Genomic DNA, 120,282 nt, shown 5'->3' with positions numbered 1-120,282 from the left:
CACCTAATCCAGCTTTTCAGAATCCAATTAAGGACATGCTGAGTAGACTGTCTTCGCGAGCTCAATCTAATGGCAGTTTATTACCACCTGGAACTACTCAGCCAGAATCCAGTTTCAACGTCAATATTAGTGGCCAGTTGGTCAATTCGGCAGATTCGACACCAGACCTAGACTCCCTAAGAACAATTTTAGCATTGTCATCTCAAAGACATCTGGCTACTAACAGCATTCCTAACAATGTAAATAATCAAGGTTCAAATATCGGTTTTAACAGACAGTCTCTTCCAGCATCCCCACCCATGTTCTTTCAAAACAACACATCTACTGTGGATAGGAATAGCACTGCAACGATCATACGAGCTAGCAATGATACTGTGTCAAATCCGAATACGAATGTGCGACACATTAACACGACAAATACGTTAAGACCAGTAAGTCTATTAGGCACTATTTTAGCCCTGGGCCGAAATGATCGTTTTGCGACCGGAATGCTGCCAAAGGCACAATCTAATGCTATGACTCCAACAAGAAATCGTACTGTTTTGAGATTGGACACATTACCATCGAAAATAAATGTTACGGGAGGTGTAAGCCATAATGTTTTATCCCAACAAAACAGCCAGTCTAACAGCGAACAAGAAAGTAATCATCCTGCCGAACAAGACTATACAATTAAAATGAATCCTAACAGACACCAGGAGAGAATTCTGAGAATTCCGGGTGGGAACAATCTGCGTCACGATTCGCATACTACCGTGCCGGGAACAACTAGCACTCAATCATTAAGCCAGCTTTTTAGGGCTCATATTAATTCACGTTATAGCACAAAAATAAAAAATGGTGGCACTGTCCATGCTGTGGATAGAACATTGGACGCAAACACTAATCAAGACATAGCACCAACAAGAAGTGATCAATCCTACAATGCGGAAATCATGCCGCAAGTACAGGATGTTACTCAAAAGCAATCTCAATATCCCCAGCTTAGAAGTCCAGCTAACCAAGATCTAGCCCCCGAACAGCAGAGTACTTCATATAAGCAGACAAACAATAATCAGGGTGTTGCATCAACACATGCTATACAACAATTTAGTCCAGTTTTAATGACCGACCCAGTCAGGTCAACGGATTCTAAACCTTTAGAAATTGCCAATCTTAGTTCCAGTAAAACGTGGAATCCTTTCCGAAATATGCGACACGATATTACACTTCATAACACCACAGACGTTTCTAAGGTAGAAGACATCTTTCGATTGTATGGCAATCAAATACCCAGGACTGGACAATTTCAATCACTTCCAGAACCAACTAATTCCAACCGTGGGCAGACTGACCAATCACAAACTCAGCAAACCACAAGCAGAGAGCGTCAACAAAATCGTAACCCATTTACTACTTATCATCAGTCTAGTTTGGGAAACCCGCCTCTCTCGAAAACTCCATCATTTCTGGAGAATCACCAAGGAACCACACGAGTAGAAAGTCCAATATACACAGAGCAGAATCCAGATCCTAACAAAATGGATAATTATACTGTTAACCACCAAGGCAGTCATGCCCATTCCATCAACCAAACGCCGTTCCAACAAATGAGTAGCGAACCATACGGTCAGCAGTTGAGATCGAGCCAAACAAATACAGAGGCTCTTTCTGGATACCTAGGCGTAGCCAATAGTCAACCAATGGTTACCAGTCAAAGAACAGACCCAGCACATGGAGTACAGTTTGGATCAAATCAACGACAACCAGGCGTCTCTCTCACATACGTAAGTGCGGCACCCGCTACAGAAACTAGCAGACATATAGTTCGAGGTGCATTCCATACACAGATCAGCCCGGAATACATACAGCAAATTAGGAACACATTTAGAAACGAGGAGCATAATCCTCCAATACAAACGTCACGAAATCAAAATGGAAATCAACACCGGTCCATGGGAATTTCCCAGGTAATGTCTCCATCATACAATCATACATACAGCCAGGAAGTTCGGATTATTCCTAGTCGACAAGAATATATTCCTCCAATGGAAACGGTTGCGCCAACTCAAGAAGGCATCTATAGGCCACCCACATCAAATATTCAAACTTACAGATACCAAGTAAGGTCCATGGGAAATTATTACAGTCAACCAGGGATGGGCCAAGAGACCGAGAGTTCTCGGACTGTTAACCTAGAACCCCCCGCCGAATACAAACAGCAGGTGGGGCACCATTCTAGCAGACACGGCATTATACAACAAGCTCAGTCAAGTGGGGCCTACGGGCAAGAAATAAGAGGTGCTAATCCAAGAAACAGCGGAAAAGCGTTTATATCTTCGGGTCAACCTCATGCCTCACTTGTGAACGGTCACTATTCGGCTAATCCAGAGACACAATATAATCCAAGGGGATCTTCGGGTAGCTCTCAAACTGAAACAATGGTGACAAACACGCCATACAATAGGTATTATCCACCGAATCAGTTTTCCAATAGAGAGAGTCCGCCAACAATAAATACAGAAAACAACCCAGCGAATGGCCATACTATGGCCGCTTCACTTTCTAATTCTAGAGGGCCCACATTTAATAACACAGACAATATTTTACTGGAAAATACCGCTGGTACGCAATTTAATAATGAATATACAGCGCAGGGGGTGGGGATGCACGGGGGGCATCGTGGTCCTCATTCACAGGATGTTCCAGGTCGTCCTGCACCACAAGCGCCTCTATGGAACACCAATGTCAGTAGTTTTCAAACTGTTCATTCATCGGCCAGTTTTCAAAATAGCCCACCTCCAAATAGTTTACCAAATACGGCGCATGAGCTACTAAGTACAACGGGCGTTCCTCAAAACATAAGTTTGTTGGAGTTAATATCCAGGATCGTTGAAGCAACACTAGAACCAACGACATCTTCTCCTGCTCGGAGTACTTTAGAACGCAACTCGCCACATAGACACAACCCAATTACCACATTAAATAGTCAAGCATTTGCAATGTCCCCCAGCGATATGTGGAACTATCTAGGCCAGCCGTCAAGACAATTTCTGAAATTCATAACCTCTCATCCTGATTATAATACTCTGATTTCTGATGTTGCTAATGCTGCGCGGGATTCATCAATTCAACATTCCCAACCAAAGTTAAATGGCACAAATTTGGCCAATGCTAATACACTAGGGCCTCCTGCTGCGGGCCAGTTTAGTGATCCATTTCTAAGCATACAAAGGCCAGCTATGAGAGACTCTCCTGTCAGTCACGGATCAGTTCCTAATTCAAATTTAACATCAAGTACCTTTTCTGATCATAGCGTCAATTTAACCGAAGTCCGTTTAACTATGTTGAAGAATTTAAGACGTGTTTTAGCTGTAACTACTGGGTCAAGACATCCTTTGAGTGCGACGCCAGTTTTACAAAATCATACAGCAGATGATTTAGTAGTGATGGCTGTGGATAGTATAATGCGGATGGAAGCCTTGAGATCCTTAGACTGTCGATCTATTTCATACGTGTTTAATGTAAATTTTATGGACTATATGCCTATTGCGTGTGATAACTCCTGTCCACCCATTTCAAAGTGTGTAAATGTAGGCAGTATTGGATTTTGTTGTCCGTTATCTGATAATTATGCTTCAGTGTAGTAGTTTATTATATATCTATATATATATATTTATATAATAATGAATTATAATTGCTCAACCTCTGACACCCGTGTAATTGTTATCCTTACTGTTTTTATGGTAATCAATGCCTGTTTTAATGTGATAGTTCGATGGATAAATGCTAACAAACCTGTCGATATTTGACGCATGTGATATGGTTAAGAAAGCACTGGAATGCTTCATGCTATGTTCATTGCAGCACAAACTCTTCTAGGATATTATGATAGGAAACAATATATAAATTCATTTTATATACCTATTTTTGTCGGAGGGCCTGACAAGGACAGTTGTCTAGTCGTTCGGATGGGACGAAAAACCGAGGTCCCGTGTACACATTTGCGTTCACGTAAAAGATCCCTTGGCAGTTGGAATTCGATATAAGAGTAGGCCGTAGTGCCGCTGCACAGGCAAAATTGCCCTCATAGCACACTGTATCGCGTATGCCCATATTCATTAGCCCAGTTTAGGAGCAGAACAGTAGGACGTTAAACCCCATTTCATTTCATTTCATTTCACCTATTTTTGTAAATTATCACCGTATGTTCACCCGTCTGTCCATGTTAACACTTTTCTGCGATCTGCGAGTTCAAGATTGGTCTAATTGTTTACAACGTGTTTCGTCAATTATGAAAGGAAGAATCCTGTTGATGAAACATATAGAAATAATAATATATAGATTACGTCATAGATGTCCAAGTATAGGTATTTACATACAGAAAGTGGAAGCGGGCGTTAATCCAGACATCAAATCAAGTTGGGTATATGCCCTCGGTGATATTCGAACTCCTGACCTATCGCATAAAATAAAATCCGTATCAATAAAAAAAAAGATGGTTCACGCTAGTTTCTTTGGCCTGACGCCAAATGGGGAACAGGTGGACGATTTGCTGATTGTAGATTTCTTAAAGGACAATATTGGTGCCAGTCGTTATCACATATGTGGTAGAACTGGTTAAACACGTTCCAAATATTATTTTATCACAGAGATCATTGCTACGATAGATGAATAATCAATGTTTCAACAATAGGAAGTGACGAACGATAAAGGAAACCACGAGTTATCCTTTTATATAACTTGCTGAAGTGACGGGTGATAACAGATACATGGGCGAATTTCTGCTCACTAAAAATTCCTTCGAAGACCAAAAGTTGTTATATGAGACTGTAAGAGTATATTTGACAATTCAAAAAAGTAATTGCATGTCATTAGATAAGAGAACACGAGAAAAATAGAAACAGTCCGTACATTCACGGGTGTTTATTCATTCTATACTAATAAAAACATGGTAATGCACGGACTTTTTCTATTTTTCTTTCATGTTCTCTTATCTAGTGAGAGTCAATTTTGTTTATGAATTGTCAGATATCCTTTCACAGTCCCATAACACAACTTTTGGTCTTCGAAGGAATTATTAGTGAGCAGAAATTCGTCCATGTATCTGTTATCGGCTGTCACTACATTCAGTTATATAAAGGGATAACTCGTGTTTTCCTTTTGCGTTCGTCACTTCCTATTGTTGAAACATTGATTACTCATCTATAGTAGCAATGATCTCTGTGATAAAATAATATTTGGAACGTGTTTAACCAGTTCTATCACATATGTGATAATGACTGGCACCAATATTGTCCCTTAATGCATTACAGGAATTTGGTGTAACAATTCCGTATAGCTCAAGTCAGCAGAGTGCTGGACTACCGTAGACTACACGGTTTCGTCGCATCCTTTTGAACCTTTTTCTTTTGAGTTACACAGGCTTACTGTAAATTTCGAGAGTGAATAGCGAGTTATATTTCCCCTTTCTTATTTTGATTTTAAACCTTGAGAACAGTGAAAATGCAGCTCGTTGAAATTTTGTAAAACTTAATGTTATTTTTAATTTGAAGATCAGGGGTCATGAAGAAGCTTTGCGAAGTTATATTTATTAATACTTTAAAGAGCTTTAGTTGACCATGCTCATGGTGCTACTGTTCATGTAAATCTTGACCAAAATGTACATTCTGGAATGAGGAAGAGGCGAATTTCTGATTTGCAAATTGCAGAGATAGATTTTTTAAGAGCTAGCATGGTTGGGTTCATTGGCATTGGTTGTATACTTAGCGCGGATGACCTTGATGTTGCTAGGGGCATAAGAAGTCATATATGTATATTAATATATATATATTTATATATATTTATAAATATGTTTATAGAGTCTTATGAATTTTTAAAAAAATTAACGAAATCTTGTGTATAGTATCGGAATATAATTTTATAATTACATGGGTGTTGATGGGCGTGTGTTTCGTTGTCTGTGTTTTAATAGCGGGAATTTTTAATTGAGAATATTGGAATGTAATGTGTTGTCAATATTTTTTTCTAGTTACTAAGGAAGTGATTCGGTATCGAATGATGACAAATTCAGCTGATGCTTTGAGCTAAAAAAAATAATAATAATGGGAGGTGTAATTCAGTCCCCGGTTACATAAGAAATCTTTACTGCATGACAGAAATGGTGCATGGATGAGGATAAATTAAAGATATGTGATGGTTGGTAAATGATTATAAGGAATGAATATCTAGGATGGATTAATGCAAAGGGCACAGAATACTGTTCTTTATGTAAATGGTTTGACCAATGGTTTATTACCTCAAACTTTATTGAAACGTACATCGATTGTTTTTAGTAGAATAGTAACCGGTTACATTCTCAAACTTGCTGTGATTTATGATGGATGTGGATGATAAAAATGGCCAAAATGTTGAAGTTCGCAAGTTCATCCGTGAAGTTTCATAGATAAAGCGGTTTCACTCAGCCTACGAAATTCGTTACTGTTACTCTCTATCATAAGTGTGATAATTTGATCGTGTGTATTAAATATGCATTTTGCCAGATTTAGATAGAGCGCTGCTTGTTCTTGCTATAAAACATATATAATGAAAAATTAATATTCAATCTGAGTGTAGTTATGAATGTTTGAAATTTTGACTTGACAAGAAATTAATCTCGATTGTCAAGTACCATCGCTACGATAATAAACAATCTCAATTATCAATTTTAACGAAGATATGGAAGACGTTATCTAAACCACTTAATAGATCAGAGGCCGGTTGTTCAAAGCTCTGTTAACTTTTAACGACTCGTTAACATGGAGTTAATGGATCGTTATCTTTAACGGAGAGAAAGTCTGTTGATGGAAGCCCCGTTAACTTTAACATGTTGTTAACTTGCCGTTATTTAAGGAGGTGTTGTGGTCCGTTGTGTGTTTAACGATGGCATCAGTCGAAGTATGCCCTTAGCAAAACGTCATAGATTACCAGTGTAATTTTCTATAGAACATTCTAGAGGGTTGGGCAATGGGGGGGGGGGGGCTATTCCATTTTCTATAGGATGAAATTCTATAGTATTCTACAGAATTTGGGGGGCCTGTAGGAAATCATGGCCCCAAATATTCTACAGTTTCTGTAGTGCAAATCTCTTAATTTTAACTACAGGAAAAAAAAGTATTCGAAAGGTTTTTTTATGGTGTTTTCTGTAGTAAATTCTACAGTTATCTTTTTGTATTTAATCAAGTTTTGTGAACAGACTGCACAGTTGTGCCATTGTCTTCAGTTTCTTGTTATTACTAACTTCTATGAAGTTTTTATACATGTGCATTAAACATTATGCCAATAAACAAACAGTCTTCTCTTGGATTAACGTTAATCAGTCCCTTAGCTAACGAATAATGAAATTGAATTTCCAGCAACAGAGTTTTAATGGACCGTTAACAAACGACACGTTAGTAAAATAACGATCTGTTAGAGTTTAACGGATCGTTAAAATAACTTAGTTTTCTAGCAACCGGTCCCAGATATTCGATGATATAGAGAGCATATTATTGGTTAGTCATGTGAATAGATATCAAATAATAATGTATATAACATTTTAAGCCAGAAAAAAAAAGAACTGCAATAAGCAGATTTAGCTCTAACATAATGCATCTTGTGCGGAGTGTGTAATTTGTAAATAAAAACTGTAGTTATAGTCAGACTTTTCTACATGGTTATATCTAATACCTCTCAATATATATTATACCGCCGACAATAAAGGAGAAACAGCTCAATAAAGACAAAATTATGTAATAATCCATTCGGCAATAGAATACTAAAGCAAATGATCGGAGTAATTGGTATCAGACAGGTTTCATCATGCATGATGTCTCCTTCACTTTATTTTTATTGCATTAGAATGGCATTAAAGGGTCTATACTGTCTGCCAAACTTTAACTGGCTTACAAAACTCTTTGGTCCACTGTGTGTCCTTAAAAGGATTTGCCGAGGAACACATGCGTGCAGTTCTCTTTTTGCCCCTTTTGTATAGTGGTGAAAAAGGGTTTTTGAATCTACATTTTCTGTCAGACTTTGGTGAATAGTCATGAATCGGAAGGATCAGGATGTAAACAGACATGCAATATGGAGATCACCCACAACGTCAGAGCCTAAAGATTCTTATAAAAATCGATATGGTCATATTGGGTAAATATTCATGGTCAAGAGATGGGATCATTACAGGGCTAAGAAGGGTTGGATTAACCCTGGGGGAAGGGGCGGATAAAGTCCATCAGGAGGGCAGCATTAGGATTAGGAAAATGCGTAGGGTCCAGTGTGGCGCGAAGCCCCCAGAAAATTTAGAAAAATAGATTTGATTTTTTGCATTCTGGGTTATATTCTGGTTATAAAAGCCAAAGTCAAAATTCCCACGGAGCCTTTTTTGCGGCCCAGAGAATGACTGCAAATTTTCAAATAAAATAATAATCTCACGAATTTCCATTGGGACTTTTGAATTTGTATTCAACCAAAATGATGGTATCTGTTTGGGTCTGGGACATTTGCCCTCACCTCCAACATTCGGTACTGGGGCTATGTACGGCAGATAGTTACATGTTTATAGTATTCTACTTCAAGTTTGTGTCTCTCAATTTTAGAATTCAACCTCATGCAAACTTTGGAGCAAGAACATGAACAGTTATTCCTCCGTCTGTGGTGGAAAGTCGTCAGCCCAAAGAAAATCTGGGAAACGGTCGGGCAAAGAGACCGTTTTTCAATCAACTTGAGACCCTATTCAAGAGTTATCTCCCTTTAAGCTTACAGTCATATCAAGGTTCGTTACCCGTCTCTAATTCAATTACATGTACAATGTTTACAGTATTCTGAATAAATTCGGAATCTGTCCAAATTGCCCTAAACATCGCAATAATCCTCGTAATAATCATCTAATGTGGCGGACTATTTCACTGCATGTTGTTATGGTTGATGATAAATTGGGCCAACTCAGGTTTTGGAGGCTGGCGTTATTGGTGCTCCATTCGTGCACACAGTGATAACGCATTACAATTAACATCAAATTAATCCTTCAGTAAATCGTAGTGTCGCGTTAATGGTCAGTCCATTCAATTCTATGCTTAATATTTAATAATTAAATTTCGCAATCAAATGATACATGGTATGCATGAATCGATAATCTGTAATCACCCGAATTCTATAAATTCTTGTCTGTTCATATTGTATAGCATGTACACGTGGTTGTTATACATTTGAGATGAAAGTTGAATTCACAATGTGCAAAAATTAAGGAGGGTTTGAATAATGAATGGTGCTTTATTTCAATTTAGAAATATCCAATATACAAAGGGTTGTTTACAGTGACGGTCTGCCCTCGCCCCGCAACACACACACACCACCCCCAGTAATTTTTAAAAAAAAAATAAAATAAAATATTTGTGATATGTTATGGTAATCAATACCTTCTATACGGTGATTAAAACCCACATTCCCATTCAGTCATAGACTTCCATGTTGTAGAGTCCGAGTGATTTCTTACCGAAGCCATCCCGCTGGCTGTATACCTACTATGAACAATAACACGTCAATCACTTGGGAAGTGCGTTTTGCGATCCTCAACGCGGCGAGAATATTCATTCTCTTTGATTCCGTCACTCCTTTCGTTTAACACCTCCCTCTCGGATAAGCAGCGATTTGGCGACAGTATCTGATCAGATCTATTTATCTCGACGCCAGGCTGCATTTCCGGCATCATGGGGGATTCCCCATACCCTCCGTAAGGAAAATAGATAACTCTTGTCAGGGATACTCCACCACTACAAATGTCTGGCAATTACATAGCTCTGTCGGGGGTACCCCACCACTAGAAATGTCTGTCAGAGTGTTTTTGTAATATCTGAAGATGTACGGTACACTGCTGTACGATTTTCATGTGGTAAACTTTTGAGCTAATCTAGTCTAGTTGGGGGGCATTGCATTTTGGGCGTGGAATACCACACCCACCACCAGAAACCTGACAGACTTACATTCTGATGATACCAGATATACATGCATTGATATGATATAGGAGAAAATTGGTACACTCTTCAGCTAGGTTAACCCCCCGGACTCCCGCTCTATGAGGGAACTTCGTCGAGGTTCGCAAGTCCGCTCGTTTGACACTTTCCTCTCTGGTCGGTTAAACTAGCGATCGGGCGAGAGGCGACAGGCGGTATCTCGTAAGATCTAATTATCTCGACAATCGGTGCCTGAATTTCCGGCAGTCTATTTTACTAAATTTTCGGAGGGAAGTCCTCCATATCCTCCGTAAGGGCTCACTACTTTGGCGCTCACGAGAAGGCGACAGGCGGCATCTGGTCAGATCTATTTATCTCGACGATCAGTGTCGGAAATACTGTCAGACTTCTTTTCCGTCAGTCTATTTTTAAAAACATTCTGGGGAAGGCCCCCCTATACCCCTAGTTAAAGCCGCCACTGGTTGTTTATGGAAAGATACATGATAAGCGTATATTATGCTTTCAAGTTTATATGAACTGGTTTCCCTATCTTCAAAAGTTTACTTTTTATGGTTTCATTTTGACCTCATTTATTATTCAAAAGACAATATGGATCACGTATAAAGAGTTTTATAGCTATGTGGGGGTATTACTTACACGGGACAATTTGCCAAAATAATATGTTTTGGGGTTTTGTATTTATTTTTTTTTTCTTAAAAAAGAAGGAAAATATAACTTAAACTACACAGATTCGGGTCTTTGTATGATTTGTCAGTGTCACTACCATGACATTATTAATATAGTCAAATGTATATTTTTTTTCTATTAATGTAAAAACATCTAAGTATAAACGCATTTATTTACATAATTTGGACATACTGTTCTTATGTGATGCATATTCTCCCGTTTTGATTGATAACAGGAAGTAGATATATTAAATAAACGGGTTAAACATTGAATAAGCCTTTTTTCGTGGTCTGTCCCACTGAATAAGCCTTTTTTCATGGCTTATCCCATATTTTGAAATAAACCACGTTTTCCAAATTATCTCATATCTTTTTCGTAAAAGTTTTAATACAAAATGTAAAGTCCATTAAAATAAATAGTTATTTAAAGCGTGGGTCTCTAAGTCTCGTCACGCTTATTCGGAATGAGCAGGAATCAAGCAGAATCGGTCGGAATACTTAGAATGTGCTTCGAATCCGCCTCGAATGGTTCTTGCAAATTGCGCCAGCACGTTATTCGGGATTCGGCAATAAAACTGGTGATTGCTGGAGATGGCTGCCCCGTGCACTCTAACAAATCAGTCAGTACCCTACTCGCCTGACAAACGGTCGTCTCCGTGCTAGTCGGCCACCCAACGAGAAAATGGTCGGATGCAAAGTACATCGTTCTGTTTTAGTGGCGAATCCCGAATAACGTGTTGGCTCGTTATTCATTATTCACGAATCCCGAATAACGAGCCAGGTGATTGCTGGAGAGGACTGCCCCGTTCACTCTAACAAACCAGTTATTACCCTATTCGCATAACAAACGGTCGTCTCCGTGCTAGTCGGCCACGCAACGTTCATTTATCCCTACAGTCGGAGGTAGCGAGGAAATGGTCGGTCTTGTTTTACTTCCGAATCCCGAATAACGTACTGGCTCGTCGTTCGGGATTCGACAATAAAACAGGTGAGTGCAGGAGAGGACTGCCCAGTGCACGCCAACAAACCAGTCAACACCCTATTCGCTCGACGGTCACCAAACGTTCACTTACTGCAACGTGTACTCCAACAAACCAGTCAGTACCCTACTCCCTTGACAAGCTGCCGTCTCCGTGCTAGTCGGCCACCCGAAGTTCACTTACCCCTAGGGTCGGAGGAAATGGTCGGATGGAAGGTAGACCGGTCTGTTTTAGTGGCGAATCCCGAATAACGTGCCAACTTCACGATGCCGCTCTCGAATGCAGCTCGAATATAAAGCATGTTAGAAAATTTAGAATGCACCTGGAATGCCGTACAATTCCGGTTCGAATGCTGGCCAAATACCGATAGAAGTCTGGTTGGAAGATGTCCCGAATACTGTATGAATTCACCTCGAATGCAGCCAGAACACATCCGGGATGGCCGCTGAAATGGTTCAAACGACCAGGAATTCAAGCAGAATGAAGATCGAATACTTAGACTGGACATCGAATGTACTTAGGATGTAACATGAGTAGATTCCGACAGCCTTCGAAATGCATTCCGGTTCTTTCGAGGCGCAATCGGGACATTCTGGCAGGATTTGAATGCGATCAGAATGCTGTTTGAATGCGGTAAGAATATTTAGAATGCAGCCAGAGTGCATTAAGAATACACTTCAAAGGCCGTTCGACAGGTTAAGCAAAACATTCGGGCCGGCCACACTATTAATTAGATTACATCTAAATCACAGACTAAATTATACAATTTAAGCATTTTTTAACCATAATAATAGCTGCACTAGATTGGTTAGTGCCATTCACAAACACATTCCTATATACTAGTATACATGATTGTGATATACAGTATTTGTTTTAACATTAATATTTTACGAAAAGGGGGTTTTAAATTTGCCATGAAGTTTACTGATGGCTATATACAGATTTTAATACTGAATAATCAATACTGAATACTGAATATCAAAGCTAAAACATCTGCAACGGTCAGTGAATGACATTTCAACTCGTGTATTGAATACGTTTGTTTAGGTCATTCATAGACTTGGGTCAGCTAATGCCTACATACCTTATTATGATTCAAAAGGTATAATAATTCATCTATGAGGTCTTTATTTTGACAGTATTTGTTTATTTATTATGGACCGCGATCTAAATACCGGTTACAGTGTCATTAAACTTTTACAAAATGGGTGCCCGAAAGCCGAGCTATTTAAATAATTTCAAATTAGCATTTTGTTTATAACTATCAAAGCTATAAAACGGGTTATTTTTTCTATTTGAAATAGGTTTTTCGACATATAACCATCGATTAAAAAACAAATTCCAACTGTATATTACGCTTTATCAAAATGCTAATATAATTTTATCTTTGGAGATTCTTGAAGTATTCTGACTAATTTCTGTTAGCGGACATTATTATTATTCTGGATGCGTATAAGGCGATGAATGGTTAGGTGCTATCGTTGCTATGCAAAGTTTGTGCCGAGATCTGAATAGCGATCAGTGACCATGTCACCGCCTCTAGTAAATATCAATTGAAAAAGAAACTTTACTATGCAGTAACTTAAAGAAAACAATGACAAGTTTGACCAAAACCTATTTTGGTTGTTAGCTTATGCACTTTTTTAAAAGACAGAATTGGCAAACAGCTCTATCAGTAGCGACATAATTACAAATACAGGGAACCCAAAAGAAACTGTGTAAAAGGAAAAAGACGAAATTGCACTATTGAGGTACGAGGGCTGGCTGAAAAGTTCTAAGCCTGAAGAGATAGATCAATTGGGTTGAAACAAACTTTTGTCACCAACAAGTATAATCATTGAATGAATCATCGACACAAGAACTGCAACTGTTGTGTTATTATTGTCTTCGTACCAGACCATCTTGTGAATCTAACCATTGAAATCGCCAGAAATGGACAAAACTGAATATAGGACAGTCATCAACTATGTGCAACTGAAAGGACTAATCCCAAAACAGATACTTGCCGACAAGGTCTCTACTTTAGGGGATGGTTGATGCCCCTTCCTTCTCCACAGTAAAGACGTGGGCTGTGTAATTTAAGCATGACAGAGAGAGCATTTGCGATGGCCCGCGTCCTGGAAGGCCATCAACAGCAACCATTCAGGAAAACATTCCCCGGATGCATGACATGGTTAATGCTGATCGGCGATATATTGCCAGTGTTGCGGGCATCTCTCATGAGAGGAGAGAGAGAGCGAGAGAGAGAGAGAAATGGGGTTTAACGTCCACACGACACAAACTAGGTCATTTCGGGACTCACATAATATGGTTTAATTTTATTTCAATAATTCGCTTGCGCGTAGGGGTCTTTAGCAATGGGAGGAAACCGGAGGACCCGGAGAAAACCCACGAGGTTGGACAGGCGGTCCTACTCCTTGTCACGTACAACCGGGGAATCGAAACCACACCAGTTGACTCAATGACAGACTTTATGGTACAGCGCGCACGTGATAACCATTCAGCCATCCAACCCCCCTCTCTCATGGGGGGGTGAGCACTGTATCACCAACGAGTTAGGAATAACAAAGATTTCTGCAAGATGGGTGCCATTTCTCTTGAAATGGAATCCATCGACTTACAGGTCTTTTACAGATAGACTTAGAACTTTTCAGCCAGCCATCGTCTCTAGTTATTGTCAGCACACTTGTTAGGGAATAAGTTACTATTTACCATAGCGTTAATTTCATATTAGACTTGTTTTTAGATAATATAACTCTCCAAATTGCAATTTACTCATAATCCTCTCACTGAAGTGGTATAATATTTGGCAATGTTATTTAGTTGTGTGTTTTTGGAAAAGGGGGAGGGGATGATGCCACTAATTTCATTGATATGAGTTATGATCTACACGGGTATATACGTTTGATTTTGGAATGTTTCTGTATTTAGCACACTGTTCTTCCCATTTGACAAGTTATTCATATATAATATAAAGATAGCTATTTTTGGCTACTCATAATGATCTACAACTTCCACATTTTTCAAAAATTTGGTACAGAAAACACGTTTAAAGAGACAATGAGCGTAGATGTTGTTCTCAGTCCGAATAATAACTGTTTGAAATAATTCAAAAAGTGTGCCCTCAGTCATGAACCGTTCAATCTACACTTATTATAAGTACAGTTTGACGTGGATAAATTAGATAGTGTCCGAAAAATGGCAATATATTACGTTTTATATAAAAGTGCGCGCAGTTGGTCTCCAGTGCAAAGTTATAAGTTGAAATTAGTTGAGTTAAGATTTAAAGGCGGGTGGTAGGTTTCTGATAGAAACATCGAGTTGATACTTTTAAAGTTGCAATTTCATATTTTTAAGTTATATTTTTAAAATGTATTAAAATAAAGCCTTAAAATAGATGGTATCTATAAACAGTCCTACGTTGTTAAAGAATAATCCTATTAACCCTATAATTCACTCTTGCCAGTTGAGAAATTGGCAAAAATATAATTTTCAACTTCAAATTCAAACGTTTGAAGATATCTATTCCATGGAGGGAATAGAAAAACAAGGGAGTTAATTGTGTTATTATTTCCGGGGTCAAGGATTTATAAGTGGGAGAATGATACCTATGATCGTATAATAGTGAATTGACAACCTATTGAGCAAAAGACAGAAATATTTATGTTTTGACTTTCTTAGAAAATATGAAATTCTCGCTTTAACTAATTATAGATGTGGTAAACGAAAAAGAAATTAAAGATGTTTTGCAGAAATATTCAGGATTTTATGTTGGTTTCTTAGGCCATAGGAAATAAGATTGGGTAGTATCTATTGAAACAGATACTTTATCGATTACAGTTAATTTATGTGGCCTTAATGTTTTAATTTCACATTATTTTATCTCGTGTAGCTATATATGGCTATAACACACATTATGTGGTTATTAAATGCATCTCAAACTATTTGATTCTAAAATCCATGTGGTAGAATGCGGTCATTGAAGCCGCTGATAGCTATATATGGCTATAACACACATTGTGTGGTTATTAAATGCATCTCAAACTATTTGGTTCTAAAATCCATATGGTAAAATGTGGTAATTCAAGCCGCTGATCCTCATTTGCATTTTTCGGACAGTATCTAATTTTGCGCGTCTTAATCCACGCCGAAATGTTCTTAAATTAATTAGATAAAATTAAATTTTGGATTCCAAACGGTCTTTTAAAAACAAAAATGGTCCATAAAAAAATGTTAGCGAAGACTATAGGTGGTGTTTGCCTTTTGATCATATCCCGTTTATATCGTCTACAGACGATGTCGAATGTTGACAAAGTTTCAATCGATCATATCGTTGAAAATAATAAAGGGGATTCTGTTTTAGAGACTCAACTTTCACAGTATTGTAGTTTACAGGGTATTGAACTACACTAAAAATGATGATTAGAGAATTTAAATACATATTGAACTCTGTAATTATGATGTGGTTTATAATATGTTTAAGGATACATTATTGTTCCCCATTCGCTAGTGTTTTGTATGATGTTGAGCAACAAATCCTGGAAAGAGCCAAAGATTTACTCGATTCAATATGCTTGACCCGTCCAAATATTTCTTTCAAAGCAGAATATATTATAATGAAGGCGGCGTTTAGATGATTTGTTGGTAAATAAACAAAATACGCCATTATGAAGGCGTGTTTCTTCTTTTTACTGTGATGAATTAGAACATTACCCTACAGAGATGGGTGACTGAATTCAAAGCGATCTATAAAAAGAACCATGGATTACCATCAAAAATAATCTAGAGTGGTTTTTGATGATGGCCTCAAATTGACACGTTATTTCGGACATGTCTCAGGACAATAAACTATGAATCAAATTGCACTCTAAGGCCCTAATTCAAGAGGCTGACCAGAATATTAGTCTGGTCGTTTTTTAGATGTACCAGTCTTCATTAGCCCAGTCGGAGCAGAACAGTAGGACGTTAAATCCCAATTTCACTTTCTGATGCAACTGCCATAGTCAGTGTTTGTGCCCAATTTCCAGTACCTTAACTATTGACCCCGCCCTATACTTAATTCTTCTCTGTGCCGCGAAAAACATTTTGTTTTGCGATACACTCCCACCTGACGACTTAATAAACGAAATAAAACTCTTTTATATTAAAGGGACATTTTCATAACAAAACAGGAATTTTCAAAATAATCTTAGACATTCCTAATTATCGACAACCCAAGCACACCGCTACACTTATGGTAAACTGGTTTGTGCCAGCGTTCGTTAATGCCACATTCCACTCCCATCCGACTAGTAGATTGACAGTTAAAGCGTTTATACTATATCAAACATGGCTCGTTTAACTTGTGTAGGATTTTACATACAATATAATTTGGACATATATGCTGGGGAGGGGGGAGTAACGTTTCCTCTAGACAAATTAGGTAGTCTCGGGACCTAAGTGGTGGTAGGATACCGGTGGATCCGGAAAAAATCTACGAGGTTGGGCATGCGATCCTACTCCTTGTCACCTACCAGCTGGGAATCAAAACCACGTCAATTGACTCAGTGACGGATCTTATTATGTAAAGCGTTACCCCCACCCCTACCCTCTCTCCTCCTTTACTTTTAAAGGTTACCGTCTACCTAAAACTTTCCCGCGGACTACAGCCTTTAGATCATGATATTGTTATAATTTATTTTCTTTTATTGTGATCTAATTATGTAATTTTTCATTCATTCATTTATTCGTATTGTTACTTTCAAGTTTATGTTGTATGTTACACGGGATTGACCTCGATGTTGTTTAACAACACAATAGATTTACAATACAGTACATACTGTCACTATATTTGATAAAGTATGATCCATAATGGTTTAAGTAAGATTAGTTACTGATTTTTTCATTCATTTAAACCGTTGTCTTGTTTGTCTTATTTTTTTTAAAGTAACTATGCTTGCTTATCGCAGAAGAAAATCAATGAAAGAAAATAAACTTACGACAGGAATGTTAAACAAAAAGACACAGCGAAGGCACTTTCCCAAAAAAAATGACACAGAAAACGAGAGGAAATATATATGTAAGCGATTTTATTTAGTTAGGTGTTATGTTTTACAAGAAATCACCAGTACTAATGTTTAAAAAATAATGGTATCCGGCTGAGATATCGCTGATGATGTATTCTGTGGCCATAAGATTTCGATCCATATATCACACTTACTATAGAGAATTCTCTTGTCAGTGGATGTATATAGTCAACACCATGATGCTTTGATATGTCTTCATTTCAGACGATCGATCTTATTAATAACACTTTTTATAACAGCTATTACTTCTAACCGTTGTTACAGCAAAATGGTCATCACAATCGTCGATCCTCCCTGGGATCTTTTTCTCGTTTTGTCTTATCTAGTGACAGCCAATTCTTTTTTGAATTGTCAGATATTCTCTCACAGTCTCATATTACACCCTTTTATCTTCAACGGAATTATCAGTGATATGAAATTCGACCGTGTGTCTGTTATCGCTCATTACTTCAGTCAGTTATATAGAAAGATAACTCATGTTTGTCATTTTTGGCGTCATTTCCGGTTTCTTCAAATGTTCGTTACACATCTCCCGTAGCAATGATCTCTGGTGAAATTATATTTGGAATGTGTTTACCCAGTCCTGTCACATCTGTAATAATGACTGACACCAATAATGTCCTTTAACCTGAGCAGAAAATGTTGCTCTAAACACCAAGTTGTATCTATCTCACTTAAATAAAATCAAAGTTACTATGTTCCATTGCACCGACAAATCGCATTTACATTTCGTCACAGGTGTCAGACACTAACCTGACACTTAATTCGAACACTCTATCTCAATTAGTAGCAGAGAAATTATGATCCAAAATGTGTGACGGACCGTTGGACATACAAAGAAATCTTTATAATGAATCCCACCCTGCCTTAATCATCATGCAAGCAATTTTCATACAAATACATATTCTAAGTACGTAACAAATTAACCAGGTTGGTGTATAATCCATTGTAACATGTATCTCGATTTGTCACATACAAGACGATATACTTTTCGATGTACATATATATCATTATCTACTTAGTTTATTGAAAAGTACATTTTTCATTCCTGTGGTGTTTACCGGACCTATCAAATTGGTTCTATATATGTCGAGGCTGTTGTAAGATCTGACAAGGAAATGAATACTTTTTATGATCCGATCCCATTTCTTTAATAAAGTTTTTAATTAACGTTTTATTGTCATGTCATCACTTTATTTAAGACAAACAAGAGATATGCATCAATATGTTATTTAACTCTAACGAAAGTCCGGAATTAGACTATTTCTAGAATAGAAGTTTATTTTTACATCAGTCTAAGAGTGTTTAATTGTTCATTGTTTGGTCAAGAAGTATAATGTTAAATATCTCCATATATGGTTTAATGACGATTTCTACCTTTGTCCCTGGGATTGTCCTTATGTGGCTAATTTTGTCATTTTAATTTATCACATTACAAGTGGTTTATGAGAAGTCTAAATGTCTAAAGATGTCCCGTCTCCGAGTTTAATAAGCCGAGAGACTTCACTTGAGCAGGATATCTCAACATTTGGTCCTTTAAAGTTCCTAGTTAAATTAGATTGTATGCAAAATATATGGCAAATATTCCTAGCCATCGCCGAGATATGCACGTTTTAACGAGTCGTATAAATAAAATATTTTGATTAGTTAGTAGGTCTTGGTGAGTTTAACGAAAGTTTGCGCGAAATACTTTAATCTAAGCGGGCCAGCGTTAAAATTTTCGGAAATCAGGAGAATTTTTTTAAATATGGTAGTCCTTTTATTAAAAATTATATACATTTATTTTCTTTGTAAGATTGATATTATCACTTTAATTCTAACGAACAATCGAGTCGCTCAAACTTCACGTAGACTTTTAAGGATTTCCCCTTTTCATTTTATTTATTGTGAGCTTAGTAACCACTTCCAGTCAGAATAAATCTTTTCGGGTTAATTTGTTTGCCAAAGATAGGTAACTGCAATATCACTGCCTTACCATATCTAGTAGAAAATCTAGATGCGATTATGTTTTAAATGCCAAAAACAAATTTGACCTTTCTCGGTCTCTATCCGCCTGTCATATCGGACCTAATCAGTGCATTTGAACGTATCTCTATAATCACCACCGAAACAGAATAGCAACAATTTGTTTCTGTTTAAATCTATCAGATGCTTGTTTAAATTTAATTATCTCGATCCAGTGGGGTTGGCTAATACGAACGGACACTATAGGATTGCATGATATATGGATATCAAGCGGATTAAGAGATTCAAAATGTACGGTTAACAGGGCAACTGACCAGATGAGTTTTAAAAAAATATTTACAGCTATATTTAACCCTGTCAACATACGAGAATCCGGGACAAGAAAATAATAAATTGTGTCGCTAATCAACCCCAAAGGGTTTCAGAACTGACATCTGGGCCATGTCCGAACTAACACATTAATATTCCAGTTTCATTTCTCGGTTCTGTAGAACTATTCGCCTGTGGAGTAATCTGAGAAAGCATTCGTTAAATGGCATACTGAAACGATCACGTATAAAGTGGTATGTGCAAACCAGAAATCAATTCGACACTTGGCCGTATATGTGTCACACGCTTAAAAATTCTGATCATTTTTTTCAATTTCATTGATATTAAAAGAGATGGTTGTTTCACATTACAATGACTGCTTCTGATATATATGTACAAATGGCCCATATTAATTCACAGCACGATTCGTTTAGCTAACCCGTGCTATATAAATCGTAAGGTCTGTTATCTATGCATGCCATGGGTTCAATGCCGGGTTTGTACGGGGCCTGGTTGACTACGCATGCCTAACTTCTTCGTGTCTCTCCGTTTCCCTCGGTTAATGTCGGTAAACGCACGTTCTCTCTGTGTCCCAATTTAAACTAATAATTTCAAATGAAAGAATAGGGGCCGCTCTGTGTAGATGTTGTCTAATTTAATTAAATCACGTCGGTGAGCTAATGTTATTGCGAAATTTGTTTGTAAAATTACAGTCGGAAAAGTGTTGATTGCCAAGGCATGAGCCCCCGCTCTGTCTATAATATTTGAATGGAAAAACACGTGAATCAATCTTATGTTATCTAGAGGTCCTTTTTGAAAAAAAAATATTTTTCAAATTAATAATATTCCGGGGAGATGTAATTTTCAAGTGCATCACTTAAGGCCATAAATAATATGTCAACATCTCCTTAAAGAGTGATCATATTCTTTGTAGAAGTACGTTATATAATAACTTATAGTTTGTAATGATAAAAAATAACGTTTAATGACAAAATTCGTCGACCAAAGCCAAGATTGACGCCAGACGCATCACGATGTCTAGAGCGGGCTAGTAAAAGTCATGTTAAATTCGTAATGAAATGAATTTGCTTCTGTCAGAGTCATGACGTAAAGTCTAATTTATCTAATAGATCGTTTTAAAATACAGGACAACATCCTATGAAATACACATACCGTTAATTACCGGGTATGTCGGTGATTTTTTATTACTATTTGGTTGGCGAGCAGGCTCTCTTTTTTTCGAGGATCGGGGGTAGAGGCGGATTACTTATGGCTGTCTTCACACCCCCCCCCCCCCCGCCCCCCATTGTCAAATTGGAATTTGTACCAGAATTAAGAATGACTTACCTCGAGCACGATACACATACCTATTTTTAACTAAATAAATGGAATGAAATGGGGTTTAACGTCTAACTGGGCTAATGAAGGCGGTCATACGCCATACAGTGTGCATTCCAACCGCCAAGTTATTTTTTTACGGGCATGTCAACTAAATAAATGATTCTTAATTTTTTAAAACTCTAATTGCATAAATTTTAGTGCGATGTCATCAAACTTACATAGTAAATTAGACCGACAAAAAGTTACGATGACATTGACAGAATGAACATTCCTTAAGTGGCATTTAGTAATTGAACAGTAACATACTACAACTATTTATGGAATAACAATTTACGGTTAATTGACATGCAGCAACGTTTCGACGATTACCCACTCGTCTTTATCAAGCAAATGAATGAACATAACAGATCGAACCTTCGATTTGGAGGTGATTTAATTCCTGACAGATTGTCAATCCAATAAAAAAAAACCTAGTGCATGTAGGTAACTGTTTATATCTAGAAACATTTTTTATTTTAATTTCTGATCATAATGTACATTTCAAACGTGTTTGAAAAAAAAAATCTAAATTACACCAATAAATTACAACTTCTTGACCTTAAGTGTTAAAATAAACCATAAATTGGGTATTAGCAAAACTTCAAAGGTGAATCATGTTCAAAGGTATGTTCTGTTGGTTTGTATATATAAGCTAAAATACCAGTTATAAGGACATATGATAAATAATATAAAACTGTTCGGCCGAAAACATAAGTCATTTGCTGTCTTAAGATTTTTTCTGAATCACGTGGTCATTTTTTTTTCTTGTATTTATTTTCTCTAAACGCGGGTTAAACGTTGACATGGTCGACTCGCAATAAATAGCCGGTTATCCGGTCTGAGGGTCTCATTCAATGCCGAGTCTGGCAAGCTTAACACTAACCCAAGACAGAGAAAAAGATGGCGGAATTAAAACATTACTTCCTACTCTGTATTTTAATAGCAGGTCTATCAGGTAAGACGTTTTTAATCAAATTTGTGATTTATACACATGGTCATTTTTTACGTTATTGGTAAATATTAGGAATATCACAATATGCTTCAAGTTTGTGTTTCTAATTATATTGTAGTAAATTTAGGTGATTTCATTCTTTTAAGAAACCTTTGCGCTTTAAATTATTTCAACAGTTGTGTATTATAATGCAACCGGTATGCACAATGTGCTTCAATTATATTGTAGTAAATTTAGATGATTTTTAATCCCTTAAATTATTTCAACAGTTGTATATTATGATGCAGTTGTATGTTCATTCATTTTTATTAATATATTTCATATATATTCACTTTTTTTCATAGTTAGCCATTCTCAACTTCATGGATTAGCCAAAATGTTAGCTGGGCCCCGGGGAGGGATGTTGAAAATGTTAGCACACCGCGTGCCCTTATTACAGAGAGGCTTGGCAACGTTACAAGACATGAAAATAGCAAAACGATTAGGATGCACCGCTGCCTTTGACAACGAATCACCTTTAAGAACAATTATGCCATCTGGATGCACAGCTGAAAAGGATATCTGCCCATATGTAAAGCCAACTAAAAGATGTGTACAAGTGGGCATAATCGGAATGTGCTGTCCTTACATGGGTAATTATGAATTTTGCTGTAAATAGTTAAAAAATATAATAATACATAATACAGATTCAAGTCTTAGATTCAATGTCGGCATTCAGTTATATATCAGGTAGTGGATCTCAATGACCTTTAAATTAAAGGAAAACTATTTTGAAGCGTAAAAAGTTTGCTATATATTTGAATTAAAACTGTGAAAGTCTATTAATTTGTCTGAAATTGACAACAAACCCATTGACTTAATACCTAATAAAACCTTTGAATTACATCGTTGAACCTAATATATTGATACAGTTATTGTATTAATAATATATGTAAAGGCCCTTTTTTCTGGAAATTAGCGGTCTAAATTCAGTCCTACTTTAATAGATGCAGGTCAACACCTGTATTTTGGTATATTTTCGGTGGGGCGCTGGTGGCGTACGCTCTTAGTTTTGTGATCGAGAGGTTGGGACTCTCATGGATTCTCGATTAAATTGTCTCAGGTTCGAAACCCAGTGTGACAGAGTTTGGGATTTTTTTAAGTCTGACGAGAAAAGTGTGACAGTTGGAATTCAAGTTGTAAAAAAATTTCAAAATATTTCGCCAGAAAACATTGTTGTTTGCAAGTAAAGCAGTAATATAATTGTGATATAGCTGAATTTCAATATACAAGAACACGTGCTATGCGATATATAGGAAAGCTAAATGAGACTTTTGTGCGTTGTGAATCTATTAATGCCATCTTTGATAATAATATAAAATTAGTTACAAATGAATAATTATTAACTTAATATAGTTTCTTTTTATTTGCAGTAAACTCGTCTACAATAAAAAATGCTAAAATGATGTACAAATGGAAACGGTTATCAGAAGTGATGGCATAAAAGGACAAAAGACCTGGGCTAAAAAAAACTATATAAATATATATTTTATTTATGTGGGTGTGTTTGTGCTTGTAGTTATTTATCATAATTGAAATGACTGTGATTTACGTCATCGGCGCCGTTTTTGTGTTCATAAAAAGACAACGGTTAAAGCTAATTCTCTATTAATTAGACTATGACTTGACCTATAATTACAAGGGCATTTGAAACCTTTATCAACAACAATTAAGGAGGCTTGATAAAGATCTCAATTGGTTTCAATGATTAATTGTTTGTTTATTAATTGTCAATGTAATTGAAAGGCATCTGGTATATGTCTGCCCAAACCTAATCCTCCCAGTAGAATTAAAGTGATTTTCATACTAAGTACTCGTTTGTCTTCAAGATTTACCAGTTGTACGAGGGGTGGAGGTGTACTCAATAATTAATAAAGTCCCTACCTCTTCTCGTGTGTAATGTGTAAGGGCTGGATGAAGCGGGGAATTGGATGGTGGGGAAAGGGTGGTATTATTCAAGACAATCTGTCTGAACATATTGACATACCATTCGATTTTACTGTAAATTTCAAGATTCAAGAACACGCCTTTTCTCGCCTATGACAAGAACATCGAGTTTGGATCGGACTGGAAAAAAGCACGTAAACTTTTACCTTCAAGGACAAAATGCTCATATAACCATACCAAGAATAAACACTCGTGTGTTATCCGCAGATTGACCTGCCCCCACTATATAAATCAGATGTGATAGTTTTGATTGTACTCTTACAAATACGAGCAAGACTATCTTGATGAAAATATGTAATTGTAATCCATCAAAAAATCATGTAAACCGCTAACCGCTTTGCACTAGATTGTGACCGGTAAGTACCTATTTTCTGTTGATGCAGTTTTATGTATTTGTTAAAGGCAAATATAAATAAAATTTAATGTATTCAGGGGAAGGGGGGGGGGCTAGAGGTCTAGGGTGTCGCCCTTTGAGCTCTAGCTGGACGGTCACCTCTGGCTTGCGGTGGTGGTTTCGATCCCTGGTGTGAGTGTATGTGGCTTGGAAATAAGGCTGCCTTCTCAACCTCATGGGTTTACAACGGGTACTGTGGTTTCCTCCCACATGATAGACGCCTGCGCGTGCACTATAAGCATTATCAAATTAGACAACTTGTCTACGATATCACTATCGGTGGAAGCGGACATTAATCACTAAAAGAAGATGAAGAAGCCAATACAGATTTGTTGTGGTTTCTCATTTATCTGTGACTAGGTGTTGGTAAGTTGTCTAAGCTAATAAACAGTAAATCACTCACTGCCCAACAAAATTACAGAGCAATACAGACAATCGAAAAATGGCAAATTCAGTGACAAAGTCCTTCACCGCGACATAAAAAAATCAAAAGGAGACGTACCGAATAGGAATAGTTCTTTATTTGTAAAGAGGCCACAGGTCCATTGTACATTATACATTTTGCCAATTTTGAAGTTGAATTTGCGATATTGGCGTATTATGATATTTTGATATGAACATTATAAACATTTGAAGGAAGGAATATGACTTTAATGTACCTGTACTAATTTATGAGAAAAACGAAAAGTTCGGAATCGGGTTAGAGTGCGACTTGTTTGTGTGAATCCGTGCTCCTAAATTGCAACGGTATATAAGTATGAAATAACCTAGTCAACTTGTCATGTTTGAAAGAAAAAAATTCCTGTTATGAGTATGCTGGTCTAAGAAATTGAGTGAGCTCGTTACGAAGATTTTGATAATTCAAAATATATTCTTGATTGTCATACGAAAAATATTAGTAGAAGCATAGTTTGTTTCAGATATACGTAAAAAAAAAGCTTTAAATTATGAAATGTTTAGGCGATTATTGAACATAAGAAATTTTACTTGTTGCATATTCAATCCCAGTAGAAATTAAAACGTATTTTACTCATGTTGTAAGTATTTTCTGACCATCAGAATTCTGCAAAGTACAGGAAATGGCATTTCATAGACCAAGTAAGCGCCCCCGTGAGACAAAGTCCCCTCAGGCCAGCCCCAAAAATTAAAAGCTCAGTTACATAATCTAAAAAAAAATTCATAATATTCTGAGGGGGTCCCCCGATTACATGGTCAACTTGACATGGAATGTCTTCTAGACTATGATAATCATAATACTGACTTCTTATAATTGCTGAATTTATTTAAATTTTTACACGATAAATATAATGCCGTTTACCTTGAAGTCCGAGTACGACCAGAAATATTTTGCATTGTATATTTGTAGTCATAATGATAGTAAATAATACTTTAACGACTACGACCATAACTTATTTACGTCTAGAATATGTAATTAATCAACTAACAGATATATTTAAAATAAATATAAATGAAGGTATTTCTAGAAACCTGAATAACGTCTGTCGGTAAACAATTAGAGCAAGGTAAATCTCGGAATTAAATCTATATTAATGTATTTGTCGCGAATTTGATGATTATAGTAAAATGCCATAAAAAAATAAATAATATCTATTTTCATATTTACATTATACTTTAAACAATTTCTCTGTAGAACTTCAAGAGGATCCTTGCGAACAATAATATACATATGAATATGATACTACAAAATGTTGGCACATAAATTACTAATCTGCAAATGATTAAGCACCACCCGTTGTCAACATTGAACTCATGATAACTGCTTCGGGTATTACAACTGAAAACACAAAAAATAAAATATAATTATTATGTATTTGTTATCACCAAAAACAAAAATTAGCACGAAACAGTGTCCAAGGTTATTTAGAAACAAGATAATGTAACATACACAATGTTATTATCCATATTTGTCCTTGGTAATTAAGGATCAAATACAAAGTAGTTCATTAACAAACTAGCTATTAAAATTACTGTATCAGTTGTTCTAAAAAACATACTTACCAGGTCCTGGACAACATGTTCCAAGTTTAAACATTGTTAAAGGCATGGTTATTTCTTGACATCTCAGGGGGAATATATTCCGTCTAGTCATTGCTAGATGGTCTGTCATTTCTGGACTGACGCCTGCTTCTCCCCTCGGCAATAGCAACATGCCATTATTAGGCGACATGCTGTTCATCATCGTTGCCATTTGCTGACGCGTCTGAGGTGCCATCAAGTTGTAGGTCATCATCTGCATGCTGACTGTTGCCGGGGTATTACCTGGTAGGCTCACCTGTGTCATAGAACACAACAGGTCGGCGTTGACATCTCGGCAGCCGTTAGCTAAAGCATTCTTAGCGAACAATCTGGACTTTAGTGGGAGGATAGTGACGGGATTAATGCAACCCTCCTGTTCATACAGGCTCATAATACTGAGCATTCTACTAGCTTTCATATCATACATCATTGTGCTAAATTGCGGCATCCCTGAATCGAGACCAAGTAGTAATCCCGCTGATCCGGGCATAGGATTAACCGTGTTTGTATTTCCAGTATTCTGTCCAATAGCACTTTGTGATCCGAGCATAGGATTAAACGTATTTGTATTTCTAGTATTCGACCCAACAGCACCTGGAGGTAGGGACATGGGATTTGACGGTGAAATGTGAGCTGAAATTTTAAGAGGCTTGGGTTAGAGGTTATAAAATATTTATATTAGTACATGTACCGTGAAACTGAATCAGCTTGGCTCAAAGGACCAAAACATCTTCGACTTGTGTCAAAATAAAGTATTGAACTTGTTTGATTAGTACATGGCTTTGTTTTCACTTTGAAAGATTAAGTGGATGATGCTTTGTTTACTAATCTTAATTTCATTATTGGCTTACTGTCATGGGTGACAAATACTTGTTTAAAGCCGTACAATCAAAACTTAATTTCTAGTGAACGATGATCATGCTGTTGTTATCATTATAAAACATGACGTCGGCGTGCAATGGGAAAAAAGCATCTGTATGCTAATAACCTTATAGTCGTTGGTCATTAGGTAGTGTACAATAGTACTACAAAAGTTTGTTAGCTTTGTGAACTCCATAATGGGAAGTGGTATCATGTGTTCTTGAAAGAGTAACTGGAGCAATAGTGACTGCTTGGATAAAAAAAACCCTCGGGGCCAAAACCACCAGCAGGGCCAGTCAAATTGTCCTAACACAGTATTACATTACTTTGTTACGACTTATTTCTAATTGTGTCGCCATTTTCCCACCATTCACCAGGTTTCGTGTTTATTTATTTTTACGATCACTGGAAAATTTGACGTTACCTAATATTCCATTGGTATCTTTTGGTGCCTGGAAAAATTTTAAATCTTTTCGTATCGGGTTTGATGTAGCTGCTAACGTTATATTTGGTCTACTTTCTGGAATCGCGTTGCCCATTAAAAAGTTTCGAAGTCTAGTTTCAATTTTAGCTGGAAGTAAATTGATGGTTCAGGTGATGATTTATTGCATTGTTTTGTATTCATAGATATAAGTAGATGGCGTAATTCTATTGGCCATTCTTCAAATTATATAATACTGAAGATATATTTTAGGTGCGCCTCCATTCCATTGCATCTGCAGTTTCCCGTCATTGATATGATTGCGTCTCTATATATAGAGGTGTTAAATGGGGGTATTATTAAAATAATTTTATACCTCTGTTGTTGGAATTTGGTAGTGGTGAGCTTAGTACGCCTGTTGTAGTACCTACAGTAACGATACATTATACAAAATTAGATGACTTAAACAATATGTTGGATAAAATAAAATAAAAAAATAGGAAATTTAAACACTAATATTAACTAAGGTTGGTATTTGTGAATATACCAAACTGATCAAGTTGCTGTCCAATTGTGCGCTCTCACAACAGCACATGGAGAAAATACCTTAGTCAAATGCATTGTACGAGGGCTCGCTGAAAAGTCCTAAGTCTGAAAAGGATACATCAACTGGGTTGAAACAAACTTTTGCCACCAACAAGTACCATCATTGAATCAATCATAGACATAAGAACTGCAACTGTGCTGCATCAAGCACCCTACGTGCGTATTTCAATGTCGGAAATCGCGGAATAAGTAACTTTCGATCTTTTTTTATTCCATTTGGCATATTTTCAAATTTAGTGTATAGAAGATTTTTATTTTTTCACTTCTGAACAGCCTTGGGTATGTGTTCAATGAAAATGCAAACAATATGCCATGGACTTTTTTTATAACCTGACGAGACTTCACCAGAGGTGTGGGATGTTGATGTCATTATTATTCAGAGGTTTATCGTTAGGGAAGTTGATGGCCCCGTCCTCGATGACTTCCTTCATTTCGGATGAACCAAAGATCTGTCCATCAGATTGATGACCTTGTCCACCAGTGTCAATCCAGATGAGCCTGTAGTCACCATCCACCAGGGTCGTCAGAACCACGGAGAAGAATCCCTTGTAGAGACACAGCCGAACGTGGGTGGGTTCTTGAGGGCTATGTGCTTGCCATCCAACGCCAGCAGGGCATGAGGAACATTCCACCCGTCTTGCAACTGCTAGACAATGGCCTTCCAGTAATCCTGGGTCTGGGGTAGTAGCTCTTGCCACATCTGAAGTCATAGTGTGGGGGCGGGCGGTCTCCTGTAGTCAGGTGCCTGAGGATCACTGCAAGATTTAGTCCAGCTTCTAGGGGTGGTCTCGTTGGGGTTTACTTCCTTTGGATCCTAGGGCCAATCCTCTGGAAGAACTCATGAACCAGTCGGTTTGGCATTCTGACATGATTTGTGAAAGATTGCTCATCTTCTACCGTAAGCTCTTGCATCAGGCCGTTGTATTGGCCAAATTATAGCCTTCTCTGGGGTGTCAGCCATGTCGAAACCAGAAGCGCTTTGGTCTTCTTGGGGGTTCCTTCTCCTCGGGTGCTCAGCTACCAGCAGTTCCATGGCCAGAGACAGATCTGTTCTCCACTGAACTGCTATTGTACAGATGACGTGTTCGGCAGCGATCGGCGGCTTTTTAAAGCGATTAGGGAACCAGGAATAAGCCGAATTGTCACGAATAGTGCTGAATACCGTAAACTTGTCGCAGCTTTATTGGCATCATTTGTGGAGATCGTAGTGTATTCGTAACTGAATTCGGCATATTCATAAACAATGCGACACATTCGTAACTCATTCGTAACTGAATCGCTACAATTCGTAGACGGTTCTATCATTTCGTACCATTATCGTATTGGTTTTTTTGCCGGGGGTAGGGGAGCGAATCGCCACGAATTTCGATTAATTTCGATTCAGCACTTTTCACGTGAAAGAGGGACAATAATCATGCATCTCTGCGGTAAAAGTTGATATAATAGAGACTTTTGGCAAGCGGATTTTTCCCATCCGTATCCCGTATCCGTATCGTATACGTGATACGTTGCGTCAATGCAGTTTTAGAGTTTTGGCAGATTTTAGAAATTTTTGGTTTCACTAATGTATCATTTCAGAAAGTTTAGCCCGTAGATCAACCAGTATGCAGACAGGCGGTAAAAATATGAAAATTCCGAGAACAACCCATCAAAAATAATGATTAAATTCAGTCGTTATCACTGTTAAAATCACATCAAATATACACCTTCGTGTTCTAGGATACACATAGATTCATAAAAACGCTATGATGCAACATTTCAGCGTCTAAAAGTAGCAAAAACGACGGTAAAAAGACGACAGTGTTATACGGACCATTTCCGTATGAAAGCCGTTCCATACGTGCTGCCGTATCCGTGTGCCGTATCACGTATGAGAAATACACAGACATTGATGACGTCACGCGCAAAATCCAAACGGATACGCGTTACGGACCAGGAAATTACGCTTGCCAAAAGTCTCTAATACCACTCTCGCTCAGAATATCATTGTTTGCGAATTCTTACGAAGCATTGCGAATGCTTACAGATGTCTTACGATCGTTACAGATGCCTTTCCATCAATAAGAATAACTAGCGATTGCTTATGCAAGGTTCAAACTATCACTATTCGTGCTACGGTTGAAATCGTGGTTTTAATCATGATTCTAATCGTGGAGTAATCATGGTGATCCTATTAGGTCTTATCATATATTGAGGTCAGTCGTGGCAATCGTGTTGATCGTATCGAAACGTATTCGAACGTATCTGCACGTACCAGCGTAGATTGATGATTGGTTTAATCAGCCGTTGTAAGATATCGCAAGGTGGTAAATAAGCGCTGTGTAAGTGAAATAGGATCGCTCATTTGTGTGGTCTGTTTTCGTGTGAAAGGTGTTACCATGTTCGTCGTACATTCGCAGAAAATTGCGAAAATCCTGTGGTTCATTCTGACGAAATTCCTTCTATAATCTCTAGTGACCAAATGTTTTACCTCGATCTAGGAACCAAATCACTGACTGACCATTTTTCGTTTCTTCCCTTTTGCCTTATCCCGGTTTGCTACCCAACCCAACGCAACGCAACGCCAATAACGGAAACGTTTTCATTATGAATCGCGGACCTTCAAAGCGTTCACTGTGATGCCCGGCGATGAAATGTTTCCGGTTGTTTTGGGTTTTTTATCCGATGCTATTGGCAATTATATCGTCAATATAATTTTGACGAAATACTGGGTGAAAAGAATAACAGATTAAATAGACAACCTACCATTTCTACCATACCCTAAAGCATGCAACAATACAGAGACGGCATTTTTATCCAATAATTGGGTTGTTCCAGCTTGTTTGGTTGAGGTAGTAGTCACAGTTCCTGTTGATTGTACGGCTGCAGATGGATCCCATAATTTGCCAATAAGTTGTCTTGATACAGTGCCACTGCCTGCTGATGGGTAATAGTAATGATGGAAATGATATTAAAAAAAAGAATAATCACATTCGTTTTGTTGAAGAATTGTTTGATATTAGTTCGTTCTTTAAAAGCACTATGTGAGAGAATACATGACGATACGGGGGGGTTTTTTGGGGTTTTTTTTTTTTTGATTAAACTCATTGTGAAATGAATTTTGTGAATGTGAATAAATATGGATTTTTGAAAGGTAAGATCGCATATTTAAGGGGAACAACTCTTCAAGGAATACATCCGAAAAATTAATACCCTGGATACTACTATCTTAAAACTAACGAGAAAATATAAAGTTTTACTATGTAATGTTTGTTGGTTCGCAAATAATTGGGTATGATTGGATACTTCCTTATCCATGTCTTGCCATTAAAACAATCAGAATCACCAACTATCCCAATTATTAAACTATAACACATTGCTTGAAAACGTTGAGAGAATACTCTTCGAAACGTCGCCCAAATAAATCAGTAATTGTTCTTCCATAAGTATGTGTTATAGTTTATTGCTCTATCCAGTTACTAAATGCCTCTAAAAGATCATCCCAATTATTCCTATAAAATAACAGAATAACGGTTTTCGTGAAGGAAAATGACCTATACCGATGAGCTATCTGTAAAATTCTTTTTTAGAAGTCTTACCTGTTTTTCCCAATAGTGTTCCCCGGATTTGGCCTAATGCCTGACCATCTGAAAATGGAAATGTAATAATTCAAAAACTAAAATCAAGTATCTTTATTATCATGGGGCCCATTCAAGGTTTAAGGCCTCTGGGGTTTAACGTCCACTCGACACAAACTAGGTCATTTCGGGAATAACATAGTTCAATTTTATTTCAATAATTCGCCCCCGCCCAGGGGTCTGTAGCAGTGAGAGGAACCCGGTAGACCCGGAGAAAACCCAGGTTGGACAGGCGACCCTCCCCCTTGTCACGTACAACCAGGGAATCGAAACCACGCTATTTGACTAAGTGACAGACCTTATGATACAGCGCGCACGTGCTAACCATTCGGCCATCCAACATCCCAGTTTGAAACAATGTAGAAAATTTTGTATTCTGCTAATTACAAATACCGGACAGTTCACAACGAAACAAATTGAAAGTACGTAACCTTGCAAAGCAATAACTTCTTGATTACAATTCTATAAGCAAATAAATGCATTTATTGGCCTCTATACAATAGAATACAAAGATAAATACATTTATAGACCCGAATCATGAAATCCGCAAGGAAAAGAAAAGAAGGTAAAATTGAAAGTTGGGATTACATTACAACAAATATCCGGTATTTACAATTTTTAGAGCAGATAGAAAATAGGCAGGGGGTGGGGGAAACAAATCCCGATAATCAAGTCGCATTTTCCCTTTTTTCGACATTCGCACTTTTCGGCGGGTCAACTACACCTTGGGCAATTTACTTTGATTCCTAAGTGTAATGGAAAAGAAGGCAGATGGTTGAATCACCTAAATAAGGATAAAAATATAAATACATAATAGAACCCTTGACATTATCCCGTGCTTCTCTAATGCTTTTCCATTGGCATTTAACATTTGGTCACTTAGATTTGCGATGAATTAATTAGAACGTCTCGAATGGTACTAATTTATCAACAGTTTCATTTTGCAGAAATAGATGATGTTAGTGTGCATATCCTGGAATTAGAATTTCGATTTTCCACGCAAGAAGAAATTAACAATACCTAGTTCCGGGATGCGGCAACACCGGGGTCCCTTTTTAAGTACTATTTGAGATAAAACCAATGCATTAAAATGTTTCTGTTTTGGGTACCGTCATCACACATCACCTTCTTTGTGGACTACCACTGTAGACTAATCAGTCATCTTGAAGTTGCTCCCGGAGTTTATTCTCCATCTTGTGTTTCTTCCATAAGTCTGATTTGTCATGTGGTGGGATTTTTTTTAGGACAGTGATCTGTCATTTTGTGTTTATTCAAGATATCCTTACCGGATACTGGTTATATTGGTTGTAATTATAGTTTAAGAGATATGCAACTTACTTGTATATCCACAAATGAGCGCAAATCCAACAAGTATTGTCTGAAGCCTCCACATATCGGTATGCTGTGTCCAAATTATATCCAAATGAAAGGACTTTTGAAAGGGCTCTTTATATATAGTAAGAAAATTGATTGAGGTTAGGCTGAGTGACAATCATCTTACGTCAGTCAAGAAACTAATCTATCTTAAACCCGCGTCCTTTATATTAACCTTTAATGGCCCTTTCCGTTTACACGAACACAGCAATTAAGCATGCTCTTCACGACGAACACTTGTCAATCTGGTATAACTCTTGACAGCTTCAACTGCTCAATACTGGGTAAGTTCCCATAAGAGACATCTTAATCGCCATTCATTTCTTGTTAGGGTACATCACCAACTTGGGTGTACACATAACTGTCGAGGACCAATCAAAAATAATTTATAAAAAGTTAAAAAATGTTAGATGGTTTTACAATTTCACAAATTCATAAAATATAAATATTTTTCTAAAACAAGAGCGACCAAAGTATTGTAAAAAGTGGCGGACAAGAAAAGATATGTTATAGATATGCAGATTATACAAATCACATCCAAAATTATTTCATAATAAACTGACAACTTTATGGATAATTTAAATTTTGACTATAACGGTACTAGTGGTCACCCATTAGGGCGTTTTTATCAGCAGTGCCCCAGGAAATATACGTTATAGATATATCTATTCAACACATCATATTCAAAATTTAAATGATTTCATTTCCACTTATCTTTATTTTTTGTTTTTTTACTTTTTGCAATACTTTGGGCGATATGGACAACCAAAAACCCTTTGTCGGTTCTTGTCCGTGATTAGTATGATCCCGATTTTATTATCATTAAAGAGCGTTCTGAAATGGAATAGTCAAATTGGTAGAAAACTGAATTTTTGCGGGATTCTTTTTTTTTTTATCTAAATCTAGTTCCAGCGACACTCTGTATAATATGTATTAAAAATGACAACCAGTTATGAGTTTCCAACAGAACATTAATAGGTGTTCACTAACTCATTGTTGTTATGTAATTAAGCCATTGGCGTTAGAATTTTGATCCGTTGACATTTAGCGTAACATTGGAATGTCTGACGTACTTCAAATAAGTTTATCATTTGAACTAATCACCTTTATAATATGGTGGCTGATTGATATCATGTAGTGACGGCGACAACCCGACATCACGAAATTTTAACCCGACAATAGGACATTTTCGCTCGACCTTGCAACATTAATGTCGTGTTATAATGCCGGGTTGTCGGCCATGCTCTTGTCAATACTAGGATTATGTACACTGATCCTGGTGTTGGTCAAGAAAGTTCCCGGGATTTTACAGTGTGGTTGCTCCCTGCCGGTAGTGCAGAGCGAAGGACCTGTCAAAGAGCAGTGTCTAGTTTTGTAGGAAAGTTAAATTAAATGAAATGGGATTTAAAGTCCCACTGTTCTGCTCCGACTGGGTTAATGAAGACTGACATACGCTATACAGTGTACTATGAGTGAAACTTTGCCCGGATAGCTGCGCTACGGCCTGCTCGTATTGAATACCAATATGTATGCATGTTATACCTTGCCAGGCCCTCCGTCCTGCACCGCTAACAAAGAGTTAAAATGTCATGTTGTTGGGTTGTCGCCTTATGAAGGCCGACATCACGACATGATACTAATCAGCCACCATACCTTTAAATCGTGTACGAGAATATTTTGACAGTGTTTAGACCAGTCGTCAAAATAAATGCAATAAACATCATTAAAATAGAGGTGTGACGTCACCCTTTGGCGTTGGAGTACTATTTAAAATATTACGTGTAACATTTTTATTCTAGATGAAATCTTGGACGATTTCATTGAAATGCACATGTGGGATTAGTGTTCGTTCATTAGTACAACGCCCACTTTGTTAACGTCTGGTGTGTCACAGTTTTATCAATCAAATGCTAATGAAATGAAATGAAATGAAATGGGGTTTAACGTCCTACTCTAATGAAGACGGGCATACGCCATACAGTGTGCTATGAGGGAAATTTTGCCCGGACAGCGGCACTACGGCCTACTCTTATATCGAATTCCAACTGTCACGGGATCTTTTACGTGCACGCCACGGGACCTCGGTTTTTCGTCCCATCCGAACGACTAGACAGCTGTCCTTGTCAGGCCCTCCGTCCTGCATCACTAACAAGGCGGAACCACGCCGGAAAATCTGGATGCACGTTCTCGACCAATGCAGGGATTGAACACCCGACCTCCAGGCTAGCGACAAATGCTAATGGATATCTGTCTTTTTATCTTCAATCTAATAAAAATACATGTAGATCACAATTTCATTTTCTTTATTTATCTGATTTTAAGGCCACGTTGTAATATAACCCACATTCTATTATAACCGTGCTCTACTAGTGTCAGTTATATCTAACCGTAAACCATCAGTATAATTTTTACAGACTTTGGTTTTTTAATTCCCACAATTCACATGAGTCGTGTATACCAACAGAGACAACTCTGTCGGTCTCTAAGAGCATGTGTTCTGAATGCCAACTCCAATGTATCAGACGTCAATGTAAAAAAAAACATGAAATAAAACAAAACGCAACGCAACTGACGTTTTTAGAAATGTATTCATTTATCAAAAGTACAAGAGGAATGAGGGATCCCTATAAACAGACAGAACTTGCCTTTCATTTTAAAAAAGCAAGGGGAGTATGGGGTGGGCACTGCCATACATTTTATATGCCTATTTGCCTTGAATCTGAGAGAAGGAATTGAATTGCAATATAAATCATAATATTCATGATTATTAGTTAGGCGGATAAAGAGATAACCAGGCTTATAATTTTACTCGATCATCCAGCCCAGACTGCACACGTTCTCAAAACTTTTCATTACTACAAGGGACATATTTTGGAAGTGCATAAGCCAAATCGAGTGACGCTTCTCATTATTGCATGCAACTTTTGTCTGGGTTTTTTTCTTATATTCTTTTTTAACCTTTATCGTGTGTTAAATATGTGACAAGTGTTCAGCGAACACTCTTTCTTTTATAATTAAATATTACTTATATGATCTAATATCATACGTCACAATCATTAATAATCACCCAAACCTCTGAGATTTTCATCAGTTCTTCACTCCAAGAAGCAACAACAATAAATATTGATGAAGCGAAAGGAAAGAGATTATCTATAAATGAGTAGGATAATTAGGTGTGGAGGTCGACCACTATTAAATTTCACTACGTAGTTCCCCTAATTCCTTTCTCTCTCTCTCTCTCTCTCTCTCTCTCTCTCTCTCTCTCTGTTGCATGGTTATTTTTGTTGATTGTTTGGCCTAGAATGGAAGACGGTTTGGATTAACATTTTCTACCAGTTTTTGTTAAGTAGCTATGGCCTGTTGTTGCTTTGCTGTAGTGAAAAGCGTTCAGTCCAACGAAAGTTTGGGGAAAAGTTGGAACCGGGCAGAGACAAGAATTAAAGGGCAATATTGGTGTCAGTCATTATAAAATATGTGATAGAGCTCGTTAAATACATCCCAAATAGATTTTTAACACAGAGATCATTGCTACGGGAGATGTGTAACAAGAACCTGAAGAAACGGGAGGTGACGTCAAACATGACAAACACGAGTTGTCCTTCTATGTAACAGACTGAAGTAACGAGCGGTAACAGACAAACGATCGAATTTCATTTCACTGATAATTCAGTTGAAGATGAAAAGTTGTCATATGAGACGATGATAGGATATCTGACAATTCAAAAAAAGAATTGCCTGTCAGTACATAAAAGATAACGAACAAATTAGAAAAAGTCCGTGCATTACCATGTTTTTATTAAGAACAGAATGAATAAAAACGGGGGATTGCACGGGAATTTTCTATTTTTCTCGTGTCCCTTATCTAGTGACAGCCAATTCTATTTTTGAATTGTGAGATACCCTCTCACCGTCCCATATAATAACTTTTCAACTTCAACGGAATTATCAGTGAAATGAAATTCGATCGTTTATCTGTTACCGCTCGTTACTTCAGTCTGTTATATAGAAGCGCAACTCGTGTTTGTCATGTTTGGCGTCACTACCTGTTTCTTCACGTGCTTGTGACACAACTCCCGTAGTAATGATCTCTGTGTTAAAATTATATTTGGAATGTATTTAACCAGTTCTATCACATATGTAATAATGACTGACACCAATATTGTCCTTTAACATTGAAGTCAATAGCGAAATTCATGGTGGTCTGCCGCCATTTAAAAGTTGGAACATTTACCTCCCTTTTATCCACTGGCTTAAAATCGGCGATTGGTCTATCCATACAATCACTGTCTATTAATGAGATAGCAGTAAATCCAATTTGTATATAAACTAACACGCAAAAGAAACGCAAGTTGAGTATCAAGTATAAATGTTATTTATTTCTGACAGTAAAAACAAGAATTGCCGATAGGGTAATCTGATTAAAATACAGATCTATATTTTGTTTCATTCTTTTATACTTTCTTATACTTTCAATGAAGATCTGACCGGTTGTACTGGAAGGTCGCGTCAGGTATCGTACATGGGCTTTTGGCGTCAGACATTGATTAATCAATCAGCATTGACGTTTCTAGTGGTTTACCCAAAGTTCCGTGTATCGCACCCTAAGAACTCGCCGTAACAGACCGTTTCATTGGCTAATCCCTCACTTCAGCCAGAACGCCGGTAATATAACAACTCTTCCAGATCCTAGCTTAGTAAAGTCAAGTAAAACGAAATTTTAGACTATAAAAAACTTATGAGGAAATCTGCAATGGGTCTTAGCTTTTAGACGTTACCGTAAATACCTAGTGTGACCACCAACCACCATTAGCATGAATAAAACGGTGTTTGTTTGGTTTTTTTGATACTGTATTCTATTAATTATTGTATATCAATATTGATTCCATCAAACCGTCTGTAATTTGTTTGTGTTACCTGTTTCTATTGATTGGAAATTTCCCACTATTAGCATTGGTCACTGTCACGCATCGCCTGTACATTGAGTGGCCCTGGGGATCCTCCTGCACACATCTAGAGCAGCTGTGCGTAGTTCATTGGCAGTTGTAGAGACTGGTCTCACATTGCGCATACGCCTTTAACCTTTATCCCACAAATGTTCGATGGGGCTCAGAAATTTGAAACATACACTAACTATTATGATTAGTGTTTTGTCGATTTTCGAGATATCTATTAATTAAAGCCCCAATATTCTACACTAAAGGCAAATATAGATTTTCAGACCATAATATGATAAAAACTGGTTTTACCAAAGATTAGTCAAATCGAACAAGGGTTGGATGGCTGAATGGTTAGCACGTGCGCGCTGTATCATAAAGTGTGTCATTGAGTCAACTGGCGTGGTTTTGAATCCCCGGTTGTAGGTGACAAGGAGTAGGGTCGCCTGTCCAACCTCGTGGGTTTTCTCCGGGTCCTCCGGTTTCCTCCCACTGCTAAAGACCCATCCACGCAAGCAAATTATGGGAATAAAATTGAACCATATGTTAGTCCCGAAATGACCTAGTTTGTGTAGAGTGTACGTTAAACCCCATTTCTCTCTCTCTCTCTCTCTTGTTCTCGTAAATTTTTATCCGATGGCAGAAAGGTAAATCATTGCTTCCCAGCTAACCTACTTATTTTCTTTCTTTATTTAATAGTTGGATTACTATCCAAAGAACAATTGATAAATTATACTTCTTATTATTGTTTTTTTTTCTACCTAAAATGACCAGATGTCTTTGGTTTGGATCAAAATAAAATTGTCAATTTCATTGAATTCGGTCTGTATAAACTATGTTCCTGATATTAAACCTATTATACCCGATGTGTATTCTGTTTTCTTGTGAACAGAAATGCTAGTTCTATAATGAACTATGTTTACACGCCATCACCAAGCGAAATAACACATCAGATTTAAGTCGCTTCACATCATGACAACTTGCCACAGGCTACAGTACCATGAACAGATAATATTTAACAATATAGAGAAATAAACATTTTTTACTTCCTACTTCATATTGTAAAGTTAATTGTGTCCAAAAGTTGTACAAATTTGTCGTCGGCTTTCACAATGTTAGTCTAAATTGTTTTGTTTTACATGTTTGAGTTAAATTTATTAATAAATGTTAGAATGTGTTTTGCTTAATATTTTTCCACGTATGTTTAAAATCAATAAGAATCCCATTAAACTGAAGGCGATATGCATACTTAACCGCTCGTTTTATTCTTGTAGCCACAATTCATCATATGAAAAATAGCTACACCTCAATAGCCAGAACCAAAATTAAAGTTAAAGACCACATAGTGTAAAAAAATCTAAATTGCATGTACGTATTAAAATTATCAAATTATCAAAAAGTCACTTTAAAACACAGTTTTAAAATCGCTGTTGTGAGAAGAGAGGGCGGGACATTATGAAACAAAATTATGCTAAATTAGATCTTAAATTACTGTGACGTCACTGGCGTCTGAGGGGATTAAGAGTGTTTTCGATAATTGGCAAAGTCGTTTTTACGGGAGATAGCCGAATTAATTTTAATCAGATTGGTGTAAACTTGCCGTAAAGTGGATATAGTAACCATTGGCTATACCAAAAAGTGATGTCGTCCATCTTATGTGCCCTTTAACGTTAAAAACACGTAAGTCCTTTAATCTGACATTTGTCTACAGATCCAAAATTTAAATGAATTCATACAAAAATTTAAAGAATTGTGTATAATTGAAATCTATACACATGAAAAGCGTTTGTAACTATTGCTGGTATAAAAGGAAATGAAATGAAATGGGGTTTAATATCCTACTTTTCTGCACCATGCAGTCTGCTCCGTGGGAAATTTCGGTGTCGAGTCCCATATACAGATTACTTCAAACATTTCTGAAAAACAAATGGTCTCAAAAAATAAGAACAATCTTACACGAGTGTAATTTAGTGGATGTTTGGAATCAGACTAATGATATACATAATAAGGTGAAATCAGATCTCAAATACATAGACTTTTTATTTATGGACTCATAAAAAGTTCTCTTAGTTGTGAAGAGTATCTCTTGATCCGCCTAAATGGAAAACAATTATTGGTCATCATAAGATTGTGAACTGCTACCTTCCCCCTTGAAGAAGAAATTGCGCGATATCGAAATAAAGAGTTATGGAAGACAAAATGGACTTTGTTCATATGAGTTATATTTTACATTGTAATATTTTAATTTTAACAAGTACAATAATACTATATGGAACAGGAACCAAGCATTGTGATATCACCACCATCTTGGAATCGATGCAAGGTTCCATGTGGATCGTACTGGAATTGACGGAGCCTTGTGCTTTTTTCAAAGAGCGTCGCCGCCAATAATACTACCAACCTTTTTCATGATTCCTAGAATTGGCTTGATCAAAGGACAGGTTCTTTGTATATAATATTTAGATAATTTTAACAAGTCGTATTATAGATATTATATAGATATTATATAAACATAACAATATTATGGGAAAGTTTTTCCGGGCAGTGGCAATTTAGCCACCTACTTTAGTTCGATTTTGATCTTTCAATATTTATTTTTCTTGCAATCTGATCACTTACCCCTTTCTTTCGCTGTATACTGTAGGCTATGTTACACGAGAAACAAAATTCTTTCTGTTTCCAAATTTCAGCAACCCACATAAGAATACCCTGTGAGCTGTGAAAGTATATGTGGACACTCTCAATGACAGAAGTATCTTAGAATTATCCACATATACGTAAAGTGTTGCCGAGAGGTAAAACAAATTAATAAAACACTTTATTTCATTATATTGTATCTATGCGGATTAAGGTTGCGTTGGTTCACAATAAAGTTTGGCCACTTTCTAAATTTTCCGAATTTAATAATAAAATTTAATAGCCTACCATTGATTGTAATGGGAAATCATGATCCACAAATCAAAAAAGAAACAAGCGAACAGTGGGGCTGATGTCCCCCGCCGAAATCCGAAAATAAATTGATGACACATATTAAATAATTGCACATATGTCTTTTTCAAAAGTATCGAGAAATCAGACTGATTGTCTATACTTAGTCTAAGCATAAATTGTTCATGATCGAACTCAGTCAAGGTTTTGAAGTAGCCTACCTGGTAGTGAAACTATACACCAAGTTTCATCACTCTACATCAGTTAGAATCAAAGCTATCTTGTCCCAAAGCATCGGCCAATGACATTGCTTAGCTCTGCTTAGCTTTGGTGGGACATGTTAATCACTGAACTCACTCGAGACATTCACGTAATGAACATCTACATCAAGTTTAAACATTCTACCTAAATTAAAAGTAGAGATGCTATGTTCCAAAGTCTTGATCAATCAAGACACTCACCTGATAAACACCTATACCAAGTTTGAACATTCTACCTCATTTAGAACGAGATTTATTGAGTCCCAAAAGGTGTGACGACCGGACAGACAGACAGACGGATGGACGGGCGGACAGACGGGGTCTATTTTAATAGTCCAGTGCTTTCTTCGAAGGCGAGGGACAATAAACCAGTGTAATAGTATGTCGAATCGACAGTCATTAAAAGCCTATTTTTTAAGAGCAAACTAATTATTTGGTAATTAATTAATTCCATAAAGAACTATAGTTCCTAAATTTAAAAAAGAGACTGGAAGAACTCTGGGATAGTCTAGTTATTATATTCATAGAGCCATGATCTATTGGCCTGCATGTTCTAATAAATCCTCGCACGTGTTACTACATCAATGGAAAGAAAACGAAAGATTTTGATGAAGCAAACTAAAAACAATGGCCACCTTTGAATTGAAAGATTATGCGGTGAGTGACAAGAGACAAGGGCATGTTCCATCCTCATCTTCTATTGTTGTCCACTATTCATTGTAATTAATATCCGCTTCCTCTGCAAATTGTTTAGCGCCAACGAGAGGGTTGACTATAAAACGTGAAAAGACGTACTCATCAAACAATTAACGCGGATGATTACCAGCAAGATGCTAATATTGAAAAGCAGACGACAATTGTCAGTTTCATGAGGTCGTTTTTGGCGCGCTCACGAGCCTAACTCGTGTCTGTTTAATAATTGAATAAAGGCGAATTCGTTTTGATTGCTGCCTTATAGGGGCATCGTGTGGAAATCATTTTCAATAGACTGGCTTCAATCGACAAAAATATCGGTTTCGCCAATCGTCAAATCGTCGACATTTTGATCTTGAGCACATTTCCGAAGATAATTCAAGCAATATTCACAAGGTTTTCGATTAATTTCCTTATCCATCATTGTCCGTTTATTGGCCTGGGTATGAAAACATGAATATCTGGTGGCGGAGGTCAGTCAATGAATGGTATAATTAATTCTTGTGTAAATTCAGCGTATCCTTTCTCCTCTCATCCGTGTAATCTGAAGATATTAAGAATTAGTTGGAAAACGAGAAGAGAGGAAATTCGACGCGATTGTTAACCACAAATTGCGTCATGTGATTTGACTGTAAACGATAAGTTATTATAGCTAATCGTTACCTTTGACCCCGCGTATCAATATACGATTTTATATGTTTTCGGGAAATTTGCTAATCCTTAGAAACAGAAATCAGAGCGAAGTGAGAAAGTAATATACGAGATACAGCATCTTTGATGGCTTTCAACTATATCTCATTTGTTAATAAACCTAATAGAGCACGTCTTTATTTGTTCCACTAACAAACTTCTTAATATAACACGATTTACGAGTGATTGGCGGGAATAATCTGTGGATGGTTTATTTGAAATCTATAAAACATATTTGATAATTAGCTTTGATTCCGAGTATAGAATAAAGATAATGTGGAAATTGACGTATTTAAGGGTGTTATTAATATATATTTTCTTGTTATATAGCTGTGACAAAGTTTGGTCCAAAGTTTGATGTTTGTCAGATGTAAAAGTAAACCTCTTGTCCTGTCGGTTTTGTTTTGCGTGTAGTGCGGTCCTCCCGCACTTACTATTAGAGACCATATCTGAAAGAATTGGGGATATTTGCAACGGCGATATATGAATCATATTCTTTCATTTATCACCGCGTTGACCGTTCTATTAAGAAAATATTATATCCAATGTCAGTATACAGCGATAAAAAAAACCCATTTAAAACAGTAACGTAAACCATCCAAATCGATGTTAAATTGTTACGTTAAACACTTAACTCTGCAAATTCGAGACAGTTATTATGTAAGTAAAAGGCTGGGAATTATATTAAAATTATCATTAATTTTTATCAATTCAGGCAATGCAGATATGGTGGTGTGAAATAATCAAGAGCTTATATATAAACTCAAAATGGCTATAAATTAAGTTAAAATGGTTGGATCTGAATTATCTTTTAACGGATATGTTTGTTTCCATGTGTAGTATTTATTGAGTATTATTTTATTTTATTCGGACACTTACTTTCTAACCATATTTCGGAAAGTTGAACAATTATTATGGGTGTAATAAATTGCACAAAATACCATTAGAGGTAGGTAAACAATAAAATTATAAACTATCATCAATTAAACCAGAGCATCAGAATAAAATTTTGAAGTATTTCTATAACGCCCACAGCAACACTTCGCAGAGTTGTTATAATTTAAGTACCGTTATAAAAACCTGTTCATAAAATTTTAGGACAAGGTTTAAACGTGGAAGCGGTGTAAAAGTGTATACTTCAAAGGAATTAAAGAGATAATTAATGTAGATTGTTCAAATCGAGGGATCAATCGGTACTGAACGGCTTAAAAACAAATCAACATAATCTTGATTTCCATAATCATCATGTATGATACAGTGTAATAAAGTGTATTGAATAAATTAAACTGGAGTCAGAGTCAAATGAAATTGAAAATTCTAGTCTTTTTTTTTTTTAAATTTTCATATACGGTGTCTTAACGGGACATAATGCTAAACACGATGTCATTTTTGTATATCATAACAAAGTCCAGACATTGGCATTTGTCTGACAAATACCCAAACAACGGCTAAATTAACAAAATAAAAAGCTTAGCTATAGTGCTATGACGCAACATACGTTAACTGCTGAACCGATTTATTAATTTTAAATATATTTAATATAACTCGATATAGCTCGAAGTTAGCAAAATAAACCAGGTTATTGTCATCACGAGAAAACCCAAGATGTTGGACAGGCGACCCTACTCCTTGTCACGTACAAGTGTGTGCTTGAAAACACTTAACTCAAAGACAGACCTTTTCATCTAAAGCGTTAAACCATCCGCGGTTCCCCCTTGTCAGTGGTGAAGGACAGAGGACCTGGCAAGGTACAGCGTACAGTCGTTCGGGTGAAACGAAAAACGAGGTCCCGTGTACACATCGGCTTGCACGTAAAAGACCCCTTGAGAGTTGGAAATCGATATACGAGTAGGCCACAGCGCCTCTGTCCGGGCAAAATGCCCCTCACGGGACACTGCATGAGGTATAATTGTCTTCATTAACCCAGTCGGAGCAGAAAAGTAGGACGTTAAACCTCATTTCATGGCAAGTGTTGTTTTTTGTTTGGTTTTTTTTTCGTTTTTTGGGGGGGTGGGGGGGGCAGGGAATCCAGTATTTTTATAGTAAGATTTGGTGTCTTTACCCTTTATACCAAATAATCCATACTTTTATTAGAAATAACTGCTCTATAAATACTTTCGTGTGAATGCATCTTGAAGATTTAGACATAGAGCTGGCCGTGCTTGTAATAAAAAAAACTCTCAAATTTTAGTCCTTCAATCGGCAATCTCCCTGAGTGCCGTCCATTATAATTTTATACGATAATATGAACGGCATTGTCGAATCAATTCAATATCAATTGTTAAATCCACTCAATATCTTAGCCACCCGATCGTCCAAATAGTTGATTATTGAATGGTCATGTGAATAAAATGTCTATATAATAACTGATATAACATTTGTGTCATACGCAGAAAAAAGACCTGTGGTAGGCAGATTTAGATCTTGCATGATGCATCTTTAATTAAATAAATTAATAAAAAATGTGAGTTTATAAAAGACGTTTGAAAATATGAATTGTTTCTGTAAATCAAAAGAACGATGTCCATAGCTCACCGTTGGTACCGAACAAGCAGTTAGAAAATGTCAATAAATGATGTAAAAGTTTTCAGAGACCCGTAAATCATTCTTTAAGATAGTCTAGTGCCAGACTGCTTAAACATAATATGTAAGTTATGATAATTGAGAAAGACGTATTTTTAAAATAAAAATACTGATCTAACTATTAATTTGAGTTTTGTTTCTTAACTAACCCATCGATTGATGCACGTTAAACCGGGCGTTTAAAGCAATAAGATTTCCACGTCGCAAATCAACAAATCTAGCATAATTATTATATCAGTACGTTCATATTTCACATGTCCTTTAAAATTACCAATAGTGGTCCATAAATTACAAACAATAATGCCCAAGCGATTTATCGAGATTTGCCTGAATTAACTCCGTGGGCTTTTAGAAACGGGATAGGCTTCGCTGTTGTTCTATGTAAACCATCAAAATTTCGAATTTTGTGTGGGAATAAGGTATTATGAAAGAAGCGATTCATACTTATCAATATGGCATGAAGATAAATCATAAACATTAATCGTTTTCTTTACGTTTATTAATATTTAATAATAGAATATTCGCTGTGATTTATTATACATGTATGTAAAATATGAGTGCACAAAGACAGATAGTGTTCCGGAAATTAAGTCATGGGAGTATTCTCCAGTATTTCCTTGCGAATAATAGAAAATGTCACTCGTGGTGGTGATCTTTCATTAAACTGGACGACTTTATGCTTTAGTATTTTTTTTTTTTTTTAAAAAAAACACGTAGCATTTGATTATGTGTGCTTGGATTGTCAGCATGTCGTGATCACATGTGAAATGTGGGAGATGGTCCAAAGCGTTTTCATAGAGATTTAATATATATTATGTAATACAAATATAAAACGGCAGTCAAACAAAATCTATTCAACTAATGCCGCGAATAAAATATATCTGGGTGTGCTGAAGTGACATTCGTAGAAATATTATTCTTTAATAATTTGAACAAATACTTTAGTCTGTAGATTAATACCAAGTGACGTTTTATATTTGACAAATCTATTCAAATAAAGGAATTGGATCCACGCTGTTTGACACCTCTGTTTAACATAACATAACAACAATACACTTCAATATTCTTTTTATTGAAATGTTTTCAAGTAATTAGATCTGTTAATTTGCTATAATTCGAATGGCTTTTGATTCTCTCGCCCGTCATTCATTAAGAATTCAATATAATATATACAACTGTTGACCTTGTATAGACCCAAATAGACAATATTATTTACATATTGACGTCTTACTTGATGAGTCAGTTAGTGGATATTAAAAACACGCCATTAACTAAACGCATTGCTCTTCCCATTAATAAGCACTGATATGTAGAATATGCATATCTTATAACATATATTTCCTTGTCGGTCACTTGTTGCCATACTTTAGATGCCATTATCAGAAAACCGCTCTTGTCAGTTATTGTCGGTGATCAGTAGAACCATCTTGCTCACACGATGTCAGTTTAGTTTTTTTAAGTTTTTTTTTCTTTTTTTTTTTTGCATAAGATAAAAACATTGTAATTTTTTTTTAAATTAAATTAGGATATGGTTGCTACATACGACTACATCAAAATCTACTAAAGTTACAAAAATGTTGAACAGAGAAGCTAAACCAACAATGGCTATCAAAGTATATATCTGTTATACTTGCTTGAGTGGGTTGGGGACGAGGGGGGGGGGGTCTAGTGGTTAAACGCGTGCGCATGAAATCACAAGGTCCGTCATAGAGTCCGGTGGCGTGGTTTGGATTCACCGCTTGTGCGTGACAAGGAGTTGGGCCGCCTGTCCAACCTCGTGGGTTTCCTCCCACAGATAAAGTTGAACCATACGTCAGTCCCGAAATGACCTAGTTTGTGTCGAGTGGACGTTAAAACTCATTTCTCTATGCTTGATGAATTGTGGCAATTGTATATGATTTGAAAGTTTGAAATTAAAAAAGATCTTATTCATATTTTTCTCCCTTATGAACCGAGTATCAATTCACTATTTGAAGAGGTTTAGATAGCATTATCTTCATTATGCATCCTAAATCCGTTGACCCCAAATTTTACATGGTGGGCTTATTTAGGTTTAATTTATTTTATTTATATATTAAAAGATGAAACTCATAGATTATAATTCAATTCAAAGTCACTCTCTTTGAAATTGTATTATATTATTGTAAGTAGTCCCATAGAGAATTAACTTATAACGGGAGCAGTGTACCGTTTCAATCCTGGGAAAATGCGTTAATGTTTTCTCATAAGATATAATATTTGCGACTTTATTGATGAAAACACGATAGCCATTCACTAAGAGGAAGGGATGGCGTTGAAGTTTACACTAATGAACCCAAAATCTTGAAGGCGGACTGAATAGTCTATAGACAGTCAGTGGGACAACACTCAAAATCAGATTAGCTCTAATCTCCCGGATGAATACTAACTGCTCCCTATGTATAACTCCTAACGAATTCAAATACAAACACTTGCCGAAATGACTATACGACATTTCAATTCAAAAGTCAGCGGAGCGAAGAATAAGAAAAAAGGGGCCGTTCAAATCACGGGCCAAATGATAAATCGAATATAAATTACAACCGTTGAAAAGACAGCGGAACAATACAGTTTTTGTTACGGATCTGACATCCCTTTAAAACTCATTGAACAATAAAATCGAAAGGGTAGGAAAGACATGTTTTATGTCTTTTAACGTTCAAATCAAACCGACAATTATAAAGGGAGGGTAAATCCTACCATACTGCACACGTGAAAACAAGAAAAAATAAATAAATTCATACTAGTAAGAGTAGGACACGAGGTCTATCCACACCCTGCTGTGTTCTTGGCGTTGATTTTCACACTTAGCTAATGTGATAATCGACATTAAAACAATCGCTAGCTGTGATTGGTCGATCAATGGATTAGCATATATGAGCCCTGTGATGTCACACATCCCTAAAGACCATGAAGTGTAGCTTACAACTTGCTTTTCAATGAAATTAGCAAGAGGATACAGAATACATGTTAACAACAACACTTTCTGAATTTTATCGGCTCCAGATCACCAATTGTTCTAAATAATCCACAGTTTCGTATTTCACAAGACATTCGCAGACGACTTTACTATGGACGCCTTCGGACCACCAGTGGATGGAACAGGTAGGACGGTTATTTTATATTTGTGCTGTCTTTCTTAAGTCATATTAGCTTTTGACGCATACTGGTCGCCGGGGAGCATTCTTGAAGAAGATTATCACCAGGGCACTGAAAGCTATCACCCTGGGTGCTTTATTCCATGCATGTCTCCCAAGTGATATTCTAAAGACCGCTGAAGATAAGGAAAAGAATGTCGTGGATTAAACAAAACCCATATTGTGTTTGATCTTAGCACGGAATAATCTTTCTTTCTTACATATTTAGTACCTTTTATTGATTTCATAAGTATAAACAGATTGAATAAGAACCTCAACATATTTTGTGCCAAGAAACATTAGAGTGTAAGATTTTCTTACTCCTACTTGTTTTGATTTCGTTTTATTTCTTAAAACACAATATTTCATTAATTTGAAACAAACTAAAGCCGATATTTTTACACTTTTGAAAATTGGGATCGTAAAATGATGTCAATGTTGGTTTTCGTTTTTCCCCCTATATTTAAAAAAAACTAATACAAGAAAAGAAACAATTACAGGAAGGGTTTACTGTTATTTGGAGTACGTTCTAAATCTAAATCTATATACAGACCTAAAATAAACTTCACCCTCTTTTATGCTTAAGTTTTAAGGTAATATTATTATTATTGCTATAAAGTACCCGTTCTTCTTTATGATTGAATTTATTAATTAATTCAAAAAAATTTATTCGGCCTTTTATTGCGGAAAATTAAGATGCTGTCTCTTTTTCCTATATTTAAGATCTTATTGTCTGTTGTTTTTTTTCATAGGTGGTTTGACTTTTTCTAATGATTCTTTAAGGGTTAACTGTTATGACCGCTGGAGACACGAAGGGTGGTCTAACTACAAACGGCGGTGACTTGAAATAAATCTACGCCTATCCCGGGAGTAATTTTACGCGTTAATTTGATATTTATTATAGGGGAGTTACTCGCGTGCGTCGTTAGAGGGGGGTAAATCGAACAATTAACACCAAAGGTATTATGTAACGGATTTTACTTTCAAAAAGAAAAAAAAATCCTGATTTTAAATGTTAGATGTTTTCTTGATATTATTTTATTATCATTCCACAGTTTTAGTTCACTAAAGTCAAACAAGCATGTACATGATAAAGTTGACCCGTGGAAATTTGTGTTTCAATGAAATCGAACACGTGCGAATAATTTGTCATACAATGAAAGGAAAAATGTTCCTACATGTTCGTACATATTAAAACATACTTTCTTTGTATGTTTACATATAATCGTCTCAAATATATTTCTTATAATCAAGTTTTCTTAAACACAATAATGTATCAATATATATTTATTTTTTGATAAAAGAGTAGAGTTTATTAGTAGTATTAGTTTATTATTATTATTGAAAATGTAATCATGCATAAAGTTATTTTTCATATGCTTTCGCTTTTACTCCAAATTTTAATAAATCTGGAGTGGAAATAGTCATTGATTTTTTTAATATGAAAGGTGCTAGTCTGTTATTTGATAAGACATTTTACTTGGGCTATTCAATTCCTACAATGCATATGTTATTATTATTGTGGATACCGTCACTGATTTTTTTTTCAGTACGATAAAATGATGAACGTGAAAATCCTAATAAAAAGACCGCATAAACTCTATAGGAAAATCTGAATCTTCGTCTGAAATGAAATGATTATCGTAAATAGTCCAACTTATTGGATAGTAAAATATAACTTTTCATTAATCTGTAACGGCATATTCAAATTTCTGCTGTTTATGAGATTTATTAGAAATTTGAAACCATATCTTTGAATTAGTATACAAATATTGATTAATAACCTATTTTAAATAAGAATATAAATACTGTATTCATTTTGGAAGATCAGGCAGTATCCTAAAGAATTTTACTTCAGTTTCTTCAAACGTTGTCTTAGTTAAATTCTAAATTTTAAACAAAACTGTGTTTAATTTCACCGATGGAAAAGTGCGACCAAATGGTAATCTTTAGAGTATTTAGATTTGAAGGGGAATAAATATGAGAAGTAAATGACAGTGTTTATATAACATGATGTTGTGTAACATTTGTTTGATTTCTGTAATAGTTGAATAGTAATTAATATTAGCCAACAGCATTTATAAAGGAACGGTTAATTTCCACAATGAAATTGAATTTGCATCATTTTCTCTGAAATCTAACAGTTGAATCGTGTTAAAATCTAAGATTGTCAAAATAAAAATTCGATTTCTTAAAATAAGGGTATTATAGTCTTGACAAATACTAAATTCGACAAACGATATACTATATAAATCATATAGCTCATGATGGCGAACATAACGTTTTAAATTCAAATTTTATCATTGCTTTTCATTGCAGGCATAGATCTTATTGCCGTTCAATATAAAAAATGCAAATTTTATCATTATTGGCGTGAAAATATAAAGTTCTTATTAAAATCGAGCGGACAATAACCCATCGAGCCTTTTCTTACAAATAGTAAAGAGAAAAAGTTGCCGTATAAGCGAACATATATAGACCACACAAATCTATTGAAAGTCTATACATGATTTGTTGTATGTAGCCTTCACATGATAAATAATAACAAAACATAATAGAAATATATAAACACATTTAAGGTGCAGTGAAACGAAAAGTAATAAAAAATATATTTGTTTCACCTTTGCCATGTATTGAAATTTATTTGGACTATGGTCTTTACAATATTGTCATAATAATAAGCTTATGATTGCTGACAAATTATATGCGACGTATAGAAGGACTAATTTGTTTACAGACCGTTTAACTACATATTCAATTCTTAGCAACTACTATATTGTCACTTTCTATTATTTGCTTTTATATACTAGAATATACCCCCTTTCTATTTATGTCAACAAATATAACGACAATATAACGGTATTTTCTTTATGCACGAGATAAGTTGTCAGGGTGACCATTTTTCATACTCTTCACACACGCCGCGCTTTAAGTTCATATTCTTTATAACTTCCGTTGATTCTAAAGAAATAGGGCAGTAAAAACCACACAGGGCTATCACATGGGTCCACATATAATAACGACAAACCTGAACCACGGGAACACAAAAAGGGATTATAGCGAATTAACCACCTCTACTGAAAAGTGCTCGTAGAAGTTTGAACCCATTAAAATCTTGTGTAGGGAGACTGCACTATATTCAGCCGCTGTAGTAAGTGAGGTTTCACGGTGAAAGAATTAATGACGTTTTGTAATCCCCTTACAATCACAAAATCATTCATAAAATTTTAATTTATTCACCTACATGAGATTCATTTTATGACCCCTTTATCCTCTAAAGTTAAACCCGGTATCATTGACACTCGTCTGTTTTCTTCTTTTATGAAAACGACTGAATGAATCTAGAACTGTACAGGTAGACTTATTTTAATCCGCTATAGGAGCTTTAATAACCTACATTTGGGGAATGGAAAAGGAAATCTTAGATTTATGATAATTGAGTGTAAGAAAAATAGAATTCTTAAAGAAATTTTCCATTTAAAAAGTAGATAAATAAATGAATAAATAAAACAGAAATGAGATTAGGAATATAATATCCTTGACAGTTTAGATTCTAATATATAGACATCAGATTGAAAATATATTCAAATAACAGCCGAAGATATTTGTCGCCAGAAAAATTATACATTAGATTAGGTTAAGCGAGACTCATTGTACCGTGGGGTTGGGGTTTTTTTTTTTGGTTTTTTTTTTAATCTTTTAGCCCAGATATTGGACATTATGATGCGATGGTTAGCTAACGTTGCCATGTAACATCGCACAAGTACTGCACGCCTTCTGAGCAATGCACGACAAACTTTAATTTAATTTTGTGTGTACTTATTTTGCAACCAGGGTCTATAATTTTTTCTTTATTCGCAATAACACACCTTTTGATAAAATGGATAAATAGTTGAACCATAATGTTGATCTTTAGATTACACAGTTTTATGGGTGAGGGTTGTTCTACATAGAGTTCAGAGGTTTTAAAGTTTTAGAATTCTATTCATTAAATACAAAGTAATAAATATGTGTTTTACTGAAATTAATTTGAAGTTAAACCCCATTTGTGGGTATATTATCCCATGACTTTTTGATATGCGCCGGTTTAATGAAAACGATTAAACCTAAAGTTTTTATTATCAGTACCTTTAAAACAAACAAAAAAAAAGAGTTTACGATTAGGTAAACGATTTGAACCTCCTTCACAAAAGCGTGTATCTAAGTAATAATGCTATTAAACATTATACCCTTCACAAAAATCTTTTATTGAAAAAGATTAAAGAAGTTTGCTTCGCGTGCTGTGACGTAAAACAGTATGACGCCGCGAAAACAATACGTCACGCTGTTCATATCTTCTCCAAAAAGTGTTTTATTACTTTTTTTAAACACCCAGAGCTAAATAAGGTACCGCTATTTCAGCCGATTTTTTCTTTTCTCTCTTTTTGTTTTTAGTTTGCAGTTTTTCAGAATATATTGGATTTTAAAAAAAAATAGATACTCGACCTGTTTATAGCAAATTCTGCGAATAATATATTTCAAAACATTTTCGACTTATTCTGATGCGATTCAAAGACTTTAGCAAGAGAGTATTAGGCTACAGCTTGGATGATGTGCTCATTTCAGTAGTGATAGGAAAGGGCGATGTTGGATGTTCTTAACCTCTTGACAGAACATATAGGTATGGTGTTTGTATTTCCGATAAAGGATTGAAGGGGACGGGGGATATCCGTAGAAACCATTATCACCAACCAACTGACAAAGCTCTCCTTAAAACCACTGTTTTAATCACAACTAAATTTGGTAGACATGTTGACTGTGTGGTGTTTATTCACATTCTCCACCCCTTAAGATCTGCTGTAACCGTGAAGTATAAAATAAATATAAACCAAGCTAAAAGACAATTACTTAAAAATATTGCATGTCTTTCTTTGGGCCTGAAATGTTATCTAAATTATTAATTAGACATTAATTAACGTATCCTGACCATAATCAACTCTCGATGTCATCGCTAGCCTGCGATGTTTATTGGATTAGGTTCCGATTTGCTGTTCGACTTCCATTCATGATTTAATCATGAAATGGAAAATCGAGACTATGTTTTTTTATCGTACCGACTTTAGTAATGATCATCAAGGCTAGACCGAAAAATCAATCGCTAAAATCTCGGTTCAGAGTGGATCAATTTGACTGAGATTTTCAGCAAATTCCCATTACATTATTTAGTTTTTAACTATTATAGTGAGAACTGCCAGCTCTTTATCTAATCTGCCATAATGTATCTTTAAAAGATTTTACTGTCTTGTTCCAATTCTGACATTGATACTAAATTTTCTCTTGTCTCAGATTTTGAACTACACTCTGAAATATAGTCTTAAAAATCGTGAGGAACGGTTGTGAACCATTGAAGTTCTGGTGATAAGCCTAGGGTTAGGGTAAGGATTATGATCATTAAGTATCTAGTTTTTACGGTAAAGAAAGTTCACAGAATATGCTTGCCTATATTATTGTTAGTTTGCTACTGTTTAATGTGGTTATTAATGTATATTTATGAGAGACTATAATTAAATGTCACACTGTGACTACAAGTTCTCACGTCAATGATAGGCGACTAGTGTCTGAACACTTCATGCTGGTTATATGAATAATATTTATTACCCGTTTAGTAAATACAAATTACTACACACATCAGCGTGCAGCGATTGACAGGGATACCAACCAACACACTCTCCTAGACTTCATTCGTTATTCCTATGCTTTCACAAATCCACAGAAAATTAAATTCAATAAAGTGAAACATTTTTTTGCTCTATCTCTAGAGAGGAAGGGTGTTTAACGTTCTCTCATCACAAACACGGTTATTTCAAGACTATGGTACATTTTTATTGCCTAAAAATTTTATTGCGGCGAAACAGAAGGATCTGGTCACCTGGGGAAAGTCTAGTCGGATCCAATGATTCGATGGTGGATGAATCCCTGCGCTAACCGTTTAATACTATAAGTTGCCGAAATCACTCATATGTTATTTCAACTTATTTGCCGATCGTTCGAATGTATACAGTGTTATATTGAATTCTAATTATAATTGGACTAGCTGTTTTCCTTTGTTACTTTGATTTAGGTATAAATGAATTGGCTTCACCTGCATGGTGCTCTATTTCGATTAATAATGGGATAAGCTTTAAATGATTGCAGCTTTGTTTCGAAAGATTTATCGGAATTCAGTTTGTTTACTAATTTTAGTTTCATTTTTGGTTGTCTGTATAGACACGGTTATAATAATTCATTTATATCTCTATATTGGTAATAATCCGTAAAATTTTGAACTGAAACAAATTGTCAGCAAACCAATCAAATCAACATAAACCCATGAAAGCGATCTTGTCAGTTGAATCATTCCCATTTTATGCATAATTGTATATATTTATATGGTGGTATAATTGTATGATGGTATATTAGATTGTATACATAAATCAAGTTGTCAAGAAAATCACACATCGTAGATACATTTTTAACATTTTGATTCTGTTTTGATAACACGGAAATTGATATGGTTACTAATTGTAGTTTAACCATTTACTTAAACCGAACAGTTGGTTTCAAATTTCCAGATTTAGTCATATTTCCATTTCTCAACAGTAATTAACACGAGAGATTTAATTAAATCCACCCTTTCTTTTTTTGCAAGGAAGCTCGTTAAAATCTAAACAAATAATTTAATTAAAATTCAATTTTGAATAAAATATTATATTGTAGATTGGATGGGATTAGATCAGTGTATAGAAGAGACTAGAAGAACTGATAAACCTGATTCTAATTCGGATGATAATGAAGAAAAGGGTAAATATGAATAATGTTAGAAATAATTCCTCCCATTATACAGTCTATGAACTCTGCATTTCAATAGTGCCAATATTTGGATGCGTTCCATGATTACTTCTATGTAGACTCGATTAAGACGAATTCGTCCATTGGACGTCTTACTTTTACTTGTAGCCAAGACCGATTGGCTTGATTTTATATATCACTACTCAAAATACAAACTTTCAAGGAATCGGGTTAAAATACGGTGTGATAGTCCTGGTGGTCTTTGAAGTTATCGTGATCCACGAATCTGTCAGAAATAATCAATCTTCTTTGTAGATTTACAGATATTGATGGAGTATGATTTCTCCATCTTCTATTTTATTATATATGTGATGCGTTATACGAGGACAGTGTTTGTTATATGAACAACGGCTGAATGTATGGACTGCTATTTTACTTCGAGAAGAACAACATTAACTTTTTCAACCTCAATCCTTATAATAATTTTACATTACTTATGTTACACCTCCTTAAAGTGACATGTCTCTTATTGCTTTTCTTTAAAGGGACTAAATCGCTATTCTTTGGCACCTAGAAATGGACACAAATGGATCTCAACGCCTATAATAATTTAATATGAATGTATATGAACTGATTTACATTCAATCGTTTCTGTAATTTCTAATCATTTATGTTCGGCGAAAATACGCGAAGAGTGCAAATTGAATGGCAGTCTTTGGCGTCTGGTTATTCCAATCTACACCGGTAGCATTCTCCTATGAGATATGTTTAGCCTCGTTTATCGAGTCGCTTCATTACAAATGGCGCTCGAAAGCATTCTGGTGATTCATGTGCCAATTTTGAAATTTTCATTGTCTCTTAAATATTGGATATCTGGGCCCTGTTTCTCGAAATCTTAACTAAAGATAAAATCAAAATTTTATTAGATACTTCAATTTTGATTGGCTAAGCACTAAAATCAATCTAATTTTATCCAATCAAATTACTAAAATTTGGATTTTATCTTTGTTAAAATTTCGCTAAACCGGCCCCAGAAGCCCATCTTTTCACGGTAAGATAACAACATAAATGTTGATTTAAATTGACCAATAAGTCGTGTTTGCAGTGTCGAAGACTGAGGATGATTTTGAGTTAAAGACTTACCTCCTTTAACTAATTATTGTTTTTACATGCATATAGTGTCCCATCATATTGTATATGTTATCATTGTTTGATAAAGATTAGAACATAATTAGAGATGCCCAGTCGAACCATCGATTAGTAATAAGCAGTACTTATTGTATTCTATACAATTGCGTCTTGTGTATTAATCAAATCTATTATATTATATTTTTTGCATTCTTAGATACTAAAACATAAGTTATAAGGACATTATACACGACGTTAGCTTCGAAATACCATGGACGATTCTAAATTGAAAAATCTCTTTCAGAAATCTCTTTCATAAATAACGTTAAAGATAGCTAGAGCTGACCGTTCTTGTTATAGTACTTCAAAAATAGATAATGCAAAATGAATATATTGAAAATTGCATTCAAATTACTTTATTCTGAACGAGGTTATTTCTGTTTGACGGAAGGTCTCGGAACGCTGAAACCAAAAGGGCTGGTCCACACACCAATGCAATCTGATCTCTATATAGTTTTGCCAAGAAATGAAAAACACCAATTAAAAACTATAGCCTCTATTGCGTTAAAAAGCTTTTCTGGCGAGGTGGGCGGGGTAGACTCCAGAATGGAAGGTCGCGGAAAGCTAAATATCGATAGGGTTCGTCCTCTCATAAACCAAATGTCTCGCAGTAAATTTTAAAAGAACACCCATAGCCTCTATCATTTTCACAAAGTATTCGGACAAGGGCGGCCAACTCCGGACCGGAAGAAAGGCGCGAGACATCGACTATCGATAGGGTCCATCTACTCATGAATGCAATGATTCGCACCATGTTTGAAACAATCCATTAAACACGTGACTTTAGCTTCTATCGTGTTCACGAGGTTTTCTGAAAGAACGCAGAACGCTAAATATCGATAGGATTACTGACTGGTATATAATGTCACGTGTTCTTCACCGCGGTGGGGACAGAATGAAACCAGTTTGTCTGAGGGCCTAGATCTTACCAGTCCGCCCCGAATGCGACCGGTTGACAGAATGTAGGGTCAATGTCCAGGTCGCGACCTTTGCTTCCACCTCGTTAAGATGGTGTATATAATATCTTATAGTAATCACATACTGAGAGAAGCAGTTTCAGACGAGTTATTTGTCCCTTAATTTGACTGTCTCGCTTATAAAAAAATTGGACGTAACATACTTTAGGTTTAATACTTAGCGCCAACTTAATGTAATTTTGAAAGAGATATTCCATTTTACATGTTCACAAAGTTGATGTGAAATGGGAAACTTACAGACCGTTATGGTAATCAAAAATGTCTGTGTCTTCAAAAGGGTGGTTTGGTTTTAGAATTAAACATGCAGTACTACTAAACATGTAAAGCGAATATGCATGATACATTCTGTGGTGGTGGTGGTGGTATGTGTGTGTGTGTGTGTGTGTATGATATATATTTCAGTCAGAAATATCAAGAAAATCCCAATGAGAATGATATTAAGTAATGATATAATGTTTGTTTTCAGTTGAAATTTGCAAAACAAGACAAGGCTCGAAACCACATTCAACACCCCTTACACTTAAATGGTAAGTCCGTCCTTTAATGTCTCAAACTTATTGTAAATTGTATACAGTGGAACAGGTGTGATGCCGCACTTTTATCATTTTCCTTCATGATAACTGCCATAAAATCTAAACTATCCGACGATATCCTTCCCACGGAAGAAACATACTGTAGCATCCTTTAGTAATAGGTACGGTAATCTTCAAAGGGAAATAAACAATAGTATTATTCACAATTCAAGAAACAACTTTGAACTTTGAGCTGACAGTTCTCGCTATAGTTAAAAAGTAGATAACGTAAAGAGAATATGCTGAACATTTCATGCAAATTACTTCACTCTGGGCCGAGGAAACAGAATTTTAAAAAGATTGTAACCTCGACTGTCATTGTTACCGTTGTTACGATAATGAAGAAAGTCTCGATTATCCATGAACAGATCGGATTCAAATCTGTTTAAAATCGCACCGATCATGTGGCACCGAGAGTTGATTATGGTCAGGTTAATAAATGTCTAAGTAATAGTATTTATAACATTAAAGGTCTAAAAAAGGACCTACAATAGGTAGATGTAGCTCTTGCATAATTTATGTTTAATTAAGAAATCACTTGAATAGTATTCAGAAGCTAACAAATAAAGAATTTTGAGTCCAAAGTGCCACCACAGGAAACCACAAGAGCTTCGTCAGCAACGAAATCATTGTCCTGAGGAATCTATAACCATTTAAAATCCGAATGAACACCACAACCGCTCAAATATACATCACAAGCAGCATATTTATAAGTATATAAAGATATTGAGAATTTGTTTGTCAACATTCAACACAAGCCAATGCCACATCTTAATGGGCCCCTTTATTCCGATTAAATGCAAGCGGGTAGTTGGCATTTCGATTTTGTTTTCTTAATCAAATGTTAAATAATTTATTTGAGTACATATTAATGAGCCGTGGAAAAAATATTTTCCGAAACATGTAAATGACGCACAGAGAATTTAACAATATTATTTAGTTATACAGATGCTCATCTAATTTGGTTATACCACTCATAGTTATCTCCCTGTACACTGTCGTATGTTCCTAAAAGAGTAAACTTAAAATTTGAATATATTTAGGTTAGAAGAGAACTATGAAATAGCTGATGGTGTTTGTATACCTAGAAGTACTCTATATCTACATTATTTAGATTTCTGTGAACGTAATGACAGTAATCCTATTAATGCTGCTAGTTTTGGAAAGGTAAGCGAGGAATTTACTCAGTGTTCTCACTGATACAGTTCGTGCATAAAATTTAATGTGGCCAGTGTGGGTGTCTTATGCAAAGCTGTTATTGCAGTGCTGAGAGCATATTAGTCTTCACCCCAGTCTACTACGCTTGCTACCCAGCCTACCCCACACTGATCCGCAGTGAATATTTGCTTGGCCGCGACAATCACTGATAAGGATGACATTGATGCGGTTTAATGAACTAGAAATATTAACTTTTTTCCTGCTACAAATTAAATTCTAAAACATTTTTTGTATATATTGGAAAAATAAATAAAGGCGTTTGACGTATTTGTAGGTAAAAATTATTTCCGATTTAATGTAAATAGGTATTAAATTGACTAAAATGGAGCATTCTCTCCGGTTTACTCCCACTGCTAAAGACCCCTACGCGCAAGCGAATTATTGAAATAAAATTAAACCATATGTTAGTCCCGAAATGACCTAGTTTGTGTCGAGTGGACGTTAAACCCCATTTTTCTCCCTCTCTCTCTCTTTTTGATGTGTTACACGGGAATTTATTGGTTGTGAAAACGTTTGTGAACCAATCTAAATTTAAATGTAAAACTTTCTAAAGAAGATGTATTGGTTTTAGGCAAAGGTGCATTGAGAACTGATTAGCCATACCTTACTTTATCCAAAAAAAGTTCTTTGAGATTTCGTAAGCGCTTGGTAATATATATAAATACAGTCATATTCGTTATTACTGTGGTCCGTTAAAGCATATACTTTGAACTTTAAAACTGCCCTTTTATTTTAGATAATACGGCAACAGTTTCCACAAATAACTACTAGAAGACTTGGTACAAGAGGCCAGTCAAAGTAAGTTACGATAACCATTTTTTATCCTGATTTCACGTAGCTAACAATTTTTTATTCATCTTGACATACCCGATAATTCTGGTACACAATGCACAACTTTGCCATGCAATTTCTGTACTATTTGTAGACAGTTGAAGTACATTTTATTAGGTATGTATTGATGCCATATTTTAAATTTTACTTTCAGATATCATTACTATGGGATTGGTGTGCGTGAAACATCAACATATTATGATATTATGTATTCAGCTAAAGGCGTTCAAAGGTAAGCTATTCATTTTTGTCGGGGATTGGAGCAATATATGTATCCTATATATATTATTATGGTGTATTTTGGTAGCATAATTTATCTATCTTAGAAGAAAGTGCCGGGATATACAATGCAGTGCTAGGTTATAGCACGCTGGTTTACTGCTAACTAGAAATTTCACAGCATTGCATCATGTGGGCCTTTCTATGGCAGCAATTCTAAGGGTATCTCAGGTTGAATCCTTGCATTTGGCTTCTTGGCATAATTTAGACTATTAGGTTTTGCAAATTATGATTTTATTTGACTTCTTTAAAATCTGGATTTATCCCAAGATAACCCAAGAACACCGCCATTTTTTGTAAATAATATCATAATATGCATGGACCCTTGTATTTGTAAATATTCTAGTGTGTGTATTGTTCTTTATTATAGTCATGGTGAAGGCAAGAAGGAGGTTAGCAATAAGGTAAACACAAGTTATTTTGGAATTTAAAAAGATAAAATCAATTCCATATTTGTCACCTTAACTTTAATCGAATTGTATCAAACTCAAAATACCTGTGATATTTAACACGATATGTTGACTACTGTATTTGTCTAGATTTTTCATATGTTCTTTCTTGGTTAAACTTTTTCAGCCCGTTGCTTATTCTCCAAGGTCTAAGTTAGGAACTTTATTACCAGACTTTCCTGATGTTAAGGATATTAAAATGCCACAAGATGTTGGTGAAGATAAGGTAGGCTTTTATAAATTTGCAAAATTCTGTTTAGATCGTTTGCAGTTTGGGAGCCGCGGTGGCTCAGCGATTAAGGCATTGGCTCACTAACCAGGAGGTCCAAATCGAGATGAATTTCATTGAGTATAAACTGAATTTCAAAAACATCTACACGTAGTTGGGTATGATTTAATTTAGAACAGTTAGTAGAGGTACATTTAGTTGAGTGTACATGTAGGCTGTAGTTTAAAACAGATACAATATGTAGATGGGTACTGAGAAGATATTGTTGATGGTGTCAAAGTGCCTATTGCTTCTACATAATACAAGTGTATAACTCAACGAAAGACAACGATAATGGATGGACGTGTTGCTTAAACATGCAGTCCCGTCTACAGATGTACCGAAATGTTCAAACGATTTATTTGTGGACACTCTACAGGTCACAATTTTATCCGATTTTGACGAAACTTGAAATAAAGGTTTATCTCCCAAAGATCTCGGTTCCTTTCGATAGCATGTATCGGATCGTAACGTCATGGATTATGGCCCCTGATATTACGAGAAATCACGCTTTTAACTTGTAGACACTCTAGAGGTCACAATTTTTATCCGATTTTGATGAAACTTGAAATATATGTTTATACCCCAACGATCTTGGTTCCTTTCGATATTCGCGCTTATCGGACCATAACTTCCTGGATTATGGCCCCTAATTAAACAAAAAATCGCGTCTTTAGCGTGTGGCCCCTCTAGAGGTCATAATTTTTATCCGATTCAACAAACCGTTTAAATATATCACCGTTACACCATTGTGATGGTTGAGTTCGAATTTCGTGAAAATCGGAACGAAACTGTAGGATAAAATGTCGGTTCCATGTGAGAAAATAGTGTTAAAGTATATCAAGGTTGTGGGCCATCTAGAGGTCACAATTTTTATCCAATTGGATGAAACTTATAACATTTGTTTATATCCCTGTTTACCATAACTAGCTGGATTATGGCCCCTGATTGTACGAATAATCACATTTTTATCTCATGGATCCTCTAGAGGACACAATTTTTTATCAGATTTTAAAAACCCGTTTCAATATATCACCGGTTTACCATAATGAAGGTTGAATTTCGGGAAAATCGAAAGGAAACTGCCCTACAAAATGGCTGCTCCTTGTTAGCTTCTTGTATGTAATATGAAAGTTGTGGACCCGCTTCTGGTCACAATTTTTGTCCGATTTTGATGAAACTTAAAATATGTCTTTATATCCCAAAGATTTCAGTCCATTTCGTTATTCGCGCATTTCAGACAATAACTTCTTGGATTATGGCTCCTGATTGTACGAAAAATTGCGTTTTGTTAGCTTGTTCTCTATCCATCTCTTGTAAAATTTGGGCGTATCTTGCCAAACAGCCGCTGGTTAAATTGCCCATATCCATTTTATAAAAAAGGCAAAATTTAACAACAATAGGTATTTTATTGCTTGTTATTGTTTTCATTTCAGGTGGCTACATTTCTTGTTATGTACAGAACACATTGTCAGAGAATTTTAGATACAGTTATCAGAGCTAATTTTGATGAGGTGCGGGCTTATCTATACTAATATTTGTGACTGTTGTTTGTCTGTCTGTCTGTCTGGGGTATAGGGGTAGCTCGGACCGGGGAGTAACATAGGACAGGTGGCGTTAGTCTACCACTTCCGGTTTCGGAGTTATGACCCCCGAGCGAAGTCTGTTTGTTCGATGTTGGCGGCTACATCTGCCCCGAGTCTGAAATTTGGGGCATAGGGGTAGTTTGGACCGGGGAGTAACATAGGCCAGGTGGCGTTAGTCTACCACTTCCGGTTTCAGAGTTCTGACCCCCGAGCGAAGCCAGTCTGTTCGGGGTTGCCGGCTACACTAGGTCTTCCCCGAGTCTGAAATTTGGGGTATAGGGGTAGCTCGGACCGGGGAGTGACATAGGCCAGGTGACGTTAGTCTACCACTTCCGGTTTCGGAGTTATGACCCCCGAGCGAAGTCTGTCTGTTCGGGGTTGGCGGCTACACTAGGTCTGCCCCGAGTCTGAAATTTGGGGTATAGGGGTAGCTCGGACCGGGGAGTAACATAGGCCAGGTGGCGTTAGTCTACCACTTCCGGTTTCGGAGTTATGACCCCCGAGCGAAGCCGGATATCCTGCTATAAATAATATATTTATTTGATATAACGTAAATATCCAATAAATAAGCTTAACTTTAGATAATATATCCATTTGGTATAACGTAAATATAAATATCTTTCACGTATCAAATGACTTGAGCACTCTTTTAAACTATTGTACAAAAGGGAAATTGGGTAACTCTCAAACCACAAAGTACACGGCGATGGTGAACTTTCTTTGATACCTTTGTCGATACTTAATTACGCGAAAACGATAATTACGAATAATTTGGCATATTTTTCCATTTTAGGTGCAGAACTTCTTAATACATTTTTGGCAGGGTATGCCAAGTCACATTGTACCGATTTTAGATTCCCCTACTATTGTTATGTTAGTTGGTGTTTGTGATTCTATATTGTATAAAGCTATATCTAGTGTTCTCATGCCCACTGTTCTACAAGCTCTTCCAGAAAGGTAAGACACGTCTGGAGTTTATTTAATGATGTCAAGTATGTCCATTCCGATTTTATATTCTTGAGTGATGTCGTAAAAGAAAACCAGTATTATTTTCAAAAATGTTCGCATTACCAAAATGTTGATGGATAGGTTCCTAAAAAAGTTTGTCCCTATGTTCAATTTAGAAGCCTGACAAATTTTCAGGGATTTCAGACCCAGCTTGCGAGTAAAAATCTTTATGAATATGTATGTATGCTAATGTTTTTCTTCTTTGACATTTCAGTTTAACACAAGTAATACGGCGATTTGCTAAACAACTAGATGAGTGGTTGATAGTCTCTTTAAATTCTTTACCAGAAACTCTCAAGAAAATCAAATTTGATCGTAAGCTTTGTTCTTTTTTACCATGACATCTATCAAAATAGTATCAAGAAGAATATTGTGTTGGGTTGGTTTTTTTTTTTTGGGGGGGGGGGGTACATTTATGGTGCAATAAATCAGATGGGGCATGAAAAACATTGACCTTACTCTGTAAACATTTTTTAGCATACGCTTTTCGCCAACATCGTGGAATCATTTCATCACCACGTTCAAATTCTATGCTGGCCAAACGGAGTTGATATTGGAGATAATTAAAGAGAAAGGGGGTTGTTTCTTACCTTTAGTATTTCTACTGATAAAAAGCGATTTCAAACGAGTTATTTGACCCTGAATATGATTATCGCGCTAATATGAATATGGCGGTAAGAGACTTTAGGCATAATATTTAGTCTCAACTTAATGTTATTTTTGAGAGAGATTTTCCATTTTTGAAGTGACCCTGGCTGAACCATAGCAGCTATCTTTATATATATTACACCAATTATTTACCAAAACCAAAGACCCTTATAAATTTTTTGAAAAAAAATAATGATTTACTTATTGTAAATTCTAATGCCATTGGCTTTATTTTATGTAATTGCTAAACAAAAAAAATAACTTACGAATTTCTAAGATATTTATTCGTAATTTCAGTCGCACGACGTTTTTCACAAGTTCTCAGACGTCAAACATCGTTAAACCATTTATGTCAGGCGGCGAGGACGGTAATCCACAGTACTGATATCACATCCCAGATGCTCGACGACTGGTTAAACATCGATTTAAACAGTATTATAAAACAGACCTTATATACCATGGACCAATATACAGAAAAAGACCATACCATCATTGTAAATTGTTAGTAATATTTTAAATCTCATGTGTATGTGGTTCCTTCCGCATTTACCAAATCTAACTATATGTTGTACCATGGGCGAGTGGTATGGGTTTAAGTACAGTAGGGTTAATTTAGACGGAGATAATACTTCATTAATTCATTTGCCGGCGGTCCCGTCTTCCTTTGGCAATGGGAGGCAAAGAATAGCCGAGAAAAACCTCACTGAACATGATGTTTGGATATATATACTATTCAAAAAAAGTAGGGGATATTTGATTTTGGGGGCATAATACTAAAATATGCAAATGACTACGAAAAAAGTCACTATAGAACCTAACAGAAGAAACATTTCCAGTTACATGTGACGCCCAAACGCACCAATAGCTACCGCATGGAATGCAGGTGATGCTTGGGATCATCATGGGGGTCCAACCCAAGATTTGCACGACTCTGACTTTGAATGTTACAGTCATTGTGGCATTGAATTCCAGGGTGGAAACATCAGTTTAATTGTTTTAGTGACCAGAAAACAAATTTTGATATGCGTCGGCTTACCCAAAATGAAAGGTTACGTGCCCTTGGCATGCTACAGATCGGCACAACACAGGCGGTTGTGGCGCGGACGATGAATGTTTCTCAGTCTGTCATAAGCAGGCTATGGTCCAGATACCGTGATACACAATCTGTACAGGACAGACCACGCTCAGGTCGACCAAGGGCGATAACTCAAGCCCAGGATCAATTTATCCTTACCTTGGCCTTGAGAAATCGCGTCATCACAGCAAATCAGATCAGCGCTCGTCTTCAAACAGACACTGGTGTGAGAGTGAGTGGCCAGACGATTCGGAATCGACTGCATAGGGGTCACCTTCGCGCCCGACGTCCTCGCGTGATCCCTTGTTTGAGAGATCATCACATTCAGGCAAGACGTCGTTGGTGTAGGGATCGTCAACACTGGGATAATCGACGCTGGAGCAATGTGATGTTTTCAGATGAGTCAAGGTACACTGTTGATTTTTTGGACAGACGTAGGGGGGTGTGGCGTCGTCGAAACGAGCGCTTCCAAGACGTTAACGTCATCAGACATGATTGATTTGGGGGTGGTTCTGTTATGGTGTGGGGAGACATCACTGTTGCTTGAAGAACGGCTTTACATGTTGTTGCAGGGCGTGTTACAGGCCAGTACTACCGGGACAACATCTTGGCAGTCCATGTTGTGCCGTTCGCACGACGTCATGGCCGCCGTTTCATCTTCCAGGATGACAACGCAAGATGTCACAGGGCCAGGATCGTTACAGGTTACCTCCAACAACAGAACATCACCACATTACTTTGGCCAGCACTGAGTCCCGACCTCTCCCCCATCGAGCATGTCTGGGACATGCTTGGACAGAGGTTACGTCAACGTCAACAACGTCCTGCCAATGTCCAAGAACTTGCTGCTGCGTTGCAACAGGAATGGGACAATCTGGACCAAAATGACCTTAGACGTCTCATTAGGAGTATGCCACGTCGGATCAATGCTTGTTTGGCAAACAGAGGAGGATTTACCCGTTACTGACTTGGTTGTGATGCTGTGGTAACTTTGCTGTTTGACCCCGGGTATCATTTTACCCTTATAATGGTCAGTCTGTGCCTTACTTAGTCTAACGATCATTTGGAATAAATCGATGAATGTGAACTTCATTTCATTTTGTCATTTGTTTCTTCGTCAGTTTCATTAGGTGACTTTAATAACACTTAAAAATCAAATATCCCCTACTTTTTTTGAATAGTATATTAGGGTCTCGTTTCACAATTGAAATGAAATGGGATTTAACATTCTACTGTTCTGCAGCGACTGGGCTAATGAAGACGGGCATACGCCATACAGTGTGCTACGGCCTATTCTGATATCGAATTCCAACAGCCAATGGGGTAGGCCGTAGTGCCGCTGCCCGGGCAAAATTTCCCCCATCGCACACTGTATGGCGTATGCCCGTCTTCATTAGCCCAGTTTAGGAGCAGAACAGTAGGACGTTAAACCCCATTTCATTTCATTTCATTTTCCAACTGCCAATGGTTGTTTTGTAGTGCACGCCAATGTGTACACGGGACCTTTGTTTCTTTCCCATCAGAACGATTACTCGTTTTACAAAGCACATGTAAGATCTACGTAAACGCAAATCTAAAATTTTAATGTACATCTATATTGAACTAATGTGTACGTAACTAAACGCGCGCTTCATGAAACGGACAATGAAGACGAGCGTTTCCTACAGTTATAAAATTCCAATTGAATGTCAACGGTTCTTTTACTTGCACGTCAATAAGTACACAGGTGGACCTCGGTTTTTCGTTCCACCCAAATAACTAGGCCTTAATTGCCTTCTAATTAACGTATTCGATATAATATAATTGCTCTAAACAATATATCCTTCTCTTAAATAGTATTCAGGAAACATCACCGATTTTTTTTATCAACATATTATTTTTCGATTTACAAAACAATAACTTGGGATATTTTATAGTCTTCATACCCAAAGAGTGTCCTCCATCTGTATTGATCACAGATTTATTTGTGAATGTGATATTGTGTATTGCTCATTCAGTTTCTGTTGTATTTCTTATGATTTAATATTGAATGTGTTACAGTATGTAGTGAGTTTGAGAAGTTATTAGAAGAACATTCTACAATAGAGTCGTATATCGATTGGTTAGATAGTATGGTAGATAGATGTATAGTTCAGGTTTGTTAAACATTCCCATTTGTCTGTTCCATACACAAAAAATACTTTATTAGTGATTTAGTAAACTAGACCTTTTATAAATTGATTATTTATAACGCTTACGAGATCACTTGTAGGGGAGATAACTCCGCTTTTACTGGCTGCACAAGTTTGATTTAACCATTGTCAAAGGAGTTCAACATTTTTTCTCAACTTATATTTATAATGGTTTTTTTATCATTCGTTACAGTTGTATTCCTTTCGGTGAAATTTTATGAATTAATATTTTTGTATCTTTAGCTTAGTTCTCAGAAGTCTGGAACGTTGCGAAAAATAGCTCGTCAGTTTTTGTTAATGTGGTCTTGTTTTGGTACGAGAGTTATTCGTGATATGACATTACATAGTGCTCCTAGTTTCGGTAAGTAGAATATCTTTGCCCCATTGAGAACCCCAAAATGTGGATGATTTGGCGGGAGTAAGGCTCACTAATCAGGGGTAGGGGGTTCGAATGGCCGAGAAAGTTCCCAGCGTGTTTTCCCTTGACAGTGGTGCAGCACTAATGGCCTGGCAAGGACCCGTGACTAGTCGTTCGGCTGAGACTAAAAGACGAGTTCCCGTTGGAAACCCCGCTATTTCCCTCATGGCAAACTACAGTTTAACGTCCACTCGACACAAACCTGGTCATTTCTGGACTAACACATGGTTCAACCCTACTTCAATAATTCGCTTGCGCGTAGGGGTCTTTTGCAGTGAGAGGAAACCGGAGGACCCGGAGAAAACCCACGAGGTTGGACAGGCGACCATACTCCTTGTTGTCACGTACTTCCGGGGAATCGAAACCACGCCAGTTGACCCAATGGCAGACCTTATGATACAACACGCATGCGCTAACCATTCGGCCACCCCCCCCCCCCGGTTTATGATAGCAAACGCAATGTCGCATTTATATTTTCTGAACAACTAGCTGGGGATTAAGCCAATATTCAAAATCTGCAAACCATAAAAATACCTTTTAAACTGTTTCTCCTGAAACATCAGATCAGCTGAAAAAAAGAGATAACAATATCATTGTGTTGTTAAGGGTTTTTTTTTAAAGGGACATTGCCAGATTTGGTGATCTCGCGGCATTTTATTTTTTATTTCTTCTCATAGTTTGTTTTCTATAGAAAAAAAAACAACAATATTATAGCTGGAATAAATGTTATTCAAATTCTGTGTAATGGCAAAAATGTATGCATTAGACACAGCTGTGATTATAGATATATATTTGCATTAAATTTAAATATTACAGGTTCTTTTCATCTACTACATCTCATGTTTGATGATTATGTGCTGTATTTAGTAGAAAGTTTACACGGACAAGAGAAAGGAAATGACTTTTTACGAACAATAAAAGGCGAAGATACAGGTAATAATTAGTATTATATACAGTCAGCCTTGAAGATCACACGTTTTCATTTACTGTCTATAATTTTATTAGAAGTTTAGGTCCATCGTAGGCCTGTGATTGTAACATTTTCGAACACTTTGTTGCAGGCATAATTCTAGAACAATTTATTATAAAAGAAGATATACAGTTACCAGAAATAGATGCCGCCATGACAACCGCCATGTCTAATCAGGATCGAGGCTCAGTCATCACAACCACCAGAGGCATACTAGGCACTTCTGGTAAGAAACCACTGTGACTTTGATAATAGACACTCATTCTTTCTTTGCGTCATTTCTGATTTTTGTGTCGGTGATAAAAAAAATAGTAACAAAACGTGCAATATAACTTTTTAGCAGAAATGGACTTCGGAAATGTTCCGATTTCAGCTCTTATTTGTCACGTTTAGCTATTTTTTAAACGTGACTCTATTTTAAAGGTGACCTTGTCAGTCCACATTTAGGTTATATGAAATATACATGTATCGTAATGATGCAATTAATGTCATGATGAATACATCCTTAGCATAAATATAATATGGTCATGTAACTATAGGATTCTCAACATATTTTTAACAACCTAGTTAAAATATACCTTGGACATATAATGAGTTACCCATGTTATTTCTCAACATATTTTTAACAACCTAGTTAAAATATACCTTGGACATATAATGAGTTACCCATGTTATTATTCAACATATTTTTAACAACCTAGTTAAATATACCTTGGACATATAATGAGTTACCCATATAATTTTTCTATGCATAAATGATTAAATATACAAGTAACAATGCCAGCAATAGACGACCTGTTATTTTAACTAATTAAAATTAGTTTATTTATTATTTATGTTGAAGGTTATGTAAATAATGAAATACATGAAGACATTACATCAGTATACAACCAAACAGATAAATTATTAGACTCTCCAAGATCTCGTCAACTAACAACAAATACAAGGTGATTTGAAATTTCTTTGATAAGCACTTAGTCATTAAACATATTTAAACAAGGACAATGTTGTTTTTATTACTATGCGTTGTCATAAATTCAGTAGTTAAAATTGTACCTGTGTTAAAGATGCATTATTTATGATTCAGATAAAGGAGCTGACAGTTTTCGCTTTAATAGTTTTAAAATAGATAATGAAAAGGGAATATATTGAAATTTTCAATCAAATTACTTTATTCTGAGCAAAGTTACCACTGCTTAAGAGTTTGATAAAAATAGCGTAGTATCGGTTTGCATTGTTGTTACAATAATTTTTAAATTAAATTATTAAATGGCGACCGTGTTTCAATCCATTAATGAAGAGCTTGTCATGTAAATAAATGTCTAATTAACAACTTATATAACATTTGAGTCCAAAAGAAAGACCTACAATATAGGCAGATTTAGCTCTTGCATAATCCATCTTTAAGTTCACAAAATAAATTGTTTGTTTAAAGATCAAGTTTATGATTTGATTATCGTGATATCTTTCATTGGTTATGAAATGAAATTGGGGGTTTAACGACCTACTGCTCTAAAGAGACTGGGCTAATGAAAACGGTCATTGGTTAAGATTGTGCCTTGGTACATATATTGTTTTTCTTGTATAGTGACATTAGCTTTCTAAATGAAAAGTATTTTTAATTACAAATATCATAATCTGACATAATATTATTACAAATATAAATTATGTTTCTTTTTAGTAGCAATATTTCCTTTTCTAGCTGTAGTAACTATGGTAACCAATATGGCCAAATTAACAACAACAAAAATCATGTACAATCTACATTTGATCTTGCAACGGCACAGGTAATGTAACAATATAATTTAAGCATAGATCCAATTTTGTTTCTTTTTTATAGGTCCAATTTCGTTTTATTTGTTTTCGTGCACACGGAACTGGGAAAGATTTAAATAAACTGTGTTCTTTTAATTGATTAGCCAGTGAAATGGCCTGTTTAATTAAAAGACTTATCTTTGGTGTGCATGGAATTCTTGGAGTCAAGTAAACGAAAAGAGAACAAAACAATGGTCACTTATAAATTGCCTAAGCCATTCAGTCAAAGTTGGTTGTCTACGAAATTACTACTGTAGAAGCAGATGTTGATCTCTGACACGACGTTTTACGGAAACCGGTCAAATCTATATTGCGTACAGATCATAGAAAGTATTAAAAAATGAAACATTATTACACTATGAGTCGCAGATTCGCAAGGGAAAATACACTTTCTCTGTTATATCTGTATTGACTGATTATATTAAAAAAGCTTTTACAGTGTAACTCAGGTGGAGAATTGTATATAAATAAAGCTAGACTGCATACAGCTCTTACATATCAGGGACGGATCCAGCATTTTCAGATGGGGGGGGGGCGTGCTGCCCCCACTTGGAAGTGCGAAGCCCGGCCCTCGGTGGGTGGACTGACGGCAATCAACCAAGTCACCAACCGGATCGTTTCGGAGTAAATTACGACGTGGATCATTACCATTTTTAAGTATTTTTGTTCTCCTTTCCCGCAAATTGTTCGCCACTGCAACCCCCCCCCCCCCCCATCCCCCGGATCCGCGCCTGCATATATCCTTAATCGTTTGATCAGTCCATCTTTCATAATTTATCATGTAAGGAATGTGCCTTTTGCGCTGTATGGTGAGGTTGGCCGTCCAGGCATGAATCTACAGGCTACGTTAGTGATTGTTTAAGGTGTCCAACATTTACAAAAATCCCACCAAAGTTCTGATTTCTGAATGACTGATCAAAACAGTATATTATCATGAGGTCTGTGACTGAACTGATAAACGCCCATCAAAATAAAATTGAACGTACACCTACGCGGTATAATATGTCCCATGTAACTTAAAATATTTTTATTCACTGAAATATATCTGATACTTCTCGGTTAATTCTAACCACAGTTATTCATTAATTAGTATTTCTTATCAGGGTTAAATCGAATTGAGATTGTAATATGAAATTGAGATCATCATTAAATAATTAATATGAATTTCCATGTGTGTTGTGTGTTTTTTTCTATAGTTATATGATGATACGATAAGAACAGGGCAAACTGGAGTACGTCAAGTAACAACACCATCTGATTGGTCACGTCAGCAACAAACGGGTGGTGGAGAAAACATGGCCGTTGTTATGAGAATGTAAGTTTAAGCTTCCATCATTGATTGAATAAAATACCAGCTAATTCCTTCTCTACTCGTCTTATCAGACTAGACTAACAATCCTCAGACTGGTGTGTCATTTGTTAGAATTATTTTTAACCGGTACGAACTGACTTGGAGGATACCCGAACTGGATTATCTCAATCTGACGAATGGTCCCAATCTAATAATCAGACAATAAATTACGGGCGACAAATCAAATGAAGTTTACCGTCCTATTTTTCTGCACCAACAGGTCAACTCTTCAAGGGCCATGGGACCCCGGTTTCTCATCCCACCTGAACGGCTAGCCTGGAGGTCGGGTGTTCGATCCCTGCATTGGCCGAGAAAGTTCATCCGGATTTTCCGGCGTGGTTCCCCCTTGTCAGTGATGCAGGACGGAGGGCCTGACAAGGACAGCTGTCTAGTCGTTCGGATGGGACGAAAAACCGAGGTCCCGTGTACACATTGGCGTGCACGTAAAAGATCCTTTGACAGTTGGAATTCGATATAAGAGTAGGCCGTAGTGCCGCTGTCCGGGCAAAATTTCCCTCATAGCACACTGTATGGCGTATGCCCGTCTTCATTAGCCCAGCTTGGAGCAGAACAGTAGGACGTCAAACCCCATTTTATTTCATTTCATTTCCCACCTGAACGACTAGACCCTGTTTCTTGTCAGACCCCACCCCACCCTCGTCTTGCATTACCAATAAAACATTTTCCAGCTGAACACCGTCTGAAACAAATTGGCCCTCTTCTATTCACACAGTACATCCGGTCTAACAGAACTGTGACATAATTTTGCAAATTCGAACGGGACTAACACTGGACCGTAGTTTCGCTATCCTAGGATAGCATCTTAATCAGAGAGGTCGGTCTGAGAACAAATAAAACATCTCTCCTAATTAATTTCTTCGGCGACTTCTGTTTTAATGATCTTAAAATATGTTTTCAGGAATGAACAAAATGCTTATCCTGCTTACCAACAAACACGACAAAGTCTGTTTGAATACAACGGTTACACGTACGATCAAACCGGAAAACAAGTTGGAACGCCAGCAACGAACGAAACGCAATACCCATACCACTCATACGGTGGGGTGGGAGATTTTTACAACGTAAATTATAATCAAGAAAACAGTAAACGGCGAGTGGAAGATGATCCGTATTCACGTACTTATAAAAGACAAAACAAAGAACAGTTTTACTACGATCATATTCCAAATAACTTCGCTCAGATATAATAAAGACAATGGATAACTTCGTCATTTTAATAAATCAGACTTAAACATATATTATGTAAGAGCTAAATCTGACTATTGTAGGTCTTTCTTTAGACCTGAAATGTTATATAAACTATTAATTATGTTTATTAACATGAAAAGAAATTAATCAACTCCCGATGTCGTGTAGGATTGTCACGGGATTTGATTGGATAATCGAGACTATGTTTTTTATCGTACTGACTTTAGTAATGATGATCGAGGCTAAAATCAATCGCTAATATCTCGGTTCAGAGTGGAGCAATTTGACTGAAATATTCAGTATATTATCCTTACATTATCTAGTTTTTAACTATTATAGTGAGAACTGCCAGCTCTTTATCTGATCTTCCATAATGTATGTTTAAGATCCATAATTGGTTTGAATTATCAATAACGATAATTTATGTAAGCCTATATTTATTTGTTCCTGGTCTATATTTAAAAATAATATATACATATTGTGTTCAACTCATTTTAAGGTTTACGTGTAATATACTCCGTGCCATTTTTTTTTTAAAAATATATATATATCATTTACGACGGGTAGTCAAAGTAGTACGTGTCTACACCTGTTGTTAATAAATCATAGAATCACCTACTTGTAACATTGTTAAAATTATTGAAGGACACGCAAAGCATAAACATATCACCCTAAAAATGTTATCATAAGACGATTCTGTCCTGTTTCATAAATGATTGATTTTAAAAGTTTATTTTAACACCAATGACTATTTTGTTAACAATTACATATAGCTTAATATGTATATTTGCTAAATAAAGAATGGTGCCGTATGTTCATTTTGAAATGCCAAAGAGTTTAATTAAATGACACTCGTTACATTGGACAGGGGATTATTTTTACTTGGTTGCTGATCAAGTTTCAATTATTTTTTAAGTTGGTAAAAACTGAGTATTTGAAATAATCCGGGCTGTGTTGGGTCAAGGATTTGTTGAACAATGATAAGTCGGTGGGGGGGGGGGGTCTAATCCACCCAAGGGGAACTAACTTCCCCCAAAAGTATGAGCCCGCCATAGCTCGATAAAATGGTTGGTTTCTCGAGTGTGTTGCAAATGGAATTGTGAATTACGTCACTCCTTAAAACAAAACCTGAAATACCATATCTCTTTAACTAATTTCATTATTCACCAAAATGATTATTTTAACATTTGTACATAACTCGCGTTTATTTATTATATCTAGATTTATATACATTGATTGCTCGTAACATTATGTATAAAGTAATATAATAAAATAAATTAATCAGATATATAATATTTCTTATTTGATTCAGTTTCACGTGTTCTTGTAATGTTGTATTTTGATTTTAGGTTTATTGCTATATATTTCAGGAAACGGTTCCTGGAAAATTCTTTAAGTTTTCTAAGTTAGCGTTACTCTCCATTTTATTTCATTTCATTTTCCAATATCATTGAAGACATGTCTAAGTGTCGTGAATCAGTTACTTTCCAGTATTCTGGTCTTATGAATTGAGGAAAGCAGGGTATGGGCCTGCATAACTACAGACCAGCTGGTTTAATTCTTTAATCCACAAAGCCAGGTTTAATTAGATGGTTGTTCGAACCCCGCCCCACCCCACCCCGCCACACCCCCGCCACACACACACCCACCCACACACACACACCCACACACCCACACACACGAACGAATGTTTGAAATACAAAAGTACCCTGTTGTTGGTTTGAAAATGGCTTTAGTGTCGAATGGACAATAAATCCGCTTTCTCACTGAACAATGCTACTTAGTTTAAAAATGTTTTGACTGAATACCGAACTTAAAGGGACTATCTCGATTTGAACAGAGTCTACAAAATATAAGTCCGAGTACGTATGAAATTTAAACGCCAAAATATAGAGGAATGTTGTATATTCCCCTTCTCAAAATTGTAGCTCAAAATATTGAGTCGTTTGGACGTGAACTTCAAAACTGCTTATCCGGACACGTAACCCTTTTAAGATTTCGGGTCAATTTTTCGACGGGTGATTCCCGTTCCTCTTGAGGTTTATACAGTGAATGACCCATGTGCTATACTTGATAACGAAAGGTAAATTTCACCGACACATTACTGTTATAAAATAAAAGTCTTGGTTTTATCCAGACACCGCATAATACAGCATGGGGCGTTGGTTTCCATTTCCAGATGAAGATTGACGGGTTTAAGTTGTTTGAAAACGTATCACATATATTCAGTTAGTTGCTCGGCCCTAAGGTGGAGGCTTTTATAGGATTTTAACCCAAAATTAAGCAGTTTTATTCTCCAAAATATTATCGGGATTGGCCCTTTAAATTGGTCCTCCTTTAGGTCCGTCTTTATTATCCCGTTTGCTACAGAACATTAGGACGTTAAACCCCAGCATTTCATTTATTCCTTATGTCCCAGTTAACATACTATATAACTTTTTAGCAAAAACAATGTCCTGTAAAATATTCGCACTTTGAAAATATGACGTTCAAGGTAAAATAGTAAAAGACTGTGTACTGGAATCAAAAAGATGGCGCCTTGGAATGTTAGTCTGTGTGTATGACCATAACTTAACTCAACACAAACTACTTCATTTCGGGGCTGACAAATGGTATATGGTATTTTGTTTCAATAAATCGATTTTCCGGTGTGGTTTCTCCTTGTCAGTGGTGCAGGACGGGACGAAAAACGGGCCCCGCGTACACATTGGAGTGCAAGTAAAAGATCCCCTGGCGGTTGGAATTCGATATAAGAGTAGGCCGTAGCAAAATTTCTCTCATAGCACACTGTATGGCGTATGCCCGTCTTCATAGCCCAGTCGGAGCAAAGACCAGTCGGAGCAGAACAATACATCGATTGTGAGTAGTGGTCTTTAGCAGTGGGTGCCCAGATGAGATGTAATACTGCGGTCATTGCGACCATATTGTATCTTTAACTAATTATTTGGTACACACTTTCTAGAGAGTCAAATTACACGTAGGCCTACTCAAATGAATTTGAGTGATATATTTATATAAATAAAAAAAAATGATATTTTGGTAAAATCCTTACCATTGTCAAAATATATATCAAATACTATCATTGAGAACGAGGAACATCGACGCCAAGCAGTTTTAATAATAACCTGTAGTTATATTTACGATCACAAAGATGTCCGGTATTACTATAGAAATCACACGAGATAAAATAAATGACATTATATAAGATCGGAATGGAACTCACCGTACTTGAGTTTATCGATAATTATTAGGACAAATAATCAAAGCATATGATTACCAGGGTTTACTGTGACTTTGTACATGACATTAATTAGATACGTGTTACTCTGTGCGTGGTATATAATAAATAATGTAACAAATACCGATTTCTTATCAGTTATTTTAACTCCCTGACATTGTTATAAGAGCTTTGCTTGATTAAATCGTAATTAATTCTGTAACAAAAGCCCGGGTTCAAGAGTTGGCATATCTAATTTATAGCAATTAGTGTTAACAAAAATAATAAATCAGTAATTAAGGGGTTTTCCAGTAATTCCCCTCGTCAGTTGTGCGGGCTGGGGGCTTTGCAAGGAACAATGTCTAGTAATTCGGATGGCACGAAAATCCGAGGTCGCGTGTACATGGTTTTGACAGAAATATCGATTCTTTCAAAAAACATATAGAGTATATACTCTTGATTCCCAGCTGTAATGTGGTTAATAGAAGACTATATTATAATCAACAAGCCGTCAAGGCTGGTTTCCCCCGATTTGCGTTCTTGTAGTGGTTGTCAATGGCTGTATTGATGTAATGAAACTATGCCTTAAAATACGAAAGCCCAGAAGGCTCATTCCAAATTCCAAATTCCAAATGCGAAATCCCAAATTCCAAATGCGATCCTATAATGTGGTCGTATATTGTCGTCGCCCCCGTCTGTCCACAATTGCAAATTCATGTCTTACCAATCAAAAGAAAAAAATAGCAAATTGGCAGCCCCCCTCAATTAAACAAATTAGAATTTAAATAAATTGTAATTTCACACAACTAATTAGTGTTAGTTTACCTATCTGATGTCTGGGACGGATAAACACCCGTTCCAAATTATTAGATTTGAAATTGCAAATTCCAAATGCGAAATTCCAAGTTTCAAATGCGAAATTGCAAATTCCAAATTCGACATAATCACGTAACATTACAATCAACATGGCTGCTGCAGAGAAGATATTACGCCCACGGCAGCTAAATCGTCCGAGCAGTCAACAAGAGTTGTCGCATATTTTTACTTTTTGCGGTAATAAAACATTTATAATACACTAAAATCTGATTAAGAGTAACAACTCATTAAGTAATTATCAGGAAATCATTAGAATTTGTTTGGTTTTTATAAAGTTCTGCCACATGCCAACGTTTAGTATACGAAACATTTAATATCGTGGATTTAGCTGTTCAAGTTATCAAAATTCAATGAAAATCAATATACTTGTTCGTCTCAAGACCTTAAACACTGTGTATCAATCTGAAGTCAAGCGGATGATAACTTTAGCCTCTAGAGCGTCACAAGATTTTTCAAAGTGATCAAGGGCCATAGCTTTGGCAGTAATAATTGGAAATCGTTGAAAATCAATAGACTTCTTTCTTTCATGACCTTAAACACTGTGTATAAAATTAAAGTCAATCAGATATTTATTTTAGCCTCTAGAGCGTCCACAAGATTTTTTCAAGTGATCAAGGGCCATAACTCTGGCAGTAATTATTGAAAATCGCAGAAAATCAATAGGCTTCTTCATCTCATGACCTTAAACACTGTGTATAAATTTAAAGTCAATCGGCTATTAACTTTAGTCTTTGGCAGTAATTATCGGAACTCGCTGAAAATCAACAGGCTTCTTCGTCTCATGACCTTAAATACTGTGTATAAATTGAAATTCAATCGGATATTAACTGTAGCCTCTAGAGTGTCCACAATATTTTTGAAGTGATCATGGGCCATAACTCTGGCAGTAATCATTGGAAATAGCTGAAAATCATTAGGCTTCTTCGTCTCATGACTTTAAACACTGTGTATAAATTTAAAGTCAAGCGGTTATCTTTAAATTGGAACCAAAACTTGAAATTCTAAATAACAAGTCATGGAAATATAATTGTTTCGAATCACTTCATGTTAAGATCAGTTCTTACAGTGTGCCAGTTCATGTTATCCGTTTTTATCGTCCACCTGTGTCCAAATAGAACAACTTCCCTTTTCCTTGGTGACTTTAATTTTCAAAAATTCAACTACACAGAAATCTAGAAAAATTCTTCAATCGTTCAGTTTGATACAACATATTTCCTACCCTACATACACATAGAGACCGAGCGGTGTTGTCAGTTTGTGTGAATATTACAAAAAGACTCTTTCAGAACTGTTGGATAAGCATAGTACCCAGTATTCTATGAAAAAAAATCATGGATGGACATAAATAAACAAAAATTAAACGACGATAAGTCAGAAGTATTAATTTTCGGAACAAGAAAACGGTTACAGGAACTTTTAGTGACAGGCGTAACTATTAGAGATCCCACCATTCAAGTTCATTTTGCACAAAAACATTTGGGCTGTGTGGGACGTACTCGAGTCGAATTGTAGCATTATCTCAGTAACTGTATCAGAATCTGCCAATAACTTTGAAAACCGCAATGGAACACGTGAATCTTTCCATTTGAGAGGGGCGCAAAAACTCATGTGGGGGGCGGGGGTCGAAAAAACTAAATTAACCCCATGACCTAATGCGTCTTTGCGTTCCTTTCTCTTAGCCCTTGACGGTTTACTTTTAATTATTCTCTAATATACGTATTTTATAAACTGTAAACATTAAGTAACTTGCTTCAAAGAGCATTATATAAAAAAAGATATTTTAATAATAAAATTCGTCTTCGATGTCATTATAAATGATGGCAATACTCATGACATATTCTATATTTATACGGCCATTGTTCTCTGTGGATCTATATTACTAATGAACACAAGCTATAATCTCTGGCGATGTCCTATAATCACTTTCTAATTACAATACAAAGCAGTGTGGGTTCTCTTCACGCAGTTTACCTGAACGGCGATGAGAATACCTGTATAACTGTTTATGGGTTGCTTAGCAACGGGCCACATGACGGACATATTTTACTATGGCGGATAAACGGGTGGAGTGCTCGAGTGGATAGTGTACATAAAAATGAAAAACGTAAACATTCTGTCTGTTTTGGTTTTATTTACCAAATTATATGTGATAGATGCTAAACGAGTTGAAGGAACTATAGATACTACAAGCCCTGAATCATTCGCGGTATGTTTTTTTTAAAAATTTATATAAGTTCACTATCTGTAAATAGCGAGTAGATAATTAGTATACGTAAATCTATGACATGGCAGAAAGCCTATAATGTTGTTGATATATTTATATAGGTACCGTATATCTAGATGGCGATACGGAACAACATTGAATACCTGAAAGCATACATTAGTCAGTTAAACATTTGTATACAGTACAGTATATATGTAAAAGCTTCAAAATATATTTGTTAACGTTTATTCGTAAGTGAAATTGCAATTTGTAATATTCGAATACGCATTGTCCCTTTAACCAACTGTCGTAAATGATACATTCTGACGAACTGAAAATTATAAGAAATCATAAAATGGCAGTATCCAAAGTTTTAGAATAAAACATAATGTATATTGACAAACTACAATTATGATATAACGAACGTTCAAATTGTTTTGTTTTTGTTGGAGGGGGGGGGGCGTATAATCCTGTCAATATTATGGGTTATGGAATCAAGTAAAGTTTACTGACCAGCTTAACCTTTTCCTTCTTCTAATGTAATTAGTAGGGGTGCGGGTCAGTTCATCCCACGACTGTTTCATCTCGGGCTGTTTCATCACAACCTATTTTTTTATCGGGCTGTTTCATTCCGAGCTGTTTCATCCCCTTTGTTATTATAATAGCAGTCAATTAACTGAGTTGTGAGAGAGAGAGAGAAATGGGGTGTAACGTCCACTCAACACAAACTAGGTCATTTCGGGACTAACATATGGTTTAATTTTATTTAAATAAATTGCTCGTAGGGGTCTTTAGCTGTGGGAGGAAACCGGACGACCCGGAGAAAACCCACGAGGTTGGACAGGCGACCCTACTTCTTGTCACGTACAACCAGGGATTTGAAACCATGCCAGTCGACTCAATGACAGACTTTATGATACAGCGCGCACGCTAACCATTCAGCCATCCAACCCCCCTAACTGAGTTGTACTTATTGTTAAAAAAAACCCTGTTAAATGCCTACTTATTGTTAAATAAACAATAATATATGGAATAAATAAGTTTTACTCCTTGATTTTTGTTGATTACCGATTACGACTAAACAACTGAAGATAACATGTGTCTAAATAGTGGCTACATGCAATTTTATTCTTTGATGTGTCCTATTACGGGCCAATCCTGTTATAGTTTTGCTATGAGCATCGCCCGATTGTAAGCGATGTAATTTTAGTGAAATTGGTGTCGAGAATTGGTGCAGAGTCAGAAAATAAGGTAAAGCATATGCAAAGGAAGAAGTTGGACACTATTCATAAGAAAACTGCATTGACATATTGTTATTAATGTATAAATAAAATGTTAAAAATTTATGTAATACCTGTTTTTTTAAAGATACATTATGGGAGATTCGATAACGAGTTGGCAGTTCTCACTATAATAGTTAAAAACTAGATAATGTAAAGGCAATTTGCTGAAAATTTCATTCAAATTGATCAGCTATGAACCGAGAACAAAGTGATTGAATTTCTGCCTAGCCTTGATCATCATTACTAAAGTAATTACGATAAACAGCATAGTCTCGATTATCCATTAAATCGTTAAATCATGAAGGAAAGTTATGCAGTAAATTTGGTCACAATCCACTAGAGTTGATTATGGTCTGGATAGGTTAATTAATGTCTAATTAATAATTTAGATAACATTTCAGGCCTAAAGAAGAGAGAGAGAGAAATGGGGTTTAACGTCCCTTCGACACAAACTAGGTCATTTCGGGACTAACACATGGTTTAATTTTATTTCAATAATTTGCTTGCGCCTAGGGGTCTTTAGCAGTGGGAGGAAACCGGAGGACCCGGAGAAAACCTACAAGGTTGGACAGGCGACCCTGCTCCTTGTCACGTACAACTGGGGATTCGAAACCTCGCCAGTTGACTCAATGACAGGCCTTATGATACAGCACGCACAAGGCCTAAAGAAAGACCTGCAATAGACAGATTTAGCTCTTGCATAATGTATGTTTAAATTTGTATGATGAAACGACCCGATATAAGTGGGATGAAACGACCCATGTAAATTTGGGATGAAACAGTCCGAGATGAACCAGTCGTGGGATGAAACAACCTGCTCTCATTAATTGGACAAGAGGTGACATTTATTTAAATGCCAAAGTACCTTGATGATCACTTATATAAACCATTCTTTATTTTATGTGAAAAATTAACCATTTCAATATTTCAAATTTCCATCAATTTCATGACACAGATATATTCCTAAAACATTCATGTTATTTATCGTATTTTACATCATCATTTTTGTTGATCAAAATAATCCAACAATTAAGAAACTATAATATAACAAAGATTGATATTACATGTTTGACATATTGGTACTAATATCATATTTTGTTTTGTCCTTACAGAATTGGGTTTTTATAACAAGATTTTGTTTTTTATCCAAATACGGCACCTTAGAATATAAATTTGTTTATCCTGTGGTAAGTGGAAATTTGTAATGACTATGTTAAGTTGATTTAAATGTCAGTAAAATGGTGTATTTAAAGTAGCTAAATCTCTAACTCAGTATCATCCAAAGTCTTCGACAATGAAAACACAAATTATTTGTTAATTTAAATCAACATTGGTGTTGTGATCTTACCGAGTAATGGGCCTCTGATATTCAATATTTAAGACAAAATAAACATTTTACCATTGGTACATGAATGGTGTACCATAATGCGTTTCTACGCCATTTACAATTTCATACAAGTAATTTAAGATTTTCATTATCACTGGAAGTAACGTCCTTTAGGCAGAAACTGTATTTTTAGCCTCTAAAACAAATACTTGTTTGAAGTAAGCGATATTCATTATTAGTATAAAATTATGATATTCGATTACTATGGACAAATAGTATTAATCAATACGATCATATTGATATCACAAAATTGTTTCTAACATCTTCCTTTGCCGAGAAATAACCAATTTTGTCAGGATCACTTTTTAAGATTTTTCGCATTTTGATTTCAGTTTATGGGTTCTGGGATAATTATTTATTGCCTGATTTGTGTAAAAGTAAAGCCCATATGGTCCGTGGTGCAAATTCCCAACTTTCTTCTACCGATAAAAGTTTCTGTCGGCACCGAAAGTGACGTAATTTTGCCCAAAACTTCAATTTTGACTTGTCTTTTGTTGATTCTGCATCCATTTTATAACACGTGGGCAATGTTTATGTGGAAATCTGTTGAACGGTTTCATTCTTACCGGAAGTGACATACGTTCAAGAGAAACGTGGCACCGGAAGTGACATAAGTTCAAGGGTAATGTGGCACTGGTGAAACCCGTCATTATTGCATCGCAGTTCTAGTTGCAAATTGTTTTTGTTTTTAAATTGAAGAAGAATGAGAATCTGAAACATATTAAATTATATTTCCGTCATCATTTCTAAGTAACTGTTTTTATTTATTGTAGTCATGTAACTGCATATCATGACAGACAAACTTTTAATGTAATGTGACTCTTTTATTATTGTATGAGGAAGTTAGCCTTGTTAGTTCTAAAATATGGAATATGAAATGAAATGATGTTCAATGTCTTACTGGGTTAATGAAGACAGACCAAAATATTTCTCAAGATTTAGATCTAGTTAGTGTTTACTTACATGGAATTTGAAATTTGTGTAAACAAGTATTAATATTAGATCTTTGTTCAAACAATGTTGTACAGATATCTGGTGGAGTAGATATGTATAATCTAACACAGTTGCATATAGAATAAATTTAATGGGTTAAAGTGTCACATACATCTTATATGTCATATTCAGAATAACCCTTGACTCACAGAATTATTGGAAATCCAAGTACTTGCAGCTAAACATTTTGTACCATCATTCACGGAACTCCTCGAAAACCACTATAAACTTGATATGGCAGTATCTATATATTGGGAGCCATGGGGCTCAGTAAGTATAATAAGGGCATGGCAAGAAAAATAACAGAGGTTCCGTGTACATGTTAACGGGCAAGTAATAGAACCTTGAAAGTTCGAATTCAAAAGAAGAGTAAACTGTAGCACTGCTGTCCAAGCAAGATTTCCCTCATAGCACACTGTGTGGTGTATGCCCGTCTTCATTAACCCAGTTGGAGCAGAACAGTATGACCTTAAACCCCAATTCATTTCATTTCAAGTCTTAAAAGATTTGTTTCAAATTTTTGCACACAGTCAAATTTGAATAAGCTTATTTGAAGTCTGTTGTGATATGAGCATATAGTTCAAAATTTGAACTGTAAACTCATATCAAAACAAACAACCATTTACATGGAATATAATAACTGGTTATTGAAAACCATAATAGAATACTTGTGGAAACATTGCACCATATGTATGATAAACTACTGACTATATTCTCCATTAAATGACATTGTGATTGGATGTGCTGAATCATTAATAGATCATTTTACTTTGACATGCTCAATCGTTAAATATTTTATTTGCTTTGACGTGCTCAATCGTTGTTAAATGGTCGTTTTGCTTTGATGTGCTCAATGGTTACTCAAGTGTGATACTCGAAACTAGCTGAAATGAAAGCACCTCTCTAAATACAACATAAAGTAAATTTTTGAGGTAATTAGCCAAGGATAAGATTTAGATGATGTTGCTGAAAATAAGTCATTTACAAATTCATTTCTATAATTTGCTTGCGCATAGAGGTCTTTATCGGTAAGGGACAAACAAGGGGAGAAAACCCACAAGATTGGACAGGATGACCCTGTATAAGCGGGGAATCAAGACCCCCACCACTTGACTCAATGAAAGACCTGTTAATCTAACTGGCACGCCTTAAACCATCCAACCCTGCAATACAATGTCAGTTGTGACATGATTGTGTCTACAGGTGTTAAATACAGTGTTAGTGTTTGAAGTGCAGACATGTTATAATCAATGAAGTTGATACAAAGAGCTGACAAACAACCAATAAATTATTCACTTCATAAATTATTTAAGTTATGCCACGCTAAAAAGATAATGAATAAACTACTTAAAGTAGCTAAGTCTCTAACTCGATATCATCCAAATTTTTCAACATTGAAAACACAAATTATTTGTCAATTTAAATCAGCATTGATGTTGTGATCTTACGGTAAAAGATGGGTTTCTGATATCCAGTATTTAAGACAAAATAAACATTTTACCATTGGTACACAAATCGTGTACCATAATGTGTTTCGGCGCAATTTGTAACAAGGGACTCGAAGAACGAGACTAGACATATTCCACAAGTTATTTCAAACAGTGGCGTCATATTCTTATCTGGAGAGCATGCACAATAAACACTATCGGTGTAGACTGGAATAACCAGAAGCTAGAGATTACCATTAGATTGAGACTTCTGGTGTATTTCGCGGAAATTAACTGATTTGAAATTAGAGTAAAAATAGAAACAACTGAATGTAAATCAGTTTATATACCTTCATATTACATTATTATATGCGTTGTGACTCATTTGTGTCAATTTCTAGGTCCCAAATATTAGCGATTTAGCTCCTTTAAATAAAATATGGTTATTTAAAAACTCACCCATATATTCGAAATCACCTCCAGTAAAATAAAATGCAGTGTACAATATTTAAGATGCATTATGTAAGATTTAGATAAAGATTTGGCCGTTCTTGCTTTAGTTCAAAAATAGATCACGAAATTCCATTTTATCGTTAGATTTTAAAATCTTGGTCATCTGATGGTCTAGATAGTTGATTTATCTTGTGAATAAATGTCTAAATAATAATTTATATAAGATTTGTTGTCAAATAAAATACCTGCAGTAGGCAGATTTAGTTCTTACATAATGCATCTTTAACATATCTTTGTGCTCTTGAAATTTTAATTGTACAGTGAATTTTATTTTACTGAAGGTGATTTCAAACGTTTGAGTTAGTTTTTAGTAACAATAATTAAGTAGTTTGTTCATACACAGGACAAAAACAAGGTTCATTCAGTAGACATTCAATTCTTCTGGTCTTTTCTCTTTAAGTAAATTGATCAGAATTAATTACATCAAAAATTGACGTGGATCAATATTCCTTTAATAAAAAATCAAGATGTACATGACGATAAACTTTCTAAAAATATATCAATGTTTGATGGATCTGAAGATGGAAACTATAAGTAATAGGATAATCGATTGTTTATATATTGTACATGTATAATAAAACCTTTAACTAGGCAGCGAATTAAACCATTTTTGCCAGTTGATGTGCGGCTTAGAAATAAACTTAAACAGTTATTTGGTATAGTAGGATATTGAAATATTTAACATAACTATGATTTTAGATATATAGGAAAGGAACAGTTAAATCATTTACTAGTTAAAGATTGATTATTACCAGTTTCTACCATTTTACTTTTTTATAACAAGGTTTAGACCTGGCCCCGAGTTCACAAAGCATTCTCAAGACTGAAGTTAAGAATTTACTCAAAATAAGAAACTATGTGCAAAGTTTTGTGTTTCTGGATGAAAGATATTCTGTATAAACAGTGATTGAAAATTGAGTAAATTCTCAACTTAAGTCTGAGAATGCGCTGTGAACTTGGGGCCAGGAGTATCAAACTCATTTCATCAAGTGGGCTGCCGGACATACACAAAAATATCAAGATAAAGAAAATTTTATTTGATTAAAATCGTTACATATTATAATGCAATTCAATACTTTGAAATGGACCAATTTAGCCAATTTAGATATCTATGACATACAGTAAAGAAGCCAGATTTTTACTGAAACTGGAAAACAATAACAATAGATTCTAAGAATTATCAACACGTCAGTTTGTTGAAATTTGTTTCATAGGCCACATTTAAACCCTTGGCAGACTGGATCTGGCCCGCGGACAGCATGTTTGACACCCCTGGTTTAGACTAAAGTAAGGGTTTTTAAATGTGCCCCTGGCCCTACCTACCTGGTTATATTATTATTAAGGTCTGTCATTGAGTCAGCTGACATGGTTTTGTTTCCTTGGTTGTTTATGACAAGGAGTGGGGTCGCCTGTCCAACCTCGTGGGTTTTCTCTTGGTCCTATGGTTTCCTCCCACTGTTAACAACCCCTATGTGCAATCGAATTATTGAAATAAAATTGAACCATATGTATATGTTAGTCCCGAAATGACCTAGTTTGTGTCAAGTGGACGTTAAATAACATTTCTCTCTATATATATATATTATTATTATTATTATTAAGAATCTTTATACAAAGAGTGCTCAAAGGTTCTTTACAGCAAACAAATAGTTATAAAATAACACAAATAATTAATCATAAGCTTTTTTAAACACATGAGTTTTAAGACTTATTTTAAAATTTGATTTTGTATTGCTTATATAGTTTTGTAGTTTGTTGTTAATAAAAGATATATTAACGTCATGATTAAACTACAACTCTATAAAGTCTGTACTTTTGTTCAGTGGGTATTTTTGGGGGGTTGGATGGCTGAATGGTTAGCGTGCGCGCGCTGTATCATAAAGTCTGTCATTGAGTCGACTGGCATGGTTTCGAATCCCCGGTTGTACGTGGCAAGGAGTAGGGTCGCCTGTCCAACCTCGTGGGTTTTCTCCGGGGCCTCCGGTTTCCTCCCACTGCTAAAGACCCCTACGCGCATACGAATTATGTAAATAAAGTTAAACAATATGTTAGTCCCGAAATGACCTAGTTTGTGTCGAGTGGACGTTAAACCCCATTTCTCTCTCTCTCTCTCAGTGGGTATTCTTGAATTAATGAATTATTAAAAGTACCAGTATATATATGCTGTCATTTTTCTCTTAACATTTAAGTATAAAAATAAATGTGTAAAACTCCCATTCTTAATTTTATACCATGATGAAAGCAACCTTAAACTATATTGTCACAGCAATTTAAGCTATTCAAATATATTTTATTCAATAAAACTTATTAATCTCACGATATACGGGAGCCACAATGGCTCAGTGAGTAAGACATTGGTCGCTAACCTGGAGGTCCCGTGTTCAATCCCTGCGTTGGCCAAGAAAGTTCATCAGGATTTTCTGGCGTGGTTTCTCCTTGTCTGTGGTGCAGGACAGAGGGCCGGGCAAGGGACAACATATAGTCTTACTGATGGGACAACAATTTTCCTCATAGCACACTGTATGACGTACACCCATCTTCATTAGCCCAGTTGGAACAGAACAGTAGGATGTTAAACCCCATTTCATTTCATTTTTCCCACGATATACATTGTAAGTCTGGAACAGCTCCTATTGTTTCTTTTATTATTTTTCAGCCTTTTGGATCCACTGAAAGAAACAAATGGAAGATTTAATCTTAGTCGTTAGCTAAGATTTATGTAAAAGACAGAAAAATTAAACTTTTCTGATGTATTTCAGAATTCTGTCTAAATTTAACTTTTAGAACACTGTAATCTGTTGGCTTGATAACTGGGTTACTGAAAATACTATTGGCTATATCTTGCCTAAATCACACCCTAATTTTTCCCTGACTTATAAACCTATAACGGTAAATCCCTTTGATTTTTGGGGTATATTCTATACCCGGAATAACTTGCGGTCTGAAAGTCTTGGGCGACTTTGGATATATACAGGGGAATTTGGGGTTATTCTTCTGAAAGTTTTTCTTTATACCTGTAACCTGTAGGCTTTTATTTTCCTTGGGAAAACATGATATCAGGTTTTTATTTTCCTTGGGAAAACATGATATCAGGTTTTTATTACTGGAATTCTTGGATATTCTCATTGTAGATACATGTAACCATAGACGGTTTATAAGCAAGATAAAGTCCTCGACTTCGGTCATGCTGTGGAAGAAAGATTTCAGAAAAAAAAAACTTGACAGAAAAACCTTGGCCTGCTTGCCTCGGTTTTTCTTTTTCTCGGATTATTTTCTTCAGTCTTTTTTCTCCAGCATAACCTCAGTCTCGTGCTTTATCCTACACATAACTTGTATGTTAGTATTAATTATCTCTAGATAAGGATTATATTTAGCTGGTTAGCTGGAAAGATGACCGAATGACTTCATGACATCTAATTAACCTAAGAGTGAAAGGGAGTCCATTATAAAATTTATTTTAAAAAGTAGAAGACAATTCTGAAAATTTTATGTAAATGAAACAAATATTTGTAGAATAGTTGTCTTGCTGATGACTTAGTCATTCATATTTCTGCCTTTAAAAGTCATAAACATACAACAAATGTCAATAACAACTGAGTGATCGTCCATCACCTAAGTCGTCAAGATTGGATTATCCACCAAACATTTGTCACAATATATCTATTTATTAGGATAAATTATGTTAAATATTATAGATTCGTCACAACCACTCAATATTGTATCAGTATTACGTTGTTTGTATGAACTACGCCTTACTTTATTGTACAATCTTGACACCCTAGCCATGATAGCTATTAGGGCGGCAATGACGTCATTATAGCAGGTTTATGGTGCATGACAAGCCAAAATGGCAACCTCTTTATGCCCTGGTGAAAACGACGTACATACGTCTTCTGTTTTTAGTATATTTTTAAAAATCGTGTATTGACATTAATATTGAAATTATCAAATGTTTTAATGAATGTAAAGGTATTTTTGTGATTTTGGCCTGTGAGAATAACTCCCCCTTTAAGAATTTTGTTATTTATCGGTGCTTGCCATGATAAAGGTGTTTTTTATAAAGGTTTTTTTTTTTTTTTTATAAAGGTCAATAAATAGTTCTGTCTATAGTTGATCAATAAATCTATTATACATGTAATGGCAGTTAGCCAAAATATATTTCAGACAACAAATCCCAATATTGTGTAACGAAATGATATGAAATAGGGTTTAACATCCACCTTTTCCACACTGACTGGGCTAATAAAGACGTTCATCCATACACCATACAGTGTGCTATTAGGAAAATTTTGCACGAAGATAGGCACTACCTACTTTATTTTGAATTTCAGCGGTCAAGGGTTCGTTACATGCACACGTTTTTTTTCTTTCCATCTGAATGTCTAGACCCATTCGTTGTCAGACCCCCCACAAAGAGAAATAACAATGGAAAATCTGGAGAAACTTTCTTGGCCAACACCAAGAGTGAGCCAACGTCATACTCACTGAGGAATAGTAACTTTTGATGCGTAATGGTTGGGAGAATATTGTTAGGTCATCACACGTTTCAAAATTTGTACAACTTTTACATGATTTCTCTTTAACTTATTTCATTCAAGTAAAGTGAAATGAAATTGGTTTAACGTCCTACTTTTCTGCTCCAGTCTGGCTAATGAAGACAGACAAACATTTTACCTAGACAGCAGTGTTACAGGCTACTTTAAATTCCGATGTCAAAGGTTCTTTTACGTGCACGCCAATGTGTACACAGGACCTTGTTTTTGTTTCCCATCGGAACAACTAAGACTCTTTTCCTCTTCCAGGCCCTTCATCAAGGGAAAACCACACCAGAAAATCCTGAGGAACTTAAAATTTCTCAGCTCCCAAGTAGAGAATTAACAATTGAATGCCAACAGCATACAGTGGTAAATCATTTGTGTATGGCCTTTCTATGAATTGTTTCAATGGCATTTACAGGTGACAGTTCTATGGGTAGCTGCTTATTATTGAGAGACATATCAACTAGGCATCTCTAGTCTTTATCAAGCAATGAAAAGCAAAGATTGTATTCCATAGAATTGTGACCTGTATATATACACCTTTCTATAAAGGTTGAAACATGTATTTAAAAAATAAACAAATTTTTGTCCAGTCTATGCTTGTAAGAAGGTCTTCTATGTCATTTGGTGTATTTATTAGATAATGTATGGTACTTTATGTTTTGAACATGAATATACGAGGGAAATCTTTTTTATGAATTAATTTCAAGAAGACCTGTATTAATCTATATATTTATAAGCTATATAATGGTATACATGTATATAGAAAAGATTTTATATGAAATGTTGTGTACTTTCATTTTGTGGCATAGAGACAGTCTATTTGTTTGAGATTTAAATTTAGTTATGAACCCAAAGTGAATAGTAGCTGCAATCAATATCTGCACTAAGAGGCTTTTATTTTAGCTCTAACAAACAAAGACATGTTTCTATATGGTGTATTGAGAGATACATTTGTAACAAGCAGCCATTATTAGTTGGGTCAGGACAACCTAATAGTAATAATAATTTTCAAAAGATCTGAATATACTGTCATGGATGGTAAATGGATTATGGATTGACCCTGATAGTTATTAAAAGTGCTAAATGAAATGTACATATCTCAAGGAGAAGGGGTCCATGATAGCTGGGAGATATTAATTGTAGGCCGGTCGAGGAGGTGGGGGGTGGATGGCCGAATGGTTAGTCTGTGCGTGCTTTATCATAAGGTCTGTCATTGAGTCAACTGGTGTGGTTTCGATTCCTCGGTTGTATGTGGCAAGGAATAGGGTCGCCTGTCCAACCTCGGGGATTTTCTCCAAGTCCTCCAGTTTCCTCCCACTGCTAAAGATCCCTACGAGCAAGCGAATTATTGAAATAAAATTGACCTAGTTTGTGCCGAGAGGATGTTAAACCCCATTTCTCTCTATCTCTTATGTATGTCACAGGTTTGACAATACCAGAATCTGTCCATCACACACATGTACTTGTGAAGGGAACTAGGGTAAATATTGAGGATAACTGTAAGACAACATTATGTGCAGATTCTCAAATCACTCCCCAGAAGTTTTTTTTGTTAAGTACATGCATTGAAGTAAGCATATTAACATAAATATAAATTATAGTTAGAATTATGTTGTGAAATCTCCATAGTTTATTGACATATATATTAAAATGTAATCTTTTAAAACTTGCTCAGCAGGATATGCTGACAATGATTTTGGACAACATGGCTGCTGGTGAGTGTTGTTATCATAGTGACAAATGATTATTAATAACAGTATGTTTACTGTTATCATAGTGACAAATGATTATTAATATCAGTATGTTTAATGTACTTACAGGAATATGCTACAGAGAATGTATTATTGTATTTTGATGAAGCTACACAATGGGCTGCTGTATATAAAACAAGCCTTGTAAGTATTTGTTACATAATATCAGAAAATAAGATGTGACAAAGTCTAATTAAAATTCATTCTGATTAAAATACAGATCTATATTTCTTTTAGTTTTTTTATACTTTCGATGGCCTACACTGGAAGGTCATGTCTGGGGTTGTACGAGCGACTTTTCACCCTATGACGTCAGACATTGAATCAATCAGCGTTGACTTTTCTAGGTGTTTACCCACAGTTTTTTTGCAGAGCACGCCAAGAAATCGCCGTAACAGACTGTTTCATTGGCTAATCCCTCACCTCAACCAGAATGCCAATAATATAACAACTCTTCCAGATCCTAGTGTAGTAAAGACAAGTAAAGCGAAATTTTGAACTATAAAATACAAATCTAAATAGGATCTGTGTTTTAACCAGATTGATTAAAATTGTACTGACATTTCATCCCGTTCGGTTCAGTAATATGGAGAATGTGATTGATAGATACAAATTGTATAGACCGATCAAAACCCTTAATACAGAAATTAGATAGAACATTCTTAAATGTAGTAAAAAGCTAACACTTTATTAATTGGCAAAGAGAACTGGTGCCTTAAATTGAGCTATTGATTGGCTTTCTAATCAATGTCAAAGGTACTGTTATGCTGAGCAGTGTGTGTTTGGGGAAGAGTGTGTAAGGCACTGTCGTCTCAGAAAATCTTAGGTTCAAATCCCTGTGTAGCTTGAGAAGAAATTTCAGGATATTTCAAGCTCATTTCTCACTAGCAAGGAAAGTGTGTGCCTATAGGGCCTAGTTATTCCCGTGGGACAAAATATTAATGTCCACCTTTATCACCCAATAATACATTCTACAGTAGATATCGCTTGTGTGATATATTTCATAATCTACTGCGATATATCATTTACATGAATTTGATTGGTCAGTTGAAAAGGAACTACTTTTTTTATTTTCAAAGAACAGTTCATTTCTTATTAAAAGTAACTTTTTTTTTTATTAAAAATGAACTATTGTTATTCAATTGACCTTGATGGATACACTGGGTCAATATAAAGGACTTTGCAATGGTTGAATTGCTGTCAAAAAATGATGTATCACTACGCCGTAATGTTAAGTAAAAGTGAAATCTACAGCAAAAAATTATATTTATCTATTTGTGCGTGTAAGAAGGGATTGGGTGATAAATAAAATCCCCTACTCGTCTTTTTGATATCAAAAAAGACTGGTAGGAGATTCTCTATGTATGCATATTGATGTGTACAAAAAAAATATTTGAAATGAAACAAAAATAACACCTGTCTTTGATTAGATTGGTCATGATAGCAATATAATGGTTGCTTCCATGTAAAGTTGCAAATTGGTTCATTCACATGCCTGTAAGAGATAGAACCAAAATCCTCAACATGGATGACATTTCATATTGTCATATTGTAATTACACAATACTGCTTAACCATTTTTATCAAAATTCCTTGACACCAATATTGTAGACCTGACCTACCCTTTCCATCACCCACAATGGTGTGGTAAGCTAGTAAGTAAAACTTGCGTAATTTGGCACAGGAGCCTTTTTGACATGAAAACAAGAGCAATGGACATTAAATAAGATTATATGATACACTAACAACACATGATTTATTTTGAGATATTATAAAAGATTCAGTAAAACATTGTTCTTTAAATTCTTAAGAAAGTGTTTGCAAGGTGTTTCTTTATTGTCAGCTTATATAAGTTTAAAATTTTGTGCTCCCCTCACTTTATTTAAATTCAAATTTCACCATTACACCGACTGTAAGGGTTTCTCACTTATTAAAATATTGCTGAAATGTTAATGGATCTGTTTCTTTCAGAATTGTTCGGCCAAAGTAGCTGTTTTAAAACCAGAAAATAACCAAATTATAGCACTAGACCAAGGCAGTGGTATAGCCTCCCAGTATTCGAACTGTAAAATATTTACTAAAGATGGCACTAACTTTTACAATTGCACAGGCACAAGAACATTTCGGTCAGCACGAGAAAGATGGTGGTTTATAGCCTTAGCAAGATGCGAGGACAAGCAAGGCCAGGTATAACATTCCTTCTTTTTTTATACAAATAGAGAATACAATAAATGGTGACTAATTCCAAACATTATTTGAACCATTATGTGGCAAGTAATGCCTGGGCATTTCTTAAAAGGGTAGTTCCAGATTTTACAGGATATTCATTGAAATATGAGTATATATACATATTAAATCAAAACCCAGTGTATGAGTCTATTTACCTTGTCTTAAAGTTCCAGCTCAAATGACTGCTTAAGTATTTTAACTCTGTTTTATGAACCAGATAAAGATTTTTAATTTATTGTTTGGCCACTATAATGAGTGACCTAATGCAACAGCCAAAATCAGACAATGGCAAGTTTTCGATTATCCAGACACTACACAGTGTCAGATTTTTTGTCTTCTTCCAATTCATGGAACTAGAAAAGTGTTTCTAAGAACTAACCAGAAAGACTTCTCACAGAAGTAAATAAGGGAAGCTTCAAAATGTGTAATAAATTGTTAATATCTTGATGTTTTAGCCACGAGGATTAAAGTTAGACTATTCAATACATATGACCAATGGTGGTGGACTTTTAACATATGAGTATTCTGCTGATGAATTTTGTAAGTGTGATAACTTTATACTGCAGGGTTTAGACAGATTCATGGTTTAGCCAAAACACAATCTTGTTTCTATAATCTGTGATCGAATTATAAAAATAATATTATTAATTATTTCGAGAAACCACACAAATATCCAAGAAAATAAACAGATTGTTTGTTTTCATATTGTCACTCTGGCTTAAATGTGTACCCCATCATTTTTTTATGTGTGTATCCAGCATAGCCATTCTTTGAGCTAAATCATTTGTACTTTCACACATATAACGTCTTGATAAACCAAGACTAGTAGTGAAAGTTGAAATTCTGATAGAGAGAGAGAGAGAAATGGGGTTTAACGTCCACTCGACACAAACTAGGTCATTACGGGAGTAACATATGGTTTAATTTTATTTCAATATTTATTGCGTGGGAGTAAACCGGATTACCCAAAGAAAACCCACGAGGTTGGACAGGCGACCCTACTTCTTGTCACTCAATGACAGGCCTTATGATGCAGCGCGCACATGCTAACCATTCGGCCATCCACACCTCCCCCCCCCCCCCCTATTAGTTGGGAAAAGTATTAAATAGGAATCTTGTTTTTGTAATAACATTTTTTTTTTTTTTTTCAGATATATTACCAGTTGATATTGCCTTTCTACTTGCCTATCTTATTATGTTAGCTCTATCTATTGTTTGTGCATGTAAGTACACTTCCTAGAAAAATAATTGTTTGAGAGTAGATCTGTAGATTTTATCGTCCTTTGATATTGTTCAATCTGCTGAACTTATTTTTAATGTGGACTTCTATTGACATTGCCGCTGTTCATCCACAATTTCTTGTGAATACTCTACAGGTTTGTTTCTTTACATGTATTTTTCAGATTTGCAATTATCACCTATTTATGTTAAAATTTAAGAAATCTCAAGAGTTCTCAATAGATTTTTAATACTTGGTGAGATTGTATTGGTGTACAGAATTTCAAACATGTTTTATGGATTTATCTTTCTGTTCACATTTTGACTGTTAATGTGATACAGAAAAAGGTTCTCGGTTGCTGTTTTCATTTGGGCAAAAGGAGGAACTCTATCAAAATTCAACATATTTGGTTACTAAATTTGTGTTTATTCCATTTCGGGTTGGGTGGCTGAGTACAACGTAATATTATCTAGCTGATGAAGTCTAGAGAAGGAACAATAAAATATCTCCTTCATTTTATGATATTTACAATATGAAACCAAATAATAATTACTTTTTTCCCTGTAGTAATTGAGTCTCTGTGGCATGCTATTTGTTCAGCAAAAATTATTAATTTAATTTTTAAAGCAATTTAAATTCAATGTTGTTTTTTTCACAGCATTTTTACAGAAAAGACAGTTGTTTCATACAACATATAAGATGTATTTAGTGTCTGTTAGTCTGTGGACTTTCCACCTATTTCTACTATGTATAGGATATGGTATGTATGGTGATACAGGATATCAACAAACAAAAACCATATTAACAGGTGAGAAACATTGTTATAAGTACAACACCAGGGTAAGTCTGGTGTGGAGGTTGTAAACCCAACAAGTGAAAATGAAGAAAATTTTATATCAAAGATACTCTTTCACTTTCGCTATGTTATCCACAATTTTATTTTAATAAACATATTAAATGATCAGTAGGTTAGCATGCTTTTATATCTTTAGTCTTTGTTGTTCCCCTGCCCCTGGACTTCACGCTATTTGTTTACTCACTGCTACCCAAATCAGATATATATCAGGAACAACAATAGTTTTTGTATACATTTTTATGTTGAAGCAGGATACATAGTTTAAAACAAGTCTACATAGTTGTCATTCTCTTAACCCTGCTCCCACAAAGTCTAGCATTGCTAGTTGTCTGGAAAACATTATATCATTGGTTCTCTCAGAATTCAAATGACATCTGATTTTCTAAGTCTAGGTTTTGCCTTTTATATCTCCTGATTTTTGCTATTAGGTGATTGGTCAATTACGCCAAACGACGTAGGAAATACCCAAATATGGACATAGGCCTTTAGAGATTATCTGGCAAATTTTAAAGCATAAACAAATTGATGTGTTTATGTCACTCCGAAATATCAAACTTTTATCTATTTCTGTTGAATACGCTACGTCTAACTTGTTTACGGCCTTGGAACCAATATTAGGTCAAGACCTTAATATTGTTACACCATTTACTGCTTTGGCTAAGTAGAAACTTCAATGTGATTGGTCAAGACCTTGGAACACAATAATTCTCCTTCTAATTGAGAGTAGAATGTTCAAACTTGGTGTAGGTGTCTATTGACAGTGTTCAATTATGCACATTTTCACTAAGGCCAAGCAGAGATAATCAATTTGATTGGTTGATTCTTTGAAACACGATAACTTTGGTTTTAATTGGATGAGAGTGATGAAGTTCCACAGTGAGAATTTTCTTCTTGGGCTAGTCTTGGCTGAGTTCAATGATTAACATTTTCCGCTAAAGCTCGATGCTTTGGGACAAGGTAAAATTGATTCTAACTTATTGAGAGTGATAAAACTTGGTGTAGCATTTCACTACCAGGTACATGTACTTCAAAACCTTGACTGAGTTCGATCGTGAACATTTTCTGCTTAGACTGAGTATAGATAATCAGTTTGATTGCTCGATACTTTTGAAAAAGATAAATGTGCAATTAATTAATATGTGTGATGTATTTATTTTGGGAAATCAGTAGGGGATATCATAGTGTGGTATGACATGTCATCAAAACAGATCCCGTAGGATTTGTATGCTAAAATTGATTTTTTTGTTGTTTTGGGTTGATGGTGGACCAAGCTATCCAAAACTGTTGGGGTTCAAATTTTCCGACCCCTTGACCCCTCTGGGAGGGTCATTTTTGAAATTGGGACCCCTCTGAACGAGAACATGACTATCTCCGCCAATAATTGTTGGATTTTCATGATCTGAAGTCCATTGTCATGTTTTTTCATCATGCCGATCCCATCTATGATACACTAAAAGCGATTGGAAATAGTTTTCATTGACTTCCGGTGGTTGGGAATACCAATTTCCGGTGTCAAACTCGGATTGATTTCAGCCAATAATCTTTGGATTTTCATGATCTGAAGTTCATTCTGTGTTTTTTTTCATCATGCCGACCCCATCTATGACACACTTAAAGCGAATAGAAGTAGTTTCCATTGACTTTCGGTGTAAAAAAAGGAATTTCCGGTGTCAAACTCGGATTGATTTCATCCAATAATCTTTGGATTTTCATGATCTGAAGTTCATTGTGGGTGATTTTCTTCATCATGGCGACCCCGTGTATGATACACTTAAGCGAATGGAAGTATTTTTTATCGACTTTCGGTTGGAAATACCAATTTCCAGTGCCAAACTCGGAATGATTTCAGTTTAAAGAAATCTATCAAGCAGTACCACTTTTTGTGAATGCCACTTGTAGGCCAGGGAGTTTCTGAGGGTTTGATGTTTTCTTCATACTCTGACGTACAGCCATAGCATAAATGATGAGAAGTTTGGGTGATGTGACCTGTGCTGTATCAACCAGGCTAGTATAGCATATCCTAGCCTGTTTGATACAGCAAAGGCTACACTACACAGGGTTCTCATCATTGAGAAACTCTTAGATCTTGCATCTGTAGCTGAGAGTTACTGGCGGAAAGCACATGTTTGGTCACGTGACGCCAATGACCTCACAATGCTCATGGACCTTGTCTCCCGGGGTCGTCTCGGTATTCGCAGTCATCTCAGGTTTGTAACCGAGAAGGCCGCAAAATACAGAGATCAAGAGATAGGTGTGATCGAGCGAGTGCATGTCATTGGAAGTCATAAGTCTCAAGGTCTGATTGGACTTGGCAGTTTCTCTTGTGCTGACTGCAGAGGTAAATTTGTGGGTATCACAAAGAAAACAGGGGCTGGTGCATACATGAAGCTTGATGGTGATGTTATCATCTGTTTCAAAAAGTTTGGAGAAGGGTGACTTGCCTTCGCAGGTCAAGGAATCGGAGAGATTTGCCTACCAAATCTACTCTTCATCTGTTCCATTAAACCTACCAGCACTTAGATGGCAATTGTTCAGTTCAGAAAACTTGGGAGAGATAGAGATGCTTCCACTGACTCGTGCTGCATTGTCACCCCATATCACAGGAACAAAGTACATCACGATACGCGACAAGTCGTACCTAGCCCGATCCCTGAACCTTCCTGCCATTTAACGACAACGGCTGGCAGTTGGACAAGGGCATTTATGTTCCTGTGCCGAATCTTGATCTGCCTGCCCATCGTGCTGTAATTGAACTCACAAAATGTGGTTGTAAAACAGGCTGCACAGGGCAATGCAGTTGCTAAAAATGGTCTGCCTTATACATCTTTCTGCACATGTTTTGATAGGGACCTACCAATATGATTAGGGGTGTGCAGGAGGACGAGGATGATGAATAACTGATGTATTTATTTCCAAGATAGGATCTTTTTTTTCGTTTCTGGCGACATCTGGCTTGTTAAGATTCTCTTTGTTTTTGATATTAAACTTGTTTACTTGTTACAAATGTCAAAGTGTCTTGAATTTCATGACAGAACATTCCAGTCACCCAAAAGTGACCATATTAATAATTTTACCATGCTTCAAAATCCAACAAAAGACACTGGAAATTGGTATTCCCCACTGGAATTCAATGAAAACTCCCTCCACTTGCTTTAAGTGTATCATAGATGAGATCGGCATGAACTTCAGATTATGAAAATCCAACCATTGTTGGCAGAGATTGCCATGGACTCGGTCAGAGGGGTCCGGGTTTCAAAAATGCCCCTCCCAGAGGGGTCAATGGTCGGAAAATTTGAACCCCAACATTTTTGTATAGCTTGGTCCAGCAGCAACCCAAAACAACAAAAAAATCAATTTTAGCATACAAATCCTACGGGATGACATGTCATACCACATTATCAGCCTCAGTGTTGTCTTGTTTCATATGAAACAGGAACATCACCAATTATATTATCAACTGATTATTGTCCTGTTTAAAGATGTGTGAATTAATGATATATTTGGACAAAAGGCATATTCAAATTAATTTATCTGTCCTTCTCAAAAGATTTTAATTGCAAACAAATACCCCAATCTGTGAAAATCTGTTTTTAGCAGCCATGTTTGTCACATGACTTGATTAACTGTATGGTCCATTTTAGCTTGTGTTTGTCCTTACTTGCTATCCATTTACAATAGATATCGAAGACTTAAGTAAATTCTTGGATTATCCTCTGTCCACTTGTTTTAAGTCTCTAACTGTTCTTTCTCACAAACACTAGCCATGCGAGCTAGCCATTCGATCAAAACTACATAACGCTCCTTACTTCAAACAACAGGTTCCAGTTAGTGATATCTTTACATTTCTGTCCTGTGTGCATCACAAGTGATTCAGAGAATCTAATATTTATCTAGTAAGCTTGAAAGTCTTGAAGCAATTTCATTAAACCACTATGCCATAATATATCTGTACAGGACAAAATAATAGTCTGTTTACAGTCTTTACATTTCTATTGTTCCATTTTGATTTTGTTCCTTTTTTTAAGTTCTCACTTTATCATATCATGGTTTGGAATGTAGGCCTACTGTTTGCACAGTGATGGATTTTACCATCAAGATTACATATAAGAGCCAGCTGTTGCTATTGCAAGTTGTTACTAAGGAAGAAGTATTTTATGATTGGCTTGAGTCGGTATTTTTTGAAATATAATTACTGATCAATGTTTCAACCAGGATTCTCTGCAATTGTGTTCTGTGTATTTCCAGTTTAGTTACTAAATACCATTGATACAATAATATTCTTACTTGTAAAATAATTAACATTTTCTTATTAAAAATTTCAGCACGTATATTTGGATCAGCGAGTATATTAGTATTTCTATTAATGTTGATATTGATGGCTAAAGGCTATACTATCACCCGAGGTCGACTGAGTTCCCAAGGAACAATAAAATTAACAGTATTTACATGTATCTACATCGTTGTTTACTCTGTCATGTTTATATGGGAAGCTGAGGTAAATGATAAAAGTTTTCATATTAAAAATCATGCTACCCTACAATACAGTGTCTGAGAAAAAACATAATTCATCTTTCTTAAAAAGGCATTGCCAGATTTGGTGACCTTGAGATATTTCACTAATGATCTCTGTCTCCAGATGTATATTAGAATGAGAAATGTGCTTTAAATGTAAGAAGAACTGTTCAGCTGCTATGTTTTAAAGTTCTATTTTGGCAGCTCACAATATCAGCTTTGTCTGCTTTGAAAAACTAATCTTTATACACAGCTGTAATGACTAAATATATCCCTTTAAAGTATGACTATGTAAAGTATGATGGTGGAGGTTGTTACTTTTATTTATATTTTGTTTTTGTAGTTATTTGATCCAGGTAAAGTATTGTATGTATACGACAGTCCACCAGGGTATGGTTTAATTGCTATGAGAATTGTTGGTTGGATATGGTTCCTCTACGCTATCTTCTTCACCTTAAAACATTTCCCAAATAGAGGAATGTTTTATTATCCATTTTTTGGATTTTTTACTGTATGGTAAGTACACAGTTATCCATTGTTTAAAGGGGCGTTATGGAAGATTAGATAAAGAGCTGACAGTTCTCGCTATAATAGTTAAAAAATAGATAGCGTAAAAAGAAATATCCTGGAAATTTCAGTCAAATTACTTCACTCTAAGCCGAGAAAACCGAATTTTAAACACACTGTAGGCTCGATTGTCATTGTTACCGTTGTTACGATAATAAACAAAGTCTCGATTATCCATTTTTACAGATTCTGATTCAAATTTCGGGAAATATTCCTGTTTTTGTGGATTGTCTCCCTTATTTTGAGTTTGTGGACTCTTACGGCCGGCCCCCAGATTCATTCACTTAAATTGATATATAGGCCTTACGTCTGTTGTCTATTGCTTGATATGTCTGTATAAATTGTTTCGTTTATTCCGCGGGTTTGTCCTCCTGCACTTAATATTAAATGCAATCCCAAATTTATACAGAGTGCTCTTTTCATTCACCACTTTTACATTCAGTCATTTATCTTTGGAATGACCTTTTACTGTTAACAGGTTTTGGGCAGGACCGATTGTTATCTTGATATCTCAACATTCAATGGCCTTGTGGACCCGAGAAAAAACTGTCAATGGAGTAGAACTATTGGTAGCTTTAGTGGGACATGCTTTCTTTTTGGTAAGTTAATATATATGTCTGAATTACATGTAATAAAATTATTATAACAACATTTTTTAGATAATAATAGTCATGTACGTATCTTATTTTTGTATTGAAATTATGCAGTAAACGTAATTGAAGCCACTTTCATATATCTTGCATGTAGAAGTATGTGAATTGACAGAGTATCAAAGCAGTTAATTATCATCAACCATGGATGGAACAGTTTTGATTTAAATTAAAGATACATTATGGGAGATTCGATAGCGAGTTGGCAGTTCTCACTATAATAGTTAAAAACTAGATAATGTAAAGGCAATTTTCTGAAAATTTCATTCAAATTGATCCACTATGAACCGAGAACTAAGCGGTTGGAATTCCCGCCTAGCTTCGATTATCATTACTAAAGTCAGTAGGCCTAAGTCAGTAGGCCTACGATAAACAGCATAGTCTCGATTATCCATTAAATTGTTAAATCGAGAATGAAAGTTATGCAGTAAATCGGCTCATAATCCAGTAAAGATCGCAGGCTAGCATAACCATCTAGAGTTGATTATGGTCTGGATAGGTTAATTAATGTCTAATTAATAATTTAGATAACATTTCAGGCCCAAATAAGACCTGCACTAGACAGATTTAGCTCTTGCATAATGTATGTTTAACTGTTTTGATATTAGCCTACACTGGATTTCACCATAGTATTTGGCAGACCTGGGTCAACAGACCAACTAGGCTCCCTTCTTCACAGTGAAGAATATGTGGCATGATGAGAAAATGTGCACTCCACACATAGATCGTTTTGCTCCTTGGATTTAGGCCATTTTATTTTTCAGTGGATTCGAAGATGAATTTTATTTATTTTGAAAAATGTGGTTTTTTTTCCAATCGGGACCCCTTAATCTTCTGGGCGAGGGACCGAGGCCCAGTCTGCACCTGCACCCTAGCACAGTTTACTGTTATGCTATTATAGGATGAGTTTCCAGCACTGTATTATGTAAGCTAGTGGGACTCAATGTGAGTGGAAAGGAGCCCTTTTTTTGCCAAGCCTGAACATACATGTACCGGTAGCCTAACCTACTATAGCACTTGATGCATAGTACAATCTTCTGGTGGGAAATTAATTAACAATCTGTCTAATAGAAGTAAGAACATTTATTTAGGCTACTAATTATTCCAAAATCGAAAATGACAATTTCACTTTTAGAGTGTGAATAAATTAGAGTTACTTCCCTTTAAGTGGTAATCTAACAAGGCTTGTGATTTGCCAGAATGTTTGCTCACTGGTGTAGTATAGGATTTTTTGTCAGAAAATTTGCATGCCTTCTGGATAGACTAAATGATAAACGAATTCCCTATCTCAATGTAATAAAATTCATGACATAAGGTCTGTCATTGAGTCAACTGGCGTGGTTTCGATTCCCCGGTTGTATGTGACAAGGAGATGGGTCGCCTATCCAACCTTGTGGGTTTTCTTCGGGTTCTCTCATACAACCGTTCATGAATTTCCACATTCAGTTCTTAAATACAAAATTAAGAATTTTGATATGATCAGATGAGAGTCCTTGGAAGAAAGTTAGTTTTTATATCACATGATTTTTTTAAAAAATTTATGTTCCATTTTATTTTATCAGATTATAACACGTCCCAATGCAGCCAACAAGAATTTTCCATATCATATACGCACTACACAGGTTAGTTTAATTTACTGATACACTATTTCCATATCTTGCACATCATCATAAAAAATTGTAATTGTATATTTACAAATGAAGCATAAAGTACACATACCTGATGGCGAAATTTTTTTCATTGTTTTTCTGTTCTGGATGAATGTGGAGAGACTTTTTTTTTTATCAATTTGATCTTGTTCCAAGGATTGGCTGATGGTCTACAAAGGCAGATTGATCAATTGGTTTGTAAAATGTGGATTATTGTAAGCTAGTATTAGACTTTTGGACACTTCATTACAAAACAGAATATATCATTAAAGTTATTTTTTAGATTGATTTTTCTTTCTTAAATATGTGAAAATTTAACATTACTAACATTTATTGTATAGCCAAATTTAGCAGAGTTTTCAAACCCTATTAGGACAAAATACACTTTATTAATTCATATACTAAATTGAGATTATTTTTGCTCCAAATTCCTCTTTTGTTATTCCTGTTCTACATCATCAATATGCTTCTCAGAAGTGGTATGTAGGCTCTGAATAACAGTTCTAATTGTGCATAAATCTCTTTGAAGTACATATGACCAAACCAAAGATAACGGGGTTTTTTGGTGAACATAATGATGTAGAATTTTTTTTTATCTTTTACTACAGATCGGTGCAATGCAAGGTACAGCTTCTAGTATGGATTGTACACAACAAAATGGTATGGAACCAAATGACAACCTACCATATTCTGTTACTTCTAACAATATGTATACTGGTGGTACAGGTCCCGATTTAACAGGTCTCTTTACAACCTCCAATACTTACACTGAAAGACCAGACTGTAAGCAACCCCCGCCTTTCATAAATAATGGTTTCCAGGTAATTTATTCTATTCGATGTAATACTATCTCAGTTTATCTTAATCAATAAAAGCCCCAAAAGAAAACATCTTTTATAATAAATTTTGTTGTTCAATGATTAAGAGATGGATATTAAACTGCCAGGAATTTATGGCAAGATAATGCTTTGTATTCATTAAGGGGAGGCCATTCTGATTGTCTTCTGTCTTATGTTTGCCATTATATTTTGAAAGTACTGTGCATCATGGAAGATAAATATCTTGATGGGTTATATTCAAATTGCAGGAATTTTAATTTTAAAATATTTTATAAATTTTAGCTGAATGAGAATCCAGAAGGAAGACCTACAGTATTACAAGGTAGATTACCTCCCATTATAGCCTCGGCTCCACCACAATATGAAGCTTTATTTCAAGTTGGAGGAAAACCGCTCAACAAGGAAGGGTAATTCCTTTTCTTGAATTCTGTTTTATTTATTAAATTTGTAGTCACTTCAGGAAGTAAATATTCACATCAATGTACATGTATAACACTGGTATTATACAAATTGAATACAAAAGAAGGATGATATTAGTTTTCAATTTAATCAATACAAAAAGTACATTTAGCCTGGGATTATAAACATAAGTATCTATTTTGGAATTTTGAAAACCAGAACTGTAAAAAGTTATCTTGGAGGTTGTACCCTTGCACTAGATATCTTGGTTGCATGGCTTATAGGGAAGATTTAGATTTGTTCAAACATAATTGGAGCCCATTGAAGGAGGAACAGAACCAAGTGAAGATATTTTTAAGTTTTTAATTCTTCCCATTAGAAGAATTTCAATTTCAATCTAACATGGTTGGCATGTTGCATGTGTGATTCTAGTTTTTTGAGACAGGGACATATCCAACTCACCCAAAGGACAAATTTAAACATTAATTTCTAATTTATTACTTTAATGTCTGTATAATTATTATAGAAAGATTTCAGCTTATTGGTTTATTGTCCCGGATAAATGTATTGACCACAATCTACACTTGATCCTCTCTGTAGAACATGGCAGAGGATCTATAGATCTATAATATAAATATGTTTCTCAATGGAATTTATGTAATTTAGAAAGGAAACATGACCGTAGGCTAAATTAACATGTTATCTTTTGTTAATTTGTTTTTAATCACTCCATTACTAAATCATAGTAACTGAGCAAAGATGATGATGTAGACCAACTGGTTGCTGCTAGTTTCTCACAAATTAGTGGTACCTAGTCACGAACTTGGTCTACACAAAACTGAATATTATAGATTGTGCCAGTAATGTACCCTTGATAAGAATTAAAATAAAACCTTAAACTATTACTTTTATTTTAACATTTTTATTAAAAGAAACCCCAAAAAACAGTGATCACTTTTATGGTATTATTATATACAGTTTCCAATAATGTAGTTTGGGATAAACTTGCCATTTAAAAACTTGTTCCATAATATTTTCAGTTTTAGGTAGAGTGTTGCAAAAATTATTTAATTTTGTTTTATTAAAAATTTTGAGTGTCAATATTTATTTGTTAGTACTCCAGATTCTTATAAACAAAACTGTGATATATAGCTTTTATTATTAATAGTTATTCATGATTTATTGTAATCAGGGTTGATTTTTAACATTATTTATATATTTGTAAATATTGAATGAAGAAATTAAATGTTAAAATATGATTATATATGTAATTCTTTTTAAGATAATTGATTTATTTTATTCACATACTATTTTATCCACATACTTTTGTCTTTTAAAATCAGGGTAAAATCACAAAAATATAAGTCAATTGGTATTTCTAACTAGTTGGAAAATTATGGCTGTTTATAAAACATTGTGTATATTTTAGTCATTATCTTGAACATAGATTTGATTACAATCCCCTCTTGAAGAATGAACAGTTGTTTTCAACAGGTACAACAATATTTAATTTTAAATTAAATTTATGGCAGGACATGACAATTGAAATAAAGTCATATCAGGGCTTTTGTTTCAGTTATGTTTGCCTTAGGAATTTTTAAATGTGAATTATTTTATTTTAAACATCATTTGAGTTCAAATTTTTGGCCAGTCGAAGGTAAGCAAATAGGTGAAAAATTGACAAGACTTTGTATGAGAGCCCTGATCAAAAATGTATAATTTGTTTTAAAAACCACCATAGACCCCAATGATATTTATGATACATTAAAAACTTTCAAATAGTGCTGTACCAAGTTATATATTTTGGAGATATGTACTGGTTTTCTTTCATCTTAACACATGGATATATTGTAGCATTGTCATACACAAACTTGCTACTGGGCACTAACCAATTGCTTCATCTTGTTATATATCTTTAATTGGAATTTAAAACCAGCCAATAACAACACTTATTTAGCTGGTCCTGTTGAATCAAAGTATCAGGAATCTATTTGATGACACCATAAGAATTTTCTTTGAATGGTGCATTTGATGTTTCGATTATATACTCTTCTTTTACTTTATTAATGACATACTTGTTATTGTGCATGTAATTCAAAAATGCCAAGAGGTGGGGATATTGGTTGTAGTGTAGTAGCCAATGGGAGAATATTGTAATTACAATGACCAAATCTGAAGTTTATCATAATGTAATTTTGTTGTATCTAATTCATTAGCATAATGTATAAAACTCATGTTCAAGCATCATATGTTTTTATGTAGATTAAGTATAATCCGTCCACTATATATATTGTTCTTATAGTTTGGTGCAGTGTGCTTTTTAAAATATAATTATTTGTTATTGTACCACCCAGGCAATTGTGATAATAAATATTTTGTCATAAAAAAAAAATACTCCTTACAATCTTCCCATTGAACAATTCCAACAGCCAACAGTGAGGCTGATGTCACCTGCCAAAATCCCCCCAAAACAGATGACGCATATTAATTAATTGCACATTTATCTTTTTCATCGCAATTAGAACCAAAGTTATCAATTAGAACCAAAGTTATGTGTTCCAAAGTCTCAACCAATCAAATTACTCATCTCTGTTTATCCTTAGTGAAAAATGCACATGAACGATGTCAAGGCATTCACGTAATAGACACCTACACCAATTTTGAACATTCTACCTCAATTAGAAGAAGAGTTATTGTGTTCCAGTTGTCAACTTTAAGTAGAAAATGCTCAGCATCAAACCTTGTTATGGTATTGATGTAATAAAACTATACATGAAGTTTCACCACTATCACTCAATTAGAATCAAAGTTGTCGAGCTCCAAAGTCTCGACCAATCAAATTGCTTAATGCTTTCCTTACGCTGAGCCGAAAAAGCACTAATAATCAAACTTAGTCAAGGTATTCACCAAATCAACGCCTACACCAAATAGTACCAGAAGGAGAACATAGCTAAAAACATTGATGTATAAATTGGGTGATTTGATGACATATTTTGACTAAAAACATATTCAATGAAATGGGGTTTAATGTCCTACTCCTAAACTGGGCTAATGAAGACGGGCATACGCCATACAGTGTGCTATGAGGGAAATTTTGCCCGGGCAGCGGCGCTACGGCCTACTCTTATATTAAATTCCAACTGCCAAGGGATCTTTTACATGCACGCCAATATGTACACGGCACCTCGGTTTTTCGTCCCATCTGAATGACTAGACAGCTGTCCTTGTCAAGCCCTCCGTCCTGCATCACTGACAAGGGGAAACCACGCTGGAAAATCTGGATGAACTTTCTCGGCCAATGCAGGGATCGAACACCCGACCTCCAGGCTAGCGAGCCAGCGTCTTACCCACTTAGCCACGTGATCCCCCAATTAATCTATTAATAAATTGCTTCAAATGGCTCTCAAAACATTGTATTCATGAGGAAATACCCCAAGCTATAAATAATCTATTTAAAGAAGTTATGTTTGTGTCACGTAACTTCGTAGTAGCAGAGACTGCCAAGATGGAGGAGAATGATGTCTTTAATCGTGTCCATTTACCATAAATATTAAAGCCACTAAATTCTGGGATTATCCCCTGCCCACTTCTTTTCGTCTTAGAATCTGCTGTACATTTAAATCTCTCACTTTTCCATGTCTGCTCACTATCATGTTTATGAACATATACATTAAGTGCTCCCTAATGAAAAGGGGTCAGACAGTCTACGCATGCAACTTTTGATGTCACTCAAGCAGGCTGACAATTAGCGACATGCTCTCGTTGACATGCTCTCGTTTTTGTCGAGTGGGAACTCCATGGATGTTTTTCCGGGAATCTCCCATTTTTCTAGTAATATTGGCTAGTAATATACATTCCACATATACCAACATTATCATACTTTAATTGGAAATAACCACCTGATACAGACTTTTGTGGGAATGCATCTTTAATGCATGTAACATCTTTTATAATATAATTTTATAATATTAGGACTAATTAAACATACCCAGCCCAATGTAGTGAAGCAACTTTCATTTATCTTCAAATATTGTCAGTGAAGTTAATCACGCTGTGTTTTTTTCAGAATTGATATGGACATTGATAATTAGGTGCATTAATCATGGGCGACTGGTGTAGGTTCTGTACTTCTCACATATTTTGATTGACTGTTGTACATAACATATATTTAGCCCTGCCTTGTCAAACCTATTCCATTTTAAAATGTTTGGAAAAGCCAGCTACTTTCGCTTAGATTTAAAAGAGATGGTTTGTACCCCTGTCAGGTAGGATTGCATGCTTGATTGTAGTTGGATGTGGCAGCAATGTTATAACAATAATCAATGGTTGTTTTGAAAAAATAATTGACAGTTTTGCTTAATAAGTAATATCTCAATTGCATCATACTTAGCCAGAAAAAAGTATATCCTACCATCTCTTTATCTCGAAACATGCATGGTCGGCAGATAAGGTTTCTTGTCTAATCAGATGATAACTTTTGTTGCTACAACATTCACAGATCTGTGTAAGCAAAGGAAAATAACTCCAGAAGTAATCATCAGAAACCGTTGAAATTTGATCTGATTAAAATACAGATCTGTATTTCGTTTTGTTTTTTTATACTTTCAATGGCCTACACTACATGAAGATCTGACCAATTGTACTGGGAGGTCATGTCAGGGTCATACGAGCGGCTTTTGACCTTATGACATCAGACATTGATTCATCAATCAGCATTGATGTTTCTAGGTGTTTACCCACAGTTCCTTGCAGAGCACGCCAAGAACTCGCCGTAACAGACCGTTTCATTGGCTAATTCCTCACATCAACTAGAACGTCTGTTATATAACAACTCTTCCAGATCCTAGTGTTGTGAAGTCAAGTAAAATGAAATTTTGTACTATAAAAAATGAAAAGAAATAAGATCTGTGTTTTAATCAGATTGGACATAATGAACAATCCCACGAAATCTTTGAACATGTCATACATGTCCTTTAGCCATAGAGAACTGTGAATTAGTAAATTATTCTTTTATTACAAACTGTACCATGCTATATTTCATATATTTGTCTGGACTTCAAAGCAGAAAAATATGTGACTTATCCAATGAACTAAGGTTTAACAATAAGTCATATTTTTTATTTATGGTTATGTGTGTAGTTATCTGAGGGAGGAGTATACACTGGTAGATATCCCTTCTTGTTTCTCTTCCCCTAGTGAGGGTGGGGAATTGAGACGGATCTCATATGTGGAATAGCCTAGGGTCTTTCATCATCCAAATGTGGCTCTCATTGATTCTGGTGCCCTAACTGCCCAATTACCTCCAAGGTCATATCTAATAGTGAGTGCTGGAGAACCGCACCACATAAAAATCAAATGGAAAACAGGGACCTGTTCCACACATCCAGCACCTGCAGTCCAATATATACATTTTTTTTGAGGAAAATTATACTGACAAAGTATTATAAGACATTGTTTATAAAAAAAACATTTTGCAAGATGGACAGTTAAACAGGAAAATCCATAGGGCTATCCTCATCCTGGATGGTCTACAAACTTCCTACATATTTCCCATGTTGCGTAAAAAGGAGGGGCTATTATTCTAGAATGGAAAGTCTTACCAAAAATAGTTTCATTCAAGAACTTTTGATCTTTAAAGATGGGTTCCCGCGTACAAACTGGGTTATTTAATGGTATATATGGACCAAAAACATATTCAAACTAATTAATTTGTCATAATTATGCTTCAAATCCTTCTCAAACATTGTAATTGCGAAGGAATGCCCTGCTATTAAAATTTGATCAAACCAGGTCTTGGCAGTCAGAGGAGAATTCATTGCATACATAAGATGATGTTGTCTTTTATCGCTTACTATTTATTACAAATATCGAATCCTAATTAAATTCTCGGATTATCCACTACCCGCGTCTTTTTCCGTCATTTTTATCTCAGAAAGTATTGTACGTCTAACTCTTCATAAAGTTTATCAACTTGTACATCAAGCGCTCAATGTTCACTTGTGACCTTTGACATCACGCGTGCAGAAGTTCCTAATCGTCGGGCTGTTGATTAGGGGAACCTTTACATTTTTGTACTGTATACGCTCCATGAATGTTTTTCGGGGAATCCAGTATTTTTCTAGTAAGATTGGATATCTCTACTTTCCATATATACCAAAATTGCCATACTTTTATTGGAAATAACCACCCGATAAATACTTTAATGTGCGCGTAGAATGACTAACAGAAGTTTTTTTGAAGTGAAAGCCCTGATCCAAAGCCTTCAGGATAAGGCTTCCCTCGTAACAAGGGATGAAACAATCAATCAATTCCTACTGTTGACACCTGTTCTGTTGCAGTATTTATCCATTAACATCTTGCTGGATCTAATTAAAGACTTCCTAAATTCTCATTTATACTTACATAATGCAGTACTATGCTCTTGTACTGAGTGGACATCCACATTGCATCTCTATTATTGATGATTTTTTTTCTCCACCCAGTTCCTGAGGTCACAACCTGGACGCAGAAGAGCGAACAAGTTATGGTCTCAGGGAAAGGGTAGAGACCATTTTTTTCTCTCCTGGCATAAGTAGCAGCTCTTTATATTCTCTTCTCAGCAAAGAATCATTTCCTCTCAGGCAACCAAAACTGAACTTATTAATGAAACCATTTCTATATCCTTCATATTTACAAAACTTCCCACAGAAATTACCCTTTCTTTTGACAAAAAAGTAGACATTTCTAACCAATTCCTTCAAGCACTTATGTATAACCTCTTGTGCTGAAATTTTAATCTGCATAATATATGAACCAACTGGCTGGATCTATGAATTTAGCATAAAATTCTGATTGTGTAGTGGGATTATCTCTAGAAATTTGCAATGTAGGTTATCTTCAAATGATTCATTTTTCTGTGCTGGTCAATAATGGACAAATGGAGCTAGTGAAGTACACTTTAAGCAAATTGTTCTCATTCATCACTAAAAGAATTATGTTTTCTTACAACAACTATTTCGTATATTGTATTTTCCAAATACAAGACTCCTAGATATTTAATTACTCTCATTCTATGAATTTAATAATGATATAATTAATGATTATTAATGATGTTTTTTTTTTTTAAATTAAAGTTCACTGAAGATAAACTATTTTTAATACATTTGTGAGAGGATTTAGTGCACATTATTTTTTATAGAATATTAAGTATCAAAGTATATTGGTATCCATTTATTTATTGATTATTAAGGTCATGTCCATTTTAAATAAATTTTCTTTTGTTTACATAATACTAATTAAATATAAAAACATAAATTAATTTTTGTTTGCCACATTAACAAGATGTATAAAACAGAGTGAAGAGTTTTAGTTTAAAAGATGACTTGTGTGGTCATTAGTAATATAACAACATGATGAATCTAGCTATAAAACCAACAAGACTACTATATATAGATATGATTAATAACCAACAAGATCAGGACACATAAGGTATGTAAAAATACTAAAGCTATTAGATAACTTACAAGGGTAAAAAGCCTAGAACTATATTAATAATATCAATATTTATTTCCATGAAAGAATATTAAAGTTGTTTAGAAAATTGAGTTTTAATGAGCGCTGTTAAAATAAAATCTTGACTTGATACATCATTACCTTAAATTTAATCATTTTTCAAAATTTTACATTTAATATGGGATTATCAGTGAAAATAATTTAATATAATTGCTAATAAAACAATCAACTTTTATTATGGAATGGCAAGTTTATTTAAATTTCTTTTTTTTCTGTGAGGGATGTAAATAAAACACAAATCAAAGATCAAGAAGTTTGCTGTAAAATTCTTCTAGGTCTACTTCATTTTAATACAAAGTCTGAAAATCATAATTTATATAAAAGAGAAAAAAAACCCAAAATGACAACAGTAATTAGCTTGCATAATATTGCTATTCCATTAATAATTTTACGAAATGAAGCCTATATTTAATGTAATGTATGTATTTAATCATATGAATGATAGTATTATAAATTCATCTGACATGTGATATGCACATATCTTATGTAATATGCATTGCAAAGGTCAAAGGTCAAACTTTTTTTGAGAGTTTTAAAAAAAAATTGGTGAGCAACCCTACAATACAAAAATAAAAAGAACTGTTCAAAATAAACCGCTGGAGCATAAAACCAGCAGTTTTTCATTAATATGACAATAATCACAACTCAGATCAAACCAATCATTGATATTTTACAAAATATTTATAATTCATCCTAAATATCTATGCATCAAAAGACTGATTTTTATCAGAGCAATAGTCATATAAATGCACATTGTTAAAATTCTTGGTATTTTTTTTTAAGCATGCCTTGTGAATAGCTACAATAGTGATCTATACCCTTACTATTGATAGAATAATTATGCAAGAATAACATAAAACTATGGTAAATAATTACAAATGTCTTTCATCTTTTATGCAATAATCTAAAACTATTCAAGAATTAAGCAAATCAGGATTTCTGCAGATTGCTATTAAAAGTTTAATTATTAGAGTTAAACAAGCATTAAAATTCATTAAACAATACATCAAACATACTATTTAGTTTCTAAAGAGTATTCTGAACGAAAAACTGAAAGAATAATTTGTCTATAAATGTTACATTTTAACTAAGATATATAGAATCAAAGAATTAGAAGCAGAAAATCACACTGCATTATGATTAACCTTGGCTTTATAATTTTAATTAGAAAATATACAATTTATGGACAAGAATTTGAGACAGAATAATTCGATTTAATCACTATATTTTAAAAGTAATGTATTAAAACTTGATATCACAATTACATTAAAATTACATACTTCTAAAATGAACCAAGCCCAAAATGAGTGAGTTATCTCCCCTTAGACCACAAATTCATTTGAACACTCATGTGAAGGGTAAAATGAATAGATTGATGAAGTTGTAAACTGTAATCATCTTATGAATTAAAGATATACAATAAATGAAATGGGGTTCAACGTCCTATTGTTCTGCTACGAACTGGGCTAATGAAGATGGGATATGTAATAAATGTTTGTGGCTTAATTTATGATCACTTTCAAAATATATTGGATTCATAAAATGCAATCGCTTTAAAAAAAGTCAGGATTCTTACCAATGAATCTAAAATACATTATTTCTGTACATTTTTACCAGATCTATGGATGTTATTAAATTGAATGAAAAATACTAATGCTATCAGCATAAATTTCTTATTAGTAAATCTTTTGTCTGAAATTCCCAAATCAAATATTATGTATTTATTTTAATTTGAAAGAAACTTGACTTAAATTGAAAGAGTTACGGTTACTTGAAAGGACTTTAATTGTTTTCAATAAAGGTCCTTAAGATTTTAGTAAAAAAACTTTATTCATAATCTCTCAAAAAGTCACCTTGCCACACAAAAATTAAAGATTGACTACCATTATTCATTAAACAATCCTATGGGATTAATAACTGTAATCATAACATACATGTTTATGGTTAATAAAGACACAATACTATGAACTAATATATGTAATAATGTATACATTATTCTTAAATTATCTAAATTATCACAACAAACAAATACATCTCTTATCACAATACAATGGAACAATGAAAACAAAAACTGTGTACCAAAAATATGTAGCACAATGAAGATCAAATTTAGTAAGAAGTCATAATTAGATTTTTCGAGGCAACAATTCCAGGAGATATGCTCCATACAAACTGACCCATCAAAATGTTAGAGTTGTCCCCCCTTTGACCACACACCTCAACTACTTGCATCTATTCTATTGAATCTTCATAAGCACTAACAAACTTTGTTTATCTCTTGAGGAAATTTTTATTCAATTAAAAGCAACAACTAAACAATCAAATCTCAAACCTCTTCTGCAAAAACAATTAATTAAAATGTGATACATTGCAAATTTTAACAAAACCGCAGCAAGGATTATTGGACATTGATCTATCTAAACAATAGGATAACAGGTTTACATCTTTTTATTCTAATCAAAACACCTGTAACAAAGGCTTCCATATTGCATTGAAGTTCTCGGTAAACACACTTGGGCCACAATCATATCAATATTTGAGCAATATACACAGTTGCTAACGTTTACTTTGTATGCATCTATCAAAGTTTACCTATAGAGTATGTATTCAACTATATATAAAAGTGTGGAAATAAAAACTTGTCTAGACACCTATGTAAATATAAACACATCGTAAATCAATAGACCTGACATTAAGTGGACGCTAAATCCCAATCAAATTACAGAAAAAATATTCTACCAGACAAAATAAAATTCCACGATCGCAGCCTGTTCAAATATTTTGTCAGTACAATCGCAGTACCTGTAAAATGTTACCATAATAAGTTCAGGTAGATTGTGTTCATATGTTTGATGAAATGATTACATGTAGGCAATCTGTTGATATAGCAAAGTGTTCAAAGTCTGATGATACATTAACTTAAAATGATGCCATTATCCTTCACTATACGTCTTATTAAACATCAAACATTGGCATGTTCTATTTTTAGATATGCTTTATTTATCAAACTCACATTATTACAATGTTTTAGCATAATTAAATATTAAAATCCTAGATATAAGCAAACTGTTAAACTACCAATACTTGAATTTTCACCTGAACAAGCAACATCAGAAAGGGAGAAGATAATTCATCAAACAACAATGACTTACAGATGGAGTGCAAGCAAACTGTAAGAATCTAATGACTGGTCGTCCAAGTGAAGATGTTTCTGCTGTTAATCATGACTCGGGGAAAGCTAGAAGGTTGTACAGTTCGCCAGTTTGGGTGTAATTCTCAACTATACAACCTACTACCTCAGTCCGAGCACATGACATAGTTCCTCTTCATTTCACAAGGTGTCAGCCCATCAGTTGATGAAAAAACGTCCCTTACAAACAAGAGAACTGACGTCCCTGACGATGTCAACTACAACAAAATGGAACTTAAGGGGGTCCTTGATTTTGATCTGTAACATTCCAAAATGACTGAATTACAATCAAGTGACACTGAACTGAGTTCTGTCACAGTTCTGCTTGTCCTGATAACAAATGGCTGTATATAATGGTGCTTATAACAGATTCATATTTAGTTAGCATATGCACAGGCACCTGGAATTTTCTGGATTAACCAAACGTCACTGAATTCAAATCCAGATCGTTTAAGAGTATCTCCTATAGAAAAGAAAAATACAAAAGAATTTCCATCAGTGAAATAATACTCTTGTTTTTTTTTTCCTTCTTTACTGCGTACTCTCTCCTTTTAAAATAACTGAAGCATATGCTATAAAACTTTTATTTTAATATGACTATTTTTTTCAAGCAGTTTGTAACAGAAGTCTCGGTTGAATGAACGTCTTCAAGAATATATTACACAATAGTTGGATGAATTAAGACTAGCCAACGTAGGACCCCTAGGCACGAGCTTGCGTAGACATAACAACACAAGTTCGGATCTACGGGTTTACATTAGATAGCTGTGTCGGAATTGGTGTATCGAGTTATATCTAAACGAATCTGTAAATGAAATATAGTTATTGTAAATTATAAAATCAATGTAAATATATATGATTAATAAAGATTGAGCCTTTCAAACACTATACTTGTCCAGATTTCCAGGTTAAATATTTAATTGTCACACTTTTTATTTCTTCACCAAACTTCTCACTAGGTTCTCAGAGATTGATTACTAGATGTTTCTGAAAAGATAAAACAATATGATCATTATTAGGGTGTTCCTCAACAGATGTTCACAGTCAAATGAAAATCTGTGTACTGGGCCCTGTTTCACGAAATTTTAACTAAGATAAAATCCAAATTTTAGTAATTTGATTGGATAATATTAGATTGATTTTAGTGCTTAGCCAATCAAAATTGAAGTATCTACTAAAATTTGGATTTTATCTTTAGTTAAAAGCACATATACAATTGTCTATACATCTATCAAGTAATGAAGTACTAAAAAATTCTGATGTTAACAAGTCTTAATTACAGTAATAATTGGATTGCCAGTTATAGAAAATTATGTACAGTACATTTTTTAAATATAGTGCTATAAGTTACAGCACCACTATGAATAGTTTCTTTCTGTGATTGGTGCCCTATATCATATTTTGACTCAAAGAAAATAATTATAAAAAAAAAAAAATAGTACCGGGTCACTATTACCAATTTAGCAATAAACTATTGGACTTTGCTCCAAATGGGCATATGTCTATGTGTCATCGTATTGCCCAACATTAATTAAAATTCATATATATGCAAAGCTTTGGGAAGAAGCAGCTAAGTAACAAGTATCAAATTTAAGTTTGTCTCGATAAAGATATCAGACTTAATTTTATATGCTTGAGAAACTTCAAGTTATATTCATAAGCTTATAAATCTACAAATGCGTAAAAGCTATACCCTTAATATACACACACACACACATATATATATATATATATATATATATATATGTGTGTACACTGAGCTGTAAAATTTTAAATAATAAATAACTGATAAGACACAAGTTTTGTAGAGAAAAAAACCTGTCTGGTGACCCAGACAGATTATAAGTACAGGTATATAATAGACTAAATAATCTCTTTATTTCTCGAATTAAAAAGATCAAAATGACATATTCATATTAGAACTAAAATGAAGTCAGCCTATACCTTGCAATATTAACAATGATAATCATTTACAAAAAAGCCTTAAGCTAAGAAAAAAGTGCCAAATTCCACAAAATTGATAGTAACCATAGGATTCTAATTTTTTTCTAACCAATCGTGTCCGACTAATGAAGAAAACGACTGATACAAAACCATTTCACATGTTAGAAAACCAAGTAGTCATGAAATCATTGCCCAAAACATTGCATAATAATATTTCGGGTTATTATTTGGAATATCACAACACAAAATGATGTACAGAGAAATATTTTGGGGTTTTGGCTTTCAGTATTCTTGGTGGAACCTTTTTGCTTTGTTTTTCTCTCTTAGGAAAGTCACCTAGGTTTTTTTTTTTATGTTTATTAAAAAATCACTTAACATCTATAGTTTTATTTAGTTTTCACTACTTCTGTGGTGGATGTTTGCTCCTTTTGCGTACTCCTGACTTTTAACTGGTAAAATGGTTTTATACATTTTTGAAAATCTCTTTTATGACTACAGTTTTAGTTTTATTTTGTCAATATAATACATACCCATTCAATCCACTGAAGAGAATCTCTGCATTGAAATGTCCAACTCGTGAATCATTTCAGATTCTGATTGATTTATCCATTTCTCAAATTTTTACCTGTATGTAAGAGAAGTTTGACGATATACAATCATTCATATGGTACTTACTTGATTAATCGGACACAAGTAGTAATCCAAAATCAATACTTTAAACAGTAAACCATTTCATCAAATATCTTGAAAATTCTAGCCCATAACAATCTTATACCATATTCTGACCAATCTGAAACCATAGAAAGAAAAAAATAATAGATAGGTTGGTTGATCACAGATACAATAAATGACATAATTTAATATATCACCATGACAGCATTTGTCTGAATTTTTAATTCTTAATCCATATTTACAGTCATACATCAGCTACGTGTTCACTGAATTACTTGTGATGATACTGGTGTGTTAGATTTTATTAAAAAAAGAGAGTTAAAATACTTGTCCCTTTTCTCGTTTTACAATTTTAATTATAAAACAAAATTAAACAATAGCATATTATGAACATTGTTCTGTTATCATATTTTTGAAATATCAAATAATTCAGCCTTTGGATGTGGAATCATTAACAATACAAGAAGATAACACTGTATGTATAAAAATTCCACCCTATATTATTCCCAGATCAGGTTTTATACTTTATTTTTTCATAAAAGATCATGTTAAGTTGAAATGTGATAAAATATTTCAGTAATATACAATATTCACTTGATTATTTATCCATTACAGAACATTTATTATTTTAAATCTTCAGAAATATTGTTAATATTGATCAGAGTTTATTAGGGAGGTACAAAATCAATCACATAATGAATGATATTTTCACCTGAACATTTTCTTCCAAATGAAGTTTATTCCCTGATGAGAACAACAGTATCATATGTGATCAGCTCTGACTAAATTAAACACATGCCACGACTGTTATGCAAGATATGGTACCATACAAAACATAAAAAAACAATATTTTGCAGGATGTTATTTGTTTTCAAAAAGGGTTTTATATTTATATCAATACACAAAACTTTCTATTTGTATATATAGTCTTGCTATGTTGGGTTTCAATAATTTGCAATACCTTTTTTTCTGAAAAGAAATGTTATGGTGTACAACGTATCACAAATATAAAACTAATTATATCGGTAATTTTGTAAAAGAAGGGCATGTCATGATAATTTCGAACAATATGTCACAGTCGGTCACATATTTAATTCCTGACAATATTAATATTATTATTCAATAGTACAAACAAGCTATTCATATCAGTGATATGAAATCTTAATAACATTCTCTTAGAACATTGTCTATAGTAATATCATCCAAGAAACATACTTTAAATAATTCAACAATCACATATAATATACTTGTAAAACAAGTTAATCTTGTCAATGAGGACAAAATCTAAGGATTAATTGGACTTCATGTTTTCTATTTGATGCCACAATGTTGTCAATGTCAGTTATCAGATGAACGAGGTAATGGAACCAGGTCATCTCCAGAGAAATTGAACATACATCTATAGCCATTTCTACCTGACCTGACCTTATCTGCGACACAAACTTCTGCATAGTAACAGAAACTGCATGGCAACAGATTTATTTAAAATACTACCACTGACGGTACTATACTATTGGATAGCAAGTCGAGCTATTACATCAGCTACTAAATTTATCGCTTCACCAAATTGATCAATAGTTGATTGTGCCATGTCATCTATTACTACAACCAATATTATACTAAATGGCCTGTAACTTGCCCCATAGTAACCAACTGTTTAAGCACCTTCTTATGAGTACACAAGTCATCTTACTTCATCAATCTTAATAGTTGTGAATTAGAATGTATTCATTCAATTTCTCTTACTTTAATGCCATAGCTTCGACTTACAAGTATTTCAAATGTCAGTGGAAGCAAGGTAGATCTATCTATATGTCGATCTAGATATTCCCAAAGATCTACATTTAAATGTAGAAAATATTTTTTCATTCATTGATAATACTACTATTTACAATTTCTTGACATTCTTCGTTTTGTTTTCAAACAAATAAAGCCAGTATTTATTTATTTTTTCTTCTAAACTATGAAGCTTAAAAGGTTATGTAAATGATGAATGTATAATGTATTAATATTATACATTGAAATCAACTTAAAATCTTATAAACTATCATTACTAATCGCCAAGAAATATTTGAAAATTCACTGTTATACATAAATTAAAGAGAATTACTGAAGAAAAGCCTTTAAGCGTGTTTTCAAATTTGTTCTGAAG

General features: G+C 35.1%; 3 protein-coding genes and 1 long non-coding RNA gene across 7 annotated transcripts; 3 read left to right on the top strand and 1 right to left on the bottom strand.

The window, feature by feature from the left end:
• Positions 1-22,041: 22,041 nt before the first annotated feature.
• LOC126831140 (uncharacterized) lies at positions 22,042-24,098 on the top strand. Its single transcript, XR_007684152.2, has 3 exons — positions 22,042-22,287; positions 22,629-22,916; positions 23,697-24,098. It is a non-coding gene; the product is annotated as an uncharacterized LOC126831140 (long non-coding RNA).
• Positions 24,099-25,173: 1,075 nt separating this feature from the next.
• LOC126831137 (uncharacterized) lies at positions 25,174-48,551 on the bottom strand. Of its 2 annotated transcripts, none has more exons than XM_050561802.2 (9): positions 48,431-48,551; positions 40,357-40,430; positions 33,545-33,941; positions 32,168-32,215; positions 31,335-31,508; positions 28,360-28,410; positions 27,987-28,133; positions 26,684-27,334; positions 25,174-26,459 (listed from the first exon to the last, which is right to left on the bottom strand). In XM_050561802.2, exons 3-9 carry the CDS (start codon positions 33,597-33,599, stop codon positions 26,404-26,406), a joined length of 1,182 nt encoding a protein of 393 aa, XP_050417759.1. In that variant the 5' UTR covers positions 33,600-33,941; positions 40,357-40,430; positions 48,431-48,551; the 3' UTR covers positions 25,174-26,403. The 2 variants fall into 2 exon arrangements, with proteins under 2 accessions (XP_050417759.1, XP_050417760.1); XM_050561803.2 differs by having other exon boundaries at positions 31,335-31,505.
• Positions 48,552-48,651: 100 nt separating this feature from the next.
• LOC126831135 (transcription factor RFX4) lies at positions 48,652-74,980 on the top strand. Of its 3 annotated transcripts, none has more exons than XM_050561800.2 (20): positions 48,652-48,791; positions 55,559-55,642; positions 58,262-58,322; positions 59,411-59,534; positions 60,322-60,383; positions 60,571-60,648; positions 61,066-61,099; positions 61,272-61,370; positions 62,849-62,926; positions 63,792-63,955; positions 64,221-64,321; positions 64,952-65,155; positions 67,770-67,864; positions 68,144-68,261; positions 69,135-69,251; positions 69,380-69,514; positions 70,133-70,235; positions 70,991-71,075; positions 72,300-72,418; positions 73,374-74,980. In XM_050561800.2, the coding sequence occupies exons 1-20, from the start codon at positions 48,758-48,760 to the stop codon at positions 73,660-73,662; spliced, it is 2,184 nt and encodes a 727-aa protein (XP_050417757.1). In that variant the 5' UTR covers positions 48,652-48,757; the 3' UTR covers positions 73,663-74,980. The 3 variants fall into 3 exon arrangements, with proteins under 3 accessions (XP_050417757.1, XP_050417756.1, XP_050417755.1); XM_050561799.2 differs by having other exon boundaries at positions 70,973-71,075; XM_050561798.2 differs by having other exon boundaries at positions 70,970-71,075.
• A 4,815-nt stretch (positions 74,981-79,795) lies between these two features.
• On the top strand, positions 79,796-107,165 carry LOC126829904 (transmembrane protein 145). Its single transcript, XM_050560072.2, has 13 exons — positions 79,796-79,962; positions 82,355-82,429; positions 91,924-91,998; positions 93,825-94,040; positions 94,538-94,622; positions 95,234-95,305; positions 95,960-96,109; positions 100,480-100,652; positions 101,013-101,185; positions 101,715-101,835; positions 103,449-103,508; positions 104,144-104,356; positions 104,657-107,165. Exons 1-13 carry the CDS (start codon positions 79,852-79,854, stop codon positions 104,783-104,785), a joined length of 1,653 nt encoding a protein of 550 aa, XP_050416029.1. The 5' UTR covers positions 79,796-79,851; the 3' UTR covers positions 104,786-107,165.
• Positions 107,166-120,282: the final 13,117 nt, after the last annotated feature.

This window comes from Patella vulgata, chromosome 8 (assembly GCF_932274485.2).
Source record: "Patella vulgata chromosome 8, xgPatVulg1.2, whole genome shotgun sequence".
NCBI lineage: Eukaryota > Metazoa > Mollusca > Gastropoda > Patellidae > Patella > Patella vulgata.
The sequence above is the reverse complement of the archived record's forward strand: the minus strand, read 5'-3'. Positions and strand labels throughout refer to the sequence as shown.

What these genes read in the sequence shown, in the direction of transcription:
- LOC126831137 (XM_050561802.2), bottom strand. Translation starts at nt 33,599, where the DNA reads ATGTGGAGGCTTCAGACAATACTTGTTGGATTTGCGCTCATTTGTGGA. An exon ending in GCTCATTTGTGGATATACAA is followed by an intron (nt 32,216 to 33,544) that starts GTAAGTTGCATA and finishes TTCCATTTTCAG; the next exon opens with ATGGTCAGGCATTAGGCCAA. An exon ending in AACATGTTGTCCAGGACCTG is followed by an intron (nt 26,460 to 26,683) that starts GTAAGTATGTTT and finishes TTGTGTTTTCAG; the next exon opens with TTGTAATACCCGAAGCAGTT.
- LOC126831135 (XM_050561798.2), top strand. Translation starts at nt 48,758, where the DNA reads ATGGACGCCTTCGGACCACCAGTGGATGGAACAG. An exon ending in GGATGATAATGAAGAAAAGG is followed by an intron (nt 55,643 to 58,261) that starts GTAAATATGAAT and finishes GTTTGTTTTCAG; the next exon opens with TTGAAATTTGCAAAACAAGA. An exon ending in CCATACCATCATTGTAAATT is followed by an intron (nt 65,156 to 67,769) that starts GTTAGTAATATT and finishes AATGTGTTACAG; the next exon opens with TATGTAGTGAGTTTGAGAAG.
- LOC126829904 (XM_050560072.2), top strand. Translation starts at nt 79,852, where the DNA reads ATGAAAAACGTAAACATTCTGTCTGTTTTGGTTTTATTTACCAAATTA. An exon ending in ATAAATTTGTTTATCCTGTG is followed by an intron (nt 82,430 to 91,923) that starts GTAAGTGGAAAT and finishes ATGTACTTACAG; the next exon opens with GAATATGCTACAGAGAATGT. An exon ending in AACAAAAACCATATTAACAG is followed by an intron (nt 96,110 to 100,479) that starts GTGAGAAACATT and finishes TAAAAATTTCAG; the next exon opens with CACGTATATTTGGATCAGCG.